General features: G+C 41.5%; 2 protein-coding genes and 1 long non-coding RNA gene across 10 annotated transcripts in view; 1 reads left to right on the plus strand and 2 right to left on the minus strand.

Moving 5' to 3' along the window:
• Positions 1 to 5,426, minus strand: part of LOC143844751 (uncharacterized) — a 7,929-nt gene extending 2,503 nt beyond the window's left edge. The window contains exons 1-3 of one of the 2 annotated variants that reach the window (XM_077352343.1): positions 3,068 to 5,426; positions 2,048 to 2,991; positions 1 to 838 (exon numbers count right to left, since the gene is read on the minus strand). The exon at positions 1 to 838 is cut by the window's left edge and continues 2,503 nt beyond it. In XM_077352343.1, coding sequence (XP_077208458.1) covers positions 615 to 838; positions 2,048 to 2,228 — 405 coding nt within the window. In that variant the 5' untranslated portion in view covers positions 2,229 to 2,991; positions 3,068 to 5,426 and the 3' untranslated portion in view covers positions 1 to 614. Of the gene's footprint in view, positions 839 to 2,047 lie in introns of both variants that reach the window. The other variant, XM_077352342.1, reaches the window with a different exon arrangement.
• Positions 5,427 to 23,300: 17,874 nt separating this feature from the next.
• Positions 23,301 to 111,391, minus strand: FAM110B (family with sequence similarity 110 member B). Of its 7 annotated transcripts, none has more exons than XM_077352347.1 (3): positions 110,940 to 111,391; positions 91,281 to 91,328; positions 23,301 to 26,520 (listed from the first exon to the last, which is right to left on the minus strand). In XM_077352347.1, exon 3 carries the CDS (start codon positions 26,156 to 26,158, stop codon positions 25,046 to 25,048), a length of 1,113 nt encoding a protein of 370 aa, XP_077208462.1. In that variant the 5' UTR covers positions 26,159 to 26,520; positions 91,281 to 91,328; positions 110,940 to 111,391; the 3' UTR covers positions 23,301 to 25,045. The 7 variants fall into 7 exon arrangements, with proteins under 7 accessions (XP_077208462.1, XP_077208463.1, XP_077208460.1 ...); XM_077352348.1 differs by lacking the exon at positions 110,940 to 111,391 and adding an exon at positions 92,479 to 92,496; XM_077352345.1 differs by lacking the exon at positions 91,281 to 91,328.
• On the plus strand, positions 30,329 to 44,924 carry LOC143844753 (uncharacterized). Its single transcript, XR_013234128.1, has 3 exons — positions 30,329 to 30,482; positions 41,243 to 41,406; positions 43,376 to 44,924. It is a non-coding gene; the product is annotated as an uncharacterized LOC143844753 (long non-coding RNA).
• Positions 111,392 to 144,179: the final 32,788 nt, after the last annotated feature.

Here is a 144,179-nt window from a genome sequence, read left to right on the forward strand (position 1 = left end):
CTTTAAAGGGCCCCCCAAATCTAGGGGAGGACAGCGCACAAGCTTGGCCTCCCCAAAATTGATCCTTCCCATGCTCCACTTCCGCCACTGAGCCCGAATAGGTATATACCTCTTCGAGCTCCCGCCACCGCTCAATTTTGCAGCCAATTCAAAATAACATGTTGGATCCCATGGAGCCAGATGTCCATGCCCCACTCCAACAAGTGCACCCCAAGTGCACCCCATCACTCTTATAAAGGGCCCAGAACTGCAAATGCCATACCATGGGGCCCCCAATGAGTAATACACATCCCAATACAGCTAGATACCCAGGCTTTAGCTCCACCTGAGATCACAGAACTCTGGGCAAAAGGTGAAAGGGTCACTCGCCACCAGGGACCATTCCTTGGTGAGTGTCCACTGTGCCCAGTGGGGCTTCTTGTGAGACATAGCTTTTAGCAACATGGCATCCTAGCCACTCAGCCCAGACCATAACTGTCCCTTGAGGTTCCCAGGGCCCAACACCATTGCCCTTGCCAATGCTGGCAAAGTGTCATATGGCAATTACTGCAACAATGTTTCCTGGTGCTCAGCTCAACGTTCACAACTATAGCTAAGCCAACGTCCCATGATGGTCAGCCAATGCTTTGAGGAATACGGACTCCCACTGTCACGCTTGAACAGGAAGTCTGCCATCGCAGCAATGTCCAGGAAGGCAGCTGCATCCAGACAATGTCCGAGCCAGGTGATGCCTTCAGACCCCCAAGTGGATCACTTCCAGGTCTTATAGCATGCCATTCCATCTGCCGCATGGTGCCATTCTCTGTAACCACATCAGGCACCCCCGTTGACTGCCGCTCTGAAGGAAACCAAAAGGTTGTTACTGGAAAAGAGTTACATGAGCACCCTCGCACACTGATTGACACTGGCCACGGTCCCATGCTCGCCCTGGGCCAGCCGCTCTCAGCCAATACCCCGCTCTGCATACTGCATACCCTGCAGGAGCCCTAGAGATGTTTCCCCTGAGCACCAAGTACCAGAACCCTATTGGGCTCTAGGCCCCACAGGTTGTGATCTGTGGGAAAACATTGTACTGCATGCCCTGGCAAAGCCCTTAGTACTGTGCCACCCAACCTGGGCAGACCTCCCTTGGCCAATGCCCTGCTCTGCATCTACTGAATACCTTGCCAAAGCCCTGGACATGTTCCCCTTTAGCACTGAAGCCCAGCCCACCTTTGGTTCCTTAAGTCCTACAGGTTGCAGTCCGTGGTGACATTGTGAACCACCACTAATGTACATACACCTTCTGATCCACGGATGTCATACCGGGGTAACCCCATATGCCAGCATATTGAGACCTGACTGGATCTGCTAGTAGCCCAGCCATGAAACATCCTCCTGAACCTGCAATATGCTTAGTCTCCAATGCACAGGCAGATGGGGCCCATGCCACTTTCCCAGGTTGGAGTCTATGCAGTCCTAAGACAGCTCCCTGAACTCATGCTGGCCATGTGACACTTCCCCCTAAACCACTTGTTTGTCCCAGCCCCAGATATAATTTAAGCAACCTCTCTGAAGGACAAAATTGGTCTCTCTAGTCAAAAGAGGCCCCATCACTCCTAGAACTGGAAGCTGAGCAACCCCAGGCCCCCACACTATGTGGGGAGTGGGTGAGGACAGGTGACAGGTTTGCAGCCACTTCCTCCCACAAGGCTGGCCTGGTCAGATGATATCTCATATATTTGCAGACCTGGGCTGCAATGCAAAGCCCAGATGACCAATGAGGCCATCCAAACAGATCAAGTGCTTAGATATGAAGAGGTATGTGGGACTGATCTGCAGAACTTAATATGTAGTCTGTCCCTTCTCCCTCCAGCTGGAAACAGCATTTGTTTCAGGTGATGGGGAGCCAAATCGTGCTGGCATATATATGAAGCCACGGAATTCCTGAATGGGACAAAGAGGTACCCACATCAGAAGTGATCCACCAGGTGTTGACACATCTGCAGTCTGTCATAACTGAGACTGTATAACCAGATGAATGGTCCCCTAGAGCACTGCACCTTACCTTGTGGCCATCTTAACTTCATTTCCCAGCCCAAAGATCTCCACAGGCTTCTAGGATACAGTGCCTTGCATCCCTTTTGCGGCAGTCCTAAGCAGTCACTTTCTGTGCCAACCATGTTCCGGATCAAGCCCTGTGAACTCTCTTGGTATTGTTCTCCAATCCACACCGACAGCACTTCCATGCTGGACCTGTAATGAGACACCCCCCTCCAAGCCAATCTGGCCCATTAACCTGGGATTGGCTGCCCTGCCAAGCAAGTCCGGTGATGACTCTGACACCATTTGCAAAAGGCGTGGGTCACCCTAAAGCTATCAGGTGATGCCTGGCCACTGCTGCAGACTGACCTGGCCACCAGGGAAATACCCCCTTTTGCACTGATATTCCCCCTGGGGAAGCCTTCTGGTTGGTGACCCCTGTAGACTGGTCCTTTCAGGGTCCATTATGTATCACAATACCCCTGGCTGATGTCCACCAGTGGCATCCAAAAATGTCCTAAGAGCCATAGCACATGCCACCCCATGATGCTGCCCCCCATTGCCTGTCTCACACTGTCAATGCTGCTGATGGGCCTGTGTGGTCCAGCCAAAACAATGGTGTAATCCTAGCCGGTGGCCACGAACCATAAGCGACCAGCCAAGGGCCCCTGGGTGCCCCATTCCCAGTCCATGGGGTTGGCGCCTGCCTACCCACCTGCACCAGGACCAAGCAGCCAAGGCCAGTGGAGAGTGCTCATAGTATGTGCTGCCAAAGAAGCCGTTGCTCCCCATGCCTGCAAGCCAATAGCCACCCCTTCAGTTTTCCATGAAGACCCTCTGAGCTGGTGCACAATCACCTGCCTCAGTGTGAAGCAAGGGGTTGGACTGGATGACCCCCGAGTTCCCTGCAAATTATGTGCTCCTGCAAACACAGACCGTTGTCTGAAGCAGGGGGCTGAACTAGATGACCTTGAGAGGTCCCTGCCAAATCTTTACTCCTTCAAACCACAACCACTGCCAGAAGCATGGGGTTGGGCTAGATGACCCTGGAGGTCCCTGACATCTCTGTGCTTATGTGAACCATGCCTAAAGCATACTTCATGGGGTTTGACTAGATTACCCAATGAGGTCCCTGCCAGCTATGTGCTCTTGCAACAAACCATAGCTGTTTGTAGCTCCATTCTTGGATCCTCCCCCCTTTTTTGAAAGAGGGCTGGCCCCCATAAAAGGGGCATCTGTCCACCCACCAACTTGTCATTTTCTTTCAAGTGGGCTCTACCTTACGGCTCGCAGCAGTGCTTAAAGTGGCATCTGTGGCATTGGCACATGCCCCTATTGAATTCCCAACAGGTCCTTACATCTGTCTTGTTCGGTCCTCCTGACATATGGCCCCGCTTTCATGTTATAGGTGTCGTGGTCCTTTATGTCCCACCTCACCTGGATGTTGTTTAAAGACCACTTGCAAGCCTACTTATCATGTGCCATGGCCTCTGCATCCCCAAAATGTGCTTTGGCCTCCAAAACATTACCAAATGATTCTCAACTCCTTTCTGGGTAAGCACCGGCAACAAGGCGTAGAAATACTGCATAACCCTTTAACCAGTTAGTGGAGTGATCATTTTGTGCTGCAGCAAAGCCTTTTTTTTTTTTTTTTTAAATCCCTTTTGGACCCCGTTTTGAGATATCTCCATTTGGTCGCACCATGTTAAATATGTCAACATAAACCCAAAGGAGGGGGGGGGGCTTCATGGACTAACCCGCCCCCACCTTTTCTTATAATAAGGATCTTCAGAATCCCGCCAGTTCATATTCCAGGTCAGGATAGCTAGAACCAAAGAACCCTGAAGCCAATAGGTCCCATCCCATTGGCCTTCAGAGATTTTGACCCCAGATGAGGATGACTCATCCGAAGGCACTGGCAGCCTGCTGGGCCCTGAAGCACTTTCCTCCTTGCTTCTTTTTACTCTTATGCCCAGTCATCATTTGTTGCTCCGTTCCTCCCTGATGAATATTCCTGAAGGAGCTAGGAGCACTAACTGAACCTGCACCTGCCTGTCCCTGTTATGCTGCTATAGCAGTTTTCATAGGAGGGATGACCACATGTACAGTCTGCGTACCTAGATGCGGAGATGGCCAACACCGTCTGCTTCCACAACTTATGTACCACCCAGTCATCGTACAGCCAGGTTGCTGCCAGCTATGCCTGGGCATTACCTCCTGGCCATATGACCAGGGTGATACCTGCGGCTGTGCAGCAGAATTCCCACTTCACATCCATGCCTACAGTCACACAGCATAACCCTAAGCTTGATAGTTAGCCAAACATTGGCTCTCAGGACCTGCAAACAAAGCCTGATGGGCCCCTGGCTACAGAGTGGGTTGTTGGTATCCTGGACCCCATGGAGTCACAGATGAGCAAGATGAAGAACTACCATTTCCACGGTGGCTGAAAACCACCTCTGATAGGCTTGGTTGTGCAAACCCTCTCGGAAAAATCCCTTCTCCCATGGCTGGTGGTCCAGATGATTCCTGCCACCAAAATGAGCCCACAAAACCTGATCCTGTCATTGCCCCAGTTGTAAAACTGCAGCCAGGATCCACCCCCACCCCAAATGATGGGCCCGAAGGTTGCAGAGTAAAACCACCCCCCTGCATAATTGTTGGAACCTGCACAGGGTGTGTGTGTGGGGGGTAGAAGCCTCATCTTCCCCACGTAGACACCCCTTCCTCTATCAAGGTGGAGGATCCCACTGCCACGCATCTTAATGCCCCCAGAATCCTATAAATCACAGAAGAATCTGCTGCTGCTGCATCATTAAATGTGCCTGTCCCATCCCATGCTCCAAAGGCCCTGGAACCAGAAGCTGCCACCAGCGCAGCACAGTTCATGGGCAGTTGGGGCTTCACCGCCACAGCCTGCCCTGACCCATCACTTTTCCCCCACTGGCATCCTTTTTGGCGCCATGGTCGCTTGTTTCTCTCTCTCTCTCTCTCTTTCTCTCTCTCTCCTGCCAAAATGGCCTGTGAAAGGCTTAGGGTTTTCTTTTTAAAAAAGAACAAACAAACAAACAAACAATGCCCTCGCAGCGTGTCTAGCACCCCTTTTCCCTCAAAAAGGAAAATAAAATAAAATTGCTGGGCTTCCCTGACGTCGTGAGGCGGTTGGGCCAGAAAAAACGGCTCCTCCCACCGAGCGACGCGTCTTTGGGCGCCCTGAAGGGGGGAAAGAGGCCAAAGAATATCAGGCCATCCGTTTAACTGACGCCCAGTTCAGCCACACCCCCTGTTGCCATGCCAACACACATACTGCTCAGAGAATGCCAGGGCTGGGCAATCTCTCCAACTAGCCAGGTCCCTGTCGGTGTTCCTCCCCCGCAGCAGCAATGGCCCCCTTAGATAAGTCTTGGGGGCTTTTTATTTAAAATTGATCAACTTGTAGTAATGCCAAGGCTAGTGAATGGCAGAAAAATCAAACCAAATCTCTGTTTTAGAGACATAGAATTCTAATTACATTTCTAATACTGAACATTTCTACTTGAGTAGAATAAGAAAATAAGAAGAAAATAATTCCTTGTTCATGAAATCAAACTTCATAAAATATGTTTAACATAATTACATTAATTCTCATTATTTATTTACCTTTTGGATGTTCTACCTTTCCTCTTGGGGTTTTTTCACAACAACTAATTGAAGCAAATTAAATAGGATCTATTTAATCATTATTTATTTAAATTAGATTGGAATCTCCATATATAGAAGTCCCACACACACACATTTTTGCAGAATCCTAGTTCAGAAAACAATGTGTGTGTGTGTTTGTGTGTGAATTAAGCCTCCCTTTCTGCAACATTTTCCTAACCTAACATGGCTCTAGAGTGCTTCTGTTGGCTTTATTATGATATCTGATATATGTCCCAGAAAGCAAATAGCAAAATGTAAGGGCCTCTTTACCCAGGAAAATCAGGATGCTGGGGGATGTTACCCTCTCTCCCTGTACCTTATCCCCCATCTGAATTGAGACCCTAAATTTCTGCTATTTAAAAAAAATATTGGTAGCAGTATACACAGAACTGAGAGTTTCTTGAGACTCTATCTCAAGTTTCTTCTCAGTTCTCCTCTCCTGTTTTTTGATGTGGAAAATATCTCCTGGCATGACATCCATAGTCTCACCCCAGAGAGTATGCCAGAAATGGCAGGGAGGTGGCTGGCGGAGGAGGCCAAGGCAAACTGACCCTGGAGGCCCAGGCAGCAGCTGCGCCACCATCACTCATCTTCCAAGGCTGGTCCTGCCCTCAGGAGAGCAGGACCAACCTCAGAAGATGGGCAGTGGAAGTGGTGGTGGCAGAGCAGCAAGGCCCAGAGCTCAGTCCCGCTTGGTGCTCTGCTGCTGCCGCCGGCCATCTTCCTGGGCTGGACCAGCCCTCAGGAGAGCAGAGACAGCCTTGAAAGACACACAACAGTGATGCTGCAGCCAGTGGGGCTGGTGAGGGTTGTTCCTCGTAATGGCTGAGAAGCTGCTTGTTGGAAAAATTTATTTACACACACCCAGAGAAAATACATATTCAGAAAAACATGGGCTCACACAACACACCAATTCTTTAACCTGGCAGCAAAGGAAGCAGAGAAGCAAAAGGTAATGGAAAGCATGAGTGTCAAGCCCACTTCTCATATCTCGGGAATCATGGAGAACAGCCAACTGTCTTACTAAATGTAGGGCTATGAAAAGTTGATATATGAAGTTACAGTATTCAGAATGGACCTGTTTGTGTTCTGCTGGTTTGATTAATTTTCTAGCACGGATTTTACTGGAATGTCCCTTTTTATTAAAAAAGGGATTTTTATTATAGAAGGGATCCTAAAGTTGTCTAACTAAGACCCCCCTTCCCCTTTGGTACAGTCCCTTTCTCCTCTACTGCCAGTGCATATCAGTCTTTCTCCATGCTTGGATATAGTTAGATCAGGCTTTCTCAATCAGGGTTTTGTGAAACCCTGGGGTTTCTTGATGGCCCTGGAAGGGTTTGCTGAATAGATGGGGATTGATTAATTTTTACATATTTTAAACATTTGTTAAACATTTATCGGGTGATATTACCATCCATGGTTAATGTCAACCCCCCCAATGGCCAATGATGGGTCTGGAGGGGGTGGGAAGGGGAGGGGTTGTGCACTGCTATGCTTCTCAACCATATTCTGCACCACTGCTAGGGTTTCTTGAAGCCTGAAGAATGTTTCAAGGGTTTCTCAATGGTAAAAAAGTTGAGAAAGTTAGTCTCTGACAAATAACTTAAAAGAAAATGTATATTTCAACTTACAATCATTCTCACAACCCTTTTTAAAACATCTACTTGATTCTAATAACTTTTATAAGTCAAAACATTTGAATAACAGTTCTGCACACATAGGATAATGCACTTTCAATGTGCTTTGGCAGTTGGATTTTCCTTTGCGAAACAGGAAAATCTCCTTCTAAAGTGCATTATCTATTGTGTGCAGAATAGGCCTAGGAGAAAAAAGATAGTCCACTTTACTGGGTTGCACTGGGCCAAATGGGAATCCTCCCACTCCAATGCATCTTTATAACTGTGTCTGTTTCTTCCTCTGAGCATGAAATTGACTTTGCTCATAGAAAAGTGTTTTTTTTGGGGGGGGGGAGTGAGATGGATGGTTAATTCACACCATCTTTAATTAAACTCCCCCCATCCCTACAAAAATGCCCCAAGCCCTGCTTTGGCTTGGCTCCATGTAACTTGCTACAGAAGGTCTCATTGGTAGCTACATAATTTTATCCTACATCTGCTGTGTTCAAATTTTTGGAAGAATAACAAGCATTCCACATTTATTTTTAAAATTTTCCCCCAAGTGGTATTTCAGCATTTTTGTCTTTTTTTGTCTTATGTGCTGCAAGCAAGCTGGTCCTTCCTTTTCACTAGTGGAAGGCACCGATCAGCCCCAAGACTAACCTTTGTTTGTGGACAAAGGAACGTTAGCTGCTTTGTAAGAATGACTACAGAATGTTGCTATGGTGATGCTTTAGCATCTGGCAATCCCTCAGGATGAAAAAAGGCCCTCTGACTTCTCATTTGGCATTGTTCACAGTGTCTGCAAAGAGAGTATTAGAAAGATCTGTAGGTGCATGCACATGTTTGAGATAAGATCATAAGCACATCTGAGGTATGATGGACACCATGTAAGGAGGGCAGTACCTGTACCCATCCCATGCAGAATTATATCTCATTCTATTTCTCCACGAATTTATTACAAACTAGTTATTACAAGCTATACAAAGTTATCACAACAAATGACCTAAATAAAGATAGTTCTGTCATATGAGCGTCAACATTTCCAAGAACAAGCCAATGAAATGTTATGTATTGGAAGTCAAATGGCAGTTCTCCAAACTCTAAGCTATAAAGACAATAGCAAACTCCACATTGTGGTGAGGAACCAAAGAGCTGTTTTAGAAAGGTATTGCTAGATATTACAGTGTAATTTGTGACACCTCCCCTCCCTCCCAATTCCTTATCAGTATATCTATTCTGAATATGGCTCCAGAATGCAGATTAAAAATCTGTACTATGGGAGCAGGGAGATATTTCTTCTACAGGGTAAAAGTGAAGGCTGTATGTTCAAAAATCTCCATAATGGAGAATGCCAACTGAGATCTCTTGTAAACTGGCAAGATTACCTGGAATCAGGTAAGTTTGGCAGGACAGTGGTAGAGGGCTGGGAAGATAAAATGTTTGTGTAAAACTGGATAGAGAAAGATACTGGATAAAAGGCTGGAGAGAGAGTGCAAATGTATATGTGGATAATGAGAAACCATTGTGGAGAAAGAGAAAGTGGCACTAGTGTGAGGAGTAGCATGTTCCTGCCCCATGAATCTTGCAAGTCTCGATGCTGCTATAAACTATTTGCAGCACTTCTCACAGATAGTTGGCATGCAGCAAATTCCAGAACCTTAAGTCCAAATACTAACCAAGTACTACAGAATTAATTCTCATCCTATAACTTACCAAAATTGGCAATCATTTTAAGCATTCATGCTTAACACTGAATAAGAACTCTGAGTCCAATCTGATGAGTTGAGAGCAGTGTTATTAATAGGCAGGGCATACAGTCTTCTGGCATTGATTACAGCTTGGCAGACTGCTTCCCATTCACATTGGATACAAACACTGAATAATGAGGAAGCTCATTAAACATGATTTATATCAACCTGTGTAATGCTAGAAGCACCCTGGCTTGAAACAACTTAATTTGTTTGTAATAATGATTGTCTGAAAGACTAGCAATTACTATGGCAGGACACTTATTGAGAAGAGAGCATCATAAATACAGAAGCAAAACTCTATGCTAAAGTTTTATATGTTACATTAAGAGAAACTTTGGCACACTGTTGCAAACTGATGACAATTTTTCACAAGCCTAATGATGTACGGTGTTGCTTGTAAGACATAATCAGCTTTTTAAATTATCCTTGAAGTACTACACAAAGCAACCTTGAACAGATTTTATTTAGTGGTTTATGTTCTACAAATCACTCTGAGTCTTGAACATAAGATTAAAAATAATTGGTTGATTATGTATCTTGCTTTTTCCAGATTAGTTACCCATTAAAACAATGCCTGTACAAGTGCTAGTTGCTACTGTTATTTACCTTTTTCCTCCATGTCACAAAATTATGTTTCCCTCTCCCCACAAAGGATATGTGTTTTACACTATGGTGTGTAATCTGACTCAAGTGACTGCATGAGATCTAAATAAGGTTTTCAAATTTCAAAAGCCAAAACTTCTGTTGCAGAAAGAACCAAGCCAAATTTGCATTTTCGATGTGGGGAAATTGCCTTTTGTAACCTATAAAATAGAATCCTTTCCTAGCTGATGCATCAATTCATCCTGAAAAGGCTGGGTATCGTCCCTCCAAAATTGGCTATTGCCCGTGACATCAAATAACAGGAACAATACACTTCACCCCACCATGCACATCCACAGGGCCAAACTAGACATGACCTGAGAGAATTAAAATCACAACCTCACAAAACAGTTTCACAATTCAGTTGTGTAAGTAATCTGACAGTGTCATCAATCAAATGCCATCCTATTCTGCTTTCCTAGATTATAAGAACTCAGCAATAAAAGCTAGTTACAAAACCAGGCCAAAGCCAAATTGTAATACATTTAAACATTTTTTTACCATTTGCAGTTTCTAAGATTAGAAATGTGTAAGATATTTACCCTTTCAAATAATTTTAGTAAAAGTATTCATGTTACCTTTAATTGTGAGAAGAACTAAAATACCTTTTAAAGACACCTTGAAAAGACATCTCTAATACTGTTGAAGACCTAAAATCAGATCTCTAGATAAGGGTAGCATAAGCTCTAAAATCAGATAAAGATCTAAAATCAGATTTATAGATCAGGGTAGCCAAGGCCAAGTTACTAAATACTCAGTATCATGCACAGCAGAAGCAGTGTGGTCCTTGCCTGTGTTTCCATGTACATACTGTCACTTGATCTACCATAAGGAGGCTTGATTATTCTTGCCCTTCTTTCTCAAGAAAATGAAACGTATTGTGAAAATAGGTCCAACTTCAAATGCTGACAGGTTTTATTTTAATGCAACCCATTAAAAGATAGATTCCTTAAGGTCTGGCAAATAGAGAATTCATGGCACACTGTCAAGCAATTGTATCAGTCACTTTCAGTCACTGAAGCACCAAGAAATCCCAGAAATGAAGTAGAGCCTACTTGTGGGAAATAAAATGGGGTGAAACCTAGCCTGTCTGGCAAACCTTGTTAGGTGTTAAATTTTCATTAATGCATGAATGCAAAGGAGGAGAAAAGGTTGTGGGATCACACATATCTTTAACACCTCTTCGTACTGATTTACAAATGCATGTTACTCCACTTATTCCAGATATTTTGATTCAACTCAGAGATAGATGACATGAAAATTGCTTGTACTGACAATTATTTTCCAATCCAGGGCTTGAATTCTGTCACAAACCTAAAACTGTTCCCCCCCCCTTCCCCAGCCAAAGGTTAAGTAAGGTCTGAAATGTACTGAGATACATGGCTTTGGCAGTGTACAGAATACCTTTCCTTGACAGCTGACTAGCCCACATGTGTATGATTAGAAACAAGGGCTACTGAGTCACAGTGCAGAAATTACTATATGGCCCAAGTCAGAATTATTCATCCTTTGATGGTTACATCTCAGATTAAGAATTCAATAACATTTTACGGCTTTCAAGCAAGCTCTTGTCTGGCAGCTTGCAGAACAGCATGTGGTGAGTCTATGCACCTGTGATCTTTTGGATCACAAGGAAGATTATGTATTTTGCTACACAGGCAGTTAGTGGGAAATGACTGGCATGCAAAGGGTAGGACAGACTTCACTTTTCCAAAAAATTCATATGTGCTCCTGTTTTATAATATAGGTAAATTTAGGAGCGTGCCATCTAGATAAAGTGTTCACCCGTGAGCTTCCAACTTTCTCATGGTTTCCATTTCACAAGATGGAGATTGTAAATATCCATGTTGATTTAAATCAAAGTAATAAAAAAGGCTTGTAATGCCAAGTAAGAAGCATCCAGTTAAAAGCTCATCTCAACCATGAATCCATGAGGCAAGTTTACAGAAGTCATTGTATTCCAATATCATTGGTATAAGATCTCATGCTGGGTATTCATTTTTTCCTGCTGCCTTCAACCAATTGGTAAGTATAATTTGAGAACTAAAGAAATTTTATTAAAGATGCGTATGCGTTATGTGTTATTACCGCATAGCAACGTGGAAGTACGTTTTTAAAAATTCAGGGTTGGGGGGGAGGCGGCAGAAAGTTTCAGTCCAATAGAGAACAGCTGTGTTGTAATTGGTGGCTTGCTGTAATTGACAAGCCAAGGGAGAATTTTGGCTTGTTTTCCCTTGCAGCCTCGTCAGGAAGCAAAAAGCCTCGAAGGTGCATAGGGAAAACACGAAAGGGGTCTACCCGTGAGGAAGGCTGCAAATGTGAGATGTACCATCCCACATTTGCTAGCAGGAAGCCACTCCATGCGGAAATGGCCTCTATCTTGCAAATCCACAAGATGTGCACTATAAGACAGAAATAGAAACCACCATTTACAACTTTTATTATTTTGATTACCAGAGTTTTTTGGTGCATTTTATCCCTGTAGTAATATTCATTGCCATTCCATCATGTCATATTTTATGCAAATGAGCTTGTCATTGGCAACTTTATTTGGAACTGAACATCTTCCAATCTAAGTTAATTTTCCTTTGTTGCTTTTGAGAACTCCTGCCAGGATCTTGGGCTTTGATCACACACAGGTATCTAAACTATTTCACTTGATCTAGCGGTAGTGTTGCTTAAAAAAAATCACCCACTAGACTTTGCATTTTCCAGGAACTAAATTAGGTTTTTGGTTACACACAGGGATGAAACGATAAGAGTCACTTGCCTGCAATACCCATTTAATGATCTTCAATCATATGTGCTAAGAAAAATTAGCTTTATTTCTGACTCCAAATAGACAGTATATTGACCATCTGATATTTCCATTAAAATCCATCAAAGATGCTTCCATAAAAAAAGAGAAACACTTTTGGCTATCGTTCTTTTAGCTGTGCCACCAATTCTGTATATGTATGACTTCAATTATTCCTGCAACCATCCAGAATGAAGAGAACCTAAGAATTATTTGGGATGGCATAGAGAAATTATTTGGGATGGCTGGAGAAAGGATCATCACAGTCTTAATAAATTATACATTCAGAAATGTGATGCAATCTCAGTCTAGACTATATACTCAATATAGGTACAGGAAACAGTCCATTAGAGCGGTGGTCTCCAACCTTTTTATCACTGGGGACCGGTCAACGCTTGACAATTTTACTGAGGCCTGGGGGGGTAGTCTTTTCTTGAGGGAGGTCGCCGCCGCCACCGCTTGAGCCCCTGCTCCACTTGCTTTCCCGCTGGCGCCCCTGTCTTCCTGCTGCTCACTGGGGGGCACTGCCAGCAGCAGCTGCGCAGTGCCACGCTAAGGGGGAGCCCCAGCCATGGCAGCCACTGGAGAGCACCAAAGGTGAGCCGGGGGCAGAGTGGAAGAGCAGCCGGGAAGGAGGACGAGGAGGAGCCACGGACCAGTCCCAGTCTCCGGACCAGGGGTTGGGGACCACTGCATTAGAGTACCATTTTCTTCTATATAGTACGTGCAGAAAACTAGCCAGATTCTGAATTCCTGTACAGTAATTGAGCAATTGTGTTTTGCTGCAACAGGTGTTTTGGAAGGTACACATCTATACTATGGCACAATCTATCATAGACTGTAGAATGCTTCATCAGACATCAAATATCTCCTACAAAGGTTCCTTCCATAGTTCATTTGCTAGCCTTTAAAACATTGTAGGATTTTGTTGGTTTTGCTGTGACACATTGATATGGTATTGAATCATATGCATATTTGAGCTACTGGATTTGGGCATGGGTTGCAGGTAAACAATAATAAAAAGCTGAGCAAATATGCTTTGTGATGTTTGTTCTTCAAGGCTAACACCACTTGAGTTACATGTGAACCTATCTGTCTGCCAATTATCACATTTCACCAGCCCTTCAGGCATTTGATACTTCAGCATTTCTGCTTGTAATAGGAGATGTTCAGCATGTGAGAAAGATATGGGGTAGAACAAATTTGTCTAGTGCACGCACTCAAAAGCTGACGCCTTGAATAAATCTTTGTTGGTCTTAAAAGTGCTCTTGGACTCAAATTTTGTTGTCTACTGCAGGCGTTAACATTACATTGTTCATGTGCTAACTAACTGCCCCACATTTCACTGTATACTCATGGTGCAAAAATAGACATAGGAAAAACCCAGTGTGGCTGATCTAGTACCAACTCTAGCTGTGGATTGTCAGCTCTAGGCTGGGAAATACCTAGTGATTTGGGGAGGGAGGGGTTCCATATACTCCAACTTCCAAAGCAGCCATTTTCTCCAGGTGAGCTGATCTCTGTCACCTGGAGATCAGTTGTGATAATGAAAGCTCTCCAGCCACTACCTGGTGGTTAGCAACCCTAAGTGGATAAGACTTGGAAACATATCAACAAAGCCAACATTTCCCCATTCCTTTTGTACCCCACTTGTATGGTAATGTATTCCATAATTTTAAATTTGGGTAAGAGTTTTTTGTCTTTTAGTCTAAGTGAACATACAGCACATTCTGAATTCATTTGAATTACCACTTTGTGTTTAACAGCTGGAGAAAGTGCAAAAATGAGAACCGTGGGAAACCTGTAGGTCTGTGACAGCTCTCCTTATTCACAAATGCATTATACAGCAGAAACATCAGCAGATGGGAGTCCAGCCCATAAGCTCACAGGAAGGGTTTTCAGGAAACTAAGTTCATTCTGTGCCAGATCCTTGTAAGCTGATATGCTTGGAGATATGCACAACACCGATACAGCGAATTAAGCGTTTATTGGGATTTAATACTATACTTTTCATGCAGCTAGGCACATTAGCCGAACATGCATTCCCAAGTCATTTGCAGGTCAGAGTTAATGGAGAAGAGATGTGGAAACTGTCTGGCCTAAAACTGAAAACAATTTATTGAACACTACAGAGACAGCAGCATAATATCCTATTATTTTAAAGTGAGTGAGGAACAGGCACAAATCTCTTCTGTATACTCCAGAATATTGTCTGCAAATGCAATGGGGGGAAAAGTAAAGATGAAATTATACAAAAAATGCTTGAAAGGCAGATCACATTTCAGTCTGCCCCTTTGACAGCAGTAAAGCTGTTTGTTCTCCCCTTATGCAATTCTATTTTTATAAGGATAAGCAATTTATATAGCTTTCTTTTTCATGTTTTTTCCACCTCTCCTCACATTTCTCATCTGGGACTGGTCTTTGCCAATAAGCATCATGGCACTTGCCCCATTGTCCACACCCTACCCCTCCAGGAAAAGGGGAAAAGAAAAGCAGGGTCTTGCATCTGCCCCATCTGGGAGGCTTCTGGCAGTAGGGGTGGCCTTGTTGGGCTGGCGACAGTGATTGTGGGGCCCCATCCTACTCTTTTTTGCAGGCCTGCAAAATCACTATCACTGCCTTCATCCATGTTTGAACCCTATTTAAAAAAGTTAAACCCAATGTTGGGGCTATTTTAAATTTATTTTATACAGATATGGTAAACATATTCCAGGAGCCATTGCCATTTGGATAAATTCAATCAATGAGATTATAGATTGATCTCTCCATTTTTTAGGAGGGTTGCTAAATATTCCACAGTGCATTGTGGATATTTTTCTCTGTGCTGAGTTTGGCTGTTTGCTTTTCAACTATGGCTTAAGTTGTTCTTAAGTGCAGGAATATCGTTTCTTTGCTCTTTTGAAACAAGATTCTCACAGGTCCTCTTGACAAAAAGCTCTTGATAAGAAATTGTTGCTAATTGGTTTATCATCAGATAATGATTAGTGAGTTAGGTAATTGGGAGGCTTTATAGATTGAAAAATACATTGATTGTGCTAGAATGGTGAATTAATCTTGCTCATCTCATGCAAAACAAAATTCCCCCCCTTCATAGTAATTAATCCTTTTAAGGAAAGAGGATGATTCATATTTTATCTATCCTTTTTTTCTTTAAAGAGCTGTAATAGTGCTGGAACTGGACAAGTTGTCATGAAACTATGCATGGTCCTATTAGAATTGACTTCCTGTGTGGCAATTATTCTGCTCAGAAGATAGTAGGAAGGTCCATCTAAAGATTTTTCAGCATCTCATCTGTTTTGAACTTTAAGTTTATAATTTCACTTATATCTAGGTTTATGCTACTGGTTAACATTTATTTTTAAAGGTTTTTTTTTGGAGGGGGGGAGAGTTTCAGTTATGGCACTATATAAGGGCATGGCAAGACTGCTCCAGCTGCTGACACTTGGCACTTTCCAGGTGATAGACTTTTGCAGAGCGTTTATTCAGTTCCTCTCCCAGAGCTCCATTAAGCACTTTGTTTCTCACTGAATGAGCAGAGAGACTTGAATCAAATATGTGCAGCTTCCATGGACGGATGAAGCTGCAGTGAAAAAAAGAGAAAAGTCAGCAGTGCTGATTGGCTGTGTTTTCTAAATGTGTCTTTTGATCATTGAATTCCTGCCAAACACATTATTCCTTCTCCGCTTGCCCTTGAAAAGCCCTTGATCATCAGATGGTACATTTCCTTTGAAACAAACACAGCATTTTCTAGGGCAAAAAAAAAAAAAAGATAAATGAAATTCATAACTTCCATTCCAACCTTTTCATCATAATTTCTTTTTCCATTTTCATTCCAGCACTTAATTGCAAAAGATGAGGCAGAGAAACAGCTGTATTTCCACTCCCTTGCAACTTTCTCTTTTAGGCATATTACAGGGAGGCACTGAATTGTTGTTCTCAAATTCTAAAAGGCAGTTCAAGACGACACACATAACGGCAAACAGTATGTGCCTGCTGACAACTGAGAATTCCTGCTAATGGAAGGACACAAACAACAATTGCCACTTGCATTGTCAGCCAAGCAGGTGTAAAGCTTAGTGCAAGAGATGCTAACTCCTGAATTTTTTTTAAAAAAATCTGGTACCCAGGTGGTCTTCCTTTTTTTTTTTTTTTTTTGCAGGTAGGGCATTCCATTTACCTAACTATTGAAATTTCCCTACCATTAAACAATGCAGTCTACATGATTATCAGGCCATCACAAAGTTCATCACAACCCAGACTGCAACTGTGCCACAACAAAAAAGCAGACAATATGCTATGTCAGTCAAAAGAGTAACCCAAGCATCTTGTGTGGATCCGATCACACATTTGCAAATATATGGTCATGGACTTAGGCATGCTGGAAGCATTTAGCCATTTTAAAATGGATAACATTTCTGATACTTTTGTGGATCCAAGTTAAGTTTCAAGGGTAAGGAGTACATTCATGACAGAGAACACAAAACTCATGTACAGCACATAACTCAAAAATTCTGAGTCTTGAACAATGCAATCATTCAGGCCCAGACACACAAACAATACAGGGTTGAGGTGCTTATGTAGGAAATGAACACTATTTTTCTACTCAGAACAGACCAGAAAGCCACCCATCCAAGCATATTCAAAGAGTTGGTGAGTTCTCCCACTTGCTGTTGCTGCTTGCTCCTCTCCTCCCTGATGTTGGTTGGTTTTAGTAGATCTAAGGAAGGATCCTCTACTTGTAGGTAGAAGGAGCTTGCTGAAGGCTGGACAGCAAAGCTGGTGGTTGTACCCTTGACTCAAGCAAGCAAAATGAACCAATGTGGTTCCCTCTAGCCACCTATTCTCCTGGTGTCCTATAAATTGCCACAGTGAGGGTATGAGTAGGTGAGGTAGCCAACTGGATTCCTTTTTCCTGCTCCATTGCCATAGGGACACTTGGGGTAACCTTGGTGGGTGTGGTAGCCATTTGAACTGACAAACTGAGCATGGGTGCTTCTATGTGCACAGACCATCCTCATAGAATCATAGAGTTGAAAGGGATCTCCTGAGTCATCTAGTCCAACCTCCTGCACTAAGCAGAACAAATACATGTGTGCGTGTACAATACATGTACAATAGATCCTCAATATATGTGTGTGTGTACAACACTGGCATCTGCCAGTTAATTAAAAAAAAACAAATATAACTAACAATGAGAAAAATCAGGGTGATGGTGGTGGAGGAAAACCGACTTCCTCGCTGCTATTAGGGGACACAGCTCCTGACATCAAGAAAATTTGTATCTGTTAAATGGGGATTTATAGTCCCTGTTTGACTTCTTAGCCTGTGTTTACACTGAATCTCCTTTTATTTTGTTGTCTGCTCATCTCAAAGAAGTTTGTTGCAGGGTGCATAGGAGTTCATTATTCTCTAACAATTGTGATCATTTCCTGATTTAGCTTCTGGTTGCTTTTGCCTGACTCCTGTCCTAAAGCTGATCGCTGGATAATGCAACTTTTTAAGTCTCTGTATTGTGAACACTTTTTACCATCCTTAGAAGAATCATAGAAACATAGAGTTGGAAGGGGCCATACAGGCCATCTAGTCCAACCTCCTGCTCAACGCAAGATCAGCCCTAAGCATCCTAAAGCATCCAAGAAAAGTGTGTATCCAATCTTTGCTTGAAGACTGCCAGTGAGGGGGAGCTCACCACCTCCTTAGGCAGCCTATTCCACTGCTGAACTACTCTGACTGTGAAAATTTGTTTCCTGATATCTAGCCTATATCATTGTACTTGTAGTTTAAACCCATTACTGCGTGTCCTTTCCTCTGCAGCCAATGGGAACAATGGGATCCTTCTTATAGTACTTCTAGTGATCACTAGAAAACAAAGCTGCACTTACATGTAACTGTTGTTCATTGAGTGGTCTTCTGTGCAGGCACACATGGAGACTGCATTTGTGCAGGCCTGCTATGGAGATCTTTTTTAAAGCTCTCTAGAACATTCAGAGTGCTCACCCCCGCCCCATCCATGAACTGTCTCATTCCCATCCATCTGTCACATGATGGGGCAGGGCAAGCAGCACTCCTTTCCTCAATCTCTTCTTGCTGCCATGGGAGAACTACAGCAGGGAAAGGAGGGAAGGATGTGTGCCTGTACAGGTAACCATTTCTGGGAGAATAACATGCTGACTTAACAGTAGATGGTGATAATGGGATCCTCTTTTAGAGGCAAACCTCTGAGCCATTGCTTGTATGGAGGCTGCCCTATTCTGAAGAAGAAAAGTTTTGCCCCTTTTGGATTCTAAGTGGGCCCCAATGAATTGGATGTAGGATGGATTTATCCCAATTAATCTGGAGGCCCAGTGAAGTCAGACTGAAGAATCACATGGGAAACACTATCAGCTAGTAGAACAGAGGAGGGAATGATAAAAAGCCATTCCAAAATGGTAAAAAAGTCTAAGTAGAGATAGATGACACAGCCCATTAAGCTTAGATGAGTGACTAAGACATGACCTTGGTGAACACTCTGGGAGCAGTGGCCAAGGCAAAAGGGAGGGTGGCATACTGGTAGCAGGCATGGCCTCACTGGAAATGAAACAAATCTTTTTAGATCAGAAGTGTATAGCAATATGGTAGTAGACATCCTTAAGGTCAAAAATAGCAATCCAATCATGAGTCTATGACCTCCTGTAAAATGGTCATGCAAAACTTAGGGGATACATAGAACTTAAGGGACTTTATGAAATAACAAGATTAAAAACCAATTTTGTTCTCATACAATGGGACAAGCTCAATGGCCCTTTCATTCAAGAGTTGGAACACCTTGTGTTGTAACTCTGAAAGGGACATAGAAGAGAAGGAATCAGCCAGGCAACCAACTGGTGAAACATGAAACTGAAGGAAATATCCTTGCTTAACCATGCTAAGAACCCAAGTATCTGGGGTAACCAACTCACAAACAAGGAGATAACATGATAAACAAGGTAAAGACTGGGGGAGGGAGTCTTATCCTTGACAAAGGCCTCCTGAGATGAAGCATGGCCCTGCTTAAATTTGGAGATACACAGTTGCTTCTTGCTTCAAGAGTACTGGAGCAAAGGGCTCAGGGAAGATTTGGTGTAGGAAGGCAGGTGGCAAATGAGTCATATGTCTTGGGGAGCAGAGAAGCTTGTGGGTCTGAGTGGTGGGCCAGGGATACTAAGAGATCTGATATATGTCTGGTGGCTGTGGTCAGGCCACTTTTGAAAAAAATGGAGCTGGTCCAATCTGGCCCAGCCAACTCCTGCCCATTCCTGGTTTTGCTGTTTCTGGGAGAGGTGGTTGAGCAGGCAGTTGTAGGTCAACCACAAAGCTTCCTGGAAGCAATATTGGCCCTTTGGCCCATTCCAATCTGGTTTCTGCCCTGGCTATGGGGTGGAGACAGCTCTGGTTGTTCTCATGGATGACTTCCAAAGATAGTTAGATCTAGGCGGGTCAGTGCTGTTCTTCTTGCTAAACATGATAGCAGCATTCAACACTATCAGCCACAGACTATTGGCCCAATGTCTGTCCTTAAAATGCATAGCCTTAAAATGGATAGTCTTTCCTCTGAGGTCAGGGACAAAGGGAGGAGAGTATCCCCCCAGCAAGCCCTTGTGTACAAGCTCCCTTGTGGAGTCCTGCAGGGAGCTATTCTCTCCCTGACATTATTTAATATATATATGCACCTCCTTGCTCAACTGGTCTATGCTTTTGGCCTGGGCTGTCATCACTATGCTGATGACACCCAGCTATTTCTGTTGATCAGTAGTCATTCATCTGTACCCTCAGATTACTTGGTCAGGTGTTTGGAGGCTATGGTGAACTGGCTCAAGAAAAATAAACTAAAGATAAATCCAGCAAAGATGGATGCCCTCTGGCTGGGCTGGCATGCCAAAAAAGATGCAACACAACTCCCAACTCTTGATTTGTTTAACACCTACGACCACCATCAGGAGTCTGGGTGTGATCCTGTATGCCTATGGAAGTGATCTATGGAAGCCCGAGTCACAAATGTAATCCACCACACATTCTCCCATCTTCACCAGGTACAAAAACTTGCGCTGTATCTGTTAACCACAGATCTATGATCCATGCAATGTTCGTCTCCAGATTAGACTTCTGTACCTCACTCTGCCATGGGCTGTCCTTGAGACGTAACTGGAAGCTTCCAACTGGTCCAGAATGCAGTAGCATGAGTCCTTTTTGGGAATGGAGAACACATAAGACACCAGTGCTCTACCAGCTGCACTGGATCCTGATTGGAGACTGAATCAAATTCAAGGTATTGACTCCAACATTTAAAGCCCTAAACAGTGTGGGACCTCTGTATTTAAGGAACTGCTTCTTCTACCACTCCCCCTGAGCACTAAGATCAAAAGACCTGAACTTGCTCAAGATCCCTGACCCAAAAGAGATAAACTCACCTCAACCAGGGCCAGGGCCAGGACTTTTTGGCTCTGGCCTGGTGCATGCTCTTCCTGGAGAGATCAGGGTCCCCTGGGACCTTCAAGAGTTCTGGAGGGCCTCTAAGAGCTGTTCTATCAGGCAGTTGGCTGATGCCAGGAATGTAATCCTACTCAGATTTTAAAGGGGTATTTTAAAAAGTATTTAAATTTATATATACAGTTTTACCTATGTAATTAAATTATTTGTATGTTTTGTTTTGTTGTGACCTGCCCTGAGCCAACTAGGAAGGCTGAGCTATAAAAATAAAGTTTATTGTTATTTATAAGGCTGGCTTTCAGTCTGGAGTGAACTGTTTGCATCCAGACCAGGCACAGATGTCATGGACCTTGTCCAGGCATAGGAGACAATGGCCACAGTCATCTAACGGAGCCATTCTTAGGCTGCATTCAGTGCACTTCTTGAAGAGAGCCATCACCTGATAATAAGGTCATTCTTCCAATTGTTTGTAGGAATGAAGCAGGGTAAAGAAATGAAGGGAAGAAAAATGGAGAGCATCAAAAATAATTAAAGAAAAAACTTAATGGATCAAAAGAGATTGAAGACATTTGACAGCAAATAAAGGGCTGGGGGAAGAAGGGCTGCTCAGGAAGGAGTCGACCAATTAGGGAAGGGGGCAGAGCTCTCCAAACTTTCTAGTATGCTTTATAAAAGAGATCACCATGACAGGCCTGTGCAAGCATGGTCCCCATGTGATCTGCACAGAAACCATGAAGATGAAGAATTTGTTCTTATCCCATAAGTGACTTTGATGAAGGGCAGAAAATGTTAGAAGTTCGAGCAGATAATATCCAGTGGCTGGTTTGCTAATAATGCTCAAGGAACTGCTTTTCAAAAGGAAAAACCAAAGACTTGTTTTTCTACAGGTTTGAATTACATTTGAAAAATGCTTTCCACCAAAGTATCATGACAGAATGTAGGCTAATGCAGCCTGGTTTCTTCCAGGTCTCTTTTAAAAATTATATTGTATATTATATTAGCTACTTTAAAATTCCCTGACAAGGATTTTAATAAGCACTTTTTTTTGTTTGAGGATCAAGAATTACACATTTCAGAATTTCTTTAATAACTCTATGCTCCAGACCTTTTGATGTGTTAATTTGTAATTAATCCTAGTATTTCATCTTATCTCCTCTTTTTGACTTTGCATTCCAGATGCCCTTCCTGAAAGTCATTTGAGTATTTGTATCTCTCTAACATCTCCCATTGTGAAACTGACAAATAATTCATTCAGCTATTCCCGTATTTGCTGGTGTATAAGACGACCCCCCAACATTTCCACTCAAAATATAGAGTTTGTTACTGAGTTTGTTACTATAGAGCTTGCTGAGCTGCCCAGCACCGTCCCCGGGGCCTGGGCAGCCTTTTCCCTTCACCCACAACTGAGGACAAACGCTCCCCAGCCCCCAGGTAGGACGATCTGCGCCTCAGCAAGCCGCAGATCGTCCTCCCCAGGGCCTGGGGAGCGTTTTTCTTCCCCCCCCCAAGCGAAAGCACTCCCCAGGCCCCGGGGAAGACGATCCGCGACTTGCTGAGCCGCGGATCGTCCTCCCTGGGGCCTGGGGAGCATTTTTGCATGCGGGGGGAAGAAACCTGCTCCCCAGGCCCCGGGGAGGACGCCGATCATCCTCCCCGGGCCTCGAGAGAACTTTCCCTCCCCCCACCCAAAAACAACCCCCCCCATGCCCCAGGTTACCTTTTCCCTTGGGGAGGGGGTTATGACTCCCCAGGCCCCTGGGGCCAGATCCAGAAAAGTAGATTCATCCTCAGAAAATCGCTACACTCCTGCCAGCAACCTGCAACACTTGCAAAAAAGACCTGTGCGTTCTCAATGTAGAGGCTGCAACAAAGTCCCTCCCCCTGGCTCTTTCCTCTGAACTTCTGGCGAAGTGATCGCCATTTTTTTTTCCTCGGAACGAGTGGGGAAAGCAACAAACCAGCGAGGCTGTTTTATCCAATTGCTAGGTATCCATGATCAAAAGGAATGAAACTCTTTGGTTCTTGAACTTTACATTTTTGAGATTCTGGATTGAACTTGCTTCCTGCTGCTTAGTAAATCAACAATAATATTGTTAACATCACAGGTGGGAAAAGGACAAGATTTGTAACTAGGGTTTAATCTTTTTGATATCTTAGATCAAGATAACTGAATTTATTTTGTCTGAAAGAATTTTATGACTGTGATTTGTGTGTGTCTGTGTTTTCTTTACATTTATATTGAAAAGTTGCATTGAGATTAACTGGATTCCATCTTCCTTCTTTACCCACTTTAACAGTGAAGGGCAAAAAAGAGTACAAGAGCAGAAACACACAAACAGTAGCTGCACTGAGAGCTATTTATTAGCATAACACTCTCTCTCTTTTTTTTAAAGATCTCATAAGAACTGAAATATGTACAAAGTCTTACAGCATTTACACAATAAAAAGTTTCCTATTAGCTGATGAAGTATTAGATAGTGCTGCAAAGTACTTCAAAGCATTAATATAATAATGACGCAAACCACTGCACTTTCACCTTCTCCGCTACGCACCACAACTGTCATTTTGAGATGACAGTTAAACCATTGGGAAGACACAAGATTGTCAAAAAATGTGTAACAGATTGACGTGCAGCACTAAACACCATAGGAAGGGGGGAGGAAGAGAAGGGGCATTAAAAAAAAAGAGAGCTACATACTGTCATGTTTCTACAGTTTCCTAGAGCTGTAACAAACTTCCACAGCCTTAAGATATAACATATTTAAGACAACATTACCACAATTTCTCAGATATAGTTCAGCTATATTGAGTGTGTTTCACGTCCAGGTAAGAGGCTCGTATACTGATATGGCTGTGTACTTCCATTTTCAGTTCATGAACTGCTCAAACAGGTCTACAAAAACGTAGTCAGCAGCAGGAGCTTGTAATCATGATGTGCTTTGTCTAATTTAAAAGGCATTCAAGATCAGCAAACAGGATCTAACCTTTCCTGTCAAGAGTTTAAGACAAGGAATCTTTCTTTCAAAACCAACCATCTTTTGATTGGTTGCTTTTTGGGCCTCTTTCTAATAACCTCTTCATTGGTTGGACCACTGAAATTCTTTTTCTCCAATCACTTCCAAGAGCAGCTTATACACTTTTTGAGTCCTTTTTAGAGGAAAATTTAATGGGCAGGAGAAAAGGGATTCCCACTCACAGAAAACCATAATCTAAAAAGGATTATTAAAAAGGTTCTACGTGAACAACCTGTTTCAAAAACAAGGTGAACAACCTGTTTCAAAAGATTGCCTCTTAAGTTATATTTTATGAATAGATATTTCAATAACTTTCTGGTGGTTGTAGGGAAGGTTTTAATCTAATGGTTTTAGCCAAAGGCCATTTTCTGCTGCTGTAAGGCACTTCCCACCAGCAGCAGAGGCGGGCAATATTTACTGATTTCACCTTACACTGCAGACCCTCCCACTTTGTTCCCCACAGTGTTTCTGCGGGTCCCCTTTGCCCCACTTCCTCTCCACAGTGTTCCTGAGGATCCCCTTTGCCCCAAAACTAACATTACAGCATGCTCAGTGGGCTGAAGCAGGAGAGGAGAGATGGGAAATTTCAATTCCATTAATACTACATTGGACCAACCAAATCTTTCTTCCTTTGGCAATGTTCCTTTTTTGTCTCCAAAATTCCTTACAGACACAATAGCTGTGTCTGTTAACTATACCTGTGATTAAGACACAAACATTGTGAGATATTTAAAAAAAATCCACAAGGAACTACAGAAATATTAAAAAGAAGCCATACAGCCATTTTTTTTAATGTAAACATATTTGTTTATAAACAAAGCCCTATTTGGATTCTGGTCTTAAACTTTTGGCAGATAATGTGTGTATGCTCAGCCAGGCTCTGTAGCTAATTATTGTTCAAGTGGAAGCCAGGTCAGTTCACATGTTGACAGGCATGCAACTTGAAAACATTGCACAACAAGCAACACAAAAAGAGATCTGAGAAGTGTATTAAGACTTCAAGTAGACTTCACAACCCTTCACAACTGACTATTCACAAAGATACAGTCTTTGCTTGTGCCTCTGTACATCCACTTATACATGGGACACTTTCTGTGACTCTCTAGCTTGCTTGATGCTGTATAACCACTTGATGATTCTGGCATTTCTTTCAATTGCAGAAATGCCATATGGCACGCGGTCATTGGCACTGTCATCGTTTCTAAGGTCACTGTTGCTGTCCTGAGACTGTTCACAGTCTGAACTGATCATACTTGCACTGCGAAAATTGAGAGAGATAATATCAGAGTTAGCCCTTGCAAAATTTTCCATCCCAAGATTTTCAAGCTCTTCAGGATCCAGTCCACAGTAGTTAAAGAATCGTTCAACATCTGCATCAACACGGAAGTATCTGTCACTTAAGTCTGATTTTGAGCGCTGTAGAGAAGGTCTTCTGCTGACTCCACAGCTGGGTTCTACCATGTCTATTTCTGGTGATTTCAAACTAGCGAGGGCAGCAATTTTGGGTTTGGGAGGCAGAGGTGGAGCTGAACTACTGCATGGTATTGCTTTTAAAGACTTGCCGCTAGATACTTTTCTAATGTCTGATGAACTATGGGAAACGTGTAAGAATGACTCTGGTGCCTGTTCCAGTAGTCTTCTGCTCACACTGGAGTTGCTTTCTTGAGGACTGCTGCGGCCTTGAGTTGGGAATACCTTTAAAGACTCTGCAAATGAGTGCCGGTTTAAGTCTCCTGAATCAGATCTGTGGGGAGGCCAGTTTCGTGAACTATGTTTGTGACCTGAACCTGAACTGGAGCCCTCTGAGCTGTTGATGATGTTTTTCAAAATCTCTAGCTTTAGGTTCTCCCTCTGGACCCCACTCTCAGTCTTTATGTTATTGTTGAATACTTTCAAGGTAGGGCTGCCCAAGGCTCGCTTAGCTGCAGGACATACTGGGGGCTTGGCAAGTACTGCTGGCTTTACAGGTTCTTGTTTGGCATTGATGACCTCTTGGCTCTTGACGTATTTTGCCTTGTCAGCTTCCAGTCTCTCCACTGCACTAAGTCTTTTCGGATTAGGTTCTGCTTGCCTGCGGAAATAGTCAGGTCCTTTGTTTAAAATGCGAAGAGGGACAGCAGAAGTGAATGTAATGGCAGGGCTGACGGGTTTGACCATGCTACCTGTCTGTAGTGTTTCTGTAGGCATGTTTGGCGGCCTTTCCCCGGCAGCCGTTTTGAACTCCTTTCTGGAATCTTCTAAATGCACTATACAGAAACATGTATATAAAGCACAATGAAGAGCAGAGGAATCTTGGACCGTGAGGGTTAGGAGCAGTGGCAGCAGTGGTGGTAGTGGTGGCGACAGCAGCAGGAGAAACAGTGCTTCATTTCACAGCTCATTAAATATCACGGCGTTTCTTTCCTTCTTTATTCTCTTCCAAGGCAGCCTTTGTACAAAAAGGCCACCAGAAACAAGTCAGCATTAATCCTGCTCAGTTGGTTTCTTTCTTCTCACTGAAGGATGTGGAAGTCTCTGCGGTTCCTTTGTGCTCAACTACAAGTAGTGATCTGAAACACAAAATAACCAACCACATGTTAGTAACTGGGCATGATATGACAGCTATAGCAACAGAGATCTATTGGCAACATTTTTTCATTTGTTGGCTGGGCTACAAGCTGTAGACTATAATTGGTGAAACATTCTTCTATACCTAATAATTTATACCTTATTAAAATGGTAAGAAAAGTGGGCTTAATGTTCTTCATTTGCATGTCTATACAGCTGGTATTATTCATTTTATAAAGATGCTACTGATTAATTACATGAGAGTTAACACAATTCTGAATTATAATAGCATACCCCAAGGCATATATGGCTATTCATACTCTCTGTTCCTCATGTGGTTTGTCCTTCCTCAGTTGGGCTGTGGCTACATTTCCGACTTTTCACTGGAAACAACATAAGGGGTTGTGGTGAAAATTTCTTTTTTATCCTTGAGCTAACTGAGAAAGGTAGAATAAATATACTTTAAAATAAACCAAGTAATCCTACTTGCATGCCTTACATACAGCGTGTGTACACACACATACACAAACTGTAGGTTAGTGTTCTAGCTAATTGCTCTTTTGACATATTTTATACTGAATGTTCTTTCTGCAGAGTCAAAAATAGCAATTCATTTTCCTGTCCCTGGGCTAAATATATTCCTGATAACCATAAGATTGGAATGGGTTCATATTCTCTTTCTCACAGCACTCACACACACTAATTATGGAAACGTATTATGTAGTCTTCCAAATATTTGCCTTTTCTGCCTCCATTTGGCTCCTCCCTGTTTCCAAGACAGCCTGCAGCCACCCACTGCTTGCTACTCTCCTTTCATATGCCCTTCTCCTTTGAGAGGATATCCCCTGTTGCTGTTGGTCTTTCTAGTAATCCATGAGTGGCTTCTGTACACTGAGAGACCAAGAGCAAAAGCAGTGAAGGGCAGTGGAAGCAATTGCAACAAGGGGAATCAGTAGAGAAGAGGTACAGCATGGTTCCTTCTGTGTACCATGGCTACTCAGCAGAAGTGGCGAGTTAGATGGCTGATAATAAGTGATATCTAAGTATCATGAAACAATGTAGGAAACCTGTGCACACACATCACAGTTTTCTTTCCAAACCATATATAATTAGAGAGAAGCCAATGAATACTAGCCAAAGCAGCCAGATGATCCATTCTCACATTCAAACACCATATTCCTCTCATCATTATGAGCACTGTTGGATGCCAACGACAGCCCCTGTTTGTTGTTTTGACATTCCCTGTTCTTAGATCAAGGTCTTGAGCCATAAAGCAAAAGATTAAAACTCATATCTAAAAAAACGTCTCCCTTTGACACCTCTCTGCAGCCTCTAGAACTCAAAACAACAAAATAATCATGTTGGAAATCAGAATAGGAGGAATTGGCCCTTTTGCTCTAGTGTTGTTAGAGGAAGAAGAGTTCTTTTATCAAGTCATGGCATAATTCATTTTACCTTGTTCTGGGGCATATAAGGACACTGCAGGACAATATGTCCAAGAGAGCCCACTGACGGTTTGGAACGGGGACATAACCAATTTGAAAAAGGAATCCTAAGTAGACGACCCAGGAATACCGTTAAAAAGGGGGCAACTGAACTGTGAATGCATAAAGGTCCTACATAACTTTAGGCCAACCAAGGAATCTAAATAAAGGCATTAATCTTTAGATGAATGGCTGAAGAGCCTGGGACATGATATGGGTTTATACACAGGAGCTGCATCATTCCAGAACCTCATTTTGCAGCAGATTGGCTACTCTGTTCAAGGAGTGCACCTCTAGTTAGATGAGTAGAGCATTCCTTTTATAGAGAGCTCTATGTCAGCACTTACAGGACCTAGGCATAAAGTGAAATGACTTCAACTTGGAGCACCCAGCAGGAATCTTCACAGAAAAAAAAGTTCATAGGATTCAATATTAACTAAGTATCATTAAAATGTTTTTATTAAACAGCTCAAAGAAGAAGAAGACGAGTTGGTTCTTATATGCCACTTTTCTCTACCCAAAGGAGGCTCAAAGCGGCTTACAGTCGCCTTCCCATTCCTCTCCCCACAACAGACACCCTGTGGGGTGGGTGAGGTTGAGAGAGCCCTGATATCACTGCTTGGTCAGAACAGCTTTATCAGCCCTGTGGCGAGCCCAAGGTCACCCAGATGGCTGCGTGTGGAGGCGTGTGGAGGAATGCAGAGTCGAACCCAGCTTGCCAGATTAGAAGGCTGCACTCCTAACCACTCCTAGCCACTACACCAAACTGGCTCTCATTGAACTATGTTATTGCCATGGCATAAATCTCAAGAGTGTAAGTTCCCTCAAGACCTTACTGAAACTAAAGGACTGTGTTTTTTAGAGAGTGAAGACCTTATGGAACCTCACTTTTAATCATCTGAATATTTTACCATCAGGGGCATTTAAAAAGGTAATTTTGATAACATTTTATTGAAAGCACCTGGCATATGTTGTATGTTTCTTTAAAGGGCATTATACTGGATAAAAATCTTAAAATATTTATCATTCCTTACAGTAAAATTAAGATGCCAGTAATTCATATATTATGCATTCTTAAGATCTCTCTGGGTATAATGTACTTGTTAGTATCCAACTCAATAAATGTTCTTTATACTGCATTTCACATATTGAGAAAGCTTCGTACTTCAGTAGAAGTACAGAAATAAACAATGCAATAAAGCCAGAGCTAAACATCATTTAGTGAGTTTACAGAATGAACTCTTTAATAGGCATTATTAGGATAACTAGGAAACACTAGGGCTACAAATTATTAAGAAAAAACTGTACTAATAAACATTCAAATGTAAAATGCATCTACTGCTGCAAAACATAAGACTCTAGTAGAGTGTGGTATGTTAAATTTTCCAGCTGAACAAATTTAGTGTTTCTCAGACATCTATTGTAATATGGTTTCTCTCAGGGGATCCTAAATGGACAAAACTTTCATCATAAATGCATCTAATTCTCAACATGGGTTCATATGGAGGTACTTAAATCTACAGATTGGGATCAGCGAGACGGAAAGATTCTTCTACAAACCTAGGTATGAGGATCTTCGATTACTCAGAAAAATAAACGATTGACTTGAAGCAAAAAAAAATCATATATTGAGTAAGCAAGCACAACAAGACATTGTCAAAACTGAGGCAAAGACATTAAGGCATTGCATATATTTCCTCACATCATGCCTCAAGGTTGCATTCCAGAGGGAATGGACATGGATGGGGGAGAGGAGAAGGATTAAGATGGGAGGGAGGTATAACTGCAGGAAGACCATTGAGGAAATAAAACATAGCAAGTGGGCTAGATAAATTACAGACCCAACCTGGCTAATAAGTGAAAGAAACTATATAAATAATGGCAGGAGCACAGCATCCTGGCACTGGGGCGAGGAGACCTAGGTTTGCAGAAAAATCCAAAAAAAGTAAAAAATGTGTGTGCGTGTGGGACTTTTTAAACAAACAGAAAAGAACTGTCTGGACAAACACACCCAACTTTCTTCAGAAGTGGTGACATACAAAAGGATGAAATTTGGGAGGAAGTTTGGGTAAGGGGGAGTTAGCCTTCTAAAACTATATAGAATTCTGCACAATGTTTTTGCCACCAAACGATTGGATATTTATCCTTAGTTTATAGTTTTTATTCGATAATCAACTTGTATGTATTTTATTGGGGTTTTAATGTATGGGGTTTTATTGTAAGCTGCCACGAGCCCTTGTGGGAGTGGTGGGATATAAATGTAATCTTTTCCCTCTTAATAAAACAGTAAGGGGTGTTGGGGTGGGCTCAGTCCATGATCGGGAGGGGCAACAATTGGTCCCATGGCCCTGGACTGACAAGCAGAGGGGCCAATTGGAAGGCGCGAAGCCCCTTACCAGGACAGACCAAAATTCCATCCAGCCAGGGGCAATCTGGAGAAATGGCTGCCAGTCTGCTCCTGACCACCAAAGGGAGAGGAGGTCAGCAGGGCTGCCAAGGGGGATGAGAACAGAGGCTTGGACAGGCTGTGCCAGCCCTTTTCGCCCCAAGGCTGTCCCAACTGTCATGTCCAACTGCAAATTGCCTCAGAACCCTGACAGAGCTGGCAGGAGGCTGCAGAGTGCTCCCACTCCCCCCCTTTGAGGCCTACTGCGAAGGAGCCTCTGACAGGCCCTGACTGAGGGGAGGGAAGCCTTTCCAAGAGCAATGAAGGGGAGTCTGAGGGCCTTCCTTTTTTTTGGGGGGGGGACTTTCCCCTTCTGCCAAACAGTTGCCTGACAGGGAGGCTACAGAAAAGCCCCTTCTCACTTAAAATACTGTTCTGGCTGGGGGTTAGACACAGCCAAGCCATGTGTCTTTCTTCTCTGCAACTCTGCATATTTGAGGCCACTGCACTGCGTTATTCTGTAGATGAAACTGGGTTTTTTTGTCTCCTGTTTCATCTGCACAACAACCCTGTGCAGTAGGCCTCAAGTCTTTCAATTCAACAACAACCTGTGTGGGAAGCCTTAAATGTTTCTTCTCTACCACAACCCTGTCCAAAGTAGCCCTTTCTGCCTGGGGAGCTGATCTTTATACTCTGCACGTGAGCTGTAACTCCAGGAGCTCTCCAGGCCCCACCTGGAGGTTAGCTACCCCTTGGGACTTCAAAATCGTACAATGCCTCAAAGTCCAGCCTTCAAAGGAGCCATTTTTGCCTGCAGTTGGGAGGGAGTGGTGCAGGTGTGTCCCTCCTGGGCTATGGGCTATGTCCAGCCCTTACCAGCAACTGTTTGTATTCTGGGGCACAGACAGGCAGACCAGCATCAGTCCTATGAGTCTGGAAAGTGCAGGAAGATCTAAATAAATACTTACAGCCTGAAACTGTAAATAGTGAGAGGGAGAGGAAGGGAAGATGATTGGAAAATGCTTTGAGACACCCGAGGCCTGCTGGGTCACTGCGGCCCATTCCCAGTTCTCTCGGACCTCTCACAGCCCCACATACCTCACAGGTTGACTATTGTGGGGAGACAAATGGAAAAGGTGTTTGTAAACTGCTTTGAGACTCCTTTGGGTAGTAAACAACATGGTACAAAAATCCGTTCTTCTTCTAAGGAGCAACCATGAAAGAAGCATGTGGGCACATAACATTTTATCAACAGTGAAGAAATGGAGAAGAAGGAATAGGGTAGACACCTGTGTACTGTGACTACCCCATGTGTATTAGGGCAGGGGGACATTTCGGTTTCTGTGACCTAATTCACACAAGAAGGGAAATGACGCAGAACTGGGAGGAATTGGTTGCCATGTAATCTTCCCCTAAGAAGATTCTCCAGTCTGATTTTCCCTTCACATATATGAAGACATGGCTCTGGAAAGCTCATCTGTAACCACTATGCCACAATTCCCAAAGGTCAGTCCTCTCCCAAACTCAGCGAACATTCCACATCACAGGTTCTTGACACCCACATCTCCACACCCATGCCCTCATTTGCCACTACACCACCACAACCTCCCACACAACACACACATTCAACCCCATGCCCTTTCAGACTGGCCAACTCCTCCCCTTCCTCTTCCCACTGCCAAGCTCTAGCGCCCGTTGTATTATTGGATACAACGGGCTTTGCCCCTAGTAAATAAATAAATGAATAAACAAATAAACAAACAAACAAATAAATGACAAAGGAAGAGGGAAGGAAAAGAGGAAATAGTGGGGGAATGGAAAATGAGGCTCTCATACAAGTCTTTGTGGGACTTGTATCCTCTAACTGCAAACAAATATGTCCTAGTACATATTATCAAAGCATCAAAACAGACCTAATCCCAAATTATGCAAAAGAGTGTTATAAAAAGACCCCACCCAATTGCCTCATGGACTGGTCATGCCCACAGTCCTTGGAAAGTTGAGAAAAATAAGGGCAGGGGACCAAAGGTACATGGATCCAGTTAAGATCTTGACAGCTCATAGAATCAGAGAATAGGAAATTCATGGCAGGGATCTGGATCATCTTCTCCCCTTAAGCAATTTCTTGTGTGCTCTGTTATGTTATCTCCCATGACAGACTTTATGGATGAATGCCTATTACTAAGAAAGCCCTCACCCCCTGACTTAAGTATGCAGAAATGATATTACTTTGCCAATTAAAAAGGAGACTCCCCTCTTACAAAAAAATGAGGACTGAACACATTCTTTGTCTTCGGAATGTTGAAAGAAGCTTAAAGTCAAATAAAGATTAAAAGAAGAAATTAGATGGGTAAGGGGGAGTTAGCCTTCTAAAATTACTTATAGAATTCTGGACAAGGTGTCAGAATGGGTCAGAAAGATGGGAGGGAAAATCTATTGGTAAATATCAAGATTCCTCATGGACTCTCATTTTGTGCCACTACTCCCTATCCATTCCTGTAGTCATATGAAGACACGTTTGCATTCTCTACTCATCCTAACTGCTGTGGGCAACTGCAGCAGCTTTTACCACATATTCATGTTGCTTCAGCAAGGTTGAACATATAAGTGAAAATAGATTTTACTGACTGAAAGTATAAAAGAGGGATCTGGAAACCAACCAGTGCTTCGAAGGCAGCAAAAGATGAGTATTTAATCCTGATCCACTGTGTAAGGAAAAAAGAACACACAAGCTAAAACTATATAGTACAAAGCCAACTTCAGTTTGCATACTATCCATTCAGCAAGAGACCTCTCTGGCAGCAACTGAAATATCCTCCTTAAATTGATAAGCCAGGAAGTTAAAATGACACAGGATTACAAAAGACTGAGACATGATGCTCACAAATCAAACATCATACAGTTATAGCACCAATGTTAATAACTTTAAGAGATAATGTTATCTTGTTTCTTGAGTAGTGGTTCATAAAATTTAGAAGGTTATGTCTCCTCATCTTCTGACTGCTTCTTAAAACCAGGTTTCTCTCCAGTAATTACAGCACAGTAAAGGCAATCTTCCCAGTTTGTTGTACTTCACTCAGAACTTGTGAGCATTATTCAGAATCCTTGAGTGTCCTGACTTCCATTTGCTACTTCTCTAAGGACTACCCTAGTAAAGTTTCCAAAGCACCCTGGACAAAATCCATGACTGGACAATACTCTTCTGTAATACCAACCAAAACAACCAGAACAAATGAAAACCTAAAACCTTGTATGCCGACCATATATGTTTGAAATCTGGCTTACTCCTTTGAGGCTTCATTATTCAGTTGCTATGCTCGATTAAGCCTGATAAGGAAAAGTTCCAGAATTTGGATGAGGAAAAAGCAAACAACTGTACTATATTTGAGAGTCCCAAGCAATTTTGGAAGTGAACAAAAGGTCTCCACTGATTGTAATAAATTGATGAATATTGGAAATCTTTGGGGGTGGATGTGGAGAATAACCTCTTGAGATTAGAGAAGCTATCACATTTCAAAAGCTGAATACACCAGTTCTGATCTAGTCCTCCTTTATGCAAATATAACTTATGAATAATTCATTTTTAGTCATTTTCTGTTTCTTTGCAATGAAAATTTCCTTGTATTTTTCATACACGCTTTCTTTAATTTCCAAAGAAATATATTGCAACTGTTTGGTCTTGTAGCATGCTAATTTTGATTTTAATTGGTAAACACATTGTTGAGTTCATATTTATAAACTGTTTACTCAGAAGTCCTACTGATTTCTTTAACATTTTGGTTATAAACACTGAAAAAAATAGGGTTTTCAAAACAAGAGATGTTCAGTTGTAGTTTGCCAGTTGCCTGCCATATAGAATAAACAATGCAACATGAAAATGACCAAGTTACTTCACAAAATTCTAGTCAATACTTCTAAAAAGTGTGAACCTGCAATACTTGTGGGGGCATCTTTCATTGCTGATTTTCTCTGGATGATGCTGGCTGCTGCTCTCAGCTCAGCCACAGCAATAGAGGATGCTGTGGAGCTATGGTCTTTCTGCGGCTCAGTGGAAGAGGGGAGACCATGCTGGCTCACCCAGGACTGCTCTGGGCAAACCTCAGGGAGCAGTGGTGAGACAGAAAGTCTCTGCTGGCTTGCCTGGAGAAGCTCCAAACCAGCCAGCAGAGATTTTCTCCAATGCCATCACTCTCTGCAGTTTACCTGCAGCAACGCTGGATGAGCCAGAAGGGACTTCCCCATGTTGCTGCTCTTTGTGACTTGGCCAGACCAACTTAAGGTGGCCCAGCACAGTTGCTAGAGAGCTGGAGGGGGGGGGATTGTGCTGGCCTACCCATAACTGCACTGGAGAAGCCACAGAGAGTGGTAGTGGTGGTGGGAGCCTCTACTGGCTTAGCTGGAGCTGCTCCAAGCAAGCCAGCAGAACTCCCTTCCCACCACTCTCTGTGGCTCACCCAGCTCGGTTTGCTGTGACTCCAGCGCTGGACCCAGAGTGGTTCCTGGGATGCTGTGCTGCCAGGCACTGTATTGTTCCCAGTGTGCCATGTTGCTGCCAGGCCCAGCTTGAGTGGAGATTGCTGCTTTACTTTTGGGTGAAATTTAAATCTGTGTATGTTTTAAACATTTAAACTGTTGGAGTCCCTTGAGTGTCCAGACAGATCTCTTTCGTCTCCATGTGGCCTTGAACCAAAAATTTAGATATCCAGAGATTATAGCCACAGATGGCTAACAGTGTATAGATGTGACCATGTCTGTAGATAAATCTAGAGACTGGAACCATACATGGACAATGAGATCTTCCTGTAAGCCTAAGAAAAGCATCATGTTAGTAGATATACCTGAAATATATGAGTTAAAGACTCCATAATAATCGAAACAGCACATGTAGTTTTAACTAACAACAGCCTTTTTCACTGCTGCTAGGAAACTGTAACATTATTGCCAGCTGAAACCTTTGTTTCTTTCAACACAAGGCATGGCTGCTTGCGGCTGTTCAACAATAGTCAACCTATTGAAGCTAGGATGGTATAGTGGTTAGACCAGGCTTTCTCAACCAGGGTTTTGTGAAAACCAGGGGTTTCTTGACTGCCCTAGAAGGGTTTCCCAAATGGGTGAGAATTATTTTTTACATATTTTTAAAATGTGTTAAACATTTATTGGGTGATATGATCACATATGGTCACCCATCCCCCCTCCCAAAATGGCCAATGATGTACATGTACACAGCTATGCTTCCCAACCATATTCTGCATGATTGAATCACTTCTTGGGTTTCTCAAAGCCTGACAAATGTTTCGGGGGTTTCTCAACAGTAAAAACGTTGAGAAAGGCTGAGACAGACTTTCAGACTAAGATATGGAAGATCCAGGTTCAAATCCCCAGTCTGGCATCAAACCTTAGGACAGCCCTCCTCTCCATAATCTACTTAATGGTTTTTGTGAAGACAAATTGGAAGAGGGAAGAATAATGTATGCCATTTGGGGTCTCCGTTATACAGAAAGGTAGGGAATGAAGTAACTAAATAAGAAAAGTAGCTTATAATGTGGGACAGAAAAAGGTAGATTGGTTTGTGAGTGAAAAGGAAGCAAGGATAGATGAGGATATGTGAGTTACCATAGAGGAAATAACATGGGTAAAGGTACACAGGAGAAAATGAGGCATCCTACAAAATTCTTTACAAGTTCCCACCATGCAACTAGGCCTGACAATTTGGGCAGAGTATTCCCAGAGAGGGAACCCTGGATAGGAAAGGAAGGAAAATTGAAGACTGGTGGGTGAAGAGAGGATGGTGGATGAACTGGAGAGAAGGAGACAAGAAAAAGGGAGATGCAATAGATGCTTTCAGAGAAGGGAAAGATGAAATAGTAGGATAAGGAGAAATGAACATCCATCCTCAACAAGTTCGTGTGGATCTCCAGTTGTATATGGATTTTCCATATATGATATGGAAATAGCTAAAAGAAAACAAATAGTTGAATATTATTCTGAAATCTCATTCTTAGAGTCAATAAATAAAATCCATTTTTCTATAAACTTATCAACCAATTCGGATTTTACATATTTTCCAGCACCTCAATTTAGACATTAAAACATTTGACCAAGCTCTTCAAAGCCACTCTGTCAAAGAAGGATCCCTCCAATATGAGACAATACAAATTTTAAACATTCATCACTAAATTCCCAGTCAGAGAAGTTTTCATCATCTTTCAAATAATGAAGCAAGACCCCTTTGGAAATACAAGAAGAAGAAGAAGAAGAAGAAGAGTTGGTTCTTATATGCCACTTTTCCCTACCCGAAGGAGGCTCAAAGCGGCTTACAGTCGCCTTCCCATTCCTCTCCCCACAACAGACACCCTGTGGGGTGGGTGAGGCTGAGAGAGCCCTGATAAGATACCCCCAGTCCACCTAGTATTACAGTAAGTCAATATAGGGTTAAGTGGCCCAAGGTGCATATTTGGAGGGCTGACTCTAATGTTAATCAACAAGGATGAAATCCAAAAAACAGTCATTTAGCTTTTAAGGAGAAAACATTAGGAATCCTCCCTTAACAGAGAGCATGGTTTAAATATACATAAATATGCACACACACACTTGCCTTTGAAAAGGTTAAAACCGGTTTCTGGGCACCAAGCCAGTCTCCAACTGCATTTCCCCCTGTTATTCTGTGCCTAGATTTTGCAAGCTGAATATATGGCATCTGCATAAGAGCTCTTGAAATTCTACAAACAAGTCACTGTCTGCAAAGCATTTGAAAGTAGCTGATAATGCTGAGTTAGAGAATTGTATCTCTTTAGGCTAAGAAGAATAGCAATTTAGAACATTTTGATCCAGAATCCATCATATCCACAGTGGTACCTTATAGTGCTACAATTCAGCAAAGAGTATGAGGATTCAGACAAGAATACCAGAGACAGTTGTGCATGCCACAAATACTAATTTTTTTTATTAAAGTAACTAAAAAACAGAAAACCAAGGCAAACAAAGAACACAGGACAAGTTTGGTCAGTGAATATTTAAGAGTATTTGGTTTTCTTTGCTATTCATCCCATAATAAATATGCTTGTTTAATTTTTGTAAATGTGGCAGCATAAAGCTAAAAGGAATACACAGATGACAAGTAGACTAGGGACTACAACAGAGTTCCAAGCATTTTAGGCATAAGCTCTGTTTAACAGAATGCCTTTTAAAAAAGAATGTATTTTCTTGCATACATGCAAGTTATCTTCGGTAATGCAATGAAAATCTTTATGCTGTGGTGGCAGCTGCTGCCAAAGTGAAAAGCTGCACAGCCAATCAGAACCCCTGACAGGCAAAAACCCCATCTGGCCCTGTCCATTTTCTAAAGAGTGGGCACCAGGGAAAATGTTGGCAGGCACCATTGGGCACCAGGGCGCTATGTTGGGGACCACTGGGCTTCTTGATCTGTTTTGACACCAGAACTGTAAATTATTTTATAATATGAAGCTTGGGAGGAATCACAGGAGGGGGATTTAGAAATTCCCATCTCCAGGATTCAATGTGCTCTCAGATGTTTAAGAATTGTCTTTTCTCCTTTGTAATTGATTCTTGGCTTTTCTTCATATTTTGGCCCCTTCATATTTTGGCTATTTTTAGAGGGCATTTCTGTTTTCATTTGGTTAATTTACAGTAAGCCTCTCTCTTTTTTGCAAAGCAGAGGAGTTGCTGAGGACTCTCTATCATCTTGTCTGAGATAGGCCTGATTTTCCTGCTATTATTATTATTGTTGTTATCATCAACAGCAGCAGCAGCAGATTTATTACCTGCCAATCCCAGACAGGCTGGCTTGTGGCGAGATACATACAGACACTCAGAACAGTAACAATCCCCAATTAAAACCACAATTAAAACTCCGTAAAATAACAGAAAGTACAAAAACCGAATGGCAGACAGCCCCCACTAACAGCTGGGGTGGCTAGGAGAGGGGTGTGACAACCAACCATGCCAATGGACTGGTGTGAAAGCATATCTTCCAGGGGGGAGCCCCATCTGATCTTCTACTAGCACTTGCACTGACCTCAACCATAGACCTGGCAGAAGAGGTCCATTTTGCAGGCCCTGTGGAAAACTGAGAGCTCTCCCAGGGCCCATAGCTCCTCTGGGAGCTCATTCCACCAGGTAGGGGCCAGAACCGAAAAGGCCCTGGCCCTGGTTAAGGCCAGGTGTACTTCTCTGGGGTCAGGAATGACCAACAAGTTTGAACCCGCAGAGCACAAAGCCCTGCAGGGGGCATAGGGTGACAAATGCTCCCTCAGATACGTGGGTCTCAGACTGCAAAGGGCCTTTAAGGTCAAAATCAAAACCTTGAACCTGATCCAGGCCACAAGCAGCAACCAATGCAGCTGCCTCAGCAACCTCTGTGACCAGTTATGGAGAAAGGAGAATAGCCAACTAGGGGCTGTGCCTCTTATCCCCATCCCGGTGAGCCGGTGGGCCAACAACTCATGGTCGACCACATCAAAGGCAGCTGACAGATTTAACATAACGAGGATGGCCGACCTGCCCCTATCCAGCTGGTGCCAGAGTTCACCCATCATTTGGGGACTGGAACATACACCAACCACTTTGTTATTCGACACAGTGCCTGTCAACTGCAAGTCAGCAATCTAAGCATGGGTGCCTTCCACTTCTGTAAAGGGAAATAACCACCAACGTTAAAAAGTACATGGCTTGGAACATATGACGTTGTTCTCTCTCAAACTTCTATGCAACCACCACAGAGGCTTTTTTCCACTGCAGTTCATGCTTCCTCACCCACTATGTCTTCCGTGTAAGGAATTGTCCATGGAAGTATTAGCCACAGAGAAAATGAGCAGCACAGCAGAGGAAAACCATCACAGCAGCTGGAGAGAAATATGAAAAAATGTCTTATTTATTTGTTGGATTTATGGCTCGCTGCTCTTGGGAACCAGCTCGTGGCAAACAATCCATACAATATAATACAATAAAATCCCTTAAGAATCCCATTAAAACCCCAATTTCTAAAATACAACAATACAAAATGTCCACATATGGCAACTATAGTCTCATAAGACAAACCCTTATGAGGGCGGCATGGGGGTAGCAAGATGTTTAGCACCAAGATGTACTGGTGTCAATAGGATCCAAGTCCTTTTAAAACCTTACCTATGCTTGGAATATTAACATTAATGCATTCTATGTTAAGGATTCAGCATCAAATTAATATGGTATAAATAAAGTATGACCTTTGCAGTTCTGTGGAAAGTCGTGCACAAAGACAACGTTCCCTCCCATGTGTATGCTCTTGATAGAATCCCAACAATACTGAAAACAGTGAAAAGAACAGCAAACCTCAAGCAGGGCTATCCTAATTGAGTTTATAAATATATTTTAGCCACTGATTCATAAGCTCACAGCTATTGGAAGCACTACATCTGAAATGACGGTATTCATGATTTGGGATTATTTTTACAATGCAAGATTAAAATGTTGGGGAGATGTTTTTTTTTGTAGAAAATAAAGGAACGTATGAAGTCTCATAAAACATGTACCGTAGACTAATGCCATTTACAAAGAAAGTCATAATTGTTAAATGTTTGTTTCTAGATTTTTTTTAAGCACAGCCAGTATTATTTAGCAATAAAGGAGACCAGTGAAAGCCAGAAATCACTTTTTAAGAGTATTTGAATTGATCAGACTCCATATATAGTAACTCAAATAGGTCATCTTTGTTTTTCATTTTGTCTCAACAAACGGTTCCTGAGCAAACTGTTTTCTCTCTTTAGAAAAAAATTCACAGAGAGCTTGACATGGCTCTCAGATCAAGGAGTTTTTACACAAAAAGGCCTTCTCTCCTTTCATGATCCAACACTTTGTTTACAAATGACAGGGAACAACGTGCATAATCAGTGACTGAACGGAAGCCACTGAACAGCAGCTAGGCATTTATCAACCTCCCCCCCCCCCCTTTTCCATCAGGAAGGGATATGTTTGTACCTGCACAGATACGTGGGAGAAGGAAAGACAAGTGGAAGGGAGAAAACAAGACACCTGGAATATTTTATTGTAGTAGAATACTTGCTTACAGTTTATTTTCAAGAGGCTGGTGCTACACTACAATTAGTTCTAACAGGAGGAAACATGGCACCCTTGTTCTCTTGCTGCGGCTTGAGTCATGCGCAGTTTTTCATACTACACAGATCTGACAGTATCATGACATTTTTATTCATTATTATATTTATATGTCACACCCTCTGGCCCACTCCAGCCCTCAAGATGACTCATGAATACCATCTAATGCAATGCTAACCTGTAATTTTTAGCCAGACTAAATATCTGTAAAATTAAAATAAGTTTCCTGATATACAACAACTGCTGACACTCATGATACCTGATTCTGCACCTGGTCACAGACACTTCTACATTAATAAAAAAGTTGTGGAAACCTGTGAAAGACAGAGCATCTCCCTTGATTAGTAAGCAAACACTGAAACCCCTTCTCTGTCAAAAAGTTCTGCAGATAACCCGGAGGAATGATAAGATCCACCCATTCTTTACTGCTGAGGAGTTTCATTCATGATATAATCAGAAGTAGGCAGAAACTATCTTGGCTCTGGTCATCTCACCCACCAACTAAAACGATGACAGCCTATGACAGTCCACATCACAGGAACAGAATTCACGCAGTACAGGAACGAAATTTCCAGGGAAGCAGGGTCCAGAACATACTTCTGCCCGCCAGAGTATTTTAGCCCTGAAGTAACACTACAGTAACTGGCTCTCTGAACAAGGACACAATCTATGTAAGACTTTTAATTAAGACTAGTCTGATTAGGGCCCTGTAAATTATTCTAGTATCTTTTCTGACCTTCACAGTGAACTGACCAAGGTGCTGATTGTGACCCTCCACAGCAGAGCTCTGAATCCTGGCCCTGGTTATTTCCAAGCCTTTGGAGCTCCTTGGCAATTGGATCTGTCCACACCGGGCAACAGCTTTACATGCAGGTTACACACGAACTTACAAAAGAATTTCAAGAAAGGTAAATGTTTAAATGTCAAAACTCCAAGAGGCGAGGTAATACAAACTTTGTTTTCCTGAGTGACTTGTAAGATCAGTCAATGTGTTTAGGTATTTGGGAAAGAAGGGTTTATTCTTATATCAGTCAGGTTTGGATCGAATTGCTTTTGTTCCATTGACAATGGCATTTTCACTCAGCCTGTGGAAAGCTCAGTCAACTGGAAAATAAACTACCTTAAGTATAGAAAAGTTATTATCATTCCTAGTCCATAAAAGCTGCTAACTATGAACTTCATCAAGAAAATATAATGTAGGAATATAAAATTATACCAGTCTGCCCATTAGACAGATCTAGAGTGTCAGAAGGTAGGGATCGGGCACAGGGGCACCAAAACAGGCTTGCTCCAAGTAACTCCCAGGCCAGCCTTCGCCTACCCTGCCCCCACAAAAGAAGGGTGTGTCTAGGACAACCTGATGGATGGAGGTGATGGTGGGATCTTTTTGGTCTAAGATGTCCACTACACCACTTATCTTTCAGCAGTTCAGTAAAATGCAGAGTATAAGGTTAACATCTCTAACCTGTAATGTCTCTGCATTTCTGTTTAATCTGTGAACATCTCAATTTAGTGCAGTATTATCAGTATATAATTTATGTTCCTCTTTACAGTAATTTGCTGCAATCGGAAAACTTCCCATTTATATGACTTGACTAACACAGGAATCCTAAGGGGGCAAACTGGCTCTGGAAGCCAATTGATTCTTATACTGGCATAATTCTGAGATATGACCATGCAAGGACCAATTGCAACAATGCAGGACACTAACACTGCTGCACAGGCCTCTTGTACCAGCGCAGTTCTGCGGTTGTGTGCTGGCATCCATGTGAGTGTTCCCATGGCTGCAGTTAGGTGGCCTCCTAAGGGGTTCCAGTGTTGGAATGTCCCCCAAAACAGGCACCAAGATGTGCCGTCAAAATGTTGGGATAAGCCATAGGTGGTCATTATCACTGGAATGCAAATACCCCCCAGTGCTTCATAGGAAGGGACAAGTATACATCAAGAGGCTGCTGGATAACATTTCAGAGACCTTTTGGGAACTCTACACATCCTGCTGGACTATGTATTGTTCCACCTCCAGCATAGCTAGCATGATGGTTGATGCTGATGGCACCCTAGGCAGCATGGATGACCTGCTGGACGGTGTGGCCCTGGTGAGTGGAGGACACCTACTGATGTCAAGAACTATTCCTCCCCCTTATGGGATTTGGGCAGTATTTATTCTGTGTGAGCAGCCTTCTGGACCCCTCCCCCCATCCTGGTTGTCCAGAAGGTCCATCTCTCCCTCAGGAGTTGGGGGGAATGATGGGACTCCTGCCCTGCTGCCTGGTCTCTGGCACTTGGAAGGGGTCTAGATCCCTTTAAGGGGATAGGTATGTGTGTAGCTGACAATGACTTAATCTCTCAGGCCCTATCCTTAGGCTGTGATGACCACTTGACTTGGGCCATTCCTGCTGATCCCTCGATGGTTCTGTCTGTCATTTCTAAGACTTGATAAAATAAGAAAAGCAAACTATTCTGAAGACTCTCTTGAGAGTTAAACCTTCTGTACAGTCAGTCTGCCAGTTAAGATCTGTTCTCTGTGTCCTGGTACAGATAATCATTCTCAGTCGGTGTGTCCACTTGTATGGAACTTGTGCAAAACTGGTAACAACCAGGGACACAGCTTTTTCGGTGAAGGCCTCTTGCCTTTGGAATGTTCTCCCCCTTGTGGCTTACTTGGCACCTACTTTACAGTCTTTTAGATGCCTAGCCATTTTTTTTAAATCAGACTTTTAACCAAGGCATTTTATCTTTTTTGGCTGCTTTCTGGTCTGCTTCTAACTCGATGAATAGGAAATATTTAGATAGTTCAATAGTTGTTTTATGCCTCTAGATTGTGTCTAATGTCTTCCTTTTCATATCAATAATTTATGATTCTGTTTTTATCTACAGCTTATCGACAATACTCGTGAGTTGCTTCAAGCTGGGTCTCCAGAGAGGTGGCATATATATTAAACGAATGAGTAAAAACTCAGTAGAACAAGCAATGCATTGAAATGGACAATTCAGATGACTGATCTGTTCTATCATATAGTAAGGAAATAATGAGGACTGTAAGAAAAAAATGTACAAGACACCTAAACCTACCCAAGAATGGACACATTTATAATATATATATGGTCCACCAAGGACAGTACTGTCAACTTTGACTAGCATTAATTTTTCAGCATCTCAGTTAACCGTCATTCACATCACTTGATCTTTTTAACTAGAGATGCTGAAGACTGAACCTGGAACCATGCATGAAAAGCAGATACAGATATGTCTGTTTCGCTAATATGAAGGAAACAGGACAATATATACAGAGAAGGCAGTGAGATTCAAGGGGAAAAATGAATATTTCCAAGGTGCAAGCTTGCCTCATGTTGTTGTTGTTGTTAATAATAATTTGATTTATATGCTGCCATTTTCCAAAGACTCACGGCAGCTTACATACATTAAAAAAACCATTAAAACTCCTTTGGCCTCAAGGCCATACAACTCCCAATAAAATCCAAGATTGGCAGTTAAAACCCTACCCCTAACCAGACCCCCTCTCAGGGAATGGGGTATACTGGTGCAACACTCAGTCTGAAAATCTTTAGAGGAACCATGTTGTTCTTAGTCTTAGACCTGGTCTCAACCAAAGACCTGCCTGAAGAGTTCCATCTTGCAGGCTCTGCGGAACTGTGACAGCTCCGCCAGGGCCCTCAGTTCTCCCAGAAGCTCATGTCATCAGGTCTGGGCCAGGACAAAAAAAAGGTTGAGGCCAGGCATACTTCCTTGGGGTCCACTGTGTGTATCTTAGTGATTTTTGTTGTGCACCCCCCCCCCAGCTGGTGTAATGGTCTGCCTGATTAGGTCAGGTAGCTTCCTTGCTTCTATCATTCCACAGAATACATAGCACAGAAAAGTTCAAAAGGGCATTTTATGTAGTTTTGATGGTTCTGTCCATTTTCTGGATAATTTTACTGCATTATTTTACTGTAATGCTTTTTGTAATCTACCCTGACTATCTGCATGAAAGGCAGAGTATAAATCAAGTAAATAAATAAGCAAAGGCATTGTCTCTGTATAGGTTACATATAAAGCTTGGTTAAGAAAGTGCAGAGATTTCTATATTTATAGCTTTATTATAATTCTATTAAGAAAAAGGCTGCAATTCCATGCTCAGTTATCAAAATCTGTCTGAAAACCGAGAGGCTTACATTTATTTATTTATTAAAACATTCATGCCTCATCTTTTCTTGTGGCCCAATGTAACTTATATTTGCAAAAATATGCAAAAGATTAAGAATTAAATGAAATCAAATCACTGATTTTATTTTATAACTAGTAAAAAAGCCCATTGTATCCGAAATACAATGGGCACTAGCAGGCTGGGGCAGAGTAAAAGGTGGCTTACTGGTGAGCGGGCGGGCTCCCGGACGGCGTCTTCTGCTGGTGGCCATTTTCTTGATGTAGGCGGCGTGAACTCCGATGCCGGGGGCTCCCTTGTGCTGCAGCTTGACGCGGCGAGAGGCGCTTTGCACCTCCGTCGCGTCAGGCCGCCAGCAAGGAAGCAACTGCGAGCCACGCACAGCGCGGCTCGCAGTTGCTTCCTTGTGAGTAGGGTGGGAATCGGCCGAGCCAATCGGCAGGCGCTTTGCGCCTGCCGATTGGCTCGGCCGATGATCTGTCCAGAGGAAGGGGCCAATCAGCACCCTTCCTCATCCCGGACCGAGCCCGCCCTAACTCCTCCCACACAGCCCTTACGGCTTTATTTAGTCTGCGGCGCCCGCAGCGCCACGGGCTGTATTAAGATATAATACAAAACAAACTGCTATTTTATGTGGCATACTAAAATTAAATTCTTATTGCTGAATAATTAATTTTGGACAGTCAGTTGGATATATATGAAACCTCAACATTTTGTGTTGAAATTTAAATGATTTCTACTTCTTCCATATTTGAGAATTTTTGCTTCAGATGACCTAGGATATATACTGAAATATAATGATATCTCGGAAACAAGAAGCAATTCTAAGAATCAGCAAACAGTTTTCTAATAACTAAATTGTTATGCAGATTTTGCAACCATTTTCCTCTATTCGTTGGCATGGCATCAGTAGTTTTTCACCAGCTAAATCTGGAAACCAAGAAAAAAACCATCACTCAATTTATAAAGTGCTATCTAAACCCACACCCATTATTACTGGGTGGATGTTAACACTAGTTCAAGAATTTGTACAATTTTTAGGCTAACAAAAAAATTTCCAGAGGTCAGAACTTAAGATCACTCTATAGTTTAGGCCAGGGGTAGTCAAACTGCGGCCCTCCAGATGTCCATGGACTACAATTCCCAGGAGACCCTGGCCAGCAAATGCTGGCAGGGGGCTCCTGAGAATTGTAGTCCATGGATATCTGGAGGGCCGCAGTTTGACTACCCCTGGTTTAGGCCTTTAAAGGAATTTGGCACCAGTGCAAAGACCACTGATATTCATCCTCAGCATCCATACAGGATGGCCGTTTTCCCCCAGGAATGACTACTTGGGAAGCAGGGTTATCCAAAATACTAATCAGTTAATGGACATGAAATCTGAGCAGAACTGAAGGAGAGTGATCTGACAAGCCATCCTAATACCATTGCAATTATTTCCTATAGACAATGTTATGAATAATTAATGTTTAAAAACATTTGTTGCCTCTCGCCAAGAGAATAACATGTCTACTTTACTTTATGAATCGCAAGTATGATATTTAGATGGGGTTCTCCAGTTGTGGTCAAGCTCTTTCTGTTTACTATGGTTACCTCAGAATCTGAGACAATAAGAATTTCATGAATACAACTAGTACAAAATCTGAATGTGTTTATTTGTTTATGGTGATTTATACCATCAGAACATTATTTTCTTTAAAGTGTGAGCAGCCACTTGCTTCCTTTTGAAGCTAAGATGCAGATGACATTTACCTCTCCATTTCTGTGTCACAGTATCTGGCTTTGTTGATTCTGTTTTTATCTGACAGAAAAACATGAAGAAGAGCGGCCTGAGGGAGAGAAACGTATATGCTCTTCTTTCTTGTTGCCTGTTATTCATTTCCCTGTCAGTATGACAATTGATTTGGAAACTAATGAAGTCTGCATTTAACAGTTACAGTTATTGAGTTCAAAATGAAATTCTTTTAAATAATACTAACAATAATATAAGAAATTTCTTGGAATTTATAACAGAAGGAGAGAGGGGGTTAGATCCAACGGTATGCTTCTGGGATCATGTAGAGCAACTTTCTCTGTTGCCCCTACATGAGGCAGCCTAAAGCAGAATTTTGAGGGCCATTTTAGGATGCCATAGGAAGGGGGGAGCCAAGAAAGTTGTGCTTCATGGCAGACTGTATCCACACATTTGTTTCGATTTCTATCCTCCTAATCCCGTCAATGCCGGCATGTGGAAGCTTACAACAGTTTAAAATTGCAATATAATTGCAGTAAATTGCAGTAAAACGTTAAAATAACCCAATAGTATAATACTATAAAATACATCTCAACAGAATTACTAACAGTCTGCAACCAGGTCGGTATTCTCTCTAGCAGCAGAGGGAATTTTGATTTAAAAGTTTCAAGGCTTTGAGAAGGGCCCCAGGATGACACTGAGTCACTATTCTGGCCTCAACCAAATGCCTCAGAAGAACAGTAGAACAACTGCATGGAGAAGGTCCACATTCAGTCCCTGATTTCTTCAGCTAAGGCCCTCAGGTGGCAGGTATTAGGAAACCTTTTTTTTTTTAAGTTAGACTCTGGAGAGCTTCTGTCAGTCAATACTGAGTTAAAATGACCAGTGGTTTGACTTGGTATAACAAATCTTCCTATGTCCACAGGGTTTATGATGGGACTATGTACAAAGATAAACCTAATAGGTAAATATGTTTATTGTACCATTTGAGTCTGCAGGTCATGTGAACAAATGTTTCCTATTAAAACAAAAAATAATTAACGTAGAAAGTGAGCATGTCAGGGAAAATGCTAGACTAGAGCTTTCTTTCCTCATATACAGTTTCCTTATGGTAGGATACTGATATGGAGGAACTGTCTATCATATGAGCTTCTCCTATTTATATTCTAAATTGGCACAATGCACCAAAAGTAAACCACTTTACCTGCTCTTAGTAGAACTGAATCTCAGCATTCAATATACAGTATCAAAGAAAACTTGTTTACAAAGATGTGTTGCTGATAAACTATGTTTAATTTATTTAAAAAAATATATCCCATATTTCTTTCTTCACACAGGCCACCAAGGTGGCTAACAAATTAAAACATACACAATAAACTCACATTTTAAACTGTAAAAAAGCCATCATTAAAACAATGAACAAGATGGTGACTCACTCAGAAATATTTCTGAGTTAGAAGCTTAAGATAGCAGACATACATTCCCAAAATATTTCAAGGAGTAAATTTATTCTTTTATGGATTTGTATGTGTTTGGTTGATTGTATGACTGTACATAATTTGATTTGGTAATAACATTACTTCAAATAGATCTTTATAAAACATTAACAGATTCTGGGAAGGTGGGGGGGGGGTTTGCTGGAAAGATTCTAGTGATAAGAATTTGGCCTAACTTTTAACTGAGCCACAACTGAACATTAAGACCACATCACATAGCCTACGTTCTCAGCCTACATTCTCTATGATTCACTCTATTTTACCTTTCTGCAATTGAACACTGTCGTATATGTATGGGCTGGTGCTGGCAAGTAGTCTTGGATCTTGTACGTTGAAGCCTAAAAAAAGCAGGTGGCAAAAAGTGGCAGTTTTGTATTTAAATATTTGTATTTAAATATTATTTAAATACAAAACAGTCTAAGTGCCAAATTAAGCAAGATTGAGTCCACAGATGGAGTCTGAGAGCCATCCTGGTATACTGGTTAGGGCCGCAGACTTCTAATCTGGTGAGATGGGATTGATTCCCCCACATGCAACCAGCTGGGTGACCTTGGGCTCACCACAGCACTGGTAAAGCTGTTCTGACCAAGCAGTAATATCAGGGCTCTCTCCGCTTCACCTACCTTACAGGGTGTCTGTTGTGGGGAGAGTAAAGGGAAGGCGAATGTAAGCCGCTTTGACACTCTTTCAGGTAGAGAAAAGCAGCATATAAGAACCAACACTTCTTGCCACCATGAGCTGCTGCTTCCATGTTAAAAGGCTTAAGGCACAGTACTCTTGTTCTCCTCCCCATCACATTTAAAATACTGAAACAGTCACAGGACAGGAGCAGAGGGGAGGAACTATAGTCCCAATCAGGACTGGGCTCTTGCGGCATTTTAAAATCTTTTAAATGATGGCAGTGCCTTCATGGCAGCCATGAGGAAACCAGGATGTTGAGTTTGGCCCCTAGGGGAAAAGGATTGATTGAGAATCATACACGCTTTATCCTTTATGCTTTATCCAAGATATGGCCGTTTCAGTCTGGTAGAATGAGCTCCCAGAAGAGCTACAGGCCCTGTCAGAGCTGATAGTTTCATAGGGCCTGTAAGATGGAGTTCTTGAAGTCTGCTTGGACAATTGAGGATACCAACACTAAGGGCCTCCCCCGCTGCAATCCGCATGTGCTCTCCCAACAATGGAGATGTCACCAATAGTTGGCTGTCCAATTGTTTTAAAATGTTTCAATTATGTTCAAACTGTTGTACTATTGAATGTTGCAAACCGCCCTGAGATGGCAGGTCCAATAGGGATGGGCTATAAATCCATTCATCCGTCCACCCAAATAATAGAAGGTTCTAAGCAGATCTCTAAAATATTGTGTACCACAATCAGTCACAACTAATTTTCCTGCTGGTTGACAAGTTTTGTGCTTTCAATGCTGCTCAGATTGTTTACATTTAGGTTTTCAGTTACAGTTACACTATTATAGATGTTAATCATTTGATAGGCACCTTGCAGATTTGGTGGACAGGATACAAATGTTCCAAATGAACCAAGAGTACTATAGTGAAGGAGAGAAGTTACCTTTTACATAACTGAAAACTACACTACACTCAAATGCAGTTGAGAAAATGTAGGCAACTTTTGAGCTTAGCAGTTCTTGGAGATCCTACCTTCAGGGGAACCTTTTCAGCAGTGATCTATATTCCAGGGTACCCTTCATGTCTTTCACAGAATCCCAGCACACACTGCAGAATATCTGGGATCATGTTTTACTACTACTACTACTACTACTACTGGATTTCTAACCCGCCGCTCCCCTGAGGATCGCGGCGGGTAACAACATGTAAAACCCCCATAAAACCCCTAATACATAAAACACCTAAAAACAATCCCCACTGTACTGGGCATAAGGCGCCAGGCAGTCTTTCAAGTCTGTGGGCATACATTGAGGGTATCACTAAGAAATAAGCCCGGCACGTGTCAAGTTGCAAGTGAAAACATTTCTGATGTACATGTTGGGGAACTTGCTTTGAGAAGCATTTGTTTGCTCAGCACGGTGACGAATGAGAAGCAGCTTCCAGTTATTCTCCCACCCCACTTTTACCAATGGGAAGGGGAGCTTTCATCCCTTTGCTTGGACTCCATGTGCTTAGTTCATTAGAGACCCAAGTCAGACTGGCTGAGCATTACGCTTCCTCTATGTGTATCAATAGTGCACACCACCAACATCTGTCATGGCTTTACAATCCCTGGCTTTCAAGGAACCTAATGCATTGTTGCTAATCTTTTCCACAAAGGAATCCAAAGATTTCCTGAAGCACTATTTGAAAACTACCAAATTAGATGATATGCGAGGGCTACTTGATTGCTTTGATAAAACTCTTCCACTGTGGCAAACAGAAAGGCTTGTGATTACTTTTATTCTCTTTCTTTACTATGTAACACACATGGCAAAATCAATTAGAAATTCAAAATAGCAAGAACACTGTTAGCATGCATAAAAGTCAGATTGCAATATGAATGACAAAGACAGAGGATCCAGTAGAGGATAGATGAATAAAAGCATCTGAAATGTTTAAATTTGTATTAACTGATGTTAGGGTGTTGAATGGCTTACATTGATTAAGCCACAATATAAGTAAGACATCTGATAAACATCAGCACTCACACCATATTTTTTTTATACCGCAGTAAACGCTAAGATATGACTAGTATCAACATTCCATCTGAACACAATATACACATTGACTATAACAGTGGTCCCCAACCCCCGGTCCGGGAACTGGTCCCGGTCCTTGGATCGGTCAGTACTGGGCCACGGCTCCTCCTCGTCCTCCTCCCTGGCTGCTGCCTCGGGGGCTGCCCTGCCAATCTGCCACCAGCTCACCTTTGGTGCTGTCCAGCGGCCGCCATTGCTGGGTCTCCCCCTTGGTGTGGCACTGCGCAACTGCTGCTGGCAGTGTCCCCCCGCGGGTGGCAGGAAGTCAAGGGCACCGTCAGGAAAGCAAGTGGAGTAGGGGCTCAGGTGGCAGTGGGCCTCAATAAAATTGTCAAGCGTTGACCGGTCCCCAGTGATAAAAAGCTTGGGGACCACTGGACTATAACACCAACTTTATATTGACATTGACAACATATATAAAATTGTTAAGCCTGAATTTCTTATGAGGACTACCTGAAAAGGTCAGAAAGTGCTGGAACAATTGCATAAGCATGCATACATTCTAATACAAATTCTAGCACCCGTGCTAATTAGTGGGATGTTCTCCTGCTGCAAAGCAAGCAACAGTTCCAATTATTGCTACCTGGTTTCTGTTTCTCGTTATACAGGAGAAAGAACTATACACACTGCAACACCAGAACCAACATAGGAAGACAAAGTTCCCCAGTAACAGTGGGAAGACAAATGAGATAAGAGGTTCAGTGAAGCATAGAAGAGAAAATAGAGGCAGCTGCATCTATTTTGGTTCTTCTGCAAAGATGCTTGCTATTTATATTAACAAAATATATCAGTGATAGAAAAATGTTATTTGGCAAAATGATTCTTGTTCTTTAGGTTACCTGAAGTTTGAGGAAACTGAAAAACATTACTCTAAGTAATTACTCTAAATAATTGACAAGAACAAACAAGGATTTCTAGTATCTTTGTGGTTCTATAAACACAGAGTAGTTAATATAAAAATGTGGAAGAAGAAAGACATGCTTCCATATCTGGTTCAGCTTTGGATTTCAGTGAGTTCTATTTAGCATCAAGATGGCATATGGCAGTGCGTGTTCAAATCAACAACTATATAGCAAAATAGATTGGCTGGTAAACTAATGCTAAAAGAATGAATCTTCAGTGAGATTAATATCTTCTGTTTCTCTTTCGCATCCAACAAACAGCACTTTATCCACATCGCAGATATAGCCCCAAATATCATATGTTCTGTCCTAGCCACTGGTCTATAACACTTCAATGATTAGATTTTAAGTAAATATAATGTCTACTGAGGAAAAGGATCAAACCTACTAGGGCAGAAACCTAACATTCATTCATTTCCTAGGAAGTCAAAGCTAAACCTTAATGAGATGCAGTGTATTTGTCATGTCCAGATTTTTCAGTGGTGATAAAATCCAAAAACCTGCAGTAGTTAACAATCTTTTTTTAGCTGGAAAATATGGAAGCATCAGTCAGAGGCAATCCAATTAGAAGAGGTGACAAATTTGCAATATATCTGATTACTCACAAAATAACAATGCAGTAGGGCATATAACAATTTACCAATATTAGTCAAAGTTTATTGTGGTATAATTTTTACACTTTGAAAGCTGTGATCAATAAACTGTAGAGAGCTTATCAGGTTATTAGACCAGGCTGGAATAAATGGTGATCAGATCTCCCTAGCAGAGATTACAAACATATATTTATATCTGAATTCCACTGAGTGATGAATTGTATTGATTAAAAAATATTGAAATAGTACCCCCTTTGAAGTAGGGAATCTAAATTCATTACTGTTTCAGTATAACTGGACTGATTTTAAACAGGTTGTTAGGGAAGTAGCAAATTTATAATGATAAGACCATTTTGCCTTTGCTAGTATTGTTATTAACAATGCCCAAATAATCCAGGAAAAATATCACATATACGTAGAAAATACACACTCACAAAGAATAAATACAGTAAATGGCAATGGTAGCAACTATTGCCATTGGTAGTACTATTAAGTAGTACTATTGGTAGTACTATTAAGAAATCATCATCAGAAATCATAAAGCAGTAGCAGATTGACAGGTTATTTTGCAAATAGAAACATGAAGCCATAACCTCCAGGAAACTAGTTTAAATGAATTAATTACAATTGTGTCATACCAGTCAGAGTAACCAGTGTTAGGCTTGAAGGACCAATATCTGATCATACAAAGCAACTTTAAATGTTCATAAATCTTTGTGTATGGAAGGGCAAGAGTAGCACTGCCGTATCACTTCCAGCTCTCATAAAAGCTATATGCAACTTGCAAAGGTGAACGGACCCACAAGGAAAGCAGTCTTATGATGAAAGAAAGCAAAGAAAACACTCAGCCTCTCACCTTTCTTGGTGATATGTAGCATTTGGTCTTAGAAAACATTAGGAAGAACAGGCTACAATTTAGAGTAGCATTACATGTTATGCACTACTCTGTGATCCTTTAAATAATATATGTCATGCAGCTGATACTGCTGCAATTTAAAGGGGGAGAGAAATAACACATGGGAAGGACTTGTGCCATTTTCCTGATAAGTACTACTAGAAGGCATTTTTTTACCTCTGATGTAGAAAATTTACATATGTGTATCAGGTCAAGTATCTATCGCCTTGCCCATTGTGCTGCTATTCACCTTTAAATTGAAGCCCAAGCAACAGAATTTCATAAAATTATGAAGAACATGTAGTTTGAAACTGATATTCCCATTCTTCTGATCCAGTTGAAAACATACATATTCATTATCACTCAATATGCTTGGTTGCCCCTTAATGTTTCAATGGTTCTTTGCTGTATCTAGAATCAGGATGTTAATATGTTTATTAGACAAATGAGGATTCAGATATGTAAAAAACAGGTGGTGGTAGAAAGTGTTGTCAAGTTGTAGTTGATTTATGGCAATGCCATAGGCTTCTTAAGGCAAGAGAGGTTGGTTTACCATTGCCTGCCATTGTATAGTAAACCCGGACTTCCCTGGTTGTCTCTCATCCAATTACTTACCACAGTTGACCTTGCTTAGCTTCCAAGATCTGATAAGGTCAGGGTAGCCTGGGCCATCCCTGCTAGGACAAAACTAGTGATTGTTGATCTAGATTAATGCAGAAAAAAGAGAAATATCTGTACTTGGCACTAAACTGCAAAAAATGGAAAGAGCTGGTCTCAGTACTACAAAATATTTGTTATAAAACATAAGACCAGACTGCACACATGCCTATCTCTTTCAGCATACACACTAGTGGAAATTAATGTCTTTGCAATGATTCATCCACAACTGCTTGACTATGATAGCCAAGAAAAGTAGTGTCTTTCCAAGAACTGGGCACCATTTCTATTTTTAAGGATCTATGACAGAGATGCTAAACACAGGCCATGAGGCATTGTCCTCTTTTAAAAGGGACATGTACAGCAAAAAAAAAAATCTTTCTAACTGGGATATTTTTCTTTAAGGGATGTTTCTACTTTCTACCATGTATTTAAAATGCCCTTCTGACTCTACTAAGAATCTGTATTTCTGATAGTTGCTTGTAGGTGGGAAGGAGCAGTTCCAAGGCATGCGCAGTAGCAGCATGTATAGCAGGTATTGGTAAAGTGGCACCCAAACTCCTGAAACAGCAAGTGACCAGTAAGCAACGTTTCTCCCCAATTTGTGGGTTGGGCACACTGTCTGTGAGGTCTGGTTCTTGGAGAGTTCCTTCACTCCTAGCTCTGCATCCAGTGCCTCCAATTGTCCCATACCCCTTTGGACCACTTTCCTTTTGGGTCCTCCCCAACTTATGGATGTGCCCCCCCCCCTCCCAGTGTTCCTAAGCCCTCTGTAGACCCAAAGGAATGGCACTTCAACTAACAATGGTCACAACAGAAAATCAGCCCCTCCTCACAGCACTTGGCTTCTTCTGCTTTGCTGGACCTTCAAGTTCAGTCTTGCAAGGTTGTATCAGGCCCTGCAAAGGTGAGATCATTCAGTCCTTCCGGACCTTTGGCTGGTTGAACTACCTCAGGACATGTGTTCCCTGAGCCATATACCTTTAACATTTTTATGTTTCTGAAGCCATGCCCCTCACCTATGTTTACAAGTCACTTCTTTACTGGACTGGTAGCTCTAACTGGTTAGACAAAAATATTTCACGCCCAGCTAGTTGCTCTCCCACATGACGGAAGGGGGGGGATGGGAAAATTGGGTTGTACCCTGGCAAGTTATCCAGGACATCTGTTGTAACTCTAAAAATAATTCCTCTTCCCAAAAGAGCATTTTTGGTTCCATAAAAGGCAGAGTGTGGCAGCAAGGGTTAAGGTTAAAGATGGCCAGGGACTAGAATCAGACTTGGGGCTTGATTTAGAGCGTTAGGCTGGTCTTCCACGTTTGATATGTCTGGTGGGATTTGGTTTTAGTATGAGAATGTTCTAGTTCCTCAACTAGGAAAGCTTGACTGGCCTTAAGGCTGGGCATTTTACTCCAAAGAAGAAATTCCATAGACACTCTTAACACTTTTTCATTGTGTTGCAAGATGACTTCTGTTATATGTGCATGTTTTTTAGTAAACCATTTAACAGTCACTTAAGACACAGGTTCTTTAGCATCTTCTTTGAATACAGACATAGGAATAATAGCCTGAAGGGTTTTTCAAATGGGTAAGAGTGTTTCTATGGTAACATCATGTTAACAAAGTGAAATCATCTCTCATATTTGTACAGGAAGCAACCAGGCTGTGTATGGAAAGAAAATGCATTTTTGGCAAATGCATTACGCAGGCACCCAACTCCCGACAACTTACATATGAGTACATCATGATGGACACTGTTCTGTAAAGGAACTGCCATAGGTAGCACAACTTCATCTGAAATGCTCTCTTGGACTAAATTGCTGTTTCTTGCTAATAAGTACACATTTCTAGACTGAAGGGGGAGGGAAATAAATCAGTACTATGATCATCAGTTTAATAAAGAAAAGTTGGTTCTTATATGCCATTTTTCTCTGCCCGACCATTGTGCGCATGTGTGAGCATATACTGCCCGCGTGCCTGAGCATGCTGCCGACCCCACTGCAGTTGGGGTCATGGCATCAGAGCGGTTGAGAACCACTGGTCTAGAAGCTATAGTTGCTACAAAACAGTGCAGCCAGAAAGTTGATTGGAGTGGATTATAATGACCATATATTCCAGTCTTGTTCCATCTACACTGGCTCCCCTTCTGCTTGTATTGACTCTATGTGGCTTTGGGACAGAATACCTTAAGGCAGGGGTGGTCAAACTGTGGTCCTCCAGATGTCCATGGACTACAATTCCCATGAGCCCCTGCCAGCAAATGTTGGCAGGGGCTCATGGGAATTGTAGTCCATGGACATCTGGAGGACCACAGGTTGACTACCCCTGCCTTAAGGAACACCTTCTCTTATATGAATCTATTCCAGAAATAGTGAGTAAGCAATGGCTTACTCAGGGAGGGGAAAATGTCGTGGCCTTCTTGACCCACGTACCACTTCACTAGGGATGAACAAGCACTAGAGAATGGTTGAACAATTAACAAAAGACGCAGAAGCAGCACTGGCATCAGCATTGACAGAATGAGTGAGTGAGAGCAAGTGTAAGTAGGGTGATGGTTCTGGCAGTGTTTACTGGTGGGGTGAAAAATAAAGAGTGGCTATTTTCACAGAAAACAAAATATTGAACCATTTAAAAATGCAAATAAATACATCTGAAAAGAAAATGCCACTGCACTTTGAAACATGATATACTTACTGACAGTATTTATTAATAGCGGAAGATAGTTATACAGCTACTGCTTCAAGCAAGAAAAGTTAACGTAGCAAAAACAGATGGTACAACTCCCTATACCCAAATCCAAAGATTTATAAGAAAGTGGTAATTTCTGCAGATTTCTCTTTCCCATTACAGACTCCTCACACTGTTTGTATTTTGGTCATGAGCATGCACTGGTCTTCTACCGGCTCAATTGGCTGTACTCAGAGTGGAGAAACTGATATTGTTGTACAGTTTGATAAAGCATTTAAATGATCAGCCTCAGACAGATTATAGTGTCTGCTTTTTGTGCCTACACAAGTGATTGCAGGATTAGCCAGTTACATGGCCAGATACCAAAAGCAGAGGCACTACCCCCCCCCCCCATTTTACGGGAGGTAAAATGAAAATAACAGAAAGCAGTTCTAAGATTTTCACAAATTATAGCCACGACTGAAACGGAATACTGCCTCTACACTGGCAAATAAGCTGAAATTCTTAGGTGAGACAAAAATATCCATAAGCTGTAGTGAGAAGGCAGCAATCACACAGAACTGCTTGGCAAGTTGTTAAGCTTGAGGTGGACTTAACCAGAGAACGCTGAGGGGATGTGGTCAGTGACTTGCCTTGTATACAAATGGTGGGAGTCTAAAGAAAGTACTCTTGTCAGCAATCTTGTTAGCATTTAAGTTTGCAGCATGCCTAGCCCTACGTGACTTTTTAGGGAGGGGAAAATCTAGTCTAATTACTATTTTAAGGAAGACAAATCATGGGAAAAAATTCTCATTCTGTCACAGGGAAGAAAAAACAACAACACTGGATGCTCCCATTTTTGAAGAATTTGCTTCCTTTAAAATTGCCAGGTAATTGTTTGCTTCTCCCTGTCAGTATGAAAAGTCAGTAGAGTTTCAATTCTGGCAGAGATCTAGCAGGCCCTTCCTTCAGCCAGGGATTTGGGGGGACAGAGAGGGCTGATGAACACTTGACCAGAACCACTTCCTGCAACTTAAGGCCATGTGAGCTGGTATCTACAATCTTTAAAACACATCTTGGAATGCTGGGCAGTTATCCACAGTAATAAGTATCCAAACCCATCACACTTTTAATTAAGAGATTGTTTCTTATAATTCTTCCACATTGAAATGATATTAGGTCTTAGGAAATGTACTGAAAGCACCCAAGATCCAGAAATCCTAGTGATCGGAGCCAGTCTGGTTAGGAGCGTAGACTTCTAATCTGGTGAGACAGGTTTGATTCCCCACTCCCCCACATGCAGCCAGCTAGGTGACCTTGGGTTCGCCACAGCACTGATAAAACTGTTCTGACCAAGCAGTAATATCAGGGCTCTCTCAGCCTCACCTACCTCACAGGGAGTCTGGTGTGAGGAGAGGAAAGAGAACGCAATTGTAAGCTACTTTGAGACTCCCTCTGTTAGAGAAAAGTGACGTGAGAACCAGCTCTTCTTCTTCTTCAGCCTCTTTGCTTCCCTGAAACTGCTTTCCATATCACTGGATACATTCTAAATTATGGACCAAAAATGTGGGAGGCTTGTTGTACAACGTAATCGGTGAAAAATGGCTACGGCTCATTTTTTTTTTAAAGGAACTATATTTTAAAGTTATCTGAAATCCACTCTTAGTCCTAGTCTGCCAATGATTGCTTAATTGCCTGAGAACTAAACACCCCCAAATATCAAGGGAAGTTGGGTAAGCTCCAGAAAGCTATAGTCTCTGGAAAAAGAAAAGCACACACCAAAAGTGACGTAGAATCCAAAAACTATTAAGACTCATTCCCTACTGTCTACTTTATTAAAATAATTATGTATGTATTTATTTAATTCTTATACTGCACTTCCAAAAGGCTCAGGGCAGTTTACATCATAATACAACAGTATAATATAATCACTGATAAAACATAATCAAAATTTAACATGTCTAAAATTAAATAATTAAAACATTTAAGATAAGTTAAAACTGTAACTACAGTTCTATTCCCTTAAGACCTAGAAGCCACTGAATTCTTTCAGCTGGTGGGGAGAGTGGCTAAACTCTGTTATATTTCAAATATTTTGGGCGGTGCATTCATTGCAATACATGCAATAATAAGGAAACACCCCATTTTAAATTTTGGGCAGCCGTTGGAAGGTTATTTTAATTCCATTTTTCCCCTTTTTGTTATAAGTTGTTAACAGTTTGATTAAATTTTCCATAATTGATTTTTTACAGAGAGCTAATGACCGATAGCTAGACATCTTTCATTAAATGACTGATACTTTCCAATAAATTTTATGACTTTACAATTTCTTCTGGTACGTATTAGCCTGTATTGTGTAGAATGACTGTATATTTTAAAATCTCTTACAGTTCTTATTTTTGAGCTTTTATTGGCTGCTATACTTTGAATACGGCCCTATAAGGGCCGAAATGCATCCGTCTATTGGTTCGCATAGTGCACAGAATGCTGGTTTGCCTATGAGCTGGATAGATGTTTTTAATTCCTAAAGTTGTTTTTAGAAATTGTACACAATAAAAGAAATATAATTTTAAGCTTCCACTCCTGTGGTGATCCAAAGCAGCTTACATGCTCCATTTTATCCTCACAACAACTTGTGTGATTGATTCATCTGAGAATGTATCACTGGCCCAAGGTGAACAAGTAAACTTCCATGGTAGAGTGCTCCCAGGATGATACTGTGTTGCTGGACACAATCCATGGCTGCAATAGCCATTTTACTTCAGGATTTCTGTTGTTTTAAAAATGCTGCATAGCCCAATCCTGCTTAGCACTGTCCCATGAGGGTAGGGATTCCTGTCTCCCACCCATGCTATTTTCATATGGCGTTATGTAATCTACCTTGAGTCTCTGTGAGAAATATGGATTATAATATACATAAATAAATTTGTTGGATGCTTTCTGTGTGACACTAACACATTTTTTTTTACTGCTTTCCAGTTTTAAGCTGATGGTTGAATCCTTATCCCATCCTTCTTGTTGTTTTGGTTCTGGCAATATTACAATGGATGTTGTTTTTAGTTTTTGCTTCTACTTCATTTAAATTTAGCTGTATCGCTCAGGAGTTCTCAACATGGTGTCCACTAACACCTTTTCTGGTTGCCTGCTAAGTAGTTTCAGGAAGAAGGTGGGGGCCAATGGGTCTTTTGGCCTGCAAGGCTTCTGATTGATTCTACAGATTTCTTAAAAATATTGCTTTGGTAGTAGCTGCCAACACAACACAAGGATATTCAGTGTGAGTCAAGATGAATTGCGAGATACCTTGAATAAAACTACCTTGAATAAAACTTTGTTGGTCTTAAAGGTGCCACTGGACTCAAACTTTGTCATACATAATTTATTACAATCCAGAATCTGGCATAAAAAACAACAACACAGATTGGATTCATAAGCAGGTATTCAATACAGAATGCCTACAGCTAATGATAAAAATAAAAGAATTATTGATTGTTTCCTTATTGGGCACACCAATATGCAAAACCTTGCTACTTTTAAGGTAGTTAAATAAAAATAATTGGATTTGCCCAAGTATTTGGCATACTATAAATATTCCAAATGTTCTTATAAAATGGACAGCATATGACATATTTGATTGCTTCTGTCATACCATACTGCCAGAGAAGTAGGATAACTCAGAGTAAGCCACAAAGCTCACACTCAGACACCCAAAGCATTTCATTATTTGCAAACACTCCAGAAAAAGCTACTACATGGGTAAATAACAGCACCTACAATTACAGCCCCCCTTCAAGGATCGCTGCCTTGTTGTGGCAAGGGGGCTTGCGTAGTTCAGTGAAGCTATGAGCTATGCCGTGCAGGGCCACCCAAGACGGACAGGTCATAGCTGAGAGCTCTGACAAAAGGTGATCCACTGGAGAAGGAAATGGCAAACCACTCCAGTATCTTTGCCATGAAAACTCTATGGACAGTTCCAATAGGCATAACGATATGACGCCGGAAGATGAGCCCCTCAGGTCGGAAGGTGTCCAATATGCTACTGGGGATGAGCAGACGGCTAGTACGAGTAGCGCCAGAATGAATGAAGCGGCTGGGCCAAAGCCGAAAGGACGCTCAGTTGTGGAAGTAACTGGTGGCGAAAAGACAGTCCGATGCTGTAAAGATTTTTATTCCATAGGAACCTGGAACGTCAGATCCATGAATCAAGGCAAGCTGGACGTGGTTAAACAAGAAATGAGAAGACTGAACATCGACATTTTAGGAATCAGTGAACTAAAATGGACAGGAATGGGTGAATTTAATTCAGATGACCATCAGGTATACTACTGTGGACAAGAATCTCGCAGAAGAAATGGAGTAGCCTTCATAATCAATAAGAGAGTAGGAAAAGCAGTCTTGGGATACAATCCCCAAAATGACAGAATGATCTCATTACGAATCCAAGGCAAACCATTCAACATCACAGTGATCCAGGTCTACGCCCCAACCACTGCTGCTGAAGAGGATGAAGTTGATCAGTTCTATGAAGCCCTACAACACCTTCTAGAAGCAACGCCCAAAAATGATGTGCTTATCATCATGGGGGATTGGAATGCTAAAGTAGGAAGCCAAAAGATAACCGGGATAACAGGCAAGTTTGGCCTTGGAGTACAAAATGAAGCAGGGCACAGGCTGGTAGAATTTTGTCAAGAGAATACAATGGTCATAGCAAACACTCTTTTCCAGCAACCCAAGAGACGACTCTACACATGGACATCACCAGATGGTCAACACAGAAATCAGATTGACTATGTGCTCTGCAGCCAAAGATGGAAAAGTTCTATCCAGTCAATAAAAACAAGACCAGGAGCTGATTGTGGTTCAGATCATGAGCTTCTTGTTGCAAAATTTAGGCTTAAATTGAAGAAAGTAGGGAAAAGCACTAGGCCACTCAGGTATGAACTAAATCATATCCCCGACGAATACACAGTGGAGGTGACAAATAGATTTAAGGAATTAGATCTGATAGACAGAGTGCCTGAAGAACTATGGACGGAGGTTCGCAACATTGTACAAGAGGTAGCAACTAAAACCATCCCAAAGAAAAAGAAATGCAAGAAATCAAAATGGCTGTCTGAGGAAGCTTTACAAATAGCTAAGGAGAGAAGGGAAGTGAAAGGCAAGGGAGAAAGAGAAAGATACACCCAATTGAATGCAGAATTCCAGAGAAAAGCTAGAAGAGATAAGAATGCCTTCTTAAATGAACAGTGCAAGCAAATAGAAGAAAACAATAGAATGGGGAGGACCAAAGATCTTTTCAAGAAAATTGGAGATATGAAGAGAACGTTTCATGCAAAGATGGGTATGATAAGGGACCAAAATGGTAGGGACCTCACAGAAGCAGAAGAGATCAAACAAAGGTGGCAAAATTATACAGAAGAACTATACAAGAGCGAGCTTAACATCCCTGATGACCACAATGGGGTAGTTACTGACCTGGAGCCAGACATCCTGGAATGTGAAGTCAAATGGGCCTTAGGAAGTCTGAGCAACAATAAAGCTAGTGGTAGTGACAGCATTCCAGTTGAACTATTCAAAATCTTAAAGGACGATGCAGTAAAAGTGCTACACTCAATATGCCAGCAAATTTGGAAAACTCAACAATGGCCACAGGATTGGAAAAGGTCAGTTTACATTCCAATCCCAAAGAAGGGCAATGCCAAAGAATGTTCAAACTACCGCACCATTGCACTAATTTCTCATGCTAGCAAAGTTATGCTCAAAATCCTACAAGCTAGGCTCCAGCAATATGTGGACCGAGAACTTCCAGAAGTACAGGCAGGATTTCGAAGAGGCAGAGGAACTAGAGATCAAATTGCCAACATACGCTGGATCATGGAGAAAGCTAGGGAGTACCAGAAGAACGTCTACTTCTGCTTCATTGACTATGCTAAAGCCTTTGATTGTGTGGAGCACAACAAATTGTGGCAAGTTCTTAAAGAGATGGGAATACCAGAGCATCTTATTTGTCTCTTGAGAAATTTATATGCAGGTCAAGAAGCAACAGTGAGAACTGAACATGGAATCACTGACTGGTTCAAAATTGAGAAAGGAGTTCGGCAAGGCTGTATACTGTCGCCTTGCCTATTTAACTTGTATGCAGAGCACATCATGAGAAATGCGGGATTAGAGGAGTCACAAATTGGGATCAAGATTTCAGGGAGAAATATCAACAACCTCAGATATGCAGATGATACCACTCTAATGGCAGAATGTGAAGAGGAACTAAAGAGCCTGTTGATGCGGGTGAAGGAGGAGAGTGCAAAAGTTGGCTTGAAACTCAACATCAAGAAAACAAAGATCATGGCATCCGGCCCTCTCAATTCCTGGCAAATAGAAGGGGAAGAAATGGAGATAGTGACAGATTTTATTTTCCTGGGCTCCAAGATCACTGCAGATGGGGACTGCAGCAAAGAAATTAAAAGACGCTTGCTCCTGGGGAGGAAAGCTATGGCAAATCTAGACAGCATCCTAAAAAGCAGAGACATCACCCTGCCAACAAAAGTGCGTTTAGTCAAGGCTATGGTCTTCCCAGTTGTAATGTATGGCTGCGAAAGTTGGACCATAAGGAAGGCCGAGCGTCAAAGAATTGAGGCTTTTGAACTCTGGTGCTGGAGAAGACTCTTGCGAGTCCCTTGGACTGCAAGGCGAACAAACCAGTCAGTCCTCGAGGAGATCAGCCCTGACTGCTCTTTAGAAGGCCAGATCCTGAAGATGAAACTCAAATATTTTGGCCACCTCATGAGAAGGAAGGACTCCCTGGAGAAGAGCCTAATGCTGGGAGAGATCGAGGGCAAAAGAAGAAGGGGACGACAGAGAATGAGGTGGATGGATGGAGTCACTGAAGCAGTAGGTGCAAACTTAAATGGACTCCGGGGAATGGTAGAGGACAGGAAGGCCTGGAGGATCATTGTCCATGGGGTCGCAATGGGTCGGACACGACTTCGCACATAACAACAACAACAATTACAGCACTGTTTTCTTCCCATACATAGAAGCTCTCTTAGCAACACCGGAAACAGAAGAGGAAGTCAAATAGTTCAATTTTTATACCACATTTTCTCAGACTATGCAAAATCTAAAATCACAGAGTTTTTACTGAAAGCAATGATGAATGAGGATTATAGTTAGGCATCAAAGTGATGCATTCCTTTCCTCAAGGTATGTACACTGCTGATGAGGATTCTATATTATTCACTGTTATTCAGATGACAGCTATAGACCTTAACAATAATGCCACTACTACTGCCAAAGAGATCAACCTTGAAGCAGAGGGTTTTAAGAGATAAGTGACTGATGTTTTGTATTATTTTGGAAGGTCCTAATAATAAAAGTATTAGGAAATTAGTTGTGGGGGATTTGTGGGTTGTTTTTTGGTATGAGAGGGGATAGGCCAAGCAAGCAGAAGTCAGAACTGCATATGCAATCATGTTGTGCAAACCACAAAGTTATTGAACTTCTCCATAGTGCTTCAAGTTAAAAAGCAAGGCATTTCATATATTAACAGTCTTCAAACACCTGAGGGGCAAAGAATCTTAACGGGGGGTGGGGATAGCAGGTTTCAAATTAACTTCTGTGGACACAAGTTGGCATTTTACAATTCAATCAAACATATGTCACATTTGGAAGAGGAAAACAAAAACTCCAGCGCATTTGTCTTAAGTGAATCCCATAACACAAATGCTTTAGTAATTTCTTAAGTCTTTGTGATTATTTTCACTTTTACACAAATCCTTATACTGCATCAGCCTATTGTTCCATCAAGGTCAGTATTGTCTACTTGGATTGGCAGCAGCTCTCCAGGGTCTCAGGTGGAGGTCTTTCACATCACCCATAACCTGGAGGATCATTGTCCATGGGGTCGCGATGGTTCAGACACAACTTTGCAACTAACAACAACAACATGACCTGATTGTTTCAATGGGAGATGCCATGGCTGCTCCCTTACATATAACATTTCTCATTACTGGAATAAAAGAAAACTGAAGCATAAACTCCCTTTTTTAGACCTGTAATAATTCCCTCACTTAAATTTTTTTTTCAAAATTTCTTGCAAAAAACAGAGTGGGAAAAGACTTAAAATACAGCCATTAATAAGATTTCTTTTTTTAAAGGAAAGGGGGTAAAACACACACATGAAGACAAAGCAACAGTAGTTGCAAATCTTGCTTTTTTAAGCAAAACTGTAAAAAATATTGTTGGACAAATCCAAGCCTGCCTACAAAATACCTGCTTCAATTTAGCTGTACTTTTCATAAAACCAACCAATGACAAACAACATTCAACAGTCATAATAGGTAAGTGAATTGAAACAACTAAAAAAAAAAAATTATGGAACACTCTGGAGTTGTGATGACTTTTAGAAGTACAGACTACTCCAAGTCTGGTACCATCATGTTAAGGTCCATGTAGCACCCAAGACCTGACATGAAGCATTCTTTAACTATCTTGTTTACCTCTTCTCCCTTTGCAGTCCTTGCAGTACAGGTCTCGACTAGCTGTTTTTCATTCAGCCAGACCTTGGATGAGAACAAGCACTACCAGACATAGTGTTCTTTATATTGCCAACACTGGGAACACAGGACACACTTTGTCTTAACCTAGGGTCACTGTCACAAGGACAATATCTGACCAGCGCCAGTAAAACAATTTTGCAATAGTCAAGCATATATGTTTTATGATATTAGGACAACAGTGTAATATAAAGCTTTCATTTGTGGGTACATTCTGATTTAATATGCAATTTAAGGAAAGATGTAGGAAAATTTACTTTAAGTCAAAATTTTTAAAACAGATATTTTTGTCAGAAACTATTAGCTGTATTTATAAGTTTACAGAAGAACAAAAGAGCTCTTTTTCAGCAAAATATGTTAATTACAAAACCTTGATATATTATGAGCTCTTGTATGCTTCCTTTTAGAAGATGCCCTAACGGGAAAGTGGGTCATAAGACCCTTAATATGAGTCACTCAAAGCACCTTATACTTTATGAAGCTGGAATTATATGCTTCGAAGTCTAGATCTGATCACACAAAACTACTGCTTGAGCAGAGGTTATTTAAAAATTATTATTTATTTATCATATGGAATGTATATAGTATAGTCAGGCTATCCTAGGATTGTTTTGCAGTCAGGCAAGAGACATTTGAAGGTGGTTTGCCATTAACTCTCTCCGCGTCATGACCTTAGTGTTCACTGAAGGTCTCCCATTCAAATTCTAGTCAGGGTCAACCCTGCTTCTCAGCTGAGATCTGATGAGATTTCACCTGGGCTATCCTGGTCAGGTCTTGAATTAAACCACCTAGAGTTTTCATATGAGCAGCGGTTAACATCCCCTAAACACCTGCAGTATACTGCCACAGCAGAAAGGAGAGCACAAGGTTCTGTTTTCCTTCAACAGAGACAATAGAAATAGGCTTATTTTGCAAATTAAAAATATGGTCAATTATCACTGCTTATAGCTGGATGGCAAAGCTTGCATGATTGTGACTCTGCTCCCATTCTCTCCATTCATCACTGTCCTAGATTCAACTGTTGCTATGCAGGAAGAATCTTCTATGACTACAACTTCAAGCAGACTCACACAAGCATTTCCCATTGTGCACAGGTTCATATCTCAGGTCTGCACTGGCAAAGCAAATAAGTTCTGGAAATACATGGTTGAAATTTCTTTAAGACAACTAGGTACATACCTGAAATATTTATGTAGCATTTCCCCTACATGTTCTAAGCACTATGGCAGCAGTCTTTTAATAACCATACAGCGTAAACAGCAGTAGATATCTATGTTGTATTTTGGAGTTGGGAGAATGTGGGTTGGGGTGAGAATCTAAAGCCTAAAGTTCATAACTGGCCAGAGATTCAATCTCACATTTGGATGCCATGTGAGCCACTGGTTCTTTAAACATCACAAGTATCAATACCGTTTATAGAAAATAAACCAAGGGTGAAAGAAAAAGCTGGAGATTTATTTGATAAATAGCTATTTGCTCTTGTTCCTTTCTATTTGCTCAGTAATCGTTATTTGAAATGTGCAAAGTTCACAAAACAACCAAAATCCAGTTGTAAGGATTTAAGGCAGTTAGCAATGCTTCCATAAAATTTTACTTTGTGATTGCTACTCAGAACTTCATTAAAGGGGGAAAGCGACAGATTAGAAGAGAAAACACGTGAAACTAAAGTAATCAAAATCTATCACTCCCATTACCACTCAAGGGAAGCAAGCTTCCCATCACCTAGACGCATGGTGGCTTTGTGCCAGCTAGACAACCAGTAACCTAATGGATGTTTATATACCCCTTAACAGTCCAAACAAACCAACTGCACAACAGAACCCCTTCTGGAAGAGCTCCATTGACATAAACATCAACATGTAAAAGTTCCCATGCACTTCATGCAAGAGGAGATCCCCCTGTATTGCTCCCAGACACATCCTTCACCAAGTGTGGGAATCATCAAGGCAGAGCTCTGTGCAGCAGCTTCATGCTTTTCCTGTTCTTTTAATCATCAACTTGAACAGCAAATATGCCCTTAACAGCACAGTTTTGAATAAGTTCAGATCAGATGCTATGTGAATCTGAGAAGGTAAAGAGAGCAAAACAGAAACATCCAGTTCTGAAAACATTTCACAGACCCATCATCCCCTTCCCCCCCTCCAAGGTTTGTCCAAGGTATTCATGCATCGTATATATCATTCATTCCACTGTAGGTAGGGCAAATTCTTTAAAAACAAAGACATTAGAGCCCACTATTTGCCTCTTTTGGAACAATGAGTGTGCAACGATGGGTATCCTGCAATAGAGAGGGGATAATGGTTGTTGCTTTTAATAGCAAATTCAAAGAATCGAACAAAGAATCCATCCAAATATGAAGCCTTCAAGCCAGACAATGGAGCGTATTAATCTAAATTCCTCTTTCGGTGTAGAAATATGCAAGCAGTTAATTCTCTGGCCAAATTAAAAAGCATCTCTCAGACTGTAACTGCTTATTATCTAGATTCCCCCCCCCCTTTCCATTAAGAGGAAGCGTCATACATGCTCCAATTCAATTGTTCAGACTCCCCCCTGCCCGCCCCAAAATTAATGCGCTGCTTTCACCACAACAAAAAGAGAATTGAGGGCAGTTATTTACATGCCAGGCTCCTGATTTCACATGAGAGCAATTTCCTCATGCAATGTACATTATATTTCCAGGCTAAATCTTTACTATAATGATGTGTTCTGTAATGTGATGACTATCTCTCCGGACTAGACACGATATCAACAAAAGCAAGATCAAATTAAACAGATGACATGATTAACTGTATTCATTTCATGCATGAACGTGTTTTATGGGGGGAGATAAAGACTTGAAAGTAATTACCATGAACTGAAACTCCTTCACTGACCTCTGCTTGCAGCCAGCAGTTGTTAAGAGCTGATAGGTTTATAACAAAGAGCAATGCCTCTTGTCTGTGGGCTTTTCTTTTATGCTACAGGAGAAGCAGAGCTCTTCCACCGTTGCATGAACACTGTACCTCTGTATCTATGTCTCTAATGCAGCATAAAGATAACTGTGGAAACCTATCAAATTGGCAAGTGCAGCGCCAGCAGCCAATGGGAGAGAGGCACATGCAGAATCTAGCACATGCTCTCTGAAGCTCGGATACTGTCACTGCTGTTTAGCCGGCTGCTAATCTAATTATAGCAGTTTGCTAGCACAGTACTATGAAAGCAGAGCACATGACCAAGAAGGAAAAAAAAAATCAAACATCACAAAGAAGGTAGATGCAAAAAAGGAAAGTGTTTTGAGGTTTTTGTTTTAAGAATTTAAATGCAACATTCAATTTTATTCAATTTATTTAAATATTCTTGGTATCTGAAATAGCGGGCAATTTCAAAATCTTTCCAATCTAACATTTAAGCCTCAACCTTTCTACATTTATATGTAGTGCGACCATTTTCCTCGGCTCTGCAGTTAACACAGACTGAATAATTCTAATTCTGATTCAGTTCTTCAATGGAATCAGAAAATATGTACAAACTTTTAGTACATGGCTACTCCAGAAGAAGTTAATTAGGCTACTTGAACTATATTGCTTGAGTATTTTCACAGAGTTAAAACTGCTAAACAACTTCAGTTTAATTTTTCCTTTTGTTATGATTATGAACTTAGAAATAATTTTTCCAGAAGCTAGAGGTCTGGCTCAGATTGCCAACCCTATCCAGAACAATTGAAGAGAACTCAGAGGAGAAAAATTAGTCCTTGTTGCGAATAAGAAATTAAACCTGCCACCTTCGAAGCACTTGGGTGCATGCAAGAAACTTAGTGGAAGAGCATAGATGGACAATACAATAACTGAAGGGTGAGGGAGAAGGCTCACCAGATTCTGGGGGAAGTTTTCTTTTTTAGCCACAGAACCAAAAGTATAGCAGTGGAAAGCTGGTAATGTCTTGGATGCAACTTAGGTTCCCTCTCAAATCAATACACCAAGCTTCATTCTTTCTCCCTGTCCATATCCCTGTAGGTCAACTGAAGGGACAGTATTCATTGCTGTATACAGGCTTAGGAGGTTACATCAGAAAAATAGGATAAAAGAGATTCCCTCTTGTTTCCAGTTTCCATTGGAAAGGAGGGGTTTAGTGGTAGTGATGGCACACACAAGAGTTGGCTGTTTTATATTTTGCAAGGAGCAATTAGCTCAAATGATATATTGCTCACTTAGCATGCAAGGCAACGGGATCAATGCCCATATTTTGGAGTGGAGAGGCCATGATTCAGTAGCAGAGTACCAGATTCACCTGCAAAAGGTCCCAGGTTCATTTCCTCAGTAACTCCATTTTAACGGATTTGGAAGTAGATGATACGAAAAGCCTCTAAGGGAAACCTTGGTAAGCTACTACCAGTTAAGAGTATACAAGACTATACAAGGCAAAAATGGCATCCATTCCATGATAAATTTAGGGTTTGAACCCAAGTTTCTAAATTTAGTTTTCTCACTATTGAATCACCCATAACCCAAATTAAAGAGATAGCACATTAACAGATTTCTGCATTAATTATAAATATTATATATTTCCATGTATTATTATAGTCATGTGTCTAATCCTACATACTGTTTAACAAATTCAAGTTCCACCAAAATCAATCAGATATAAGCATGCTTATTTTTGTACTGGATTGAACCCACTCACTACAATGCAGAGAAATTAAGCACATTGGAGTACAATTTATTTCAATAGTCCTCAAGCACATTACGCTGTCTGCTCTGAGTGGCAATATTTCTCCAAGGTATCACAAGACAAAAGTCCTTCTAAGCACCTGCTTGTTTAGATTCTCCAACCTTCTGCATTCTGACTGCGATCAAATAATAGCAGGGGTTGTGTCACTGGTCAACTGATCAAATAGACATGCATAAATTCTCAAATTAGCCTGAATGAAATTCTTCCAGTGCCTGTTCACCAAGATCAGCAGATCTAAAGTGGCTGTTATTCACTAAATAATGATTAAAATGGTAAGCTGCCTCTATTTTATGTGCAGACATGAATTTAAAATTAAATGGATGAACAAGCTAGATGATTAGTGCCTGAACTAGAGGGGCTTTCCCCCGATTTTGTTATCAATATACACTAAACCAAGAGATACTTTTCTACTTCACGCATGCAATTTTAATTTTTATCTTACTGTAGCACTAGTTATGCTATGGAATCAAAAATTAGAGTTGCAATTTCTTTGAGTAACCGATATAAAGACACCTGCAGCAAAAAAAAACTAAATTAACCTATGAAATGTTAGTAACTGCATGCTGTTTTACTGAGACAGTGAAAAACTTGTGCAGAGTTGATATGATTTTTAACCGTTCAATTTCAGCAAAGATATCCCCCAAACTGAACATCACTAGAAGTGTAACTACCATTTTTTTCAAATAAATAATGAATACCTTTTTAGTTAGGATTCCATAGTTAGCTACAATTACAAAGAATGGAATGCCTTTTTTCTAATAGCACATTTTTCAAACAACAACAACCACAAACACTAACAGGGAAAGTTTAAAATCAAACAACAGGAGAACTGCATTTTTATTAAGTTACTTTAAAATTCAACATTTTAAAAATAGGCTAAGACTGAGACTCTCAATAAAACCTGAGAAAGACTGCTTACAGGGAATAGCCCATCAGCAGGTTACCTCCTTTCTCCATGGTTGAGGACAGAGGGTAGTAATCATTGAGAATCAAGAGCATCTCTGCCAACTCCAGTGTGGAGTTCTGCAGGGTGTGGTCATCTCCTCGGCATAATTTAGGATCTTTATGTGCCCTCTTGCCTGGCTGATCTACAGCTATAGGCTTGGATCCCACCAATACACAGATGTCACCTAGCTCTATCTCCTAATGGATAACCAACCAGATATCCCTCCAGACTCATTGGCTGTGGTGAGGTGGCTCAAGAGTCTGTGGTGAGGTGGCTCAAGAGTAGTCATCTGAAGCGGAACCCTTTGAAGACAGAGGTACTATGATTAGAGAGAAAAGGCCCAGAGCAGGAAATGAGTCTCCTTCGTCTGGATGGGGTGCAGTTAACAACTGTACATGCTGCCAGCAATGTGGGTGTAATTTTTTGTCTATGGAGGTTCAAAGTCACGAAAACAGCAAAGCCGGCGTTTTGCCATCTTTGCCAAGCCGAGCTACTAGTGCCCTACCTGGCCCTGGAACACCTGGCCACGGTAATCCATGTGATGGTCACATCTTTATCCTATTACTAAACACTTCCACAAATAAATGTTCCCAAAATATTTCACTGTCCTCGGTGTATCAAGGCTAGAATTTGGCAAAATACTTGTGCCTTTTGTAGTTCAGAAAGTTCAATTTGTTGCCTTTAATTTGCATAAATTTTAGTTCTTATGAAGCTTATTGTGCAAAGCTACTTCTGTGCTCAATCAAGGGGTTTTTTTTTACCCCCACATCTGTCCAACTATGGCGCCATTTCAGTACTCATCAGTTTATATTTTGAAGGAACTTCTAAACAGACACAATTTGTTCCTTTGAATAACCCGTTTATTAGTAATGTTTTTATTTCCTAAGAAAATTAGAGGATCCATTAGAAAACATGGACATGTTGGTAATTATCTATCTAGATTTCTCTAGTATAAGCACTTCTTAAACCAATCAGATCCTGCTTTATCTGCCTTCTGTATACATAGCTTCCAAATTAGAAGCAATAATATAGCAATGCTATTCATTTTAGAACAATAGATTCCAATCATTCAAAATGTGTTTTCCTAAAAGTGGACTTCTCTATTGATTAATAAAATAATTTTCTTTTGAAGCTAAACATTAACCTACTTTGTGTATTAAATTAAAGAAACGAATTATACATGTGTACACATTTAGCTAAAGTCGTCGTAAAAGCATAAAGACAATGGAAAATATCTTTTTCATAGATGTTTGTATGAACTTACAAGCATGGTCCAAAGAACTTCTTTAGGTATCTTCAAGAGTTAAGACAGGCCCAGTGGAAAGCTTGTGGGACTTTTAGCTTTTGAAAACCAGATGCACAACTAGTTTTGAGTATATCCTTAGTTTCAAAAGCATATATATGAGAAGCGGAAGGGATCTTTTTTGACTCACTTAGACTAGATGCAGTTTGCATTGGATCTCAGCTCTAGTAAAAGTCTACCATGATCAGCTTTATTTCATCCTAAACAATTTTGGTGTAGGCTGACAGAGGGAGCAGTGGTTGGACATAACTGGGATGGACACCGGCCTGAACACTGCATTGCTGAGGGAAGCGATGCAGGATCGGAGATCTTAGCGGCAGCTGCACCATTGGATTGCCAAGAGTGAGACTCGACTGAATAGCTGACAACAACAACATGCTTTTGGATAAAACTAGCCTTAAATACAACTGCAGTTCAGTTCATCTTATAAAACAAGAACATAAAGAAAATACTTCTTGATTGTCTTTCCTGCACATATCACTTCCTCATTACACGCCTGATCAATAGGCCAAGCTCCTAGAAGCTTCAGTAATTCCTTTGTAGAAATGATCTTGTTGTGATTCAAATTATGTGAAAACAATATAATTGCATGAAAAGCGGAAAGACAAATCAAACCCAAACCTTCAAGCTTACTTTATTTCTCTGTCAATTGGAACTGAACTTCTGTCTCTGAAACATCTTCATACTTTAGGGGTGGGAATGAAGGGCTTCAAGGTAGCATATCATTTACACTGAACTTAGTGCTCTTAGGCCCTCATATTTAGTAGACTTCATCCCTCAGAACAATCCCATGTCCTGGTTTAATTTCTTCAGGCAGACTTCTTATGGCTGGTATTGTAGGCCTTTTCTGTAGAGTGCCTAATACCAAATACTTCGCGCCTGCCGATTGGTCCCTCCGATTGTCTGTCCGGGGGAAGGGTCCAATCCGGACCCTTCCTCATCCCAGACACATCCCGCCCCTGAAGGCCTTACGGAATTATTTAGTCCGCAGTGCCCGCGGCGCCGCGGGCGGTGTTAAGATTATGCATTTTATACTGTTACTATTGCATTCTTAAATTTTGTAATCTGCCTCTTGTCTCAATGCAAAAGTCTGACTATAAATAAAAATAAAAGTTCTTTGCTAAGCAAGAAATACATTTCACACAGTCTTCAACAGCAATCTCTAAGAATTCAAGCATTGCCTAGAACAGCCTTTCTCAACTTTTTTACCGCTGAGAAACCCCTGAAACATTCTTCATGCTTCAAGAAACCCCAGAAGTGATGTGATCATTCAGAATATGGTTGGGAAGCATAGCTGTGTACACACCCAACCCAGTGCCCTTCTTACCCCCTCCACGTCCATCATTGGCTATTGGGGGGGGCAGATTGACATTATCATATATGGTCATATCACCCGATAAATGTTTAACAAATTTAATTTAAAATATATATAAAATATTAATAACTTCTACCCATATGGTAAACCCTTCCAGAGTCTTTAAGAAACCCTAGATTTTCCCAAAACCCTAGTTTAGAAAGCCTGATCTAGAATAACAGAAGTATCTTTTGGAATCATCTGTGTTGGAAGGACAGGCTTATTTTAGGGATATGTTTTCTGGAAGAAAGTTTGACCCTGCATTATGGATTTAGAATCTTAAATCTGTGGTAACAAATCAGTGCTAGAATTTCCTTAAATATCCATACAATGTATGCATTCTTAAACTATTTAAAATCTTTTCACTTCCTTAAAACTTCCTTAAAATAAGGAGTGGTAGAAGGAAAACCCAACATAATGATAGACAATGAAAATCTAATCGTTGTGCTAAATCACACATTGTTTGATAAGAGTATAAGGAATCAACCACTGAAGAAAAATTGTGAAAACGGAGTATATCTAGAAACCGTTTTGGTTGGTCCTTAAAAAATTACTGATATATAAAATTTATTGTACCAATTGCCTTGGAAAGGTTCTGTTTTTCTCTGTATATATGTTTTGAACCTTTCTTCCTTTTTCGTGCTAAATCTGGTGGCAGCTATAAAATAGCAGAAACATGCCTTTGAGACACATTTGTACAGGAAAGACAATTATTACAATAATAAGGGGGGAAAAGCTATGCTATGTGAGCAGCTGTTCCATGTCAACAGTACCCACAACGAGCTGTTCTCATAACATTCTCAAAAGGCGGCAACTCTCACATACCAAATACTCCACCAAACACTACCTTCATCTCCCCTGCAAGGCACCTCCTTAAATTCTTACAAACCATAACCCATAACACAAGTAACATCTTTGATACCTTTACTTGCTGAATGTACAAAAGCAAACTTTCAATAAGTTCCTAATGGAAACAAAGCAGTCAATTAAAGCTTAGCCCATAATGTCTTAGAGCTAAAAGTGCTGACTAACCCCGCCCCCCAAAACCAAGAGTCATTACTTTGGGTTTGTGGTGTATAAGTTTATATTTGAAAACAGCTGGATCTCAGTCAGCCAGTTCCCATGACAGCCCCCCCAAGCTGTATTGATTTCTGGAGGAAAAGGCTCCAGAAATCTGCTTCAGCAGAACTGCATCATTTCTAGAGATTGGCTGGAGAAGGCAAATTAAATGTCTTCCGTTAGTAACAAACAGGGAGACACACAAATCTGTTTTCATTTCTCTTGGAGTTTCCAGTTACAGAATGCTGCGTGCCAGTCTTTCACGTTTAATATGTGTAAAGGCAGTAAATTCATGCTTATGAGAAAACATTTCATACTACAGAGTTCCCAGGACTGTGATTTTTTTTCCGTAAAAAATGTGCTGTTGATTTTTGAAGTTTTCATTTAAATCATAGAAGGAAATTGAAGCAAAATCCAGCATTTCCTCTGGGGAATGAAAGATCAGGGGGAAAATCACAAACACATGAGTGGGGATGAGATACAAACACTGAAGTACTGCTCTGAGCAATAAGAAACTAGAATTTCATTTCAGGTAACAAGCAAAAAACCCTTGATCAATTATTCATAAAATATGCAGCAACAGTTAACGCTTGCTTCAGTGAAGAGAAATAAACTAGGGCAAGCCTTGCCTTGACAGCTTTAGAGTGGAATCTTTCATTTTCCTTGAATGTCTGGCAATTGTTTTATTTCATGTGTTTTTCATTAGTATCCTCCTTGCATTTTTGCAGGCCAGGGGAGAGTAGCCAAATTCATTTGCTCCAAAGAGGAATAATGTCTTAAATTTCTCCATCCTACCATTGCTTCCTCAAGTGCCTTTTCACCTTACTAGTGACTTAAAATTATGATATTGTTAAGTCCCCTCAACTCAGTACTAATGAAACCTTTGAGTAAACATAGTAGAGATTGCACTGTGTGGAGAAAATCCCTTTCATAGGGGAAACATCTTTTACACAATTTGCCTGTAGCAGTTAGTCATGTTATCAAGTTTTCCTTCCTTTTAAGAATATTATATTTTAATTTCGTTTCAACAAATTATGCACTACAGGCTTATTTTCAACCATGGTCTTTAAGGCTGCAATGCATTCTCAGGTTTAAGAATGTACAAAGAAGGAAATCCAGAAAGAGGATATTTCAATGCTGATCAAGAAAAGTGTCATGCTACTTCAGTTTCTCAATGTACCAGATATCTAGCACTGAATACTTGCTACACATCAGAGTTTTAAGAACAGCTAACAGTCAAACTCCTTGCATCATTCAATGGATGTTTTTAAATTGATGACTTAAAAACAAACACACACACACAATTCCATTCAGAAGAATGAAATTCATTTATTCAATTATTCATTCTGTAAGTGCTAAGCTGGCAACATTCCTTTTAAAATTGCCTACGTTTAACTTTGATGAACTGTGTTACTGTAGGTCACTCTAGTCATTCCTACTGCCAGTCAAATACATACAGCAGGCTACAAACCAAAGTGTTACAAGACTGGCTTAAATCCAAATGTTCCTCAATATGCTGGTATGCAGAATCGTCCAAGGCCAGTATAAGTAGCTAAACTGCTTAGACAGCTACTTGGGATCCCACCACGATCAAAGAAGATTAGAGCCATCATTAAAACAGAAATGATCACTGGAGACATGAAATCACAATGGGGAAAGGACACTTGAAAACTCAAGTTCTCAGCCTTCTACTCCCAACACCCTATGTCATTTTTAGGTTAAAAAATGTGTCCTCTAGTTCAGGGGTAGACAACCTATGGTCCTCCAGACATTCATGGACTACAATTACCATGAGCCTCTTGTGGCGCAGAGTGGTAAGGCAGCTGTCTGAAAGCTTTGCCCATGAGGCTGGGCGTTCAATCCCAGCAGCCGGCTCAAGGTTGACTCAGCCTTCCATCCTTCCGAGGTCGGTAAAATGAGTACCCAGCTTGCTGGGGGGTAAACGGTAATGACTGGGGAAGGCACTGGCAAACACTCCATATTGAGCCATGAAAACGCTAGAGGGCGTCACCCCAAGTGTCAGACATGACCCAGTGCTTGCACAGGGGATACCTTTACAATTACCATGAACCCCTGCCAGCAAATGCTGGCAGGGGCTCATGAGAATTGTAGGCCATGGACATCTGGAGGACCACAGGCTGACTACCTCTTTTCTAGTTGCTTCCTTACCCCCACTTCTCTCTTTCACAGAAGTGTGTAAGCCAGCATGGAGCCTTCAGTTGAAACAAGTTTTAAGACTGAGGGATTGCTGATAACCAGTAACAAACACTAATTTGAAAACCATCGCGGTGAATGTTACTGCACATCATTATTACAGCACAAAAGAGTTCCTGTCTGTAACCAAAACTGGCATCATCCTATAAGGTTTATTAAATATCTTTCAGATATCTTATTGTAAGAATGAATGAAGAAAAAAAAACATTTTCACATATTCTAAATCAGATGTAATTCATTGTGGGCCCAATTTTGTGTAAAGTAATAGAGAGCCAGCTAAGTGTAGTGATTAGGAATGCTGACTTCTAATCTGGTGAGCCAGGTTTGATTCCCCACTCCTCCTCCACATGAACCCAGCTGGGTGACCTTGGACTCACCACAGCACTGATAAAGCTGTTCTGACCAAGCTAATATCAGGGCTCTCTCAGCCTCACCACCCTCACAGGGTGTCTGTTGTGGGGAGAGGAAAGGGAAGGTGACTGCAAGCTACTTTGAGACGCCGTCTGGTAGAGAAAAGCATCATATAAAAACCAATTCTTCTTCTACTACTACAGGGAAGGGGGGTTCTACAGTGCTTTTCCTTCCATTAATGAGCCATCTCTAAAGCACTAAAGTCATTTCAAACAGCGCTTCTCCCACCCCCACTCCCACCCCGGCCTTTAGTGCTACTATATATGGGCACCATTGCAATGCCTTGACTCCAGACTATTCAGTGCCATAGAGATGCTATTGAGATGCCTTAAATCCAGAGTCAAGGGATCTCAATGGTGCCCCTATGGCATTGAAGAGCTATATTGCCTTAATGCTACAGTGCCCAACTTAGAATGTTACCAAAAATGTCTGTGGAAGATTACACAGTGAAGAAGAGCAGCGAAGGGAGTGATACTGTAGAAAGTGCTATGGATATTTCAAACAGCACACAAAAGAGATTCAAAAATGGGATAGAAAACAGAAGAAAGCAGTTTCCCTCAAAAGTGACTCAACCATGTGTTACTAATCTGATGCAAGGAGGTGTGTATGAACAGGTAAATAAATTCCGCTAGCAGCAAAAGCTGGATCTGTCTGAAATGGCAGAAAAAAATCCATTAGCAACTAGTTACTAAAAAATAATACAAAGGTAGTTTGAAAATTCCTAGAAATATAGCATGCGAGAGGCCTTTAAAGCTAACTACAGAGAGGCAAACTGAAGTTGGTTGTGTTTTTTGGAAAACCATAGCAACATGACTGATTAGGATGAAAGCATCGCCAAGAGAAGCAATAGTGAGAGCTGGAACAATAACTGATTGGTCCAAAGCAAGGAAAGGGTAGTGAGAGCCTCTATGATGATAGCACATGGAACTATGTAATATAAAGAAGCTGTAAGCACACAATAAATCATGGAGGCTAGTTCACAATCTTCTGTGATCTTTACAACTATTCACATTTCTATTATCTGAGTTTATTCAGTGTGAAGGGAAGTGCCATTGATTCCTACCTGAGTTATGCAAATCAAAGTGCAGGTTTCAGCCTATAAAGATCCTAACAGCCTTCTCCTAAATACACCTGAGATCATCTCAAGATGCACCTCCTGAGAGGTCGGGCAGACTGTGTCTTTTCTGTTTCGGGTCCCAACTACAGATAGCTATTTCCATATAGCATCTATTTTGGTCTACTTGTGGGAGTTTTTTGGAAATAAAATTATGAAAAAATGTTAAGAAAGCACTAGGAAAACAAATTTACAATGTCATTGTTCCTTTTGCAAAACATGCTGAAGTAATTCATTGTAGTTACAAGAGAACTGATAGCATATTAGTTGTGAACCTGAAGGCCAAGGTACATGCTACATCCAAAACCCATTATCTTATTTCCCATTGCATGCTTTAACCTCAAAAAACATCCATGAGGCACCAGATCTGGAGCAGGGTCATAGCAGAGGGAGGGGGTTAAACCCTTTCCCCTGTACTATTTTCTAGTTCGATTGGTAGGATAGTGATACATGGGAAGGGGGATTTCCTAGTGTTCCATCATACAGGCCCACCTCTAAGCTGAGACAAGTCAGAAGGTCCAATGAAAGACCCTAACATATGAATCAAAGTTATACTGACAGCCTCAGCTGTCTGTAATGGGAAGGTAATGTTTACATTGCTGTAAGGGTAACAAAATACCATGTGGAATTATCCTTTATTTCTCTAAAGTGCTATCCAGTTCCTAGGGATTAACACCACCACCACCACCAAAACAAATTACCATTGGCACCAGCACAACACAAAGTCCACAGGTGCTTCCCTAGAATATAAACCATAAACCCAAATGAAGAGAAAGTTCTTGCCTCCTAATTACAACCTCCTTCTCCATGAACCATTATTTTTATTTTAGTAAGATTTACACTCTCTCATTGAAGCAATAAGTCTGTCCCTGTACTGTGCCATTACAGACTGCAAATGGGAGACTTGCATGATTGAATATTCTCTTATTTAGAAAAAAATCCCCTCAAAATAACAACGCAAGTTTGACAGAGAAGGGTCATAGCCCAGCCTTTAGCATATAGCAGCTATAGTGTCATATTACTATCTGGGAAAAATCTGGTGCGAACTCCCATTTTGTCATGGAAACTTGCTGTGAGAACTTGGGCCTCTAATTCCCTCTCAGATTAACACATTTTATTTATTTATTTAATATATTTATTATATTTGTATACTGCCCTCTCCGAAGGCTCAGGGCGGTTCACATGAAACAGAACAGAAACAGTACAGATAACTTAGATTAACAATGATGAATGAAATGAAACAACAGGCAACATGGAACCATAGAAAAATTAAAGTAACTCATACTGATAGCCCAGTGGGTTGGGCAGAACTGCAGTGGGAGCTGTAGGAGGAAGCTCAGGAGGAGGGCCCTTGGGAAGTGATGGTACAGGTTGACCTCAACCAAATGCCTGGTGGAGGAGCTCCCTTTTGCAGGCCCTGCGGAACTGTTGAAGTTCCATCAGGGTCTTGATCTCCTTTGGGAGCTCGTTCCACCAGGTGGTGGCCAGGATGGAGAAAACTCTGGCCCTGGTTGAGGCCAAGCGTGGGGCCAGGGATCACCAGGAAGTTGGAATTGCTAGGATCACAGGATTGTTGTTTTGGGGATAAAATGGAAGACTGGAAAACAATTCTGTAAGCCACTTTGGGCATAAATATGGGGTATAAGTGAAATTTTAAAATATGTTTGCCCTTACATGCACACTGAAGTAGTATGAGACTGGTTTAGCACTTCAGTGAGAACTAAGCCTAGGCAGCAAGAAACCTATAGAACTGGGTATAATACCCTATGGTGTCAAATACCTACTAGAATATCTCACCACATAGATCAAGCTTTGGTTTTGCCAAAAACAGTTTCTACATGTAAGTAAACTTCCCAAAACATCCCAAGTAGATTGTACTGTAAGAAAGATATTGGTTTCTTGCCTCACTACATATGCTAACCTACATTCTTAACAATTCCTCAGAAGGGCCAAATGACCTCTGTATTTTAATTAATCTCTTAATTTGAATAATTGATTTGAACAAGTAGATTGTAAGGGCAAGTAGATTGTAAGGGCAAGGTCTCAGCTAATTGCTGCCAGCAACTGATTATCTAGTTGCCTATTATTCTCTTAGTGTGGACATATTTATTGAACCCAAGATGTTTCCCATGCAATTCAAGTGAATCCAAACAAATCCAAATTGCTGCTTTTTTCCTATTTATCTCTGGAATCTGTTAACCATTTTCATTATGCTGTATGTTAATTTATTATCACATTTTGCCAACAAGTAGGAACTGATTACTTCCATTTCATTACATTGTATCTGAGGAAGTGTGCATGTACACAAAAGCTCATACCTTGAATATATCTTTTTTGGTCTTAAACGTGCCACTGTACTCTAAATTTGTTCTGCTGCTTCAGACCAACATGAATACTTGGATCTATTTCCAATACTGAGTCTTTTTCTATCTGTGACCTTAAGACAGCACTCTTCAGTTAGTAATTCCAGGAAACTTCCCGCAATGCCTAGAACCACAGCTAGTAAATCGGACTGGCCAAATGATAGGGACACATTTTTAAAACCCATAAAATATATCCAAGTACTTATCAAACCATTTGTCTTGATAAGAAACAGCAGAGGGTACTAAAAGAACTTGAATCTCTGTCCATTATTTTCTCTGGGAGAACAGGTGAGGTGTCAGATGACTGGAGGTGGGCAAATGTTGTCCCCATCAAGAAAGGGAAAAAGGAGGATCCGGATAACTACCGACCCATCAGCTTGACATCTGTAGCTGGCAAAATTTTAGAACAAATCATCAGTCGGTCCTTGAGCAGCTAGAACAGAAAGCTGCGATTTCTAAAACTCAGCATGGGTTTCGCAAGAACAAGTCATGTCAGACCAACCTTATCTATTTTTTCAAAGAAGTGACTACTATGCTGGATCAAGGAATGCTGTGGACATAGTTTATCTGGATTTCAGTAAAGATTCTAATAAGGTTCCACATGATATTCTTGTTGACAAGTTGGTAAAATGCGGTATGGATCCTAATTCTGTCAGGTGGATTAGTAACTGGTTGACAGATCATATCCAAAGGGTACTTGTTAATGGTTCAGCATCCTCTTGGAGAAGAGTGACACGTGGAGTGCCCCAGGAATCTTCCTGGGGCCTGTGTTGTTCAACATATTTATAAATGATTTGGATGAGGGATTAGAGGGGGTACTTATTAAATTTGCTGATGACACTAAACTGGTAGGGGTAGTAAACACAACAGAAGATAGAATCAGGATACAGGATGATCTTGATAGGCTCAAGAAGTGGGCTAAACTGAATAAAATGAAATTCAATAGGGACAAGTATAAAATTCTTCATTTAGGCCCATTATGCACGGCCGCCGAAACGGCGATTTCAGGTCACATGGAAAACGCGGAGGGGGAAGACGCGACGCATACCGGTTATACACGGGGCGGGGCGCGACGGCGGCAAAACCCAGAGTAACCGATTATGCACGCGCCGATCCGGGCGCCGCGTCTGGTTGCGCCCCGCTCACCCGGAAGCTGCGCTTTCTTCCGCGTTTCACTGACGCGGCTTTTTCGGCGGCATGCACCGAAGCTGCAGCCGGTTGCAGCCGGCTCCGTGCGTTATCTGTGATTTTAGTCGCCGCCATTCCACCCCGAATGTGCGCTAAAACCCCCGTGCATAATGGGTCTTAGGTAGAAAAAAACATACACGCCAATATAGGATGAGGAAGACTTATCTAGGCAATAGTATGTGCAAAAAGGATTTAGGAGTCTTAGTAGGCCATACACTGAACATGAGTCAGCAGTGTGACTTGGTGGCTAAAAAGGCAAATGGGATTTTGGACTGTATCAAACAAGAGTATCATCAGATCACGGGAGGTGATGCTACCGCTGTATTCTGCTCTAGTTCAGCCTCACTTGGAGTATTGTGTTCAGTTTTGGACACCAAAGAGGGATATAGACAAGCTGGAGTATGTCCAGAAGAGGGCAACAAAGATGGAGCGAGATTTGGAGACCAAGACATATGAGGAAAGATTGGGGGAGCTTGGTATAGCCTGGAGAGGAGAGGACTGAGAGGGGATCTGATAACCATCTTCAAGTATTTAAAAGGCAAAGGAAGGAGAAGAATTGTTCTCTTTTGCCCTTGAGGGATGGACCAGAACCAATGGGATGAAATTAATTCAAAGAAATCCTGTCTAAATATCTGAAAAAAGTTCCTGACAGTTAGAGCGGTTTGTCAGTGGAACAGGCTGACAGAGAGGCTAATTCTGTTAAGATTCAAGGGGGTGGCAGGTTACAATATCTGAGCAATAGGGCTGTGAGTGTTCTGCATTGTGTGTGTGTATGTGGGGGGGTCGGACTAGATGACCCAGGAGATCCCTTCTAAGGTACCTTGCTCTATGATTCTAGGTGTTTAGCCATTTTCAGTGGCCTGGTTTAAACTGGAATGACAGACTAAGGAAAAGGGGAACAATTTTTTTAAAAAAAGACTGGGTGACTGAAAATTTATTACTTCGCTTCTGTTTCACCACATATACAGCCCTTTAAAAGACCAGGTGTTAGTCAGCTAGTTCACAGTCTCTCAAAAGGGGGGAAGGTAGGAAACCATAATAAAACACTAATCAGAATTCCACCTATGTAGAAGTTATTTAACCTGATAAAACTTCGGGAAATCTAGTTAAACTGGACTCATTTTTAATTGAGCATTGTGGTGATACTTAAATATCTTCCACTAAGAATCACTGGTACTCAAAATGTGCCTTGCTTTCCAAAAGTTTTGTAACTGTTTTATGGAGAAAGTTTGGAATAGCCTTTTCCTGGATATTAAATGATCAGATAATGTATGTAGAAAATGGTCATTACAAAGGGTATGAAAAATATTATTCAACATGGTATAAAATCTTATATCATAAGCAAATATGCAATGCTGAACAAGTCACCCATAGAAATTTTGTTCCAAATGAAAGGCGCTATTGATGCATGCGGCCTTTACCACAAAACATTACAGCTACTGTATGAAAGGGGTGAAAAGGCTACTAAAAGGTACATGAACCACATAATTTCAAGCTAAATGATGGTGGTTGTTTTTAACATGGCCTAATCACATTTGCAGTCAGTGCCTAAGCTCTCCTAAATAAATGTTTCTTGCTCTTTAGAGCACAGAAGTGGCTTTGTGAACCCTTTTCAATATTAACAGAAGATGCCATACCAGCACTTGGCAAGAGATAGCAAAGAGGTGCCTGATCAAGCAACATTAGAAACTACCAAGCACATTTTAAAAGGTACATGCATCTCACATTAATGTTCACTTAGGTTTAGGAATAATTTTCTCACAGCTGTTGAACATCCAGAATTGCCACAGAGGGCATGACGCAGCATATGCAATTGTAATTTGAATGGGCCTCCACCAAGAACGTCTAGGAAGTACAATCCTAAACAGAGGTGTATCCTTCCAAACCAATTGGTTTTAATGGCTTTATAATCTGTTTAGGATTGTCTCAAATGATAGCCCTTAACACTGATAAGACATGTGTGACCATATTTGAGACTTTGTCCTGGTCTCCACAAATCTTAATCAGGACTTCTGACACTGTGGCAAAGTAATTCTCTTCCCAGGGACATAGTTATGAACCCATAAAAAGGCACACACTCACTATTTCAGGGGACATTTTCAAAGCCCTACATTTCTAATGAAGCAGCACAAATTCCAATTAACTCTACAATACCCTCTTTCTTCAGCCAATATATGTAGCATTCTCTTCTTTGAAATTTGTCTTTGGAATGATACATTGTATGCGCCAGTTTCATTATGGTTTTTCTCTTTGAGGCACATCCACTACACTTTTAGTTATGGCAATTCAAAAACACATTGCCCCAATCTTTCAGTGCTAGGATATCAGTTCTGTTTACACTGAGTTTGCCCATCTGACATCTTCTGACCTCCTCTTACTCTGTGTATACATTCCACTGCTTGTGAAAGTATACAGTACTAAGTTCCCAAAACAAGCCAAGGTTAGTTTGGAACAGTCCACAATTGGATTCATCTGTCATTTGAACATTCCCAAGTTGCTACATTCATTCATATCTATACAAAACAAGGTATCAAAGACCATTAATGATAACTAGCTTGATACTAGACAGAACATATTAGAGCTACAATACAATTTTTTACTGTGATAGAGAATAAAAATACTAATGAAATCCAGGGGACGCAGGGGGGACACAAACTGCAAGTCCGACTAAACAGCTACAGAGTTCTATCTTAGCTGTCCAACTGACACATGGCAGTCTATTCCAAGAGGAATCTTTCAGCTCCATTGTACCATGAAACTAGGATGCAGAATGCTATTCTTCAACAAAACAGAGAAGGTGTAGGAATTGGAAACAGAAGCTGTTTGCCAGTGGACATTATGACAAAACAAATAAGCCTGTAGAATATACAATTTCAGTTTGTGGAGACAGGCAGGCTGAATCACTATTCTTTAAAGTATATATAGCACCTTGGCAGAAATAGCCCAAGTCCAAATAAAGATGCAACAGTGAATTTAAAGTTATTTAAACCATGTCACGTCATAAATGAATTATAAGTTAAGGAACTAACCAAACTGAATTGCATACGTTCCACTTAACATATTCCCTCCATCATTGCTACAAGTTGATTATAAATGAATGCCAAGTTCTAAAAATGTAAATACACAGAGAATGCAGAAAATTCAAAGATATGTTTCAGCTAATGACTGTCAAGCTAGATGGGCTGTATAAAATTAATGATGCAGCACATGTTGCATTTTAAACTGTATACCCTGTCAGGTTATACTTTAATGTACCTCTTTATAACAAACCAAATTATTAGTGGAATGGAAACCTCTACCACTATTCTGTAAGGAAGAAAACTAATATCTGACCTAAATGTGGCTATGTTTTCTGTATAACCAGATTTCCCCTTTGAAGGGAGTTTTCACATCTGTTCGTGACAGACCGTGAAGCCATCTGCAAGGTACTGGTGTTAAGGGAAAAGAGGAAATGCATCCCTACTATCAGGCAACTGGCCCAGCATTTCCTGTCAAGGTTTGCGCATACATTAAGTGAGTGTTCCAACTGGACACCTCTAATGATGCAACTAGAGCTGGTCAGGACCAGAAGTCTCATGTCTCAACACTGCCAGGCACTGACACCACTGCTATGTGGCAAAGGTAAGGAACATTCACTTAGCTGCCTGAGCACAAAAGGATTAGTTATGTGGCATTGTGAGGTCCATGCAAGGTTTGGGTCAGACAGGAAAGAAGCCCTATCTTGAGGGGGAAATTACCATACTAAAACAGCAAGATCAGGGAAACTGTTACCACAAAACATTAATCTGCAGAGAGCAAGAGGGATTTATTTTGGCCAATCCTTTTTCCCCTCCCCCAAACAGCAGTTTTCACATTGAACCTCATGAAAAATTCAGCAAAGCATTACTGTGAGCTACAACTAAAGCTGACATTTCAATTCAGAATAAAATTGTTTGAGAAAGTCCTAAGTATGAAGTGAACAAGCCTGTACCAGTGCCGTTATACTTTCCTTTCGCTATTTGTAAACACTGAGTTGAAAAGTTTATCAATTACAAATGTAAAGAGCTAGTAGGCTGTATAAAGACAACAGGATAAATCAATTTGTCTTTATTTTATCACTGACTATTGTATTCTACAATTTCACCATTAAAATATCCTTAGAAATTAAAATATGAAGCAATCAAACAGACGTGTTTTACAGCACAAAGTAGTAGAAGAAAGCTCCAGTCTAAAAGTCACTATGTTAGCAAGACAGTTGCTGACTGCAGAAAATGGTTAGTCATAACAGAGTGAGGACTGAGAGCCTACTTACATCCAGCATATATTAACTTGAGGCTGGGAGGGCTTGTTGTGGACACAACCTGTGACCTGTTCCTTCTGCTGATGCCCTTGGACTGCTTGAAGGAACTCTTGACTCCCTGGACTGAATTAAGAAATTAATTGCATTCTCTTTGTCCCTTGGCATTTTATTTTTTTAAAAATAATGATTTTCTTTACCTCCCTGGCAGCTCATCTGTGCTTCCCTCCAGCAGACAGCTGAAACCTGAGACCAACACAAGAGGCAAAGAAGCAGCTGGCTTCCTTCCCTTTCCCGGAGGAGATGGGGAGTGAGAAGAGGCTGAGGATGGAACAACTTACCAGTAGCAGGGCCTTTTAGGGAGGCTAGCGCCTCTTCCACCCTGCAAGCAACATTAGGGCAAAAGAGTGTCCCAACTTCCTCAGCAGATATGCATTTCCTGTTCTTATTGACACTTGCGCCTTTGTGAAAGGGTGCAAAATCATTCATGAAGGGTTGTAATAGTTAACAGAAAGGGAGGGAGAGCTTTCTGAAGAGGCATCTACTAGTGCAACTCAGTTATTGAAAAGTCATAGACTTAAGGCAACCTTGAAGCCATATTAGAAGAGGCAAAAACATTTATACAAGAGTTATATACCAAATGTTTAATCACCTTGTAACCATTACTGCATATTTAGTATTGTTATACTGCTTACTTATGAGAGTGTATTTGACATCTAACACTTTTGGAGAAGCCATATGTTTGTGTCTTCTAGTGTTTCACTTAATATGAAACAGATTTATATATATATATATACAAGGAAGTTCTACAACAGCAGATGGGGAAAGTTTTCCCATTGCTCTCCTACAGGCTGCCAGAAACCTCAAGGAAACTATTTGGTGTTACTATACAAACACAGCCAAGGAATATAAAAGAGAGATGGCTCTGTTGCAAAGTGTGAACAACCACTTACTCCAGAGGCATGCATTACTACAAGAACAAGTGAAAGATCTCTGTCATTAGCACCAAAAAAATGCAACCGTAAGACAAGGCTTATGACTGCCTACGCAGATCTTCAATCTGTGACTCAAGGTCAGCCGTGATAGCCATTTTAAGACTAGCCTCCTTCAGCAGCCATTTTGTGACAAAGGTGCCCACAGGCTCAAAAAGATTGGAACCCATAGCTTAGAATATTTTCCACTTAGTAGCACCATGCTATGTCTTAACCAGGCTGTTCTGAGCTCAACTACAACTATACATCTCCAGGTATCCCAAGAGCTTTAAATTTTCCTTCTTTCCCATGCAGTAGAAAAGATGAAGATTTTCACATATCTCAGTATAGCATTCCAATCTACAGGCTCATAGAAAGCCACTGAGAATACCCAAAGATTTTCATTTCAAAGAGGAAGAGCTTACATATTCCGTATGCCATTACTTTTTTTAAGACAAAGTATTATCCAAACTTCTGTATGGCCCACGGATTAAGACACCTGCCTGCTAGAAGCCATACAGTCCCAATTCTTAAGGAGTATATTTGCTGTCCCTTGTTGTGCACAAAACACAATTCTGAGAATAGAGTCACTAGAGGCGTGCAGCTGGAACCTTGCAATTTACCGCTAAGGTTGGGGCAATGTCTCGAGAACAAACTACAACTACATGGATTTTATCCCACAGCAATTTGCCACCTTGATCCCTTGAGAGTCAAAACTAACAGTGAATTTGGAATGTATATCTCCAAACTAATAGAGTTTGGGCACACCTCTAACCAGCGGTGGGGAATTACACCTGAGACATCATGCCAGTGAACCACGTTTACACCACAGAATTCCTCCCAATACCCTTCATTTTGGCCCAGCTGAATTTTTACCCTCAGTGCATTCCATATTCCCAATGCCATTGTCACTGCTAATCTGGCACACCTGAAACTGTCAAGTATGTGTTATTGCATTGTAAATTGTACAAGGTATCTTACATTTCCTTACAGATTAGTTACTTTTTAAAATATAGCTCTTTTAGAGATGAGTTATCTTCCTTGCAAAAGATTTTCAGCAACCAACAGGCGAGCATAGCTATGATCCCTCTCTTGCTTTTTGTTTCCTCATGTCTCTGATCCTACCTGTAAGAATCTCAAGTAGGCACACTGGACTTTCCCCACCTCCACTCTATCCCTACCAACAACAACCCTGTGAAGTGGTCCAGACTGAACAACTGGCCCCAGGTGACCCAGATGACAGGCTCCTGATTCAGAAGAAGGAGAACAGGTCTCAACGTAGCTCTCCCAGATCTCCCCCACTAGTTCTCATCCATCCTGCATTTCCCACCAAAGCACTGGAGCTGAGGGGAAGACTTGAGAGAGATCTGTGATTAGAGTATGCAGGAAGGAAAAAACACTATGCCTTCTCTTTCCTCACCTTCAACCACACACCTCACCACATGGGCCCACTTGCCTGTCCTCCTTCCCCCAGCAGCTTCCTACCTTCCTTCCCTCACATTAGTTGCTCACTGGCCAACTAAGAGCCCTTGATAGGCTGGTTCTGGCTCCCTGGCCATATGTTTGACACTCCTGATATAACTAACATACAAATGTGCCTTATACTGAGACAAGACCAAGGGTCCATCAAACCCAGCATTGCATATTGTGATAGGCAAAGGGGTTTGAGGATAGCACGTACAGATCACTGCAGCCATACTATCAGAGATCCACCATCTGGACATGCCAAGATCTAAATTGGACAACTGTATGCAAAGTATGTGTCTAGACTAAGCTATAGGTCCTCCCTCACTGTTTTGAAAGACATTATCTGGAAAAGGTGTGCTCTATTCTATGAAACCTTGAAGGTATTCATCTTTCAGGAGCACAGAATTCAGTGTTCTTGAAAAACTTTTTGGTCATCTTCACTTTTATAATAAATTATTTTGGACAGGAATTTAAACTAAGAATTGTACTATTATAAACTGCATTTAAATAAATAAATAACAGATCCTAGCCCTCGTAACTAATACGAAGTGTTTAGAACAAGCTCAAATGCTTGGTCCTGCTTTGGATAACACCACATGGCAACCCTAAAAACGTCCTTCTTGATTGTGGCACCAAAATTAGCAAATTTCCTCCTCTGAGCAACCAAAGACAGGACTGAAAAAGGCTGTGAGAAAGCAACATTGGGGGAAGGCCTTGCACAGTGAACCTCCAGAGGCACTTTTTTTACCGATGGTGGAAAATAGGTAGATGAATACTATAAGGATTAAGACATCATTAACTTTCTCTAGAAATTATCTGGCCATATGAAACTACTTTATATTGATTTAGACCACTGATCCCATCAAGGTCAGTATGGTCTAACCCTGAAATCTAAAATGAACAAAGAAATACTGAGGTTTTGCAAGTGAAAGCAGATCCTTCAAAACAGTGAAAAACAGCTACAATTGAGAAGATTTCCACAAAATATTTCAAAACAAGATGAATGTAGTAGCAGTACAATTTACTAGCCTTGGCCAAAGGCCCACGCAATATTAAAAAAACCTGCAAATCATAAAATACCACAAATAACAAGCATATATGTTAAAACGATTAAAGCTCCATCCCTGTTTCCCAAGCTCAGACACACCAATATCCAGCTTACAGTATATATGATAAAACAAAAAGCATTCTATCCATATTTCCCAAATTCAGACACAAGTTAGGAATTTTTTTTGAAACTGAACAAGGAGAATGAGAAACATGGTAAATTACATATGTTCAAGGTAAATGTAAAGTGCAGCCAAACAATACTAACTTAGAATAAGGACTAGTAAGCTATGAATTGAGCCTCTTGTGGCGCAGAGTGGTAATGCAGCCGTCTGAAAGCTTTGCCCATGAGGCTGGGAGTTCAATCCCAGCAGCCAGCTCAAGGTTGACTCAGCCTTCCATCCTTCCGAGTTCGGTAAAATGAGTACCCAGCTTGCTGGGGGGTAAACGGTCATGACTGGGGAAGGCACTGGCAAACCACCCCGTATTGAGTCTGCCATGAAAACGCTAGAGAGCATCACCCCAAGGGTCAGACATGACTCGGTGCTTGCACAGGGGATACCTTTACCTTTACCTTTAAGCTACGAATGAGTAGCTAAATAACTAGGAAGGGCTCTTGGGACTGTGGCTGATACCTCAATAAGAATGAAAAAAGCTATATTAGGGAATACTATTGAGAATAAAACACTGTCATCCCCTTGCACAGTCCTACAATACAGCCAAATGAAAATACTGGTACATTTATCTTTAAAAAGTTGCCTTATCTCAAAAAAGTATATCAGACTCAGAAAAGATGCAGAAAAGCACAAATAAAAGGATCAAGGGGTTGAAGTATTTTTCCTAAAAATGACTTACATTTTCACCTTTTAGTTTCATCAACAGATTCATAAAAGGGATGGACGGGCATGAAAGAAACTTGTGGAGTTACACACAAAGCAAGTAAACAAATTTTCTTCCTCATTCTATGAAACTGCAACACAGGTTCAGTTCCTGAATTTGACTGGCATTCAATTCCAGGACAACAGATGGGCACCAACAGGCCCATGAACATGATAAATTTTGGTCAGTTCATGATTCATAAATCAAAGCTGGCATACTGAAGACCCACTAGGAACTTTCATAAATTTTAAAACTGTTTGTGGTGGTAAGAGCAGGAAGCAGAAATTTAAAGTACCCATGGCTTTTCACAGAAAAACAGGTGAGTGGCAGGGAACAGAAATCTGGGGTCACGAATTGGTTTGGTTTGCAAACCAACCTTCTGGTGATTCAGTCTGTGGTTCAACCACATACTACAAGCTGAAACAAACTGCAGAAATATGGTTTGTGCCCATCCCTATCCAGGGCCCACTAAAGGAAGTATTTCTTCACACATTGAGTAATTAATTTATGGAATTCACTGGTATAAGTTGTTGATTGTCTTAAATGCTTTAAAAGGGGACTATACAAATCCAGAGAAAATAGATCAGCAGCTTATTAAACAATGAATACCACCTACTGAGGGACAACAGCTAGGGCAGATGGTTGCTGGTCACCGTAAGAAATGTCTGTCCTGGCCCCAACCTGGTGGAATGAGCTAAGGGCCCTGATGGAACTGGGTCAGTTCCACAGAGCTTGTAAGATGGAGTTCTTCCACCAGGCATTTTGGTTGGGGCCAATAAACATCAATAATACTCCAGTCAAACAATGGCTGGGCTCCATCTATATGGACCCCCCCCTCCGAAACTGATACAAGATCTAAACAATTAACTGACAAAACAGTTGGCAAAATTAATTTTTTCCCTATGAGAATCAGTGTGGTATAGAGGTTGGAATACCAGATGCTCTGGGAAATCCAGGTACCAATGCCTATTCTGCCATGGATGCTTGCTGGCTAACCATGGACATGCTATACACCTCACAGGATTCTTATGGGAATAAAATGGAAGAGAGTATAATGGTATCACATGGTTTGTGTTCCCACTGAGGAGACAGTTTGCGTATAAACAAAATAAGACCATAATGCTCACCACAGATGTCATGTTCTAATATGATTCACCTTGGTACAAGATACAGATCTGATAAAATGAATAAACATAAAAACAATATGAACTTTTGATCTACCCATGAACATCAGATTTCCATTTTAAAATACTCTAAACAACACTCTTAGAAGCAAGTGATCCACAAATGTAAATTCCTCAATAAAGTAAACTACATAGGCTATGTACCCAGTGATTATGAGCAAAAATGTTTTCTGACTCACAGTATTTTTATAGTTCTTTCTTGCAACAAGATTATCAGAGGAAATTTTCACTGCTATACATATTTAAAGAAAACAAAATTTAGGACTGGAACCAAAATGTGTTTAGTTATTTTTAACGTGTGTTTTATATAGAAGAACCACAGGTCAACCCACTTTTTTCAAATTCCGTACGAGTTATTTAAGGCCATAAGCCACCCTAAGAGTCAAATGATTTCTTTCTGTACAACATAAACAAGTTCTGAATCACATCATGTTGCAAAATAAGTATCTAAATGTTTTCAAAAGTCTGAATTCTTCTGGCTTAGGACAGCCTAGTTTTTATATTCTTTATATACCAACAAACACTGCTGTTAAGCTGTATCAGTAACAGGTCACTACAAATCACAATTGCAGATATGGGGAGGGGGAGACATTTATACCTTAAGAGGCTTCGATTCATTCAAGAAATACATACACCTATCTCATTTCATGAACTGTATATTCAAAAGCATCTAAAGGAGAAAGAGTGCTTTATGCAAAAGCTGAATTTTTTTCGGGTGAGGGGTTAGGAGGAGGGATCAATTTAGTTCATAAAGATTCAACTCACCCAGTGGCTTAATTAAACTATCAAACAGTTTACTCATGACAGACATAATTCTGGCATTCAAGTCCCTCCTTTCTCCTTTCTAATACACCAAAAATAAATACAGAAACCAGTTTTAAGCCTGGTTAACAATACCAGTTACTTAAATGGAAACAAACCACGGCTTGTGAAAGTACATATATTCAGTATGCTAATACTTCCATTATTTCGCCCTTAAACTAGGTCTCTCCCCACTAAACGCCCCAACCATACTCCCATCATATTTTGAAATACTATCACCATTGGATATATCACTTGAGATGATCTTATAAAACACTTACATAAAAAACCCTCTTTCCAAACAGGAACAGTGCAGAGCTGCGATCTTAAGCAAGCTTACCTGGATTTAAAATCCCCTCAATGCATCCACAGGAAAGGAGCACATTTAACACAACATGATCTCATGTGGTAGAGGCATGCAAAAGCATGTAGTGAGCTTCTTCCTCAGACCCGGAAAGCTGCCCACTCCACAAGAGCCATGCAATCAGCGCAATTCACATACTCAAAATGTTCACATGTGCAAGCCTGAAGTGAAGAATCACAGCACACTGAAGGACCTCCAGAGCTGGAATGGACCCCAGTCTCACTGAAAACAGTAGGGCTTCTGAGAACACATGCAGAGCTGTATGTCATGTTGGGGCATACTGCTAATAGAACTGCGAGTACCAGCTGTATAAAAATCAAAATAAACAACATGGATGGATTTACTTGACTGCAAAGTCTGCAGAGACCAAAGAAAATGAAGGTCAGGAAACGGTATTTTTTTCAGAACAGAAGAAACTGGGAGAGAAGGCAGCTGCTGAAAATAATTTCTGTTGAACAGAGCCCTAAGTTATTAATAAGACAGAATCTCTTGACCTAGATTTTTTCCCCTAGCTTCAAGAAGGGAAAAGATTCTACTTTTCTTTCAATGCAATATATTATACCTCACACTGAACTATATTAAAGAGAGACTAAGAAATAAAGCTAAAAGGACGACCTACCCTGAGAGCTTCTAGATTGCACTGATGGAAAAGAACTCTTCTGCTATACACATTTGGGGTTCTTTTGAACTCAAAAGCTACAAACACTGGTTTTTAAAACTGCTATTCGATTTAGTATCCAGTTGTGTAGTAATAAAAACTTTTAATCAAAACTACATGCAGAAATCTCCAACACACTATTTCTAACTTGTGTCCCCATATACATACCCGTTTTTTTTTATTTATCACAGCCTTAGCAAACAATCAGAGCAATAGTGTTTTTAAAAATGCATTCTTATAATCCCAATGAAGCACTCAGCACACAAAACAAAATCAGGACTGAGTCATACAACAACAGCATAAGAACTAGGAACAGCTTATTAGAGAGCAACTATTCCAACCTTCTTGTACAACAGATTTCTGCGGCCTTAAATCATAACAAGAGTTTGCAGAGTTTGGGTTCAATTCAGACCTGCTAGAAAAGCTGTGAAGTTTAACTGTGATTTGAAGTACAAAATTTGAGTCTATTGGCAACTTTAAGACCAACAGAGTTTTATTCCAGGTGAGCTTTCGTGTGCACACACACACATTCCCTCTAATACAACAAAATAGAAATCACCAAACAGAACAGAACTTTGTTGCTGCAACAGACAAGAATAAATGGAAGTTACCAGTCCATACATATACGGTAAGTTGAAAGTGAGCAGTAAGTTAGCATAGAACAGGCTTTCTCATCCAGGGTTTCAAGAAATCCTGTGGTTTCATAGAATCATAAATTCATAGAGTTGGAAGGTGCCATACAGGCCATCTAGTCCAACCCCCTGCTCAACACAGGATCAGCCCAAAACATCCTAAAGCATCCAAGAAAAGTGTGTATCTAACCTTTACTTGAAGACTGCCAGTGAGGGGGAGCTCACCACCTCCTTAGGCAGCCTATTCCACTGCTGAACGACTGTGAATTTTTTTTCCTGATATCTAGCCTATATCGTTATACTTGTAGTTTAAACCCATTACTGCATGTCCTTTCCTCTGCAGCCAATGGGAACAGCATCCTGCCCTCCTCCAAATGACAACCTTTCGAATACTTAAAGAGGGCTTTGTCCCCTCTCAACCTCCTTTTCTCCAGGCTGAACATTCCCAAGTCCCTCAACCTATCATCATAGGGACTGGTCCCTTGGCCCCAGATCCTCCTCGTCGCTCTCCTCTGTACCCTTTCAATTTTATCTACGTCCTTCTTGAAGTGAGGCCTCCAGAACTGCACACAGTACTCCAGGTGTGGTCTGACCAGTGCCGTATACAATGGGACTATGACATCTTGTGATTTTGATGTGATGCCCCTGTTGATACAGCCCAAAATGGCATTTGCCTTTTTTACCGCTGCATCACACTGCCTGCTCACGTTTAGCTTACAGCCCACAAGTACCCCAAGGTCTCGTTCATTCACAGTGTTACCTAGAAGTGTATCCCCCATCCAGTAGGTATGCTTTTCATTTTTCTGACCCAGATGCAGAACTTTACACTTATCTTTATTAAATTGCATCTTGTTCTCATTTGCCCATTTTCCCATTGTGTTCAGATCTCATTGAACTCTGTCTCTATCTTCTGGAGTATTTGCCAGTCCTCCCAGTTTTTGATGGCTTTGGGTTTCCCAAATGGGTAGGAATTCATTTTTTAAATATATTTTTACATTTGTTGAATATTTAACAGGTAACAGGTAATATGACCACATATGTGACTCTCCCACCCCTCCCAAAATGGCCAACGATGGGCCTTGAGGGGTGGGAAGGGGAGGTTCCTTGGATGGGCATGTATCCAGCTGTGCTTCCCAACCATATTCTGCACAACTGTGCCACTTCTGGGGTTTCTTGCATCCTGAGGAATGCTTCAGGGGTTTCTCAACAATAAAAAAGTTGAGAAAGAATATAATATAATGAATATGTTTAATAGAAGGAAGAACCAAACAAGAATGACAAACTTAGTTTATAAGGTTATCAGTTGTTTCAGTTTTGTTTCAGGAAGAGGGGTAATAGTGACAGAAATGTCAAAATTGGAGATTAATGGGCAGATGTATCCTAATTGTGGAATGCTGAGAGTAATTAACTGAGATCCTGATATTATGCACCATATGTCTCCTCTCAGGCATGGAGGCAGATGTCAAAGGGTTAAATGCCATCCTTTCAAGGCCCAAAAGCAACCTAAGGTGGCACAATACTGCACTTTCCATTTTCTAGTGGAATGGATATGCATAGTTTTTGTCCTGTGAGCGAAAGGCCAAGAACCCACTGTGTTTTTGAATTCGACACAGCACTACAGTTTGCAATTACCTGGTTTAGAACCTCAACTTATACAGCTTTAATGCTCAGTTCCATTACAAAATGAGAACCAATTACTCCAGAACGTGAAATGCTAATGGGCGAACCAGCATTCAGCAGACCAAATGCTCCAAAAAAAAACAACTGCACGGAGCTTCTTAAGCTCTTATTTTCAAAGACATTCAAAGTCACTTTCACTGATAGCTGTGAAGCCACACAAACTGTTTAAATGGGCATGTAATTTATAAAACAACAATACTGCATTTCATGAACAACCAAGAAGCTAGACTGTCGGAGCCAAGGGGTTGCAGCATCCATGCTTTTTGCAACTTCAATTTGGTATCCAGTAACAACCCAAACTACCAGGCTAATATGACCATACATGCACAAGGCTTTAGCAACACATGTTGCATCAACTTAACAAGCAAACATCCACAGAAAAATGAAGCTGAGGGGAAACCTTTACCTGTTATTACTTATAATTATGGTCCAGGAAACAATGTTACACACCCTCATTCAAAAAGTTAGGACCGAAAGCTTCCTTTCGGCGATTCATGGCATTTCTCTTGTACACATACATCAAAAGTGCATATACATGGTTGAAATTGTACTAAACATTATAGGTTACATCCAAAGAATATTATAGGTTACCTCTAGGCTGGCCAAAGATAGGCATGAAGGAGACAGAGCTGGCTAAAGCCAAAAGAGTTCTAGGCTGCTTTCACATCACTGTGATGTTCCTATGGTAGTCTCATTGCAACTCTGTGTGACATCAGCTTTGCAAGGGAGACTCCAGCAAGCCAAGGATAATCCATTTGCTCTCCATTGTGGTTTCCTTTTCATCCCTGATGGGCATTGAAGGCCCCCATCCTAGTATGTTCTTATGTCACCCTTGAGATGAGATTCTCTGTCAACCCTGTTTTTGGTTGTTGTTTTTTAAATTTTAAATAACAGGGATAACATTACTTATAAATGATTATATACATATAAACCCTCCACATATTTGCAGACATCTCTGACAATTCCTCCCCACTCCCACATTGTACTGTGGATGATTCTCTTCTGATCAAAGAAAAAGAAAAACACACATACTTCTCTCCCACCACCCAAAAATGTTTTTATGGACATGGGAACATTGTGGTCTGTAGCATAAATGGGCAATCCACAGAAGTCTCTTTATACAAATGGATATGCTTCTATTTGCACAAGAGCACAATATAAAGGTCTAACCTAAAGGTATATGTACAAAATCTACTTCCAGAATTAGATTATAGCCCCTCTTTCCCTCATCCTTTTGACAGTTCAATACTACTGCAGTTTCCTAGACCTCCAACCAATCATGGATATTTAAACATGAAACGTGATAACGAAAAATTGAGAGTCTGCCAGTCATAACAAGAAAATTTTTTAGGGCTTCTCACTTATGTTTCCCAGAATCATACTAATATAACATTTCTTCAGAATTTGTCTTTTCCCACACTAGCTGTATTTCTCGATTTCCTACAGGCTAGCCAAAGATAGGCATGAAGGAGACGGAGCTGGCTAAAGCCAAAACCAGAGAAATAAAGATTAGATTGATAATCACATCTGGAATTAATTCATGTGGCTGTTCTTTCCCATTTTAATTGAAGAAGATTGAACAAGATTTTGCAATGTTTAGTGTCTACAACTAGAGGTGCAAGATTAAGCAAAGAGGTGCTACATTAACTGAGTGACTGAGGTTGCCAATTAGCTGAAGGCATGAGTTGATAGGAGACCACAACACACCCTTCATAGTCTAGAACCCATATATCAAGAGCACCATTCCTCTATGAGCCTGTGTGCCAACTAAGGTTATCAAGGACCATTTCTGCAGTGCTGTTTACTAGCGTATTTGTGCTCATAAATTTCCCCACTAAATTCCAAATGTGTCAAAACTGAATTCCATGCTCCCCTAACTCATGGTATCCAGATCCTCAGATGTCACAATCTTAAAATTTCTTTGATTATCAATATGATGTTTATTAGTGAGGAAAATGAGAATTTGAATTATTGTTGTCCATTGTCCATGTGTTCTTTCACACCACCCAGAGACTGCCCCTTCCTCCACCACCATTGTCAGTGCATTCCTCAGCTCACCCAGAACGGCCACATCGAAAGACAGATTACTCTCTACCACCCAAGCCATAATCCTATTCTAGCAGGCAAGGGATTGAGAAAGGGAGAAGAGGGAGTGTAAACAATCACAAGTTCCCCCAGCCACTAGGCCAGAATCAATGCCCAGCAGGCACCCAGGCCAGGAGGGAGCATCATTTAGTGTATATCTGGCAGGCTACACTTTTTTACACATGTCTGAGCTTGATTCGTGTTGCTGCTGGTTTAGTTGATAAAAGGAAGTCACATAACAGATTCAGTTTTTTTTCTTGTGTTGATGTAATAAAAGGCATTTCATCACATGTATTCCTGTTTATTCTCTCTCTGTGGGAACACAATAATCCTGCATTCCATGTTTGTATGTTTAATGGGGGCATCCATGCTTTCTTGGGTGAATTTCAGGCATGCTTGATAAGGATATGAACACACAAGAAAGATCGAGGACCAAATGGCACAAAGTAAAGGAGACATAAGGAGACTTTTAAAGTATCACTGAGCAGCAATAAAGATCTGATAACCTTGTTTACAGCTACCCTCTTTAAATATTTGAAAGGTTGTCATTTGGAGGAGGGCAGGATGCTGTTTTCGTTGGCTGCAGAGGAAAGGACGCACAGTAATGGATTTAAACTACAAGTATAACGATATAGGCTAGATCAGTGGTCCCCAACCTTTTTTAGGCTGGGGACCGGCAGCAGCAGGGAGGGCAATTGACCGACCGCGCATGCCGCGAATGTGCGATTTCGGCCGCACAGGTGCATACACGCATGCGCTGCCTGGCCGCACATGCACAATGCGCGTGCCCGGCGCTGCTTCCCTCTCCCGCAGTAAGAAGCTTCCCGGGCCGCAAGCTTGCGGCCTGGGAAGTTTTTTACTACGGGGGGGGCAGGGAGAGGGAGCCGCGGCCCGGTGGTTGGGGACCACTAGGCTAGATATCAGGGAAAAATTCTCACAGTCAGAGTAGTTCAGCAATGGAATAGGTTGCCTAAGGAGGTGGTGAACTCCCCCTCACTGGCAGTCTTCAAGCAAAGGTTGGATACACACTTTTCTTGGATGCTTTAGGATGCTTTGGGCTGATCCTGCGTTGAGCCTGTGTGGCCCCTTCCAACTCTATGATTCTGTGATTCTGTGATACCCAGATCACAACTCACAGTTCCTTCCATCCTACTCACATTGCCAATTTCCTGTTGCATTGCTTCCTAATTGTGTTGTTATGTGATTAATGTTAACTAAAAAAATTTAAATATGGCTTATGGGTTTGGGTGCAGCCATTGGCAAGTCTCACAGTTGTCAAAAAACAAAATGGAGGTGTGGCATAAATCCAGAATACAAGTCAGCAGAAACCCATTTAAAGAATGAGGATTAGTCTGACTATGCAATCATGAACTTACACTACTGTGCATGCGCAAGGGGGGAAAATCGAGAGGCATGATGGGAGGATGTCCTTTCTCTTTCTGAATAAACTGATATGCAGCAGGAACTAATATGCAGAAAGTTCAAACAGGTAAATAACAGAAAAAAATACAGCTGTTACAGAATTGAAATATAAACAATGCGCAGAAACAAGGAGGTATGTCTATACTGTGGAAATAGTTAAAATGCCTCACTTTTGATAGTTCCCCTCTGTTTGGGCTGTTCAGTCAGTTATGGCTAGTGCCCACTCTTTTTCAGTGGGCATGTCCACATGTTAGAATAGCTTGTCAGATATGCTACGGAAAGCCGCTACGCTTTTTTTTGTTCAATACAAGTTGTGAAATAGAATAATATCACTGTTTCTGGGAGCTAGTATTAACTAGATATATTTTAGTTTAGGTGTTTTAACTGTGTTTTGTCACTGTGTATGCTTACATTTTGTATGCCACCCTGGGTAATGTGGCATGGTGGGGCATAACTATTTTAAACAAATGTGTTATATTCGAACTATTTTTACGCTGCCTTGCCATCCAAGCAAAGATCCCAATTAAAACACACACACACACACATATATATAATACATATGTATACAAAACACTTTAAAACTACTAAGTAAATAACACAGACACATAAACAAGGAGGGCCAATGAGAGTTAGTGAGGGAATTAAAAACTCAACCAATAAAGTTTTCACCTGCTGAAAGAGGGCAATGACTCAAGGGTGAAGGCTATATTATAAAGGACTTTTAAAACACAATCATAGTTGTTCAAACAATACTGCCTACATGAACCAGCAGCAGATCTCCAGAGTCTCAGATAGAGACTTTCCCCAGCCTTGCCTTAAAGGCTCAGATCATTCAAGTTGAGATATTAGTGATGGGGGCTGCCCACATGAAAAATGTTCTATACATTGAACTATTCCCCTCTCAGTTTCCAAATCACAGAACTGATGGGAAATCAATGGGTCAGAGTTAAGCCACATTGATGATTCTCTGTGGCTAAACCACACATGCAGATGCTTTTCTTACTGGCTTTGAAAATTCTCAAAGGAAAAAGCTGTTCCACACATGCAGCTCTGGACAGCTTTTTCCATTGCTGAAAATAGCTGAAGATAGAATTCTTCTTGCTAAACTTTCAGTGCAATCCCAATAGTACTTTTCTGTGGATAAAGGTAAAGGTATCCCCTATGCAAGCACCAGGTCATGTATGACCCTTGGGGTGATGCCCTCCAGTGTTTTCATGGTAGACTCAATACAGGGTGGCCTTGCCAGTGCCTTCCCCAGTCATTACCGTTTTATCCCCCAGTAGCAAGCTGGGTACTCATTTTCCAACTTCGGAAGGATGGAAGGCTGATGTGAATAAGTTCCAATTAATAAAATTGGATTTACTTCTGAAGAAACACTGGGAACTTCAGTTTATGTTCAATTTATGCACTGGGAACTTCACTGCCCCAGCTCCCGTGCAGGAGCACAAATAGGGGGCGGATGAGGTGCACCAGGCCAAATGCTCTCCCATGTGGGTGCAGGAAGAGGTGAGCAACCTGCCACGACTAAAGCTCCAGCCTGCAGCACAACATGAAACCTCCAGTGCATAAACGGGCTTAGAACCATTCTCTATACCTGTGTTTGTTAAGAATAGGGTAGGAAGCAGTAGCTCAGGCTGCCAACTTGCCCCATAATTAGACTCTAACTATGGAAATCCCAATTCATAACCCCACTCAGGCATGGCACTTACTGGGGCTTACGAGTCATTCATTGCCTCTAAATTTAATTATTTTTATAATAAAATATGTAGAGAAGTATATATATATATATATGTGTGTGTATTTATTTATTTACACATTCAACCTTCCATCCCACATGGAAGAAGAATGTGACAGAAATGAATTGGTTTAATTTTTAGAGAGCTAGTATGGGCCCACACCCACCATCCTTTTTACCAAATAGAAAAATATCTAGAATGGAAACTCTATGGAATGGAAAAATATCTAGAATGGAAGAGTGAAGCCCACCTTGGACATGTTACATTGCAGCCTTCCTGAAAAGTACCTTTAGTTGGTTATTCATTGTGGTTGAATCCAGGTGGCAAGGAGGTTGGAATAACCACTCTAAAATTGTAGTCATCTTGACAAAACCTACCCAAAGTAAACTGGCATGAAACCTCTGCAAATTGTGCCAATCTACCCTTAAACCTGGAAATACCCATAACTAAACAAACAAAACTTTGCTGGCTACTGGCCTTGTTCCCTTGGGGGTTCTGTTGAGAAGTTCTCAGTCATGGGGTACCCCTTCCTTTTTGAGACGTGGGGCAATTGGAACAGTGTTGAAGATGTGCAAATGTGGTGCTGCCTCTAGCCCCTATAAAAGGTGTTAGCAAAGCCATGTTGTCTTTGAGAGTGTCATTGATTATGGGATGGAGCTGAGGTGCACACACTCAACGATCTGGCTTCTCAATAGGTTTTGTAATGGAAAGGAAATCAGCAATGGATTGTGAAAAAAAGAGTTGATCCCTCAAACGGGAGATCCTCAACTTTACGGTGAGTCTCTATAAGTAGAACAGTATTGCATAACCATGAGTGTCCCTGGAGAACTACGTCAGAGGCCATAGATCTAGCAGCTAAATCCATACCATTTCTGTCCACATCAATCTCCTGTTTAGAGAGTTTAATTGCCTCAGACTGAATAAGTTTACCTAGGGATTTGAATTCTTCAAACATTTTCTCTAAGTATTTGGAAAGACTCCCCCAGAGGAAAAGTTGGTAGCATCCCATAAATTTATTATTTAGAAACTGGGAGCACATGAAGCATAAAACTTCTTCCCCAAAGTGTCCAGATGGCAGATTTCACTGTCCACTGGGGATGAATGTTCACCAGGTTGCTGGCATGGCTGCATGTTCTCCATGACCAATGAGGGCAGTAGTGTGTGCATGGGAAGGAACTTGTAGGAGCCCCATTTAACTCTGTATAAATCCTCGATCTTGCAAGATGTGACGGATGGAGGCTGGTCTCTGCCATAATAAAACTTCAAGATAAGAAAAACAACTATCCCTGTCCTATAGACAGTTGTCTGAAATGGAGACATCTGTATTATGGGCTTTCACCATTTTCTGCATCTGTTCTTGATAGAGACAGAGGTCTTCACTAGGAGATATGAGAGTCAGATCACCCGCAGTATCATTAGGTCTGAGGTACTCCCACAATGACTATGTCACCATGATTCTTCAAAACTCAAGCTTGTCCCATAGCTAAACATAGATCTAGAAGAATCTCTGGAACTAAAAAAAAGATTTAAAAAATCCTACTAAAACAATAATATACTTTTAAATTGCTGATGATATATAGAGGTAACTATAATTAAGTTGTCCTTAAGTTTTACTAGCAAGAATTTTTTTCCTCAGTAACTTTTAGAAATGATTTTATAATTGTTATTCATTTCAAAATACCAGGAACAGTGGTTTCCTGCCACAGTTATCTTCCTTGTATACAGGCTCATTTTTTCAGACTAAGCAAAGAAAAAGGGAGACTGTAAAGCAGCCAGATACATTCAGAAAATTCTTAATAAATGCATTCAAGGGATATTGTCCTAGCTAGCACAATAAAATCAGAGTCCAGTGGCACCTTTAAGACTAACAAAGCTACATAATCTTCATGTTAATGGAAGAGTGGTATAAAAGTCCAAATAAATAAATAAATTACAAGCGATAATGAAATGCTATTCAGCTGCTTGCTCCTTTCAAATCAGCATACTTTTGTAACAAACAGTACTCCTCACTAAAAACATGAATGGTCCTACCACCTGCTTTATGCCTGAAAATATTCCTCAATCTGTTCCGTTAGTTAGGATGGTTAGGGCTGATCCTGTGTTGAGCAGGGGGTTGGACTAGATGGCCTGTATGGCCCCTTCCAACTCTATGATTCTATGACAGCAAACTTCATCATCAAAACATTTACTAACTATCTAAATAGCATGAGATAATGCATTTTGTGACTAAAAATTATTTTGTTTCACTTTTACTGCTTGGATGTCTGTCTAAAGCAAAACAAACCCACAAAAGTTCAGTGGGGGAAGGGGCCATGATTAAGAGCTTTTCAAGCCTCTAAAGAAGACAAGAAGCGAGTGTGGTGTAGTGTAGCGATCCCCAACCTGTGGGCAGCGGACCACATGTGGTCCTTCGACTAATTGGAGGTGGGCCCCGAAGGACGCCTTCTCTCCCCCCCCCGGCCCTTTACTTCATCCCCCCCAGACCTTTACAACACACTTCGTTGTTGTGGCATGCATGTATCTTATTTTGAAGGGATGTTTAAACATTACCATAGCAATCAGAGAGCGCTAGGGCAGTGGTTGAGAGTAGAGGAGTAAACTACCCCCCCCCACCAGGCCTCAGTAAAAGGTGTTGAGTGGTCCCCGGCGTTGAGTGGTCCCCGGTGATAAAAAGGTTGGGGACCACTGGTATAGTGGTTAGGAGCACACACTCCTAATCTGGTGAGCTGGTCACCACTCCTCCACATGCAACCAACTGGGTGACCTTGGGCTCGCCGCAGCACTGATAAAGCTGTTCTGACCGAGCAGTAATACCAGGGCTCTCTCAGCCTCACCTACTTCAAAGGCAGTCTGTTGTGGGGAGAGGAGAGAAAATGGAATTGTAAGCTGTTTTAATACTCCTTCTGGTAGAGAAAAGGGGCATATAAGAATCAACTCTTCTTCTAAGTAAGTATTTTTAAGGAGGCATAATTATGGCTTTGAGGCCCCAAGTAAGAACAAGACTGCAGTCCTATCATTAATGATGTATTATATCAGCACACACAGCATGTTAGGTTCCCCACAAGGCTACCACATCCTAGAGTAATGGCAGCTTGTTATCAACACAAACAGTATCTACCAAAGCAGAAAACTGGCTAGGAAAAAGGTTTGACAAACCCCAAGCATCAGGTTGCAATAGCACCTAGACATTTTATTGATGTACCTAATATTTTTTTTGTGGTAGCACCTATTTAATGTATACACAATGCATTAAATGGGTAAACTTTTAAGAACTTAAATGCCAAGACAAGATCTGCATGAAAATAATTTCCTGACAGTGCAACAATAGTTCAGGATTCAAATGTCCCAAGAGTAAGCTCTAAATTCCTTACAAATGACCCTCTGGTGTTCAACAAAGGTTTATACTAGGGTTGGGTGCTTCGGTGTCCAAAGCGGCCGTTCGTGCCCAAAGCAGGCACTGGTGTGCTGGCCGGAGTGATGGTGCCCACGCTTCCCCTCCCCCCTGCGCCATGGGCTGCTTCAGGAGCAAACAGCCCCTTTGGATTCCAAAGCACCTAATCCTACTTTATACTGAAAAGGGGGGGGGGGGAGATGGAAGAAGGTTCACTTTTTTTAAAAAATTAAAAAGCCATGATAGATTAGAATTAGCTCAGGATCTGGGAGACCCCTGTCTCCACTCTGCCATGGAAGCTTGCTGAGTGACCTTAGGCTAGTCATGCACTCTTCACCTATTTCAAGATTGAAATAGAATAAGCACAAAGGCAAGGGGTATGGTGTGTGCACGGCAGAAGAATACTTAGAATAGCATAGACAACTGAACTCACCTGGGAGATTAACTTCAATACCTTAATTGTTCCTATTCATAATCAGTATTAATGTTACTACCAGTGCATCTAAGAAGAGTTTACACCCTTCTAAAGCCACTAACTACAATGGATGAAGAAAACTGTAATTCTGTTTGGGATTGCACTGCACATTTATTTCTAAGCATGAATTACTTTCTTTGAACATAATGCACATCATTTCCTTTGCTGGAAAGGGAACCTATCGTTACATCATTCTTTATTTGATATATATTCCACAAACAAGATATTTAGAACACTGTTGCTTTTATTTAAAGAACATATCTAGCCACTGTGCATACTCTTTAACAATGATGTTAAAGGCCTTCTAAACACGATACTCACTTTCTGTGCTAAGGCATACAATTACACTGGTCCTCCGGAGAAAAAGTATGAACCTGAGGGAGGTAATCTATAAAACCATGTATGATTTCTGGATTAGCTACCTGAAGCCAACCAGGTATCAATATAAAAGCACAGTTGTTGCATGCTCCCCTGCAATCAGTGCTCCTTAATCCTCAACCTCCAATTTTTGCATCAATCCTGGATTTTAAAAACACTGGATTTTAAAAAACACTGGAAATTGCCACAGTATGTAAATGAAAAGATCTAGAACAATGAAATGTGACCAAACAAAAAAGGTAAAAACAGAACTATTACGATGCAGAAAGTTATTAATATAAACGGTCAAAAGAATCAACATGCCAAACTAAATATCTACACTGTGTCCTTAAATTGTCACATAATTTTAATTGGTATTGTAGGGAAGCATTTTTAACAGGGATGATTAAAATATTCTGTATGGACAAAAGTACAAGAAATGCATTTTTTAAACTGAATGTGGAACAACTTATTTAAAAATTAAACATGAAGATATGTACTGTTAAGGCCTGATTCTTTCACATCCTTTTTGGTATAATCCCAAATAGACTTGAATCTTAGAATTATGACATTACTAGGGGCCAAGCCCATTGCATTCAGGAATACAACGGGTGCTGGATTGGGGGTGGGTGGGTGGAAGAACTCTGCAGATGGCCTCTCCCTCCCCCCAGGACCTGGAAAGGCTGCAGGCGGGAGACCCCTGAGCAGGAAACTCACCCACAGCTCTCATGCAGCAGGGATCTGCAGCCTCTGAGGGAAGTGGAAAGAGGAGTGGGGGATGGGGGATGGAAGGATGGAAGAGGGATGGGGGATGGAAGGTGATTGGCTGGTTGCTGGACGGACAGGCAAACTGGTTGGAGGAGGAGCCACTCAGGGGCTGGACAGCCGCCCAGAGTGGGTGGTAAGCGCTGAGTGGCACTTAAGCCATGAGACACACTCCTCCTCCTCCAAGGCCTTACCAGAAATATATTATGTGGAACAGATGTTTAGAACTACACTGTCCATCTAGAAGTGAATCTTGTCTATAAGCAAATATTGGCTTCTGTACTGAGACCATGTACTGAGAATGGCTTAAGAATATTAAAAAAACACAGTTGCTGCTTTATCATAACTGTAGATAAATCTTCAAAACATCATCCTAATACTAATTGCATTTCTTATTCTCATTTCAATCCACTGTGTAGAAAATGGATTAAACTGAGCCTTCTTTCTAAAGCTTTATTAATTATGAAAAACACACAAAACCTTGTCACTGGGAGTACACAGACATTTACATCCAAATTTGTCACCACTGTCATGTATGTCAAACCAAACTCAAGTGTGCCTTCAGTAAACTAATCTGTATTTTTACAGTAGCATCTATATGGAACTACATTCCTGTTTTTCTTGTAGTGCCATGTTAGGTAGGATATACCTGCTTTATTCAGGAAACTTCAAGACAGACATAATAGCACAAAACAGGTGAATACTTAAAGCAGCAACATAGCAGAAAAGGCGTAAAAAGATAAACAAAGTTAGTAAACACAATTAAATTCTAAAACATTACTATTAAAACGTTAGATCTCATGGCAGATTTCCATGGACAGTGAAGCAGTTTTCATACATATACCACAGCCCTCTGGCTCTTCTCCATGCTACCCCAGGGCGCCCCTTTCTTCCAGGAGCAGCGGTGGGGAGACAAAAAAGTAACATTCCAGTTCAAGCTATCAGTTGAAATCATCACATGATCCTACCCTACACATGTAATCCTACACATTTTTACTCAAACTAGTCCCCCTAATACATAGATTCAGGTGGGTAACTGTGCTCATCTGAAGCAACAGGCCAAAGGTACCAGTGGCACCTTTAAGACCAACAAAGTTAAATTCTGGGTATAAGCTTTCGTGTGCATGCACACCTCACCAGATATCTGATGAAGTGTGAACACACATGAAGGCTTGTGCCCAGAATTAAATGTCATATATGTAAGATCATGGCCTGTTATGCGGATCTGAACTCAGTCAACAAAGCTGAAGAGTTTAATGTATACCAAGAAGACATGGCATTTTGGAGTAAAAGATGGCAAGCTCTACTGTCTAACAGAAGCAGCAAAGGTGTGAAGGTCACAAAAGAAAAGGGAGCCCAAGTAAAGAATGAACAGGGGAAGAAGCAGCATTCATTTCAGATCTATATGCTTAATCTTGATTAGCTTGTATTCAAAAAGTTAGGAGTCAAACAAGGGGAATATGAAATACATACTATACTAAAGACAAGCCAGCTTTTAACTGCATCAATATTCATGCTTCCTCCATAATACTGAGACAATGCTTCCTTTGTCATTATTTCATATTTTAAATGAACCTATATGGATGTCAGCTTCCCAGAAATGAAAGTCATATGTCTATTTCTAGATTGTGATCAGGCGATTCCACAAACTGCCCAATTCGATTTGCCTAGGGGGAATACACTTCACATGGTTTTAGTAACTGTTTTTTTCTGGGTGACATTATTATGTACTTAATACTTGCTGTGTTGCTGTATTAAGACAGTACAGACCCTGATACTCAAACACAATAAGGGTGCTTGTGTTATCCACACAGCCTCCTGTACTACTACTTCTGGAACCATGTTCTCGTATCCATGGAATATTTTAGTGCTGTCCAAGAGGCAACCAAATGACTAGAATCCAATTACTAATAAAAATATCATTTACAGTTATGGAAAATGCAGAAATAAATCTATGTACGATTTTGCCCACATAATATTCTCCTTCCTCAAGAAAAAAAAAACTTGCCTTTGAAATCTGAACAGAGAGCAGACCCCTGAAAAAGCTGGCGTCATACAAGCCCAAGTTCATGTAATGTTGTGACAGATGGAAACCAGATTTGGGACAGGACAGCAGCCTGGCCTACAGGAAAGAGCCTTGCATTTATTCATTCTTCATAATGATAGAATAAAGGTACATCGCAAAATCAAAGCATAAATATACAAACTGCTGGCCCTTATGGTGAACCTCCAGGGCTAAGTCATATTTCTACCTGATGGTATTATATCTGCAAACATTTGCTCCTCAGTGAATCATAAATAGTTATTTCAGCTGTCCTACAAGGTGCGGTCATTTAAATCCAGTCTTTGGATATATGAAAAAAACAGCTTTCAAACGGCCACTCGTTAGTGAGGGATAAGTAACCTGGATTGATATTTTGTGCTTATTCAGTGTTGCATCAACATTTTGTCCCCTTACACTCAACATAACAAAATGCTTATTAATGTCAAGGTCTCTGCCCTACATCATGTAATTTCCTAATAAGAAACTAGGGGAAAAAATACCCCAGTACTGTTGTTGCCATTATCACTAACAGAAAATAAACAAAGACAAAGGCCAAGCATTACAGACAGGACATAGAACAGTGAAAACTGCTTCTATGTAGGGATACGGAACACGGTCTTGAGAATATGTACTGCAGTGTTTCTGAATTTTATCCCTCCAGAAAATACTCTTGTCACATCAACTCCCAGGAATTCCTGCTTCAGAAAATGAGCATATTACACAAGATCCTGAACATGTTGTAGAACCCACAATCTACAGATGCAGGCACTGGTCGGAATACTGGATCATGTCATCAACAGTTTGCATTGTTTTCCAATTTTGTATTCCTAGTCTTACTGCATTGAAGAATGTGGTATGTACTGTGTAACTGAATTGTTTTCTGTATATTTTGCAATCCACCTCGAGTTTCAGCAAGAAAGGCAGGCTATTGATGAAATAAAATAAAGTCTCATACGCAGTGAAACAGCAGCATAGAAGATAGGTCTGCAACATTTCCAAACCCGGAAGTCAGTATAACTGGACAGCTGTATTGTTTTTTTTACTTCATTTATATTCCATCTTTCTCCTCAATGGGGGTCCAACATGGAGTTCTTGGTCTGTTTTACCACAGCAGCACAGGACCCACCAAACTGCCAAGCATGTGACATCAGAGGAGAAGCCAGAGTAATGACATCACCAAGTGAGAAGTGCTCCATTGTGCAAGCACATGCAATGGACTCAGCTTGGCCAGGAGAGGGACAGGCAGAACAATCCAGGGGGAATTTCCATTAGGAGAGGACAGTTGAATGTATCTGCACCGAAAACAAGTTTTCCACCCCAAGGGGCACTGCTTTGCCACCTGGCTGTCCACTCAGCCATCCGGCAAGCAAAAAGAGGCAAGAGATGGGCACCCCCCTGCTCTCTACAAATCTGCACAAAACATTTAAAAAAATGGAAAAACAGCTCTACCTAAGAGTCAGTACCTGCAGACTGAATCTGCCTAGAATAACCTCAGCATTTCCCTATAGCTGTGCATCATTACAAGAATAATAAGTAACAGGGATAAGCCATCTTCTGGACCAGGAGTAGTCAAACTGCGGCCCTCCAGATGTCCATGGACTACAATTCCCATGAGCCCCTGCCAGCGAATGCTGGCAGGGGCTCATGGGAATTGTAGTCCATGGACATCTGGAGGGCCGCAGTTTGACTACCCCTGTTCTGGACCAAGGCTGTCCACCACTACTGATCTTATCAATAAGTATTCCAGGGCTCACAGAACACAGCTGCAAACTGTAGTTCCATATGATCACACTGACATAAGCCACTATTAACCCCTTGCAAAATGTGGCTACCACATGAAAACATTTGTCTACCTGTTTAAGGCCCATCTGTAAACACCTGAGCTCATAGCAAGGGATAGAAAAAATTTATATACATATACATATACACATACATACACACACACACATATATATATTCCCCCCCAAAAATGTTCGAAACATTTCATATCTTGATAACATTCTTTAAAGTGAATAGGGAAATATTATTACACCTATATTTTAACAGAAGTTGAGTGTCTCAGCTAAGGTCAGCTGGAAAGTCCATTGCAGAGCTGAGATTCAAGTAATGAGAACATTTCCCAAACTGTCAAGCGCATCTTCTTGATTACATCACCCCAGTTCATGCCTGGGATAGAAACAAGGAGTTAAAGCTGCCATTACAAGGGCCTACAAGCAAAAACAGTGAGTCACAAGAATTTGGGCCGGCATCTGTCAGGGATGTTTTAGATATTAAAAGAACTTCCATAAAGGGCTTGCACTTCCATTCACTTATGAATCCTTGCCAACTCCAAGACTTTGGACTTCAAAAATAGTTTTAAGGACTATTACAGCATTTAAAAACAAAAGGCAAAAAGGCATTGAAATGCCAGAGAGCTCCTATTTAAACCTTTCCAAGAAATGTAGCCTGTTTAAAACTAGTCCTATCGACGGAGCACACCGACATGCCATTCGAAAGTGACACTTGGAAGCATTTGTTTTCAGGGCACAAAACGCACGTTCCGTCTCTTCCGTTCCGTCTCTTCCATATGTAGGCTGCCCTCCCTGTGCTTAAGCGTGCTTCGGACTGCAGTCCTCGATCCCGGGAAGCGTCCAGACAGCGGCCTCTTGGATGCAGAAGGTGCCCCCGGATCCTTCCGACCAGGCAGGGCAACACTCCCACCCCCCCCCCCGGTTACTGCAAGGAGAAAATCGCTGTCGCCGTCCAGTGGCCGCCCCCTTCTTGGTAATCTCCGAAAGCCCCTCGCATCGTCCAGGGCTGCCAGCGAAGCACGACCACCTCCCCCCTCCTGCTTCTGGCCCCCCTCGCCCTCGCTTAGCCCAGCAGCAGAGCCCCAGCCTCCCGCCGGGGGCCAGGTGGGAAGGGCACCGACGCCAACACAAAGCCGAAGCGCCCGCTCCCTCTTCGCCCCCTCCCCCCAGACACACGCCCGTACCTGTGAGCGGGGGGCGAGCGCTGCCTGCCTGCCTGCCTGCCAGCCTGTCGCCCACCCTGGCGCTACGAGCCAAGGCAGACCCTCCGGTCCGAGGGCTCAACGCGCCAGCGCTGGAGGAGCGGGCTGGAAGTCCCTGGGGCCAGACGAGCGACGAGCGACAAGCGCCTTCGTTCCGCCCCCGCCGCCGTCTGGAGGCGCTCCCGGGCTTCTCCGCTTACCTGCCTTGCCGCCCTTTCCCGCGTCGCTCCTCCCGGAGGCTCAAGGCCGGGCCACGAGCCAGGTCGCTGGCGAGGGAGGAGGCGCGAGGCGCCGTTGCGGAGAGGAGCCCGGGCGGCAGCTGCCCGTGGCCCCCGGGGGCTTCCTCCACGCGCTGAATGAAACTCTCCCACGGCCGAGACGCCGCTGCTATCCCCGCCGCCGCCGCCGGCGCCCAGCTCCGTCCTCCCACTGCCCGGCCGACACACGGGGGAGGCGGGGGCGCGGCGTCTTCTCCCCGCCCGAGCGGCCTTTCCCCCGGCGCCGGGGCCTTCCAGGAGGCGCAGGGGGCAAGGAGGAGCTGCCCGTCGCGCCCCGGCCTCGCCGTGCGGGATCCCGTGCCTCGCTCGCCGGCTTCGGCGGCCGTCGTTCGCCCCTCCGCCCCCGCTAAGCTGGCATGGTTTGGTCCGCGCTGAAATGGGGAAGGGGGCGGGGCGGGGATGCTTCTCTCACACAATAGGCTTGATTCGGGGTAACGGAGCAGACGCGCTGGAAGAAGCGGCCTTTCTCCGCTTCCTCCTTTGTGGATCGGGGGCCGGCTGGAGACCGGGGAAGAGCGGATCGCCGGCGTGAAGGACCGGAGGGAAATCGGCGGCCCAGTCGTTCCCGTGGCTTACTGGGAAGTGTGAATTGCAGGGCCACATTACAAAATACTTGAGTACTGCAAGGAGAAGAAGGGCTTTTTCAGGTCCACTTTCGCAGTGGGACTTAAATTAACAAAATAGACCTCTTGACATAGTCAATGCACCACATTGGTTGTGGGTCTCCATGCTGTGATAAATACAAATTAAATGTATTCCTCAACCACCTCAAGCCTACTGTGCTGGAACCTTCCTGCTTTAATAGAGCTTCTCAGCTGGTCCCTTTTCCAGCAAATAGAATTTACATCACGAAAGTATATGGGATAGTTTGGTCTTGTCATATCCTGGATGTGAGACCACCAAGGAAGAATCCACAGAAGCATTCAATGGCAAACCACTTTTGCTTCTAACTTGTCTTGAAAGTTGCTGGGGCTGACATGTCAGCCATGACTTGAGAGCACATGCATATGTGCATCAAGAAGGGCACAGATGGCTTAGAAACTTGTAGGACACCTTGAGTTTCTAATGACGTCATTAATATCATGGAACACGTATAATCCTGTAAAAAAATTATCCTGACAATCTGACTTTCAGAGGGTATGTGGGACAAATACCTACTCTAGAGCTACCTGGTCAGGGCTCCCACCCTCCAAAACACACATACACATAAACACACATAGAGACTCTCTGCCCTTCCCCCCTTACCTATTGGATTACCAACCTCCTCAGTTCCTCTGCCTGCCTGCCTGCCTGCCTGCCCTCACAGGCAAACACACACACACAGACTCCTCCCCTCCCCCTCATTTTTCTCCATTTACTTGTTGGTTTCCTAACTTCCTTCCCTAGCAAACACACACACACACACTCCCTCCTCCTGCTTACCTGCTCCTCTGCCACTGCCTCAGCCCCTGTGGGTTGCGCACCGGCTGTCTAGGCCCCTGGGGTCTGCACGGCTGCTGCCAAGACCACAGGTGCAGGGCAGACGATGCTTCAGCCCCTGTGGGTCGCACAGCAGCTTCCTAGGTCACAGGGACCAGCATGGGCACTGGCTGGGCCCTTCTGGCATGCTTCATGGATGGGACTACGGACATCATGTCTATCTACATTTCCGTCTTACGTGACATGCCAGAAGATGTGTCTCACATTAAAAATCAATATATCTAATTCTCCGTGCCAAATCTGTTGATACTTAAATCCAGAGACTGGAGCTGTAAATAAGCATGTCAGTTCTTTCTACAAAACTAAACCCTGGTTTGCAGGAAAATCTGATTAAAAAAAAATGCTGAGTTAAGACTCCTGCAAACTAACACACAACCCACACACATACACAGAAGCAGCAGCTCTAGCTCCAAGAAACTGCCCTCTCTATCCCTAGCAACCACAACAATATTGTTGTGAGATGGTGGCAGGGCAGGAAGGTGGATGGACAGTGGAGGAGTGAGAACTGAAGAGTGGGCAGGCAGCAAATAGCCAGGACAACCCTCGTGTGTGTATGTGGTGGTGATTGGATTGTCTCCATGAACCTGTTTGGTGTAGTTATTAAGAGCAATGGCCTCTAATCTGGAGAACTGGGTTTGATTCCCTATTCCTCCATATGCAGCCAGCTGGGTGACCTTGATCCAGTCACTGTTCTCAGAGCTCTTGCAATCTTACCTACCTCGCTGGGTATCTGTTGTGGGGAGAGGCAGGCTGAGCAATTGTAAGCCACTTTGAGAGACCTTCAGGTAGTAGTATCCTTTGAGTGGCCTTCAGGTAGAAATCCAGCTTTTCTTCTTGGGAAGTCTCACAGGTGTATGCATAGGTGCACACACATGTATTCCTACAGAGCAAGGAAACTATGCAGTTAGCCTTATTCATTGTGCATCAGTCTGAAGCTGATTTTTTTTCATTTGTTCATGAAAGTTTAGAATGCCACAATTAGATAGAGCAGCACAGTAACTTTACCGCTACAAGCAGTAAAACAATATTTGCTTTAAAGCAAATGTTTAAGTGTTTGGTTTCACTTGCCTTTGGGAAACATGTCCAGTGGTTCCCTCCCCCCCACACATGGGTTGTGCTTTGTGGTATGTTTTATTTGTAGCAGAACAGCAGGAAAATATCTCTGTTTCCATTTGGTAAAGAAGCGTTGGTTAAACTAAGACCATTTTAATGACATCTGGGGTGCTAAGCAAAATCCTGGGGGAACAGTCAACATTTTCCCTTGGAAATGTTGAGAATTGTTTTGCAAAGCTCTGATTCTTACTTCTGAGACAGTTGATTGTTGGCATGACAATTTTAAGGCTGAGCAGTAGTTGAAATAGTATGAAGGTTTCTAGCTTTATTCAGAATTTAAGTAGCTGAATGGATAATTGTATTTATATTCAAAGTGATCCTAATACCTCATGGTACTTACTTCTGAGTATACCTGCTTAGGATTGCTCCCTTTGTTCCATAGGTTTGGTGCTTTTTGGAGATTTAAAAATAATGTAAATAAATACTTGCATATGGCTTTTGGGGTGGTTTTTAATGTGTGCTTAGATCATCTGCTTCTGGCACACTACTAAGGTATTGTTTATCTCCAACCACATGGTGGCCTGTAAGAACACTTTAAAAATCCTTTAAAATAATTGTTCCAATCATTTTGATACGTTAGGCTGTGATCCTCAGAATCCTTGGAGTAAGCACCATTGAATAAAATTTATGATCACTTCCTGGGAGTAGGAAGATGGTGCTCTCCTCCTGAGCAGCCATAATATGCCTATTTAACCAAACGGTGAATGCCATCTGAGCCTGCTGCACACATCCTAGAGTTATGCCCACCAGACATCCCTGTTGAGAAGTCTGACTAGCTCCCTCCATCTGTGCTTCTTTGTGAACTCTGTCACCCCAATTTGTAGTGAGGCGATGCCACTGTTCCCTTTCCCACTTTGCAGTGCTGCTTCTTAGCCTATAGAGCATTTTGCTTCTCCAACTCTTGATGACAAGCTCTGTTGCCATTGAGCTGTTCCTTGCTTCATTCATTCAGAACAACAGGGATACATTTATCAAAGAGGCACTGAGAAACCACCTTCCTATCTGCTGCAGCAAAAGCATTGCCTCAGGCAATAGTCTAAAGTCACTTACAAATATGAATATGCCTAGTCTATTTTTTTCCACTTGCATGTATTTCCTTTTAGTAAAATCCTGCATGTCTCCCTAAGTCATCTCTGTTTCATTCTGTTTCACTCTGTTTCATTCCTGTTTCATCTCTACTGCTCCTAGTCTTGCTTGAGAAATGGTCCATTGTTGCTCCTTCAATTAAAAACAACCTTTTTTAAAACGAATGATCCTTTGGCATTTTGTAGGTAATGGTCATGATTGTATGGATAAGAGTGAAGGTCTGAAAGAGATTCCTTCCCCCCTGGAATCAAATGAGCAAGGAATCAAATGAGAAGGTACTGTTGAAACTAGCTTGAGTTCTAGTCAGTTTCCAGGAACTATCTGTCAAAATAAAGATGAAGTGCAGACTGGATCTGGAGGCTCTCGTTTGCAAAAGGAAAGGCACTTTTGCTCATGGCAAAGAAGGCCCATAAGCGCCTTCTGTTGATTGCAGAGGACTACAGAAGGAATGGAGAAGCAGGAAGGATGAGTTCCCTGAGTGCAATTCTGCCCTGCCCCTGATCCTTTGGATATGCTGGAATTTAACAATATGCAGCTGTGTTACTGTCATGTCTAAGAACCTCCATGTAGGGAGTATTGGAGCTTGAAAGCTGAAGTTTAAATTCTTCCTCACCTATGGACTCTGTGCTGGCTAACTCCGTTCCTTATCTCAGCTTAATGAGCTAAATCAGAGAACTGCTGAGAGGGTCACATATTCCGAAAGTGAAGCTTTCTTTGTGTGTATTTGTTTGTATTTAATCTGGAGTGTATTGCACAGATGTCTCATAAAGCTGCTGTTAATATGTCTGGGTAGAGAACATAAAAACTCTGTTAATAATCCTTCTAATTCTATGATAAATCTTTACTATTCAGATACAAACAGCGGTGTAGGAAATCTCAGAATCTCAAGATTATGATGAACACACCATGAAATTAAAAACTGTTGCTTGGCTTAAAAGGTAAAAGCAAATATTACTACTGCAAATCTTACTACTTTTTAAAAAAATTATGATCTTGCTTGTGAGCTCTCAAATTTCCAGGCTAATAGACTTCCTAGAGGAATGAAGTTAACATTTTGGAACTAATGTGAAGTAAATTCATTTGGCAAGAGTAAAGGACTTATCACCTGCTGCAGAAATATACGGCCCATCTTTGGGATGAACTATTCAAGAAACTCCGGGGCATGCCAAAGAGCCAGAACAGAATCCGTGGCCAGCCAGGACACTGAACTAAAGTTCTGGGTGCTGTCAGCCATGAAGCCTCAGTTTCCCAGGATGATGGGGTCTGAGGGATAAAGTGAGAAGAGACAGGGCCTTTTCGCACAGGGATCTTTGTTGCAAATTGTTTGCGGAATGAAAAATCGCCATTTAAAATAGTGGAATTCGTCGTTATGCATACCTGCCTTTGTAGTGGAATCAGTTGTGTTTTTTAGCGTTTCCCACAGGCTTCCGGTCTCGGCAGAAATCGCTAGAAAGGAAGCGCTATTGCCAAGCTCGTCCCGCCCCTGGCCGTCAAGCAGCCAATGGGCAGCCGTTAGCATGCTCCCAAACAGCCCCTTTCCCTTTAAGAAAGGTTTAAAAAAAAAAAAAAACGACCCATAGCAACGAATCTAGGTAGATTCGTTGCTACGGAGAGACCCATCCAGCTGCCTAATGTGAGCTGTCGTTTGATTGTATGATCGTTTGCACGCTGCCTCGAGTGATAAAAAAAATCCCCCCCCCCTCACGGGCCCGATTTTCGGCTGAATTTATTTGTAAAAAATAAAGGGACTTTATTTCAGCAAACGGGCTTTTCAGTGGTTTGTGCTTAGTGACTAAAGGTGAAGGACTGAAGCCAGGGAAGCCTCTAAACAGAAAGAGGCTCGCCGGTGCGTTTATCCCCGCTCGCTCGGAGAAAAAAAAATGGCGATCGCTTCGCCGGAAGTTTGGAGGAGAGAGCCAGGGGGAGGGACTTGGAAGAACCAGCAACAATGGTAACGCACAGGTCTTTAGCGCTACTGTTGCAGATTGGTTGCAGGAGTGTATCGCTATCCGGAGGGTGAATCCACTTTTCTGGATTCCCCTGAAAGCGCCACAACGAAGCGCTTTTTGCTGATTGGTTTCAGGATTGTTGCAGATTGTCTACGACGTCGTGGGTTATGGCAAATTAGTAGCGTTTCCAAATAGCAACCATTCTGCTACTTTGAAGCCGTGCGAAATGGCCCACAGTGTGAGAGCCAAGCTTCCTATTGTAAGAAGGGAGAGAAGGGTTTCGTATACATGAGGGAACAGGGGTGTCTTGAATGAAGGACAGCCTCAAAGTGGCCCAGGCCTGCAGAAACATGATGGGTAATTTAGATAGCTAAGAATCTTTGTCATAGCCAGATATATAGAGTGTGGATGCCAATTCTGGGTTGAGAAATTCTTAGAGATGGGAAGGAGAAGCTTTGGGATGGTGAGGTCTGGGGAGGGGAAGGATTCAGCAAGCTTTCACAACCAGGGTTTCATTTTTAAAAAATGGGGTTTCTTGATGGCCCTGGAAGGGTTTCCTGAATGGGTGGGAGTTAATTAATTTTAATATATTTTTAAAATTTGTTAAATATTTATTGGATGCTATGACTAAATATAATCATGTCAACTTCCTCCCCCTCCCAAAATGGCCAGTGATGGGCCCAGGGGGAGTGAGAAGGGGAGGAACCTTGAGTGAGCATGTACACAACTATGCTTCTCAACCACATTCTGCACAATCATGCCACTTCTGGGATTTCTTGAAGCTTGAAGAATGTTTCAGAGGTTTCTCAATGATAAAAAAGTTGAGAACGGCTGGTCTAAAGCAAGTTTGCTTCAGCTTTCCTTGTTGGGTGTATGTCATAAGCTTGTGGAGACTTACTGATTTTTAATTTCTCTAATAGGTCTCTAATAGAACTATTCCACTGTGGAAAGGAAAGCAGCATGTCAGATCCCAGAAACTAAGCAGGGTTGGTATTTATAAGGGACATGAAAGTATATTTACACATACACACACAAACATTGCACTGTGTTTTGTCATAAATACTGAACATTAGTGGAATGGTAGGAAATGAGGGATATTTCTTACTACATTCCCATTGAGATAAAAGCTGTCCATTCCTCCACTGTAGCACAAATGGGAATGGTTTACAAGAAAACATGCTTATAACTAGTTACCCTTCTAGGCATCATAAACTTCATATCAAAGCACCAATTCCCCTGATATATTCTAGCAACTCTCTCGCCATATGGTAATATTGACACTTGAATGGTATTAAAACTTCAAAGTATCCTATGGCATGGATTGAAGAAAGCGGTTCTCTCACCTTTTAATCATTCATATGTTTGCTACTAATCAACCAATTAAAGAATTCTGATGGAAGTTGGTGCCCTTAAAAAATCTAAATATATAGACCTCTTAACTTATAACACATTCAAGACAGGCTATTCCTTTAACCCTTTTTTCTGTGCCATGAGCCATTCAGATGTGTGTGTATAAAATTAAACCTCTTTGAATCCAAATGAAATAGCAGTTATGTTTTATTATAGATAGGCACTGTTCAAATTGTATGAATATTTTGTGATCTTCAACTAGAGACTTCCTCATTGTGATTACAGTTTGAGATATCATTTGTTAGAGATAGCTTTATATCTCGTATCAAACCTTACAAGTCAATTGAGTTTGCTGTTGTTAACATTTGCCTACAAAATAATAGAGCAGGCTTTCTCAACCAGGATTTTATGAAACCCTGGATTTTCTTGTTGGCCTTGGAAGAGTTTCCCGAATGGGTTGGACTTAATTAATTTATGTATTTTAAAGATATTAAACTTTTATCGGATGATGTAACCAAATATAGTAATGTTGAACCACCCACCCCCCTTCCAAAATGGCCAATGATAGGCCTGGATGGGGTGGGAAGGGGCAGGGCTCTGGGAGGGCATGTACATAGCTATACTTCCCAGCCATGATTGTACCACTTATGGGGTTTCTGGAGTTTCTTGAAGCCTGAAGAATGTTTCACAATGGTCAAAAAGTTGAGAAAGGCTGCAATAGAATGTAGCATCTGAAGATTCTGTATAGCTGTGTACCTGACTATATCTGACAGTGCAATTTTAAACACATTCATATCACTGAGATTATAAATAAACGGGATAAATTAGACTGGCATACCTCTGCATAGGGTCACAGAAACCATAACTCTATTTAGGACTGCAACGTTATCAAAGTGACTCATTCTTTTTTAGAAGAGAAAATAGATGAGATCTTATAGCAAGTACATCAACAAAGTATCACAGCTTTCAGAAAATCCAATTTATTAAATTCTGTATGCCGTTGCAATGTTTGTTATTTTTAGAATCTGCTGATCCCACAGGACAACCTTGTGCAGCTACTGATGTGTTTACAGTACTTATATAGCATCTCAAGACCAAAAGTCAGTGTACACAAATAAAAACAATTAATGAACACATTGCAAACTTCAAAGCATAAATTAATTCAGGAACAGTAAAACCCAAGCAAATGAATGAGAAGATAAAACAAGGCTGCCTAACGTACTAAACTTACCACTAAGAGCCAGGAAAATTCAAATATTTTTATCTGCCACTTGAGCCTAACGTACGGGCACTAGCAGATCGTGCATTCCCTAGCAAAGTGGCACCATCAAAAATGGCATGTTCCTTATGGCTACTGATCAGTAAACAGAGATTTTTTCAACAAACCTCAGATGTAGCTTCATACATAAAAAGATAACCCTTGAGGCATATTCTGGTCTGGAAGGTAAGCACCACCACATCAAATTATACTCAGAAATTAATCGGAAGCTAGTGCAAGTCCTTCAACACCCTTATGCAGGGGTATCAATCAGCAACCTTATTGCAATGTTCTGTCCTCCTAGCTGTACTTTATTAATAGCCCCAGGAACTTGAGGTAGTCTAGTGATGAGCACACTGATAACAGTCACCAGGTGTTGTTTTTCCAAGAACTGGTGTAGCTGGTAGTTTGATAGAAAGTGCTGTATAGTGGTTAGAGTGTTAGGCTAGAATCTGGGAGACTCAGATTTGAATCCCCACCCGACCATCAATGCTTACTGTATGACTTTAGGAAAATCAAACATCAAAAGAAATAGAAAATTTAACAATATGGGTGGCAGGCGTACACCTAACATTGCTGGATGACTTTGGGACAGTCAGACACTCAGCCTAATCTAACTCATAGGTTTGCTCTAAGGGTAGCATGGAGGTGAGGGCAATGATGTTAGCTGCTTTGGGTTCCCAAAAGGAGAAAGGCAATCTATAAGTGGAGCAAATGTATAATTAACATATAAAGCTGGTGATTTTACTAAATCTGGTTAAAGACCTAGTTGTCATAATATTAGCATGGTCACTGTCAGCAACAAATCTAATAGTACTTTCAAGCTACAAATCTTTCCTAATGCATAATGTAATCCATTCCAGTGAAGGTGAAGATAGATTTTCACATCTGCTGTTTCTGATTTCAGTCAACCTGTACAAATTATTCTTTACAAATTGTACCCTCTAGAGAATCAGGCCATATACGGACATCCTGTAGCAACTGTTTTAACCTTTCAATAACAACAACACCCCCCAGCAAATCCCCATTTTTTGATCATATCTTAAAATGCATCTATTTTGACTCTAAGAAAGCTAGAGAGATGTACATTTAGAAATGCTACTGTAAGTTGACTAAACAATTGCTGGGGGGGGGAATCTTTGTAAACAAAAGCTACAAGTAGATCTATATAATGTTAGGAAAATGTTTAATGACAATGATCTGGATGAAAGAGAGAAAGAATTTTAAATATGCTGATGGCAGAGAAGCAAAGTGAATTCATAATGTTTTCAATTAACTATGAGGGTTAACCAAAAACAACTGTGTCCAAGTTACACTCAAACATTTTAATTCTGGCTTCTTCCTATTCATTGACCACCCTCAGTTATGAAATCAGAAGCAGCAATGATCTTTGGCTAACAATCCACTAGTCTTCATAGCTTGTGCAGAATTCTCTGGTGCTACACTTCCAAGGGGTAGGGGGAAAAGGAACTCTCAGAGTTCTTTGGTAAAGTCTGAGGCTTATTTCAGAGTTTGTTTGAAACCTTCCTTTATTTTAACTGTTTTTGGTTTGTATTTGGCTCACTGATGATAACACAAATCCTGCTTAGCCTTAAGAAATACTGGTTTGGTTGCCTTTTTTCTGAAGCCTAGAAATGCATTGCTAGGAACCAGCCAGGATGTTTGCAATCAAGCAAAACCATAAGGAAAGATAACAGTGGTGGTGAATAAGCCAATTTAAGCTGCTGGTTTCAAAACCTGGTTTGATTGACCCCTAACTGACTACAATTAATGGAGTGGCCAGCTTACAGGTAATCACACTAACCATAGTTGATTAAACTTTGGTTTTGCACTATGTTTTTGCTGAGCCTTACAGGCCCAGGAAAAACTGAATCTCCAGCTTGTTATAAAACTAGCATTAAGGAGGTACATTAAGAAATGAACAAGGTTTATGTCAGACCCATCTAAATGTCGGGTTCCACATCACAGTAATAACCCTTTCATGTTTAAAATACATTTTCATAAATGCTCTCTCTTCCTATTTTTAAGGTGTTTAATACTGATATTATAAAGATACTTTAAAATCCTGGCAATCTTCATACAACTCTGAACTGAAATTTATGTAAATGTGTCAAACATTAGCTGGAGGGATGAAGGATTCTGTTTGCTTACATTTCATTATGTACTTATTTCTGCTGTGAGTTTCCAGGCTTGACTGAAATGCTAAAGACTGTTTCCATTGATTAATGTGAAAATGGCAGATAAAGAGCCACTGTCTGTGCAAATTCTAATTCACACAATTTGACTGTGACCCAACATTTCATGTGTACCTCTTCTGTGTTACAGCAAAGGAAGCTAATAGTATTAAACAGAACACTGGATTGCTGAATAGAAGACTTGAGAGACAAGGTTGCTATGAATAAACCTCCACATAATGTGCTAGCCTCAACATGACTGTTAAAGATATGTACCACAGTCTAAAGCTCTGCAGGGGGCTGTCATGCACACTTGGGGCTCTATACAACGAATGCATACATAGGACACTGGATTGAATGTCCAATTGCCTTCCCCTGATTTAATGCTTCATTAAGAATGTTGAAGGATGGTAGGTTTGAAAGATTGAGTGCTAGTGGATGGTGTACCTGTAGTGAACATTTCAGAAGGGGAGGGGAGGCTATATGTGTATGTTGAGACGACAATTAGAAAGCTGTTTTTGTTTGCAGCTTTGCAATATGTGCTACAGAAAGCAGAAACGGGAGAACTGAGGGTTGGGCACCTGCGATAATATGTAAAGTTTCCAGGTGCTGAACTGGAGGAGTTGGAAAAATGGAAGAACATACAGATCAGAAACATCTTCTAACCCCCTGTGCCTACTGCAGAATATCTTGGAAGCAGACAGGCTAGAAAGATGGGCAAAGGAATAATAGAACCATAGAGTTGGAAGGGGCCATACAGGCCATCTAGTCCAACCCCCTGTTCAACCCAGGATCAGCCCAAAGCATCCTAAAGCATCCAAGAAAAGTGTGTATCCAACCTTTGCTTGAAGAGTGCCAGTGAGATCACTGTTAGATGAACTGTTAGATCACTGAGGTGAGACTGCTGTATACAATCTCTTTAGATAGAGTGTACATAGTGATGACTTAAGTCCTATGGGAATGCAGTAGAGCAACCAACAGGAGTCTTATTACCCTTATTGTTAAATCATTAACTGCTCACTTAAAAGCAGTAGTATTGTAGAGTTTTTAATGTACAATGGGGCGAGATAATTAGCTTGCTTCTTGATATATGGCAAATGAATGGAAGAGCAGAAATGTATTTATTCTAGTTACACCAAAGTGTTGGAATGATTTGCAACTTTGGGAGGCAGTGGTAAAATATGGCTCTGTGACAGATCAAACCAACCAAGCCTAAAGCCATTCTAAGTCTTAGCTGCTATAGATCAATGGTAGAGTACATGCTTCACATGCAGGATATTCCAGATTTGCCCCGAGTCTCTCAGCCTAAAGAATCTGAGGTACCTATTGCTGGGAAAGACTTCTGTACCTGAGTCCTTGGAGAATACTTCAATGGAACACAGGGCCATTCCACACTCAAGTTAAAATGTGAAATCCTAACCTTATGCAGATGCTTTTATTTAAACCTTTTACATGATGTCATCTGCACCCAGCGTTCCAGCAGCTAACCAGCAGCTAAATCTTCCATTTTAAAGCAGTAGTTGGGGAATCCCAAAAAATGGATTCATCCAACCATCTAGTGCTAGCGGGAGGAGAGCAAGCAGCAAGCCGCATACCAAGGACATGTGCATAACCAACGTGGGCAAAGCAGTGCGATCTCTGTCTCCAGCACCCGCTCTTGAGCCCACCTCCCTCTCCCTTCTACCCAAATGGGGACTCTCTGCTGCCTTCATTACACCACAGGAGTTGTTCCCTTCCCTGTGAGGAACCACAGAAAAAACACCCGAGACTGCAGTCAGGCTGTCTTCCAGGCTAGTTGGAGAGGCAGCCTTTGTGGATTTGCCTTCGGGGATATTTTTGCATAGGCAGGAGGCTACGCCTCAGTAGCTGCACCTGAAAGCCCAGAGTTGCTGCCCGAAAGACTCCCTCTTCCTCCAAAGAGCGCCTTTGAAGTCCCCCCCCCGGGCATGTGCTTTTAACAGCTACAGAGAGGCAATGCCATGGCACACTTCCTCCCAGTGCCCCCTAGCCTCATCTCGCCTCCCTCTCCACCACGTAGGTGAATACAAAATTACAGCTCCTCAGCAGCCCGAAAGAGCAAAGCCCCTTGCCTCATTCCCTGCCTTAATTGCCTGATTCTCTCAGTCGAGCTGATTCTGGGGCAGGTCACCTGCTGCCACCCCTCCTTGTATAATCCCCACACCCACACCAAGAATGAAAGAATAAAGCCTGTTCAGGACAAATGGCACAGGAAACACAGCCCAAGGGACAACACAAAAGATCGCTTTCCCTTTAAAACTGAGAGAAAGCTGATTGGCTGGCTGCCATGATTGACAACCAGGGGGAGACTTGCTGGTATCGCGAGTCCCTCTCCACAGCCATTTTATTCAGCCGTGCAGAGTGCCAGGAAGCATGAGAAAACGGGAGGAGGCGAAAATTGCGAGGGGTGCGTTTTTTAATAGTGTTAAGAAATTTCAGTTGCTTAACGCTAAATTTTCAGAAGTGCAGAATGGCCCACAATACTGAGCAAGATAGGTCTGATTTGGTTTAAGGAAACTTTGTAAGTGCTAGAGTGGCAACAGCATGTTAGCCATTTCTGCTAATGTACATACAGGTATGGGGGCTGTTTAGTCAATTTGAACTCCAGGAAGAGCTATAGTGTACATTATTTTTCAGGATCCTTCTCTTGTAATTCTTCCTGCGCCATCTTGAAGTTCTTTTTCTCTGCTTAGAAGGGTCAATAGAAAAGAGCAAAAATCCAGCAGCATCACAAATTTTGTCAGTCTTTAAGTTGCTACTGGACTTATACTTCTTTCTAGTGCTACCGACAGAGTAACATGGCTGCTTGTCTTGATCTGTCTAGAAGGGTTGGTGTTTGTGTCTTGAAGCCATTTCTGTTGTTAGAAGGCCTACAATCTGTTGATGTCGTTTTTGCAAGTCCTGCTGCAGTAAACTTAATTGAAAACAACTCCCGTGTGTAGGATTAGAGTTGCCAACTTAAGGTTGGGATATTCCTGGAGATTTGTGGGTGGAGCTCAGGGAGACATTTAGCAGAATATAATGCCATCAAGTCCACCTTCCAAAGCAGCCATTTTTAAACGGATTAATCTCTGTCATGTGGATATGCTGGGAGATTTCCAGTTCCGACTGGGATGTTGGCAGTCTTCTATGTGAGAACGGATTATTTCCCAACTCTGCTGAAAGTGTGTTCCTCTCTCAAGCTAATCACCAAATAGTTATGGAGCTGCCTATTGATACTGTCCTGCTGTCATTAGTCCTATTGATTACTTTCTATTGACTCATCCCCAATAGGTGATTTGGGTGCAAGATGTATTGTTCATGGCATCATCAGTCCCGAGCCGTTTGCTGCTTTCCCAGAGGTCATCACAGCGATTATTTTACAAACAGGTGCCAAATGAAGTGTATGAAACTTTACCACTACACAGGTGTATTACAATACAAATATACCAAAGGAAATAGATAAACCAAAATGAGCTTGACTCCCGTACAGCCTTGTACTGTTCTGGCCTTAACATACAAAATCAGATTCAGTAGCTAGGCTGCAAGAACAGATGTTAGCAGCTTAATGAGCAACCAGAGTGTTTGTTTCACACTTAGAAGGCCCATATTCTGTCCCTAGCACTCAGGTAACTTGTTGGAAAAGACCCTTTTCCTGCTTCAGATGTGGAAAGGTCATACCAGATTGAAGAGATGTACCAGTGATCTGATCTGGTGGTACAAATTGGTACTACTATACGTCCCCTTTGAATATCTGAATGTGTGGCTGATATTTATAGCAGATGTGGGGTTATATTCCATCTGATACTTCCACAGTTACATGACTGCCTATATAAATTTATTTGTACAAATACAAATAATAACTGGGGGAAAATCAGTACAATCTCTGGTCTCAGTAAGAAGCTAAGCATTGTCATCTTGAGAATGATAAACAGTGGCAAGTCTTTCCTTGTCTTCCAAAAGATATTCCCAAAGCACAGCCAAACCTGGGTTGGTAACACAGGGAGACAGCAGGTATTCCTCCGATGGTTGGATGTGGCCTTGGTATTTCCATTTCCTGATCACTCCCCCAAAGCACCATCATGCTTGCAATTTTCTTCATATACACAGAGTCATCTTTGCATAAAATATCCTGTCTCCTGCTGAGGTGCTCCAAACCCTTCTCCTCACTTTTAGTATCTAAAGAAGTGCTCAAAAGAAGTGCTCTAAATGCAATGTTGTCTTCTGTAATTTAAATGCATAAAACAACATGTACTTTGATAAGAAACTGCACTTATTTCTGCGTAAGTTCATAGATGACATCTATTTCCTATTTATTTCAGAAATTGCCAACGAGGACCTTGGTGGGCAGATTTATGTGAATGCTCTGTGGCATTGGTTTGCTTACTTAGACATAAAAGCAGCAAGAGCAATTTAGATTACATAGCACAGCTCTGATAAAATGTTTAGTTAAAGCATATTTAATTTGACCTACTGGTCCAAGGCCAAATTCTTCATTCAGCCATGAAGCAGTTGGGCAGCATGTGTGAAATTGAGGTTAGAATTACTATTGCTGTACTTAAGCCCACTGCAAGCTCATTAAATTACTCCTCTGTCCAAAACCAAAAATAAACAGTCAATGAAAAGAACATGACATTGGTTGTTATCCAAAGGGCTGCTTTAGAGTGCTCAGGGAATTAGGCATGCAATTTTGACTCTTCTTTGAATGGTAGATTACAGTCTAGTACCATATCACACAGCTTTTGAAACCCCTCAATTTCAGTAGAGGTTCACTATGTGGTGATGGGCATACTGAGGCACACACCAGTGTTTCCTTGAGTATGTGGGCCAGCTGAAAAGTTCTTTGGTATTTGAATAACATCTTTCTCTTGGATTTTATATTTTGAGTATTAAATATAACATAGGACCATAGATAACTTCATGAGAGCCAGTCAGAACCATGCTGCAGCGATCTGGGGGCCAGGAAAGCCTTTCACACCTTCTGCCATCTTCATGAGACTTACACATTATTAAAGGTTTCTGTTGTCACAGCAACAGATTGATACTTAAGACAGAGTATCCTGACACTTCCAAGAAAGCCAGACTGACCATCAAAGAGAGGGCCATGACACCCAGATGACTGACAGTGTGTCTGGAGAGGAAAGTGCATGGTGGCACATGGGCTGTATCAGAAAACTGAGGGCTATATCACCATGTACTTTCAGTTCCAAGGCCAACTCCCCGGAAGCTGATGCAACTTTCCAACCTGGTTTCCCCTTAAAGACCCATTATGCACGGGGGGAATAACGCACATTCGGGGTGGAATGACGGTGACTAAAATCACCGATAACGCACGGTGCCGGCCGAAGCTTCGGTGCATGCCGCCGAAAAAGCTGCGTTCGCGAAACACGGAAGAAAGCGCAGCTTCCGGGTGACCGGGGTGCAACCAGAAGTGGCGCCAGGATCGCCGCGTGCATAATCGGTTACTCTGGGTTTTGCCGCCATTGTGCCCCGCCCCGTGCATAACCGGTGTGCGTTTTGTCTTCCCCCTCCACGTTTTCCATGTGACCCGAAATCGCCGTTTCGACGGCCGTGCATAATGGGCCCAAAACAGACATTGTTGCTCAGGCAATTGTTGGGGCTGAAAGTAGGGCCTAAGATGATCACCCTGATTGATCCCTACTCAAGGGATGATTTAGACAATGTATATTCTCAGAGCTCAACCATATTACAAAGGTGAGCATCAACCCTGACTTTTTTACCTGGCTTGGATTTTATATAAACTAGAGTAGAATTCCTCCTGCCATCTTCCATTCCACTTATCTTGTGACTTCTGTTGCTGTAACAGTCTGGAGGTGATGGTGACCAGCTAGTCTGAGAAGGTAAGGTGAACAAGTAGTGGGGAGGTCCACCCCTCATTTCCTTTCCCAGCCACTCAGATATTTGGTGTAATCCTATAAAAATGTATAGCATCAGTTTCCTTTAATTGTGGTCATGAATGATTTGGGTAGTGCTGGAGCTAGCTTTGATTGGGATGCCATTATTGAGCACAAAATACATAGGACATCTAATAGGTTAATGATGCCATGGGACATGTGGTTTTTAGATATTGGCTGAAATATACAAGGACACATTAACTAGGTCATAGCCACATGTATTTAACAGGCTATGTATAGGTGACACTATAGACTTGTGTAGGTGACACTACGCATATACATTTTTTTTAACTTTAATTCATTAATACGAGGAATTTCACATGTCCATGGCTGGGTAGGGCTTACTTGAGGTGGAAAATTTCCTGCTACAAATGTTCTATGGAAAGGTAATTGTTCTTCCTACTTATCATCAGAATGAATCATTCTTTTATTCCCTTATGAATGCGTGATCTCTTGCCATTTGGATAGGACAGATCATAGTAATCAGTTTAAAAGAGCCATACTAGAACTTGATTCTGACTTGATTCTGAGATATTCAGCTGGAGTGAATAAACAGCTTGGATCAGATATAATAATAATGGAAACGTGCTGTCATAGAAATGAAATGCCACTCTGGAGAACTCAGCCTTTGTGTTCATCTCTCTGATTCAGACACATATTCACAAAGCTACAAATATGCTTACAAAGAGCTGTACACAAGGTTGCCCTCTGCCTACACAGTGATAAATACACTGGCAGATTCTACTTGTATGGGAAAGTGGGACTTAACTCATTGACTCATGATGATGGCGATGATGTGGGAAAATGAAACTGTTTGACATTTGGAAGATAATGTGAGTGTGAGCTGTCTAAAGAGCACGCTTTACTATTTCACAGTTGGCTTTTTGGCACAAAAGGACTGTAAGAGCATAGCATGTGATATACTAGGGTATGATACAAGGTTATTATTTTTTTTAATCAGACCATCTCAACAGATGCATTCTCTGCTCTAGAAATTGTTCAGTATTTCTATATGGTGTTTTTGGATTATTTAAGGGGGTGGGATGTGGCTTGAAGGATCCTGATATTAAAATTGTTTAAAAGGGGTTGATCTGTCTTTCAGGTTGTTGTTTTTGTTGTTAGGTGCGAAGTCATGTCCGACCCATCGTGACCCCATGGAAAATTATCCTCCAGGCTTTCCTGTCCTCTACCATTCCTCGATGTCCATTTAAGTTTGCACCAACTGCTTCAGTGACTCCAGCCAGCCACTTCATTCTCTGTTGTCCCCTTCTTCTTTTGCCCTCAATCAGGTAGACGTGTTTAAATCCATTGTTTGCTTGTCAACGTTATCCAGGCTCTGTGCCCAGCTCTGTTGAGAATGCCCATGGTCAACATATCAGTCAGCAAGATTAGACAGTATTTAGGTGCCTGGTGCTTCTCACAAGAAGTGTAAGAATTGCACTTAGATCCAAAAAAGACTTATGCAATAAAGATTCAAACTATGAGCTACAGGTCTAATCATTAAGCAGGAGTCAGGTTTGAAAATACTTCCATTTGATTAGGAGGACCCAGACAAATCCAGCTCTCACAGAGACAGTATCTCACCAATGGATATAATTGGAGGGGTAGATAGGCAAGAATATAGACAGTATAAGTTGGGCAACAATATGGTGGCCCAAAAATATAAATTAGAAAATTAAAGTAACATAGGATTCAATGTATATAAGTATGTAAATCATGTGTGTTGATTATAAAGTCCTAGTAAAATATAAATGAAAAATCACTACTGTTTGGCTGGAAATGTATTTACTGTCTAGAAATATGACTAACAATAATAATCTCCCAGTACCACTATCTAATAAGGTAAGATTAGAAGGGACGCATGACTGTCTGAATGGTCTTTTCCTTCTGGCTTAGCATCCAACCAGCAATCAGGGATTAGACCACACAAAGTATCCTTGAGTGGGATCCACAGAGGCTTGTACACCTGCACAGATAGACTGTTCAGACAGCAGCCTGCTAAACAAAGGTTATTGTTCTGCACAGTAACCCTGTTATGCTCTCACAGGTGGATCTGGATATGGAAATATAACTCCATCCATGAATTGTTGTCAGTTGATCAAACATATGATTATTGTTGACACTCTGAGAGTCAAAATAAACCTAAAAGAATATTTATTATTTATTTATTAAACTTATATACGGCCGCTTCTAGCAAGCTGGCTCACTGCATTTTACAATAACAGATAAGCCTTTGGGGGAGGGCGGTATATAAATATAAATAAATAAACAAACAAACAAACAAACCAAACAGCACAATCTCAATATTAAGACCCCATACAATAAAAATACAATATTCAATATTTATATTCAATAAATAACAAATTACACATTACATGGTAATAATACAAGAACAAACTCCTCCCCAATGACTGGGCCACCACATCTGATATGGGCATGATCATACAAATAAGGATGGGGAAAAGAAAAATCAGAGGAATAGATCATCCAGCAACTCCCGGCTCAGTCTACCACCAAGCCCAGGAGCCAGAAAAGGGGGAAGGGTGTGTGACCCAATCTCATACCCCAGGAATCAACCACCCGCTCTCAACCAAATACCTGGCGGAATACCTTACATGCCCTGCAGAACCTCAAAAGCTCCCGTAGGGCCCGTAGCACTCCCAGGAGCTCATTACACCAGGTGGGGGCCAGGACTGAAAATGCCCTGGGCCTGGTTGAGGCCAGGTATGCCTCCCTGGGGCTGGGAATGACCAATAGGTACCCACAGAGCGCAAAGTGGGGGGCATAGGGTGAAAGGCAGTCCTTCAGATATGTCGGACTTAGACCGTGGAGTGCCTTGAAGGTCAGAACTAAAACCTTGGCTTTTTCATTCTGTAAACTGCCTTTTTCCTCCGCAAATTGCTTAAACTCTTAAAGCTTATTTTCTTGTCCATTAAGTAAATGATTTTTATTTTGAAAAGCTAATTCCTTCTCATTCTTTCACGTGTTAGTTTGAGTCTCAGCCATGGCATACACAGGTTTATGATGTCAAATATGTACACACACACATCTGTTCCTCCTAATATTTCTGGTAAGGGCTTGGAGGAGCAGCGTGTCTCATGGCTTAAGTGCCACTCAGTGCTTAACATGCACTCAGGGCTACTGTCCTGGCCCTGAGTACCCCATCCTCCAACCAGCTTGCCTGTCTGCCCAGGGGCCACTCAGTTGCCTTCTGTCCCCCACACCTGACGACCCCCTCTCCTTCCACTTCTCTCCAAGGCTCGGAGGCTGCAGATCCCTGCCGCGTGAGAGCTGCCCCTGCCAGTGAGTTCCCTGTAATCTGAAACCTTTCCGGATCCTGGGGGGAGCGGCCCTCCACAGAATTTCCAGCCCCCCCAAACTAGCGCCTGTTGTATATATTTGCCCTTGTATATATATAATATGCATACATATATACCGAATATTCTGAAATGCACATGTTTGCTCTGCACTAGCAAGAAGATGCTTTTGCAGGTTATGTATAGCAATTTGTGTATCAATTATGAAAACCTTTAAAATATTGATGTCTCTCCTTTCAACATGGGTTGGAAGGCTCACATATCAAGTCTAAAACATACAACCCCCCCCCCCCAATAGTGCTTGCAGTCTATATTCCATTTAAAGACCTGACTAATGAAGTGGCTTTGTAGCATCTCCTGAACTTTTCTAAAGATGGAGCCCTCTCACCTCCTCTAGGAGGTCATTACATAAAGGAAGCTGCAATGGAAAAAGCATGCCTGATAAAGTTGCTTAAGTGTCGAGACAGCCAGTAGGTGGCAACCTGAAGACTGCAGTTGCCAACAAGGTTATATAGGGAAGTTGTAGTCCTTTAAAGATGTGGGTCTTAAGCCATAAAATACATTAGGTTCATAACTAGCTCCTGGAATTGTAGTTGGAAATAAACTGTTAGAAGATAGATACATGTTCCCATTTTCTAGCCCCTAGCAATAATAGGCTGCTGAATTCTGAACTGTCTAATGATTCAGGGCTGTCTTTAGAGGCAGCCTAATGAGGAGTACCTTAAAGCAGTCCGACCACCATGTTCCAAAAGCATGGTGAGTAAGCAAGGGGAAAGTTGTAGCTTGGTAGGAGACATTTCTGACTACTACAACCAGCCTACATTTTTAGCAGCAAGGTTGAGTCCATGGATAACCTCAAGAGCTTAACCTTCTGTAAATTCCAATTCTACTACAAGTTAAATTCAATTCCTCAAAAACACCTGCCTTACTAACCAGTAGAACTTCTGTCTTATCTACCATAAGAGGTTCTAGGGTCATGTGTTGTATCAGCCCAAGCAAACTCTGCACCATGTATTGCAACAGGGAACGAAAAATAGGATGCTTTCAGCATTCCATTTCATGCAGTAGTGGTAGCCCTATCTTTCAGTTGCATGTCTGTTCCATTCATGTAAAAAGTATTAGGGAGGGCTAATGTATACATCAAAAGGAATGCCTGGTGAAAGCCTCACCTTCTTTACCTTGGCAAGAATCCTTTTTTCCCAGCCCAGTTATCACAGTGGCACAGCAGCCTTAGCTGGGATAAAAGTGTCTAAAGGATGGATTGCAAGGAGCTGGGTTAAGGTGAAGCTGTATAACTGAATGGGGGCAGGCACAGAAATCAATGTGGCTGTTACAATCATATTGAGTTTGACCCTTAGACTCATGAGGACCAGCCTGTGCAGGAATCCAGCTTCCAGTAAAATAAAACTCATAAATCACCATTTCCTTTAGTTTGCTACTCTCTAAGTGGACTGTGGCTTAGTTCAAACAAAATTCTGTTGGACAAGGCTCCAGCAAATACCTTAGAAATATCTAAGGGACTGCACTGCTGCTCAAGAAGTGTTAGAGATAATCCTGTGCCATCTGTCTTTATTTTGCTAAGCCACTCAACTAGAGACAGGGCCTTTTCGCACAGGGATCTTTGTAGCAAATTGTTTGCGGAATGAAAAATCGCCTTTTAAAATAGTGGAATTCGTCGTTATGCATACCTGCCTTTGTAGTGGAATCAGTTGCGTTTTTTAGCGTTTCCCACAGGCTTCCGGTCTCGGCAGAAATCGCTAGAAAGGAAGCGCTATTGCCAAGCTCGTCCCGCCCCTGGCTGTCAAGCAGCCAATGGGCAGCCGTTAGCATGCTCCCAAACAGCCCCTTTCCCTTTAAGAAAGGTTTTTTAAAAAAAAAAACGACCCATAGCAACGAATCTAGGTAGATTCGTTGCTACGGAGAGACCCATCCAGCTGCCTAATGTGAGCTGTCGTTTGATTGTATGATCGTTTGCACGCTGCCTCGAGTTATAAAAAAAAAAATCCCCCCCCCCTCACGGTCCCGATTTTCGGCTGAATTTATTTGTAAAAAATAAAGGGACTTTATTTCAGCAAACGGGCTTTTCAGTGGTTTGTGCTTAGTGACTAAAGGTGAAGGACTGAAGCCAGGGAAGCCTCTAAACAGAAAGAGGCTCGCCGGTGCGTTTATCCCCGCTCGCTCGGAGAAAAAAAAATGTCGATCGCTTCGCCGGAAGTTTGGAGGAGAGAGCCAGGGGGAGGGACTTTGAAGAACCAGCAACAATGGTAACGCACAGGTCTTTAGCGCTACTGTTGCAGATTGGTTGCAGGAGTGTATCGCTATCCGGAGGGTGAATCCACTTTTCTGGATTCCCCTGAAAGCACCACAACGAAGCGCTTTTTGCTGATTGGTTTCAGGATTGTTGCAGATTGTCTACGACGTCGTGGGTTATGGCAAATTAGTAGCGTTTCCAAATAGCAACCATTGTGCTACTTTGAAGCCGTGCGAAATGGCCCACAGTATTTATGAAGAAGAAACAACAATACTTACTACAAGGAAGAACAGAGCAAAATGATCTTCAGGGAGATACCTTCACATTACAAACTGTTTAGGTTTGTGTTGTCACTAGCAGCCATTTACACCCTCACAAAGTTTTTGTTTTAAATGTTTGTGAAATTGTAGTTCTTGTATATGAGTGGTTAGCTGCACATTCATTATTTCTTTGGTACTTCAGCTTTTTAAAAAGTTGTTTTACTTTTAGGGGCCAAAATCAATCACACAGTTACTAGATAAGAAACACAAAACTGCATATAGGCCAGAAAAGAAAAGAAGATATCATGTAAAAGATATCATGTAATCACAAAAATAAGATTGTCTAATATACAGAGGTCGAAGTATAATTATTATTTCAGAGCAGGTATATAGAATTAACAGGAGGAGGCGATGTTATATTTTATATCCCGCTTTTCATTGCCTGAAGGAGTCTCAAAGCAGCTTACAACTGCCTTCCCGTCCTCTCCCCACATCAGACATCCTGTGAGGTAGGACTACTTGGTCAGAACAGCACTGTCAGAGATGTGACAAGCCCAAGGTCATCCAGCTGGCTGCATGTGGAGCGGGGAATCAAATCTGTTTTGCTGCTGCTCTTAACCACTACTACACCATGTAGTACAATGCTGAGAGAGCCCTTCTAACAGTCTGCTTCATTGAGTGGACTTTAGTATGATTCTCAATAGACCTTTACAATAGTATTTGATTATGCCTTTCCTCATTGGATGAGGAAAGAAAATAAGGCTGTTCTGATGAATAGGAGGTGGGGGGGAAGGAACAAGGTGCAAGGGAGATTTGTTTGTTTGTTTGTTATTCGATCTCTATACCACTGCTTTCCATAGCCTGGCGGCAGTTTACACATAGAATTCTAAAACAATAAAATACCAATTAAATCCCCATTAAAATAACAATCACAATGGCGACCATAATCTCTAGTAATCCCTCCTTGTTCAGGGTGGGGCACTAGATTTCATCTAATGTAATGAGAGCCGGGCTGAGATGAATTTGGGAACCAGTCATATCTTTAGCTGATCTTTTAGATCCCAAAATGTTTTGTAATGAGCTTCATCAAGGGATATCAGTCAGAAACCTCTCTAGCTCCTGCCCTGGACAAAGTAGGTGTTAATCAGAGAAGTTTCTGATCCCTGATGAATCTCATCACAAAACATTTTGGGATCTGAAAGGTCAAATGAACTTGTCTCCCCAAGTTGTAAGTTGTTAACGTGTGCTCGGCTGTGGATATATTCAAAAGGCCCTGCCAGTCCAATTAATTATAAAATAATAAATTAATTTTTAGTTAATGTCCAAAATGACATCATCCTTTTAAAATGACAAGAACCTTTATGAATGTGCCAGCAGTGCAGCATATGGTAGTTATTCTGTGACCTGAAGTTTTGAGAATCTCAAGAGAAATTCTGCCAGGAACTATTAAAACTGATCCTTTGTACTGACTCTGCTCACCATGTCTTCTTCCTTATGAAGTGTTTATGGCCAGAGAGCATATCATGTGTCTGAATTACTAATGACATAGAACAAACATATTTCAGCCACAACATTTCTTTATGTAACATTTAAAATAGGTTATTCAGATTTTATAGCTACCCATCTTTGAATAAATTCTAAATTAAATTTTTGCTCTACATTTAATCAATGACTTAGTCCAAGTTAGACAGAAGACAAGATAATTCCAGAAATAGTGAAATAAAGTCAAACACTAGGAGCTTGATTCTGTGCTGAGCCATACACATCATAGGACTGAAAGCCAGTGTGGTGTAGCGACTTAAGTGTTGAGTTAGGATTGGGTAGGACTCAAACCCCACTCATCCAGGAAGTTCACTGAGCATTTAGCACTCAGCCTAACCTACTCAGAGGGTTGATGATGATAAAATGGAAAAGATGAGAACCATGTGCACTCTTGAAGAACTTGCAGGAAGGGTGGGAAAGTATATCATACTATATCATTTCCAGTAGATAATGAATATCATTGCCTTCTCCTTTTTGAGAGGCTCAAAACACCTACTGTTGTCATGTATCTGGGAAAATATTTCTTCTTTGTGAGGTCATATACTCTTCCGGAAACTAAGGTGGAGTCTGTTCCATGCTCATGTCCCCCACTTTGTATTCATGTGGACAATATGTTTTTTCAGTGTCTTAATAAAACTGAAAGATACTTTCAAAGAAGCATAGACCTATAGTATTTTCTTATTCTACTTGAATATATATATTGGGGGGAAAGCCATGAACCTAACAGTATGCATAAAATATAAAATGTTATCCTTCCTTTAATGCAAGCACCAAAAATATAGACCCCCCCTGTGGGCACTTCTATTTGGGAAGGACTATCATCTCATGGTAACAACTGCTGTAGTTTGAGATTTATGCTGGTAATTCCAAAAAAATTGTTTTTAAATTTTAAATTTAAAAAGATGCCCATCTTGTGAGACAGAACATTTTAATGCAGATTTGAGCCTTTAAAGCAATTCAGTATTTGAATTTGCATTTAAAATTGTCTATTATTCATTAGCTTCATGTCCATAAACACAACTGCCGTAAGCAATCTATACTAATTATGCACAAACACCTGCTGATTCAATTTTTGTTCAGAACTGATTGTTCAGCAAGCTGTTCAGATGCAGCTGAGTGAATTCGGATATGACCATTCACAAGATTATGCCTGTTTTCTCACAATTAGACTTTTCTACCACTCTTTCTCCCTGTCATCTCTCAGTAGCTGTTGAGTGATGAAATAAATTAATCTGAGCAGTTCTTGGATAAATATTGCAGACTACAAATCTAGCTGATGTCGATTATTTAAAAGTTTCCTCCTGTTGCCTAGGCACACAGCTTCTCAGCAGGGTACTGGGTTTCAGATTAATTTTGCCTTGGAACATCAATCCAGGGAAAAGCAGGACCACTATAAACTATTATTCACAAACTCCTGCCTTTCTTTGGTCATTTGTTGGCCAGCAGGGACCAATAAAGGCTTGTTTTAAATCAGGACTACAATTATTTCAAAATACTTCCTATATACTTTTAAGCCTAAATTATTTAGGTCAAAATAACATATATGATTATCTCCACCTAGATGTGACATCAGCCAGATTGGATTACTTAGCCCAGAGTCTGAAACACTGCCCTGCGTGTTTTGGGGAATCCTGGTCAGGCTGAAGTGTTTGCCAGCTACATAAATTGGTTGAAGTTACAAGTTCAGGGCTGGTCTCAATGCCAGGCAATTGTTCTTAGATACCTACTGTATTTATCAATGTTTTTTTATAAATAAATGTATTTATTGTTATATTCTATACTAGCAAGAAAGCCCATTGCAACCAGGAATGCAATGGGTGCTAGGAACCAGGGGACACCCGCAGGCGCAGATCTTTCTCTCTCTCTCTCTCTCTCAGCAGGAACCATAGGAAGCAACCAGAGCCCATTTGTAGCAGGGAATCAAGGGTTGTTTGCAGTTTGGGGCAGCTGTCTCTGTCTCTGTCTCTCTCCCTCGCAGCAGGAGCCATAGCAGGTAATCAAGGGTCGTTTGCGGTTTGGCAGGGCTCTCTGTGTCTCTCTCTCAGGTGTCTTAGAGCAAAGTGGCTCGCATCCAGGGAAGAAGGGCGGGAGCTGTAGGGGCAGGGCCAATCAGGGTGTGGCCAGCTTTGCTGCCCACACCCTGATTGGCCCTATTCCAACTTGGACACCATGAACTTGTTCCACCCCCCTGGCTGTTTCACACCTATTAAGAGGAACAATGGATAAGGATGTTTGATATTTTTAATTTTATATTTTATTATATTTGTGAGAACGGGCTTTGAAAGCTGCCCCCCCCCCCCCCGCCTTGGCCCCCCAGCAGACACATAGAGGCAGCATTGCCCCTGGTTGCGGCGTTTCTGGGCCCGGTAGGAAGGCCTGCTTTCCCCCTGGTGTGTACTTCTAGGCCCGAGGGGAAGGCTTCCTTCTTTACTCATGGTGTTCTGCCGCTTACCTGTCGCTTTCTGGCCTGTCTTTTTGAGGGCCTAGAAGCCTTTCTAGCCTATCCTGATGAGGGCTAGATTGTGCCCTCACCCGATTGGCTAGAACTGCTGTCTGTCCTGGTAAGGGGCCAATCAGAAGGCACTTCGCCAAAATAAGTACCCAATTATAAAGAAGGGAAAGATGGTTCTTTTTATCTATTATATTATGAAAATCTGGGTACTTGTTTTAGATGAGAAGGGTGTAATAACAAATTTGCTAAATAAAGTATAAAAGTTACTTTAGTGTAACTTGTGTTCAGATTTCCAAACTTCAGAGTCCTTAAACTTCTGCCTGAAATACTGTCAACTTTTACCACATGGTTAACTATTTCAGTGTTATTCAAGAAAGCCAGTGCCTTATGTTTTTTCTCCTCATGTTGTAGGTGTCTACGGATCAATCAAGTACAATTGTGCTTTGCTGTATGGTCCACAGCACTCCCCCCCCCACGATGTTTGGGAAGTCATTTACTCAGTTTGTAAGAGAGTACCATTGCGTGCTTGATAAAACTGACAGTTGTGCATGTTATTGTATTTTACAAGATGCAGAGCACTGCACATTCCATATCTGAGGGTTCAGTTAATCCCTTAGCACAGCAGACCGTTCTCCCTGTAGCAAGGGATTTGATAATTGGGCAGATGAAGCATGCAGGAATAAGGCTAGTGTGCAGGTGGCAGATATTCTAATTTAAAACTAAACTAAAGATTAAAAAAAAAACTTTAGGTCTCATATTCTGTTATCTCTTCTAGTTGCTATCTTGAAGCAACATGCATCTCCCAGTGGGTAGTAGCTACAATAGTGATTCTTCCTAAAGTTTCCAGAAATTTAAAAAGTTAGAAAACGTGGTTACATTAAAAGTAGTAAGCAGGAACAAAAGGCCAGTGTTGAGCAAGAACACCTGCAAGAGCTGAGCAAATGAAATAAGGTCAACTGGAGTCTGTCTGTTTATAAAAAAATTAAAATTAAATAAAATCCATCCAGTTTGTCCTATCAGTTTGCTGAAATTAGTTTGATTTGGAGGGTCTATCTTGTAAAAGATGCAATTTTGCAAAATAAGGGGGGATTGCTTGATTATTGGAATCTGTTCAGTTATTTCCTCAAGAAAGGATAGGCCTATTGCTAACAGAAACATGTCCCAGGCAAACAAACTTGTACTCATATAGCCCTTGGAAAGGAATGTCAGGGCAAAAGTGCTGAGTGACTTGTAGAACCTACACGTTATATTGAAGTCCAGTAGCACTTTCAAGACTAGGAAGAGTTTCAGGGCACATGTTCTGAAGATCCAAATTTCCCTTCCCTTGGTACACACCAAAAGTGACATCATCATGGTGTCAGCAACATAGTCTGAGCTTTCCTCCCGCTCCTGGAAAGCTCCCCCTCCAGTCAGCTGACCAGTGTTGGGGACAGGGCATGGGGGGTAGGGGATCATCTGTCTACAGTATGGGGCTGGCAACTCTAGCCTCTCTTCCTCCTACAAGAAACTGGAAATCAGAATCAGAACAGCAGCTTTCTCAGTAAACACTGTTAAGGGCAAATGGGACTTACCCCGGGCGCGTTTGCCGTCGCGGGGAAGCCCTCACCGAAGAGCAGCACAGGGCAGGGACTACGTGTCCCAGGAAGCCCTGGGGCGGCGTCCGGCAGCGCGGCAAAGGACGGCTGGAGGAAGAGGGGGCGATCTCGACTCTTCCCAGCCTCCTTTGCCCGCGCCATATAGGGAAGCGGCTGAGAGGCTTCTGCCTCTTTCCCGCTTCTCTGCTGATGAGGTTGCCCACCCTCCCTCCCTATTTTACGTGGGGTTATACAAATTCAATGTAATTTCTCTCTGGCATTGTGCCAGCTGTTTTGAAGTTAAGATATATAGAAAAATGTTAAGAATTTACATATAATTATATGCTTATGTTTATGTTTGGTATATTGCTAAAATCTTCATTGTCACAACTGGCGGGTTTTGGGCATGGGGGAGGAACCATTGGCAAGCAAGCCCAGCCTGCGTGCTGTCATGCTTTTGTGGGGGGCCTCCGTAAGAGGCTGTGGGTAAGTGGTGCCGAGAGGCCATCACTCATGGAGGATGAGCTGGGACGGCAGATCCGCATTTCCGGGTGGCACGGAACCCGGCAGGGGTTCACGCCTCAACGGGTACCCAAGAGGTGGTCACCTCCCCATTTCATCCATCAGGGCATTGGGGGCACGGGGAGCCCGATGGGGTGTTGGAGGGCCTCGTGCATACCTGATGATGTTGCGTGTGGCTGCCTTGTGGTCAGGGGACCACAAGAGGGCTGGTTCGATTCTCCCCCATGCTGGTCAACGCTCTATCGTTAATAAAAGTTGTGGCCTGTTTAATGCCATTAAGTGTCTGTTGGTTTCTTTGGTGAAAAGTATTCCCCTGCACGGCAAAATCAATATAGTAAAAAAAAACAATGCCACATGGGCATCTGAGACAAAATTAAAGCATGACATATACATCATTGGTTAATTGAAGCTGCTGGATGAAAATCATATCCCCGTTGAGATAAAAGAGCATTTGCTGAACAGCAGATTGTGTGTGTCATGTTCCTTATTTACCTAAATTTCACCCACTCCTTGGCAAGCTCCAGGAGAAAACAAAGTGGGAAAACAGTATTTATGACTGCTGACCTCTCAATACCTGTCTTAAAAGACATCTAATTTTTTGCAGAACCACCTTCCCTACAATTCTGGTCCCCTCAAATTGTTCTAATTTTCAGAAATGTTAAGTATTTCATACTTCCTACCTGCACCATTCTACCACAATCCCTTTCCCTTTCAGGTGAGCCATAACAAGACATGAAAGCTGAAATATGTCTAGCCAGGGATCTATCATTTTAAGATGCATAGGAAGGGGTTAAGTCTTAAACTTTTCTGAAATACTACCAGCTGAAGTATCTTTTGACATTCTAAAGTTTTTTTTTATATATCAGAAGCCTAAATTGTTAGACATGAAAGATATCCAAGAAACTAGTCTCTGACGATTCATCTTAGTTCTCAGTAATAGGATGTGAGGAATTTCTAAAAGCAGATTTTCTTTCATTTATCACCAGTGGGCCAAGAGAGAAAAAGAAAACTGAGTTCTGATGAAATATTTTGCAGTCCACTGACCTAGAAACACTGTACTAGAAATTTTTTTTCTGTAAGAAACATGTCCAGAAAGTAACTGTATTCTTTCTTGCCTATTTCTTTCTTTGTGGAGAGTTGTATTAGACAATGAAGAGTGCATTAAGTGAAAAGGTGTTAAAAAGGCAGACAACATTACTTAAGTGGATCAGATCACACACAGTTAATTGACTGACAGTGAAATAAGGAGAAATATGAATTCACCTGAGCAAAGCCTATCAGAAAAGGAAACGTGAGTATTTTAAGGAGTATTTTTGATGAAATTGGAAGCTTTGCTTTCTCAGATCAATATCAGGTTGTATAGATTTCATATTATTGGAGTTTGTACTTCAAGTGACTAACATTTATACCATTATACTGAACTTCACTGAAATGTTATTCCCAAGCAAGTGCCCTAAAAGATTCAGGCTCTATTTTCTCTTTGTACTGTATATAATCAAATGACGGCCTTTCCCATGCCAGTGAGTCAGCAATGTGCTAGTTGAAATGACTCAAACCTCTAGCCTCGTCTTTCCAACAAGCAAGGACATCCAGTTGACCACACAGAGCAAAACTGCCAAGTGGCAGTAGCCCTGGTTGGTAAATATTCATGCTAAACCAAAAAAGGAACAAAACCCAACCTTAACAGGTAGGAACTCGAAAGTTGAGCTGAACAATAAAAATAATGTAAAACTTGTTAATTATTTATTATGGTGCACAATTAAAAACAGAATAAAAACTTCTTAAAAACTATACCGAACTAACAGCACATAGAACCAAGGACCAAACACGTTTCGACCCTTCCGGGTCTTCCTCAGTGGTCAAGATTATGATAATACACTCTATATAGAAATATACCTATATAGAACTGTCTATAATGTATAGCTGAATGGTTGCATGGGATCTATAATGTGTAAATTTTATCCTTTTTGGAGACCAATTCCTATGTTATGTCCCTAAAGTCACCACTTCGCTATCATTAAGTTCTGTACTCAGAGTGTAATCTCATGTGCGTCAGAAAAAGCTATTATCATAATCTTGACCACTGAGGAAGACCCGGAAGGGTCGAAACGTGTTTGGTCCTTGGTTCTATGTGCTGTTAGTTCGGTATAGTTTTTAAGAAGTTTTTATTCTATTTTTAATTGTGCACCATAATAAATAATTAACAAGTTTTACATTATTTTTATTGTTCTGGTAATATTCATGCCAGGACCATAATAGGTTGCTTGTTTAGGTGTTTTAAATTGAAATTTATATATGAACTATATTGTTCAAATGATTTAATGTGTTTTTAATCGAACTATGTTTGAGTCAAGTAGAATCTTTAAGACCAACCAGGTTGTATTCAAGGAAATTTATTTTTCTGCTTTAGACTAACACAGTTACTCACTGGAATGTATTTATGTTTGGAGCTTTGTGGACTCTGACAGGTGTAAAAGGTGGCATAGAAAGGTTGTGAATAAATAAATAAAATAACTCTGCACTCTACTGATTCCTTTCAACCTTCTTTAGCTGAAAACCGAACTCTAACCTCAGAATTTAAAGATGTTTAAAACTGACAGCCTATCTGAGCCTCTGAGTACAACTAATTGGGAAAGAATATGACATCTGTTGCTAAAGATGTCACAAAAATCTGTTGCTAAAGATGTCACACTCAAGTAGTGTCCATGACAGACAACCATGTTCTGTATAGCAATTACAATGGTAATGAATGCATAATCAGAAGAAAGGGTTGGCCTTACTTAGGCAATATATCATGCTTATATGTGACCACTGGAAAATGTCATATACAGTATTATAGTTCTGCTTTCAGGAAAGAGCTGAAGAAAGTTTTAAATATTTGTCATAGACATCTATTTCTATATTAGGAATGCTCTTGCAACATCTAGCAATGACCCCTTAGAAAGACTAATGTTTTGTTGGCTTATAAAGAAAAGACAGACACATCTTAAACCCATGTGGCTACATGTCCAGTACTGGGATATGTGAAACATCTTGACTCAAGTTTTACTTAATTCTAACATGGGAAATAATATACCATTAGGGTCGCCTCCTCTTTGCATGGCTGTTCCCCCGTATTCAATAAATGTGGTCAAAATTCCAGAAGGTAGATTAATCTTTATCATATACATCTTATATGGTGGACCTTATTAGGGGCTCAAGGGGACATCCTTCATGCACCTGGACTGCATCCTCATCAGGGAGGAGTGTGGGTTACTAATCCTGTGATTACTTACTACTGAAATAGGTCTACAATTGTAAGCAGCACGGAACTAACAGACCCCTAGGCCTTGAAATTATGGAGGCTAGAAAATCAATGTCAAAATGCACACGCTCAGAAAGACTGTAAAAATCCAATAAACATCTGCCTTTCCTTTGTTGTGTGCAGAATTATTATCCAGAGTGCAGGGAGGTTAAAAGACAGATCAGATACAGGACATTTTCTGCCACTGGCAAAGCTGACATTATGAAATATTGTCTTAGGAACATCAGTTTTGTTGTTCAAAGTATTAAGAGAACATTCCACACATTCTGGAAATAGCCTGGTTCCCAAATATGGAGGTAAGATTTTGAAAGATGATGACTAGTAAGGCCAAGATAAGTTTGACCAAAATCCTACAGAATTTTAGATCAGCCAAAGTAGAAGTAACAACAGTTGAACCTATTCATCATTGACTTTCATGGTTTGTGGGACCAATGAAAACCAAGTACTGTGTATCTTGCTTGCAGAAAAAATCCTCCCTGGGCAGTGACATTGTCAAATCAGAAAATTGCACAACTATTTCCAAAAGAGTTACAATTTGGAACAGTTTCATTATTTGCAGTGACAACATTTTATGGGAGAAATAATTGTTGAACTTTAGGGAAGTGAAAAGCCTACTTATATAGCCATTACACCCTAAATGTATATCTGTTTGTACAACAGTAATGTCTTATTCAGTGTGGGTAAAATAACCAGTTCAAAACCCTTAACTGAACTTATCTTCTGAACATTACTAAGGAATACAAATAACTCATCTCCTGACCCCATTTGAAGCAAAGAAGATCTGTTCTCCTGATAATTAAATTAGTTAACATTATGCTATGCATATTTACTCCATCCAAATTTTAGTCTAAATACTAGTCTAAATACTTAGTCTAAATACTAGCCAAGGTTGGACTTACTTAGCTTCTGAGAGCTGACGAGATCAGACTTGTCTTGGCTATCCAGGGTGTAGTCTGCACAGGGCATTTTACCCACTGCCAGCTCAAATAAATCCCTGACGTCTATACTGAATTTGATTTCCACTTTGATTTTGGGCACTTTAAATTTTCCCTCTGCAACATGTATGATTGATCCGGAATGACCCTACCTTTCCCCTGCGATATCCAAAACTTGGCATCAGTAAATGTGCAGATCTCTGATTTTTGTGAATTAACTTGCTGTCTTGTGGCTCCAATGCTGTAGCAAAGCAGTCTTCTCTGACTGGCTAGGGCATCAGTTCAAAGACTTCCTGGTTCCCAGTTGCAGGCTTGTCTTAAAGTGACTGTGCTCCAGAAGCCTTAACTTCTTTCAGCAAAGATTTGTCTTTTGTTATTTCCCTCTGCTGTCTCCAATCCTTCCCGCTCCTCAGAAAAAGAAAGAGACTCCTGATGCAATTGGCACCCTCCCCATTCTGAGCTTCCCCAATCAAGTGCAGAACATTTTCTGTTTCAATGGGGGGGGGGGATAGAGGAAGACCTGAGTTCAAATCAATCTGAATTTAGCAGGATCCACAAGAGAAAGAGAGTGCAGCATCAACACAGGTTAGGCCACCCTGTGGAGCAGGTTAGATGAGAGTGAGTAACTAGTCCAAGATCACCCAGCAAGCTTCCATGGTAGAGTGAGGATTCAAATCTGAGTCT

The sequence above is a fragment of the Paroedura picta genome, chromosome 9 (assembly GCF_049243985.1).
Source record: "Paroedura picta isolate Pp20150507F chromosome 9, Ppicta_v3.0, whole genome shotgun sequence".
In the NCBI taxonomy this organism is placed as follows: Eukaryota; Metazoa; Chordata; class Lepidosauria; order Squamata; family Gekkonidae; genus Paroedura; species Paroedura picta.

Excerpts from the sequence above, each read along its gene's own strand:
- FAM110B (XM_077352345.1), bottom strand. The coding sequence starts at position 26,158 with ATGCCTACAGAAACACTACAGACAGGTAGCATGGTCAAACCCGTCAGC.